The 139,499-nt window shown below is 36.2% G+C and overlaps 2 protein-coding genes across 9 annotated transcripts; one reads left to right on the top strand and one right to left on the bottom strand.

Annotated features, from left to right (window-relative positions):
- Positions 1 to 27,836: 27,836 nt before the first annotated feature.
- LOC140526580 (thiosulfate sulfurtransferase/rhodanese-like domain-containing protein 3) lies at positions 27,837 to 31,630 on the bottom strand. 2 transcript variants are annotated; one of them, XM_072642925.1, is made up of 4 exons: positions 31,287 to 31,630; positions 29,202 to 29,372; positions 28,865 to 29,024; positions 27,837 to 28,435 (listed from the first exon to the last, which is right to left on the bottom strand). In XM_072642925.1, the coding sequence occupies exons 1-4, from the start codon at positions 31,414 to 31,416 to the stop codon at positions 28,369 to 28,371; spliced, it is 528 nt and encodes a 175-aa protein (XP_072499026.1). In that variant the 5' UTR covers positions 31,417 to 31,630; the 3' UTR covers positions 27,837 to 28,368. The 2 variants fall into 2 exon arrangements, with proteins under 2 accessions (XP_072499026.1, XP_072499025.1); XM_072642924.1 differs by lacking the exon at positions 31,287 to 31,630 and adding an exon at positions 31,080 to 31,254.
- A 20,382-nt stretch (positions 31,631 to 52,012) lies between these two features.
- USP45 (ubiquitin specific peptidase 45) lies at positions 52,013 to 131,550 on the top strand. 7 transcript variants are annotated; one of them, XM_072642920.1, is made up of 18 exons: positions 52,013 to 52,135; positions 64,291 to 64,400; positions 71,316 to 71,485; positions 72,265 to 72,368; positions 73,110 to 73,210; positions 88,940 to 89,088; positions 89,744 to 89,839; positions 91,706 to 91,836; positions 108,817 to 108,904; positions 115,088 to 115,169; positions 116,779 to 116,870; positions 118,250 to 118,306; positions 118,574 to 118,717; positions 122,393 to 123,083; positions 126,319 to 126,416; positions 128,254 to 128,340; positions 129,179 to 129,332; positions 130,557 to 131,550. In XM_072642920.1, the coding sequence occupies exons 2-18, from the start codon at positions 64,301 to 64,303 to the stop codon at positions 130,685 to 130,687; spliced, it is 2,475 nt and encodes an 824-aa protein (XP_072499021.1). In that variant the 5' UTR covers positions 52,013 to 52,135; positions 64,291 to 64,300; the 3' UTR covers positions 130,688 to 131,550. The 7 variants fall into 7 exon arrangements, with proteins under 7 accessions (XP_072499021.1, XP_072499018.1, XP_072499023.1 ...); XM_072642917.1 differs by having other exon boundaries at positions 118,223 to 118,306; XM_072642921.1 differs by having other exon boundaries at positions 52,057 to 52,135; positions 71,319 to 71,485.
- The last annotated feature ends 7,949 nt before the right edge of the window (positions 131,551 to 139,499 follow it).

Below are 139,499 nucleotides of genomic sequence, written 5' to 3'. Positions count from 1 at the left end.
TTGAATTAAAAATTTTTTAAATCACATTACTGTCAATACCAAGATGATAGTTATTTCAGATAGCTTTTTAATCTTCATTTCCTTGGTAAGGGAACTTAAGGCAGTTTTTTAAAAAAGCCTCAAAGGAAGGCAATAGGCATATTAGACTTGTAGGACTGGTAGCTGGGACTCTAGCCATACATATTTGAAGGCTTGTCATGTGGAAGGATTGGACTTACTTTAGCTCCATACAGCAATACTCTGACTAGTCTCAGAACCTGGGAGAGGGAGGAGTGGTGAGGGGTTAAGTACTGGTGGGGGGAGGAAAGATAAGTGAAGCAGATTTTGACAGTATAAGGAATAATATCCTAATAAATAGGGGCCATCGAAAGATGAGTTAACCAGTCTTGGGAAATCAAGAGCTCTATCACTGGAAATTCTGAATGAATACTTATCAAGAATATTGTATGTGGAATTCATGCTACCAGTAGGAACTGGACTAGCTGATCTCTAAAATCCCTTTCAAATTGTGAAATACTATGATTCCATGAACTTTGTCTCTGATGTTTAAGTAAAAACAATTCAGTATATTGATGTATGATAAAGTAGTCACGATACAGTAGTGCAAATGTGCTTAGATATTGTTAAGCACAAATTTCCATATATATAATGTCTTTTTAACAGTCATGTATTTACACCAGAAACTTTTCAGCAGACAAAAGTCTAATAAAACTCCAACTTATTATTTATCAAATACTCTTTTTACTCACATACAAAAGAATAGGACGCTAAATTTCTTTTTTTCTGTTCATTCAACAAAGATCAAGAGCTGTGTTCAAGGCATTATGCTAAGTGCTAAGCATACAAAACCAAAATATTTTTCTGTCCTCAAGGAACTTTTATTTTATTTGGGGGAAACTAGACATATGTAAGTACATACAAAGTTTGAAAATAATATAGAGAGGCAGCAATACTTCTAATAGTGGGGGTGGTAGACAATTCAAATTTGAGGAAAGTTTGGGACTTCAAAACTAGAGGAGGGGATGCATTCCAGGGATGGGAGGCAGCAAAAAGAAAGAATGTTGTGTATAGGCAGCACCAATTGTGTGGAGAGTAGCAAGCAGTAAGCCTGGAAAGAGCCTGGAGTCAGGTTGTGAAAGAAAGGCTAAGCTTTTATTTATCCTAAAGAAATAGGAGACTTGGGAGTTTCTGGAGCAGGGAAGTGATATGACCACACCTGATATCAGCTTGGTGACTGAAGAGAGACTGGAGGCAGAGAGACCAGTTAAGAAACTATCACAGTAGTCTAGGCCAGAAGGATTAGAGGCCTAACAAGGGCTATTGTAGTGGGAATAGGAGAGTTCAAATGTGGCAGGTGGAACCAACATAATCTGGCAACTGGATTAGGTTTGAGGGCAAGTTGAGTGAAGAATTGAAAAGACTGCATGTTCTCAAACCTTGGTCACTGGTAGAATGGTACCCTTGACAGAAATATTGGAATTAGGAAGAAGGGTTGGTCTGTTTTAAACAGAAGCTGCTAGTAGAATATCCTCTTGTAAAAGTCCAAAAGATAATTAAGGAAGATAATTTTTCATTTATCTTTATGAATCTCACAAATCTGCTGGTCTTGCCTCTTATCTAGTCTCTGTGGTGCTGTCAATTTTCTATGTACAGACGAATTATTGACAGGATTACATTTCTTCAGTTAAAGAAGTCTCACTAAAGATAAGAATTAAAAAACCATAATAAATAGTAAATAGTATGAAATATGAAGTGTAAAATTGCTGAGGCTAAAATTGCTTTACTAAAGGCACATATCTAGTTTTGAACCAATCAAATGCAAAAAATAAGATACTAAGAAATGAAAAAATGTAATTACTTTTCCCCCTAGATTTGATTATATCCAATCTATTGCAACAAGTCCCTTTCAGCTTTATGTCATAGGGATGTAAGAAATCAAAATAAGGTTAGTTTCTTATAGTGGGAAAATTTTGTAAGGAATAAATATCAATCATGACCATACTCATTATTTTCTGGCTGAATCTTCCTCTTCACCCCATTCCCTATTCTCCCATTTTATCAGTCTCAACTCTCATCTACATCACCATACCTCACCATCCCCCAGAGGAGCATTAAAACTTTAAGAATTCATCATCCAAAATTATTTTACCTCCATGATTTCCATTAGAGCTCTGACCCTGAAGTCAGGAGAACCTGAGTTCAAATCTGGCTTCAGACACTTACTATCTATGTAACCTTGGGCAAGTCACTTATCCCATTTGCCTCAATTTCCTCATCTATAAAGTGAACTGGAGAAGGAAATGGAGAACCACTATAGTATCGTTGCTAAGAAAGCCCCAGATGGGATCATGGAGAGTCAGACACAACTGAAAGGACTCAACAACAAACTTCATATCCATCTTCCTTCTAGGTGGCACACTGGATAGAGAGCACTCGGTCTGGAATCAGGAAAACATGAGTTCAAATGTGGCCTCAGACATTTACTGGTTGTATGACACTAGACAAGTCACCTAATCTCTTTATGACTCAGTTTCCTCAACTATAAAATGGGGATAATAATAGCACCTGCCTCTCAAAGTTGTTGTATAGATCAAAAGAAATATTTTTAAGGCACTTAACATGGTACCTAACAGATAGTAGGTGCTTAAGAAATGCCTGTTTTTTTTTCTTTCCTTCCTTTTTTTCTTTTCTTCCTTCCTTCTCCAGGTCCCTCATATTAGCTGTTCTTCATAACTGGAATGCATGTCATCCTCATTTCCATCACTTACAATGCTTCTTCTTTCAAGATTCAGATATTATCTCCTATGTAAAACCTTTCCTCAAACAACAAACCTATATTAAACTCATTTAGTATCAAACGTGGTGCTAAATACTGGGGGATAAAAAAAGCAAAAACAGCTTATCTTCTAATCAGGGAAACAGCATATATAAATTAGAGTAAGCAAGATAAAGAATAGATGGAAGGTAACCTTAGAGGGGATGACACTAGAACGTGAGAGACCAGGAAAACCTTCCATGAGGAGATAGCATAAGAATTCAGTCTTGGCCAGAGATTCAAAGAGTCAGAGGTTGAGAGGGGAAATGTGAGGAATAGCCAGTATACAGGCATGGGGTTTAAAGATGAAGAGTTGTGTTCAAAGAAAAGCAGAGACCAGTATGACTGGACCACAGAGTTCATAGAGGACAGTAGAATGAGAAAAGATTGGAAAAATAGGAGAGGCCAGGTTTTGAGGTTTTAAATGCCAAAGGACTTTCTTTTTATTTGACCCTGGAAGTAACAGGGAGCCATGGTCAGATCTACACTTTTAGGAAGATAATTTTGGTAGATGAATAAAATGAATTGGAAGGAGACTGGAGTAAGGGAGACCAAATATAAGCCTATTGCAAGAGATGAAGAAAGCCTGACCAAGGATTGTGGCTTTATGAGTCGATATATGGGGTCTTGTGCAAGAGATATCATGGAGAAAGAAACTGCATAATTTGGCAACTAACTGGATATGTAGGGTGAACAAAAGAGAGGAGTTGAGATTGACACTGAGAGTTTGAACTTGGGTGACTAGAAAGATGGTAGTGCCCTTGAGTATAACAGAAGTCAGGAAAGAGGAAATTTGGGGAGTGAGGGGAAGTATGCTGAGTTCTGTTTTGGATATAGTGAATTTAAGATCACAATGGGATATCCAACTCAAAATGCCAGGTAGACATTTAGTGATATGGAAGTGGAGCCCAGAAGAGACAGAAAGGCTGGATATATAAATCTGGAAATAGATATGGTGATTAAACACAAATTATAAGATCAAGTGAGAGTATAAAGAGATAAGAAAAAAGAGAATCAAACAGAGGCATGGAGGACTCTCACAGTGAGTGAGCATGACATGAATGAATATTTCACAAAGGAGACTTGAGGAGTGGTCAAGTAGGGAGGATGAGAACCAAAGGAAGGCAATCATGAAAACCTAGAGAGAGAAAGGAAGGTACTCCACATCAAAGGCTGCAAAAAGGTCCAGAAGGATGAGGGTTGAGAAGAGGTTATTAGACTTAGCAACTAAGAGATCATGGGTAATTTTTAATAGAACATGGTCGGTTGAATAATAAGGTCAGAAATCATATTGCAGAGGATTTAGAAGCAAGAGAGAAAAGAGAAAAAGTGGAGCCACCAATTACATATGTCTTTAAAAATTAAAATGTTTTTTTGATCACCAAAAGGCCTCCTCTCCCTCATCTGAGTGACTCTTCCTCAACTACCTCCCAATTGAGAATAAAAAACAAAACGTGTTATAAATATGTATAGTCAAAACAAATTTCTGCATTGGCATGTTCAAAAGAAAACAGCTATTAATATAGATATGTGCATAAATCTCATTCTGTACTCTAAGTCTTTCATTTCTATCAGGAGTTGGGTGGCATGATTCATCCGTAGTCCTCTGAAATCATGGTTGGTCATTATACTGATCAGAATTCTGAATTCTTTTAGAGTTGTTTACTTTTTGCCATATTTTTATCATTGTATAAGTTGTTCTCTTGATTCTGTCCATTTCATTGTGAAACATTTCATACAAGTCTTCCCAAGTTTCTCTGAAGTCATCTTCTTCATAATTTCTTACAGCAAAATAGTATTCCATAATATTTACATATCATAACTTGTTTAGCTATTCCCTTGGGGCAGCTAGGTGGTGCAGTGGATACAGCAGGAGTCAGGAGGACCTGAGTTCAAATCTCACCTCAGACACTTGGCACTCACTAGCTGTGTGACCTTGGACAAGTCACTTAACCCCAGTTGCCTCTTCCTGGGTCATCTCCAGTTATCCTGATGAGTATCTGGTCACTAGATTCAGATGGCTCTGGAGGAGAAGTGAGGCTAGTGACCTGCACAGCCCTCCCTCACTCAAAACAAAGTCAAGTGCAAGTCATGCCATCATTTCTCTGATGGCATGGTCTTCTTTGGCAGTGAAGGATAAACACACACACACACAGATATTCCCTAATTTATGGGCACCCCTTCAGATTCCCATTCTTTGCCACTTCATAGATCTTTAAGTATTCTCCCTCTAATTCCCTCTTTCTTCTTCTCCCTTTTCTGTCTAATTAAGCTCCCTTTATGACCTCTGGTGATGATAAGACTCAGATGGGATATATGCATTATCTCCTCATAGTAGAGTATAAGCTATTTATCCTTGTTTTGTCTCTCACAATTGTACATTTTTGTTTACATTTTTTGGTTTCTCTTTTCTACTGAGTTAGACCTTTGAAGTTTCTATGCCATTCTGACTTTTTCATCAAGCACGCTTGTTAAGTCCTTTATTTCATTAAAGATCCATTTTCTCCCCTGTAATAATAAAAATTCAGTTTTGAGGTGTAAGTTACTTGTCTGTAAGCCTATATCCTTTCTCCTTTGAAGTATTGTATTCCAAGCTCTCCAGTCTTTTAGAGTGGTGGCTGCTAAATATTTTGTGATCTTTTACATTGGTATTTGAAATACTGTTTTTTCTGGCTATAATATTGTTTTCTTTGACCAGGAAGCTCTGAATTCTGACTGTAATATTCCTGGAAGTTTTCATTCTGAATTTTCTTTCAGGTGACTGGTGGATTCTTTTAATTTCTACTTTGCTCTCTGATTCTAGGAGATCTAGGCAATTTTCTTTTATGATTTCTTAAAATACATTGCCTAAGCACTTGTTTTGGTGATGACTTTCAGGTAGTCCAATGATTTCTTTATGTTTTCTCCTCAATATGTTTTCCATGTCAAATGTTTTTCTATGAGATATCTTATACTGTCTTTTTTTTCAGTCTTTTGACTTTATTTTATATTTCTTGTTGTCTCATGGAGTCATTGACTTCTATATGTTCCATTCTAATTTTCAGGGAATTTGTTTCTTGGGTAAGTTTTTGTACTTCTTGTACCAAGTTTTCAATTCTCTTTCTAATTTTTTCTTCAATAGTTCTCATTTCTTTTCCAATTTTTGCTTTTAGCACTTCCATTTATAACCTCCTTCCCTTAAAAAAACACTTGCTTCATCTCTTTTCAAAATTCTAGTTGAATTTGTGGCCGCACTGTGTTTTTCTCTGAGGCTTTTCTTATAGATGTTTTGGAGTCATTATCTTCTTCTGGGTTTGTATCTTGAGTATCCTTGTTACATAACTTTATATGGTGGAATTTTTTTTGTTTCCTCATTCTTCAGTCTACTTCCTAACTTCAGAACTGATGTTAGAACTAGATTCTGTTAACTTCTGGAGGAAAGGTCTGGGCTAGTCCTGCTGTTTCTTTTTTGGGAGTATTAAGTGTTGTTTTATTCCAACATCTCAGGGACAGCTCTGGATGGAGACCCACAAGCTTTTGGTACTCCCAAAGTCATCTTATCCATGAAAAAATCTGATTGCTACCCCTCCTGTCCTGAGTTCTGCAAGTTCCTGGCCTGGTATAAGCAATAGTAAATTTCTACTAGATTAATCCCCTATCAGCCAGATGAAAATCTCTCCTGGCTCAGTGACAGAACTATAGGCTTGACTTTGGACTGGATTCTTCTATAGTCTTCAGACTGGGCTAGTAGCTAGAATTGAGACCCTTCTCTACTCCTGAGGTCTCAGCTACCCCTCTGCTGCTTGCTTCAGAACTTGCTCTTCTTAGTACACTGCCTATGGTCATCAACTGCTCCTTACCCTGGGTTAATGATCCCTTCCCCTGGATCTCTGACATGGTACTGGATAGCAGGTGACAAAGATGCCAGTTGGATGTAGTTTTTATTGCATTATGGTAAAAAAAAAAAAAAGATGCATTTAATATTTTTGCCTTTCTCCACTGGTTTGTGAGGTTTTATGCCCTAATACATGATAAGTTTTGGTGAACATTCCATGTACAGTTGAGAAATGGGTATATTTCTTCCTATTTCCATTCCATATTCTCCAGAGGTCTATCATATCTGACTTTTCTAAAATTCTATTCATTTCCTTAACTTCTTATTTTATAATTAAATTTATCTAGGTCTGAGAGGAATAAATTGGGGTTCCCCTTAGCATAGTTTTACTATCTATTTCTTCCTGTAACTTACTGAATTTTTCCTTCAAGAATTTAGGTGATATACCTTTTGGTGCATATTATGTTCAATATTTATATTACTTCACCATCTAGATACCTTTTAGCAAAATAGTTTCCCTGACCATCTCTTTAAACTAAGTCTACTTTTGCTTTTCCTTTGTCTGAGATCACGATTGCTAAGCTTGCCTTTTTTTACTTCAGCTGAAGCATAATAGATTCTGCACCATAATATTAACTCACTGTGTATCTTTCTGTTTCAAGTGTGTGTCTTGTAAATAACATATTGTTGGATTCTAGTTTCTAATCCATTCTATATTCTTGCATTTTATGGGTGAATTTATCCTATTCACAGTTGTAGTATTTCATTTCATTCAATTCTCTTATACTTATCCTTCTTTTTTTTACTCTCACCGAGGATCTGTTTTGCTTTTGACCACTGCCTTCCCTAATCTACTCTTTCTCTCATTCCCTTACCCTTTCTCTTAACTCTTTTCCCTCCTACCTCCCTGTTTGGTAAGATGCATTTCTGTACCTACATACATATATACATATTGGTTGGTTGTTGTCCTTTGTCTTCAAAGAGGACCAAAATGAAATCACCATTGTAAAGTGAAATTTCAGTGTGTCCGACTGTGGCTGATCAGACCTATACGAGCTCGGAATGCTCTACCACGGGTTGGGCACAGATAGTCTGTGGGAATACTTGGGATGAATATCCCAAATTTGCGCATCCTGCATTTATATATGTATATTTGTGTGTATATGTGTGCATGTGTGAATATATGTGTATAATATGCACATGTATGTAATACATGTGTCTGTATGCATGTGTATATATATATATGTATTTGTATTCTTCCCTCCTTGAGCCAGCTGAGATGAGAGGGAGAGTCAAGTGTTGCCCACTCCCAGCCTCATCTTCCCCTCCATTACATAAACTCCTCCTTGTATGCCCCATTTGTGTGAGATAATTTCCCCATTTTCCTCCCCTTCTCCTACTCTCTCAATGAAACCATCTTTCTCACCTTCTCTTTCGAGATGATCCCAACATAATAAACTCATACTTATGCCCTCTGACTATACTCTAACAGCCCCAGTGATGATAAAATGCTCTGTGGTTATCTTCATCAACTTCCCACATCAGGATATAAATAGTTTAAGCTTGTCTAGATTATTTCTCATTCATATTTACTTTTTTATGCTTCTCTTGATTCATGTTTGTTTGAATGCCAAATTAGGATTGCTTGAAAGTCCTCTATTTCATTAAACATTTCCCCCACTGTAGGCTTATAACTCAGTTTTGTTGAACATGATATTCTTGGTTATAATTCTAGGTCCTTTGCCTTCTGGCGCATCATAATCTAAACCCTATGCTCCTTTAGAGTGATAGCTTCTAAACCTAATGTGATCCTGACTGCAGCTCCACAGTATTTGAATTATTTCTTTCTGACTGCTTGCAATATTTTCTTCTTTGCCTGGTAGTTGTGGATTTTAGCTATAATATTCCTGGGAGTTTTCATTTATTAAATAACATTTTCATATTAGTCATGTTGGGAAAGAAGAAACCACAAAAGGAAAAAACAAAAAAAGTGAAAATAGAATGCTTTGATCTGTATTCAGACTCCATTAGTTCTTCCTTTAGATGGGGATAGAATTTTCCATCATGAGTCTTTTGAAATTGTCTTGGATCATTGGATTGCTGAGAAGAGCTAAATAAATCATAGGTGATCATTAAACAATGTTACTCCTAATGTGTACAATGTTCTCCCTGTTCTACTTACTTCACTAAGCATGTTTCCAGGTTTTTCCAAAATCAGCTTACTCATCATTTGTTATAGCACAACAGTATTCCATTACATTCATAAACCACAACTTGTTCAACCATTCCCCAATTGATGAGCTTTTCCTCAATTTCCAATTCTTTGCCACCACAAAAGAACTGCTATAAATATTTTTAGGTCTTTTTCCCATTTTTTATGATCTCTTTGGGATATATACCTAGTAGTGGTATTGATGAATCAAAGGGAATGCACAATTTTATTGCCCTTTGAGCATAGTTCCCAATTGCTCTCCAAAATATTTGGTTCAATTCATAACTTCACCAACAGTGCACTAACGTTCCAATTTTTCTCTATTCCCTCCAGCATTTGTAATTTTTATTTTCTGTCATATTAACCAATCTGATAAGTGTGAGGTGGTACCTCAGAGTTGTTTTAATTTATATTTCTTTAAATCAATGGTAATTTAAAGCATTTTTTCATATGACTAATAAATAGCTTTAATTTTTTCATCTGAAAACTGCCTGTTCCTATCCTTTGACCATTTATCAGTTGGGGAATGATTTATAGTCTTATAAATTTGACTCAGTTCTCCATATATTTAAGAAATAGGGCCTTTATCAAAAAATTTTTCCCCACTTTTCTGCTTTCCTTCTAATCTTGGCTATATTGGTTATGTTTGTGCAAAATCCTTTTTAATGTAATTAAAATTATCTATTTTACATTCTGTAATGCTAGTTCTTGTTTAGCAATAAATTTGTCGCTAATCCATAGCTCTGACAGATAAATTATTCTATGCTCCTCTAACTTGCTTATGCTATCACCTTTTCTGTACCCATTTTGATCTTTTATTGGCATACGGTGGGTGTGAAGTGTTGCTGTGTGCCTAGTTTCTGCCAAACTGCTTTTCAGTTTTCCCAGCACTTTTTGCTAAACAGTGAATTCTTGTTCCAAAAGTTTGGATCTTTACATTTATCAAATATAAGATCACTATTTTTGTTTCCTATTGTATACCTAATCTATTCCATTGATCCACCACTCTATTTCCTGGCCACTACCAGATTGCCTTGATGATTACCACTTTGTAACAGAGTTTGAGAACAGGTATGGCTAGGTCACCTTCCTTCGCATTTTTTTTTTTATTAATTCCCTTCATATTCTTGACCTTTTTTTCTTCCAGATGATTTTGTTATTTTTTTTCTGGCTTTATAAAATAATTTTTGGAATAAGTAGGCTGATTTAGGCAGAATTATCATTTTTATTGAATTGGCTCAGTTTGCCTTGAGCAATTAATCTTTTTCCAGTTATTTATATCTGACTTTGTGTGAAAAGTGTTTTGTAATTGTGTTCACATAGTTCCTGGATTCATCTTGGGTATTTCATATTATTTTAAATAGTTATTTTAAATAACTTATGTTAATGACTTAATTATATGTGTACATATATAATTAAATAACATATTATAATAAGATCCTTTGCACTCAAAAATATCATATTCTAAGTTCTTCAATCATTCGATGTAGAAGCTGCTGAATCTTGTGTTATCTTGACTGTGGCTCCACAATATTTTAATTGTTTCTTTCTGTCTGCTTGCAACATTTTCTCTGACCTGGGAGCTCTGGAATTTGGATATAATATTCCTGGGAGTTTTCATTTTGGAATCTCTTTCAGAAGGTGACTGGTGGTTTCTGTCAATTTTTCACCCTATGCTTTTAGGTTATCAGGGCAGTTTTCCTTAATAATTTCTTGAAATAAGATGTATAGGCTCATTTTTTTATCATGGCTTTCAGACCAGTAACTACTAAATTATCTATCCTCAATTTGTTTTCCAGGTCAGTTTTTTTTCCAACAAGATATTTCACATTTTCTTCTATTTTGCTTTCATTTTTTAAATTTTGTTTTGTTGTTTCTTGATGTTTCATAGAGTCATTCTCTTCCATTTGCCCAGTTCTAATTTTTAAGAAATTATTTTCTTCAGTAAGCTTTTGTACCACCATTTCCATTTGATCAATGCTACGTTTGAATGATTTGTTTCCTTTAGTGAATTTTTATAATTTTTTCCATTTGGCTAATTCTGCTTTTTAAGGAATTCTACTCTTCAGTGAATTTTTGTGCCTTTTACCTCCTATTCTGTTCTTTAAGGTGTTGTTTTCTTCAATTTTTTGTGCTTTTTTGTATTAAGCTGTTGACTTTTTTATAATTTTCTTGCATCACTCTGTTCTTTATAAATTTAATTTTTTTGCTAATTTTTAGTATTTCACATACACACATATATATGAATGTATAAAACCATGCTATACATACTTTTATTTATTAGTTTTTTCTCTGGAGGTGGATAGCAGCTTCGCAGATTCTTTGTAGTTAATTTGAATACTTATAATACTCAGAACAGTAGTCATTCACATTTATTCTTTAAACAATATTGCTATTGTTATATACAATGTTCTTGGTTCTACTCACTTCACACTTCATTACTTCATGCAAGTCTTTTCATGTTTTCCTAAAATCAACCTGCTTGAACCAGGAGAATATTGTACACAGGAAGAGCAATATTGTGTGATGAACAACTGTGAATGCCTTAGCTATTCTTTTCAATACAATGATCCAAGACAACTCCAAAGGATTCATGATAAAAAATGCTATCCACCCCCAGAGAAATAACTGATATCATCTGAATACAGACTGAAACATACAATTTTTCTCTTTCTTCCTTCCTCCTTTCTTTTTCTTTCTTTTTTGTTCAAGTTTTCTTGTACAAAATGACTAATCTGGAAATATTTTTACATAATTGCTTAATGTTTCAGGGAGGTAGAGGGGAAGGAGAGGAGGATAGAATTTGGAACTCAAAATGTGAAAAAAAGAACAATGAGTGTTAAAAATTTGTTTTGCATGTAATTGGGGAAAAAATAATGTAAAAAATAAAATCCAACCTCCTCACCATTTCTTACAGCACATTGGTGTTCCATCACAATCATACCACAACTTGTTTAGCCGTTCCCCAAATGATGGGCATCCCCCTCAACTTACAGTTCTTTGCCACCACAAAGAGCTGCTATAAATATTTTAGAAAATAGAAATTCTTTTTTTTTTTCCCTAAGTACCTTTGGAAACAGATATAATAATGGTATTGTTGGATCAGAGGGTACAAATAGTTTTATAATGCTTTGTGCATAATTCCAAATTACTCTCCAAAATGGTTGGATCAATTCATAGTTAAACCAATAGTGTATTAGTGTCCCAATTTTTCTATGTCCCCTCCAACATTTATAATTTTTCCCCTTATATAATTTTAGCGAGTCTGATAGGTGTAAGATGATATCTCAAAGATGTTTTAATTTGCACTTTTCTAATCAATAATGATTTAAAGCATATTCTCATATAACTATAATTGTTTTGATTTATTCATAAGAAAACTACCTATTCATATCCTTTGACCATTTATTTATTATTGGGGAATGACTCGTTCTTATAAATTTGACAAAGTACTTTATAAATTTGAGATATGACACCTTCATCTGAGAAACTTCTATAAAAAAATTTCTCATTTTGTTATCTTTCTATTGGCTACATTGGTTTTATTTGTGCAAAACCTTTTTTAAATTTAATACAATCAAAAGTATTTATTTAACATGTTCTCTATCTCATAAATTCTTCTCCTATTCATAAGTCTGATAGGTGGTATGTTCCCTGTTCTTCTCCATGTGATATCTCCCTTTATATCTAGGTCATGCATCCATTTTGACCCTGGTAAATGGTGTAAGATATTGGTCTGTACCCAATTTCTGCCAGACTGCTTTCCAGTTTTCCCAACAGTTTTTATTATATAGTAAATTCTTATCCCAAAAGTTTAAATTTTTACATTTGTCCAACACAAAGTTACTGTAATATGTATTTCTGTTTTGTTCCACTGGTCTACCTTTCTATTTCTTAACCAAGGTTAAGTTAGTTTTTTTAAGTTTTTAAATTTATTTTAAACTTAAGTACAAAATAAGAAAAGAAAAAAATTGCCATGTACACAGCAAAACATGAGAGGATTCACTATAAAGCAATAAATTTCCATTTCAAGAAAATGTATATAATAAATTCTACACATTGTTTTTGAGCTGTCCAGTTTTTCTTTGCTTCCTTGTAGGTTTTCTCTTGTTCTCTGTTGTACACTTTTTACTTTATTTATCCCCTTCCTCTCCCCAAGAAGGCTACAATTAAGTGGAGATATATAATATACATATATACATATATGTAGATGTAAAAATACATGTATAATCATACATATATTATACAAATATACATATATTGTGCATATATTATACATATACATATGTTGTGCATATATTATACATATACATAGATATCTATAAGTATGCACATATATGTACACATATACCATCATGTACATATATGTAAGACCATACTATATTTATTTCTACTTGTCATGTGTTTCTCTGAAGGAGGATTGCATCTTCTTTCATTAGTCCAAGTCTTTCCATGTTTCTCTAAATCAACCAGGTTCATCATTTCCTACACCACAGCAATATTCCATCTTAATCTCATTCTATCTGAAAGATTGTCCATGAAAGTTTTTCCCCCAATTTTCTGTATTCCTTCTATCCTTGGTTGCATAGATTTTTTTATGCAGGGAAATTTTAATTTAAAATAATCAAAATTTTCCATTTTACACTTCAATAATGCTCTCCCCTTATAATACGATTAAAGGTCTGATACTACTGGATCTGCTTCCTTTACATCTTTTGTTCTCTAGTTTCTTTGAAGTTCCTGAGGTTTTGTTCCTCTAAATTAACTTCATTATTATTTTTTCTAACTCAATAAATTAATTTTTTAGTAATTTAATTGGAATGACACTGAATAAATGGATTAGATAAAATTGTCTTTTTCTAATTATATTGGCTTTACCTACTCATGAACAATAAATTTTTCCTCAGTTATATAGATCTAACTTTATTTATATAAAAAGTGCTTTATGTTTATATTCATAGAGTTCTTGCATGTTTTGGCAGGTATACATTCAGGTATTTTATAATGTCTCATTTAAATGGTGTAAAACAATACTGAATAATATGGTTAACAGTGTGGTTTCTCTATTTTTCACTTTTGATTAAATCTACTTTAGCTTTAACTTTGTCTGAAATTATGATTCCTACCCCTGCTTTTTTATATAACAAATTCTACTCTTGACCTTTATTTTATGTTTGTGTGTATTTCTCATTTTTATGTCATTTCCTGAAAGCAACATATTGTTGAATTCAAATTTTTAATGTGCTATCAGCTTCCATCTCTCTCTATATATATATATTGTTCCCTCTTCAGATGAAAGTAAGACTTCAGCACTACCCACCCTCCCCCCACTAGCTTCTTCTGTATCAATTTTCCTTTTTTTGCCTCATTTGTATGAAATAATTGCTTTTTATCTCTCTCTACAGTTTTATTATTTTAGAATCACCCCATCCTACTCAACTTAGCCCAAGCCTTTCTTTCAAATTGCCCAAAGAAGAATGACAGGCATAACAGAACTGATAATAACTTAATATACGAAGCAAATGATTTGACTTTATTGATTCCCTTACAATTGGTCCAGAGAAGTTTAATAATTACTGCCTTGTAATACAGTTTAGCTCTGGTACTGCTAAACTTCATTCCTTTACATTTTTTTCATTAATTCCTTTGATATTCTTAACCTTTTGTTCTTCCAAATGAATTTTATTATTTTTTTTCTAGTTCAATAAAATAAAATTTTGGTAATTGGGATGCATCAAATAAGTAGATTAGGTAGAATTACAAATTTTTATTATGTTGACTCAGCCCACTCAGGAACAAGTAATACTTATCCTATTTTTAAAATCTAGCTTTATTTGTATAAAAAGTGTTTTATAATTGTGTTCATGTAGTTCCTGGGTTTGTTTTGGCAGTTATACTTCTAGGTATTTTACACTGTCTGAAATTATTTTAAATGGGGTATCTCCACCATCTCTTCTTGCAGGGCTTTATTGAAATGTTGATGATTTATGTATGTTTATTTTATATCCTTTCTACTTTGATAAAATTATTGCTTCCACTAGCTTTTTAGTAGAATTTCTAGGACTTTCCAAATATATCACCACATCATCTGCAAAAAAAGGTAGTTTTATTACCTCACTGCACATTCTCATTCTTTCAATTTCTTTTTCATCTTTTACTGCTATTGCTAATATTTCTAATACAATACTGAATAATACTGGGCATCCTTGTTTCACTCCTGATCTTACTGGGAAGACTGCCAGTTTATCATCATTACAAATAATGCTTATGATTTTAGGTAGATGCTTATCATTTTAAGGAAAAATCCATTTATATCTATGTTTTCAAGTTTTTTAATAGAAAAGAGTGTTGTGTTTTGTCAAAAGCTTTTTCTGCATTTACTGTCATAATCATATGACATTTGTCTCTGTGATATATTATTGCAATCCCCTAGCCAGTATTTTAAAGGACTTTTGAATCCATATTCATTAGTGAAACGGATCTATAATTTTCTTTCTCCGTTTTTATTCTACTTGGCTTAGGTACCAGCACCATATTTGTTTCATAAAAAGAGTTTGGTAGGACTCTTTTGCCTATTTTTCCAAATAATTTAATATTAGAATTAGTTGATCTTTAAATGTTTGATTGAATTCACTTGTGAATCCATCTCAGCTTGATGCTTTTTTCTTAGAAAGCTCATTTATGGCCTGTTCAATTTGTTTTTGTAAAATAGGCTTAGATATTCTATATCCTCTTCTGTTAACCTAGTCAGTTTATATTTCTGTAAGTATTCTCCCATTTCACTTAAATTGCTATTCGCTGACATATAATTGGGCAAAATAACTAATGATTGCTTTCATTTCATCTTCATTAGTGGTATACTAATCCTTTTCATCTTTGATGCTAGTAATTTGGTTTTCTTCTCCCTTTAAAAAATCTGATTAACCAATGCTTTGTCTATTTTATTGCTTTTTTTTCATAAAAACCAGCTCCTAGTTTTATTAATTAAATGGTCTTCCTACAGTTTTATTAATAGCTTTAATTTTCAGGATTTCCAATTTGCTGTTTAAGGATTTAAAATTTGTTTTCTCTATAGTTTTTTAGATTGCATCCCCAATTCATTTATCTGTTCTTTCTCTATTTTATTGAGGAAAGCATTTAGAGATACACAATTTCCCAACTGCTACATCCCATAAATTTTGGTGTATTGTCTTGTTATTCTCTTTAATAAAAATATTTATTGTTCCTATGATTTGTTTTTGACTCATTCTTTAAGATTATTTCATCTCCACTAAATTTTTAGTCTGTTTCCATGGTCCTTTATTAAGTGTAATTTTTATTGCATTATGATCTGAATAGGATGCATTTAATATTTCTGCTTTTCTGCATTTGACTATCAGGTTTTTATGGCTTAATATATGATCAATTTTTGTAAAGTTTTGTAAAGTTCTGAGAAAAAAGTATATATTTTTCCTGTTTCCATTCAATTCTCTCCAGATGTCTGTCATGTCTAGCTTATCTAAGATTCTATCATCTCCTTATATTTTTTTTTTGTTAGATTTATCTAGTTCTGAGAGGGATAGGTTAAAGGTCTCCACTATTAATGTTTTGCTATCTATTTCCACCTATAATTCATTTAGTTTTTTCTTTAAAAATCTATATTCTAAAGCATTTGGAGCATATAGGCTTAGTATTGATATTACTGCATTATCTATGGCACCTTTTATTATAATTTAGTTTCTCTTTTTATCTCCTTTAATTAAATCTATTTTAGTTTTAAATTTGTTTGAGATCATTATTGCTTCCCCTGCTTTTCTTTTATTTTGCATCAGCTGAAGCATAATAAATTCTACTCCAGCCCTTCATTTTTACTCTATGTGTATCTCTCAGTTTTAAATGTGTTTCTTGTAAATAATGTATTGTTGGATTCTGGGTTTTAACTCACTCTGCTATCCATTTCAATTTTATGAGTGAATTTATCCCATTCACATTCAAAGTTGTAATTACTAGTTGTGTATTTCCTTCCATCCTATTTTTCCTATTTATTCTTCTCTCCATCTTTTTACCCTATCCCTCCTTAGACATCTAATTTACTTTTGACCACTGCTTCCCTAATCTGCACCCCTTCTAAGAATCTCTCCCTTATCTTCTTCACTTGTCCTCCTATTCCTTAAAAGTCACCCTTCTATCTCTCCTTTATGTCTCTCCTTAACCTATTTCTTGATCTGCACACCCTTCTAAGAGTCCCTCCCTTATCCTCTACTCTTGCCCTCCTATTTATCTGTAAGAAAACTTTTATACCCTTTTAGATGTACATTATTCCTTCTTTAATCCAGATCTGATGAGAATACAGTTCCAGCACTATTAACCCTCCTGCTTCCTCCTGCCCACCACTGTAACAGTCCTTCCATTCACATTTCATTTGTTTGAGATAATTGGTCCATTTTACTTCCCCCTACACAACTTATTTTTTTAGGATCATCCTATCATAGTCAACTCAATCCCAAGTATTCTATCTATGTATGCTCTTTCAAACTATCTGAATAATAACATTCTGAAGAGTTACAAATAACATTTTGCCATATAAATAGACAGTTCAACCTTATTTGATCCCTTGTAATTGGTCTTTCATGTTTGCCTTCTTATAGTTCTCCTGAATCTTGTGGGCCAAATTTTCTGTTCGCTCCTGGTCATTTCTTCACAAATACCTGAATCCTTTAATTCAATAAACTAACCTTTTCCCATGCAGAATTATACTTTGCTAAGTTATTACTGGTTGCAAAGTCAGTTCCTTTGCTTTTCATGTTTGATGACCTTCAGTCTTTTAATGCAGAAGCTGCTAAATCTTGTGTTATCCTTACTGTAACTCCACAGTATTTAATCCCCACTCCCACCCTCAGTTGCTTGTATTTTCTCAACCCAGGAGTTTCAAAACTTAGCTATAATGTTCCTATGAGTTTTCATCTCAGGACCCGGTGAAGTTTTTCTATTTCTATTTTACCCTCTAGCTCTAAAACTTCAGAGCAGTTTTCCTTAATAATTTCTTGAGGTATAATGTCTAGCCTCTTATTTGATCATAGCTTTTAGGTAGTCTAACAATTCTTATATTATCTCTCCATGATGTTTTCCAGATCAATTTTTTTAAATGAGTTGTTTCACACTCTCTTCTATTTTTTCATTCTTCTGACTTTGTCTTATTACTTTTTGGTGCCTTATAAAGTTATTGGCTTCCCCTTGCCCAATTCTAATTTTTAAGGAGTTATTTTCTTCTGTAAATTTTTGGATCTCTTTTTCCAATTGGCTGGCTTTCTTTTCATGATTTTCTTGACATTTTCCCCCTAATTTTTCTTCCACTTCTCTTATTTGATTTTTTTTTTAATTTTTAACATTTATTTTCACACAATTTTGGGTTACAAATTTTCTCCCCTTTTATCCCCTCCCCCCCCAAACCCGAGCTTTCGGATTGCCCCTGTGACCTATCTGCTCTCTCCTCTATCCTCCCTCCCTGCCCTTGTCTCCGTCTTCTCTTTTGTCCTGTAGGACCAGATAGCTTTCTTGACCCCTTAACCTGTATTTCTTGTTACCCAGTGGTAAGAACATTACATTTGGTCCTAACACTTTGAGTTCTAACCTCCTTAGCTCCCTCCCTCTCCACCCCTTCCCCTTGAAAGACAGGCAATTCAATATAGGCCATATCTGTTTAGTTTTGCAAATGATTTCCATACTAGTTGTGTTGTATAGGACTAATTATATTTCCCTCCATCCTATCCTGTCCCCCTTTACTTCTATTTTCTTATGGTCCTTTCCCTCCCCATGAGTGTCGACCTCAGATTGCATTCTCCTCCCCATGCCCTCCCCTCTAACCTCCCCCCCCCACCCTGCTTGTGCCCCTGTCCCCCACTCTCCTGTATTATGAGATAGGTTTTCCTATCAAAATGAGTGTGCATTATATTCTTTCCTTTAGTGGAATGTGATGAGAGTAGACCTCATGTTTTTCTCTTGCCTCCCCTCTTTATCCCACCACTAATAAGTCTTTTGCTTGCCTCTTTTATGAGAGATAATTTGCCCCATATAACTTCTCCCTTTCTCCTCCCAATATTTCTCTCTCACTGCTTGATTTCATTTTTTTTTTTAGTATATGATCCCATCCTCTTCAATTCACTCTGTGCACTCTGTCTCTATGTATGTGTACGTGTGTGCATGTGTGTGTGTGTGTGTACTCCCACCCAGTGCTCAGATACTGAAATGTTTCAAGAGTTATAAATATTGTCTTTCCATGTAGGAATGTAAACAGTTCAACTTTATTAAGTCCCTTATGATTTCTCTTTGCTGTTCGCCTTTTCATGGTTCTCTTCATTCTTGTGTTGGAAAGTCAAATTTTCTTTCCAGCTCTGGTCTTTTCATCAGGAAAATTTGAAAGTCTTCTATTTCATTGAAAGACCATTTTTTCTCCTGAAGTATTATACTCAGTTTTGCTGGGTAGGTGATTCTTGGCTTCAGTCCTAGTTCCTTTGACTTCTGGAATATCCTATTCCATTCCCTTCTATCCCTCAATGTAGAGGATGCCAGATCTTGTGCTATCCTGATTGTATTTCCACAATACTTGAATTGTTTGTTTCTAGCTGCTTGCAATATTTTCTCCTTCACCTGGGAATTCTGGAATTTGGCCACAATGCTCCTAGGAGTTTCTCTTTTTGGATCTCTTTCATGCGGTGTTCTGCGGATTCCTTGAATATTTATTTTGCCTTCTGGTTCTAGAATCTCAGGGCAGTTTTCCTTGATAATTTCATGGAAGATGATGTCTAGGCTCTTCTTTTGATCATGGTTTTCAGGTAGTCCCAGAATTTTTACATTGTCTCTCCTGATTCTATTTTCCAGGTCAGTTGTTTTTCCAATAAGATATTTCACATTATCTTCCATTTTTTGAATCTGCGCGGTATGTTCTGAGATATCTGTCTTTCTCGAAAAGTCCTTAGCATGCATCCGTACCATTCCAGTTTTGAAAGATCCATTTTCTTCAGTGAGCTTTTGAATCTCCTTTTCCATTTGGTTAATTCTGCTTTTGAAAGCATTCTTCTCCTCATTGGCCCCTTGCACCTCCCTTGCCAGCTGAGTTAGGCTAGTTCTCAAGGTGCCAATTTCTTCAAGATTTTTTTGGTTCTCCTTTAGCAGGGAGCTGATCTGCTTTTCATGCTTCTCCCTCATCCCTCTCATTTCCCTTCCCAGTCTTTCCTCCACCTCTCTAACTTGATTTTCAAAATTCCTCTTGAGCTCTTCCATGGCCCGAGCCCATTGGGTGGGTTGGGACACAGAATCCTCGATTTCTGTGTCTTTGCCTGATGGCAAGCATTGTTCCTCCCCATCAGAAAAGAAGGGAGGAAGTGTCTTTTCTCCGGTAAAGTACCCTTCAATAGTTTTATTTCTTTTCCCTTTTCTTGGCATTTTCTCCCCCTAGTGGCCTGACCTCTGAATGTTCTCCTCATACCCACCTCGCCTCCTGGTCCTCCCAGCCAGCGTTTGGGGACTGAGATTCAAATGCTGCTTCCCACCTTAGGATTTTTGGCGGGGGCAGGGCTGTTATTCAGTGTTAAATTAGGCTCAGGTGTTGAGGTCAGGGGCAGGGCCGCCTCTCTGGCTCAATTCCCTCAGGGGGTTTATGCACAGACCTTCCACAATGGATCCAGGCTCCCGCTCGTTTGGGGAGCCCCCGTCTGCAGCCGCCTCTCAGCCCCCACCTCCCGGGGGGGCCTGGGCCATGGGGGCACCCCACTCCCCTCTCAACCCGCCAAAGAGACTCTCTCACCCACCCCTGTCAGTCACCTGTTGGTGGGGGAGCCCGTGCCACAACTGAAGATCCTGCCTCCGGAGCCCTCTCAGATCTGTGCCTCTCGGAGCCGTGGCCGCCGCAGGTCCGGGCTGGGCTCCGCGTCTGCAGCGCGACAGACCTTTTGCGAGAGGTTTGCAGGTCCCTCTGTGGGTGGGGGGACCCGCGTGGCCACTGGAGATCCCGTCCCCGTAGCCTTCTCGGATCTCCTCCCCTCAGTGTTGCGGCCGCGGCAGGGCCACACTCCGCTCCCCGTCCCGGAGCCCAGTCCGCGGTGCGAAGGACCCCCCGCGAGAGGTCCGCAGGTCTCTCCGGAGCAGGAATCTCCCTCGCTCCAATACTCTGTGGTCTCTGGGTGCAGAATTCACCCTGGCTTGGTCCCCTCTAGCCGTTCTGTGGTTTGTGTGTTCGGAGCTATGTGTGTGTGCGTCTTTCTACTTCGCCATCTTGGCTCCGCCCCTTGCCATCTTGGCTCCGCCCCTTATTTGATTTTTAACGTCCTTTTTAAGCTCTTCCAAGAACTTTTTTTAGGCTTATGACCAATTTACATTTTTCTTTGAAGTAGCTGTTATGACTTCACTGTCTTTCTGAGTTTGAACCCAGATCTTCTCTCTCACTATAGTAGCAATCTATGGTCAGGTGCTTTCTCTTTTGCTTGTTCATTTTTAAAAGCAGCTTATTATTTCTTGCCTGTTAATTTCATGTTAGAAGGGTGTTCTAGTCCTGAGGTGTAGAAAATAACATTTCAAGCTTCAAGTTTTTTGTGCTATTGTCTCCTGAGCTCTACCTGGGGGCCTTACCTCAGGTAGTCCTCTCCATCCCTGAGCTAAAATCAGGGCCACCAGCAATTCAGTTGCCAAAAATGGTTTTACCCCCTGCAATTACTCCCATAGCTACAAGCTTGGGTTCATCCCTTTGCCCTTGAACCCAAACTCTCTACTCTCCCAGGAATGACAGCAGCCAGAAGGGCCCCCTCCCATGTGACCACACTCACCAGCATGTTCTGTCTCATCCTCCTTGCTCACTGCCATAGCCTGGGACCACATCTGGTTAGCCCACCAGTCTCCTCTCCCCACTATCCCCCCAACACTATCCCTGGGGTGAAAGTTCCTGAAGCAGAGGTTGTCCCCAACACAGCTGCTCTTAAGGTTTGTTGTTTGTTGATTCAACTGGGATCTGTACTTCAATCAACCCAAACCACCACCCCAAGAGGTCAGGTCTTTCCACTGTCATTCTCTACTGAATTTGTGCTTTGATCTTCCAAGTCTCCATTGCTACTTTTTATGATCAGGTTCTTTTTAGTGTGTGTGTGTGGTTGCTTGATCATTTTCCCAGCTTATTTCTTGATTTTTGATTTTACGTTAAAATTGAGCTCTGCTCCCTGGGTGGAGGGAGAACTCTCTAAAGCTTAAGATTTTTTTGTTCTGTTGTTTTCAGAGCTAGTTCTGTGGGGTCTATAAGTTTCCAGTTCTTCTGTGGTGCTCTGATCTAAAGAAAGGTGTGATCACTGCCCTCCTGGCCTGTATTCTGGCCCGTGAGTGACCACAAGCACTGTTTTCTGCCCTGGAACTGTGACCAGGGTTCCCATTCTCCTGCAGCTGGGAGCTCAGTGTTTTAGTTGCGCATTCTTTGTTTATGGTAGAGAAAGATGTGAAGGATCCGAGGTAAAACTGCTGTTATTCAGCCATCTTGACTCTGCCTCCCAAAAAGGCCGATTGGCATCTGTTCCCACTTTGCCCAATGGTATGGGTTTGGGACCTCATTTTGCCTAGTGCAGGGCTTCATCCTCTTTCAGTTCCTGGATGCTAGAATGTGCTGTGACATTTCTGGACAGACTCCTTCCCCAGTGTCCACAGACCTCTGTGAATTTCTCCCTATGCCAACCTGGGCTTGAGATTTGTTCTTAGATTTCCCAAACAGGATTTAGGCCAGATGCATTTTCTAGATCTATTTGGAGGAATTTTGGAGGGGAAGCTCTACCATAGTCCTTGTTACTCTACTATCCTCATTCTGTCTCCTGTCTGTACCTTTTTCAAACAATTTAGCTAAGGTGAAGAGGGATACAGGATAACAGCTATGGGCATGGCAAGATCTAGGAAAAGTTTTTTAAGGATGGAGAACATTTGGGTGAGTTTTAATCAGCAGAGAATAAACACATAGTAGATAGGGAAAGATCAAAGATCGATAGAATGGGGAAAACGTCAGGGGGCAGTATACTAGATAAAGGGGGATAGGATCAAGAGTGTTTGAAGAGGAGTTAGCCCTAGCAAGCAGAAGAGCCACATAATTCTGAGACTGGAATGAAGGAGCAGATACTGTGGGTTACGGTCCAAGGAATGTAAGATGACAAGGTGAGGAGCTCTTGGTAAATTGCTTTGATTTTTGCGGGGAGAGGGGGTGATGTATAAGGTGTGGACCTCAGCAAGGAGGCTAAAAGAATGAAATGGCATAGGAGGCTTGAGGAGAAAGAAACAGGTCTAGAACAGCTCCTGTTATGAGACAGAAAATAGAAAAATATGAATGAGATAGAATAGTGTGATTACCTTGCTGTAGTGAGCAGTCAGTTAAGGCTAGCTAGCTTAATTTTATAATAGATTCAATCAATGATGTTTCATGATTCCTTCAGTTCCATTTAATGGTACATAAGTAGACTTAGGAAATAATCCAGGATTGAAGTTTAGCAAAGAAGAATTGGTGATAAGACAAGGAGGCACAGGATTCAAGAGTAAAGGATAGTAAGAGAGTTGAACTCTTTCACCAACAGATTAAGATTTGCAAAGGTGGAGAGTATAGCCAGAGCAGGATGAAAGCCTGATAATATATCAAGGAATTTGGGGATTTGAAGCCTCAGTGAAGACAGAGAATAGGTTTAGAAAGAATGAGGCATAGAGAGAGATGGAAAGCTAAAAGATTATGATAAAATAGAAGTAATTCAAAGTTCTTAAATATGGAAGTGGAATACTGGTGAATGATGGTAAGATACAGTCATCTCTATGTATCTGATAGAGAGTAGGTCATGGAAGCTGAGCAGACTAAGGAAGCAGGAAATTAGGGAAGTTGAGGTGACGTTAAGGATTAGATGATAAATTTGGAGTGAATCAATCTCAAAGAAGAAGAGGTTGCTGAGCGAGAATCTGAAAATAAGGGGGAAATCTGCAAATGTCAATAAGGAACACAGAGTATTACAACTCCACTATCTCTATCAGTGAGTCCAAGAAATAAGCTAAAGTGCAACCAGTAATGGAAAAGGATGCAGGGTAGAGGGAGGCAGAACTCAGTGAGTGCCAGAATAAAAAAGAAGTTTAGATGAAAACAAAATGGTTAATTATGGATCAAGAAGATCTGAATGGAACACTGAGTAGTTAAGGTTAAGGGACACAGACAAATGAGGTTGGGGAGAGAAGTTTATTCTCTCACAGCTGTGGGGTTTACTATCACTGGGATATGGAAGTGAAGGAAAGCAGGCTAACCAATAAGGATGAGTGCAAACAAAGCAACAATGAAGTCAGCCAGTGAACAAAGATACTTAGAAGGTTCAAGGTCAATGATTTGTATTGGTACAACACTCAACTTGCCTGACCTGCCCTGTTGCTGTAAATGAGTGAGCCTGATGGTGGTTTTCCCTAGATTCCTTGAACAATTGGTAAACTTCACGAGGAGGTAGGAAGTGTTTTGCCTCAGTCCAGAATTCCCTGACACCAGGTCCTAGCACACTTTTTCAAGAAGTGAGATGGTTTGATCCCTACTAGAGCAATTTATGCTTTCCTCCCTACTAAACTACCTTATAATACGTATACTTATTATATAATAACACTGCTTCCTACTTTACTGAGAAAATATATAGTTTGTGAGCTCCTTCAACTCTTCTATTCCAGATCTCAAAAATCCCTCCATATTTTCATTTATCCTGTTTAGTTCAACTTCCAAAGGATGAGAAAGTACTGCTTGCCAAGGCTAATCTTTTAATTTTCCCCTTGATTCCATCTCATTTCCTCCCAGAGCATATTCTACTGATCATTCATTCCCTCTTCTAAATCAATTCTTTCTTTGTGGCCTACAAACATGCTTGGGTCTCTTCAATCCTTAAAAAATTTTATTTGGCCTAACTATCCTTTATCTCTTTTTCTTTACACTGCTAAATTCCTAGAAGAGCAGTCTATGCTTGCTGCCTTCTCACCAACTTACTCACTCTCTGAACCCTTGAAATCTAACTTCTGTCCTCACCACTGTATTAAAACCCCTCTTTCAAAAGGAAACTAACGGTAATTAGGAAATTTCCTACCAGAAAAACTGGTGACCTTTTCAATTATCCTTGTTCTTTATGAGCTTTTGATAATAACACTGACTACCTCCTCTTCCTGATTATTCTTTTCTCCTTTGACTTTCATGATATTGCCCTCTCCTAATTTTTCTGACAGCTCCTTCCCTGTCTCTTTTGCTAGGTCACCATCTATCTCCCACCAGCTAAGTTTTAATTTCCCAAAAGGCTCATCTTGGATCTTCTTTTCTTCTCTCTATACTCTCCTCCCTGGGTAATATCATTCATTCTCATGCATTGTTATCTCTATACTAATGACTCAAATCATCCCTCTCCTGAACTCCAATTCTGCTGCATCTCTAACTACCTTCATTTGGCTATGCTACTAACATCTCAAAACTCAACTCAATGAACCCCACCCCATATACCTCTAAATCCCCCTTTCTCTATTATCACACCACCATTTCCCAGATGTGAAACCCAAGTCACCTCTGACTTTTCTCTCTTACAAATACCACATCTAGTCAAGTTCTGTCAGTTCTATTTCCTATTCCTGTTCCTATAGGAATATTTCTTATATTCATTCCTTTCTTTCTATTCGTACTGCTACTGCCTGGTTTCAAGCCCACGTCCTCAAGCACTCGGGCTATTGTAAATTTACAGATTATCATTCTGTCTTAAGACCCACCCCCTCATCCATTCTTCATGCAACTGCTCAAAACACAGTATTAGTCCCCTGCTCAAAAACTTTCTGTAGCTCCTTATTACCTCACATGAAATTATTATTCCTTAGTCTTCCTCCAAAATTCTTTAGCTTTATTGTCCAGGTTAATTTCATATTAGCTCATGAACACAATGTATCAGCCAAAACGGACTACACACACCTCTAATGAACTCCCTCCTCATTTCTGTCACTCATAATATTTATCTCCCTTCAAAGTTTAACTCCTCAGTGCAGTCTTCTCTAATTCCCTCAGCTAAGAGTTTTCTATCCCTATTCCAATGTTTCTAAAGTACAGACTTAATTATTGTTTATCTCCCTTAATTCATCTTCCTTCAAGACTGCATCAACTCTGACCCTTCTTTCAGACTGGAGAAAGAAGAGGGGTGCATACCACAGAGTACATCCCAGATGTTTATTTAAGGCAGGGACCCAGTGCAGCCATCTCCCACCAGGTCTTTATCATTTTCTCTTCCTTTCCAACCTTTTCCATTTATGTGGTGTTTTCCCCCATTAGATTGTGAATTCCTTGAGGGCAGGAATTGTGTTCTGCCTTTCTCTGTATCCCCATTGCTTAATACATAGTGCCTGGCACATAGTAGCACTTAAGAAATGTTTATTGGCTGACTGGCTGGATTGGTTTTTGTCTCCTCAGCACTGGCACAGTCTCTCATATGTAACAGGCTTAAAAAATACATGTTGAATTGAATTCAAATTTTTCAAAAACTCAAAAAAATTTTTTTTATTCTCAATAATCTATTAAAGAAGTCACAGATGTGTCATCCAAGTACACAGCTACTTGTTATAAGGCAGCCACATGGGGTTAATTCCCATCTTCTTCCACCTCCAATTCCCTCACAATAACAGCCCCTACCCTGAATTCTATCCTCATCAGCAAGCTCTCAACCTGGGGCTTACTGCTGCCAACAGTAATGGAACAGGCGCCGGTGCCCAAGGGGTCCTGGCCCTATAGACCTTTTGCATCCTGTGCAGCAATAACTGCAGCAACAGCACAACCACGCAGCCCAGTGCTGAGTCAACAAGTCTAGGTGCTGGGGTGAGGCATAAGTAAAGACAGGTGAGCTATGGCCTATGGGGGCCAGTGCTAAACAGCTGATTAAGTGGAGGGTTAAAAAAACCTAAGAAGGTCTCAGGGTCTCAGGTCTCATCTCTGGCTTTTTGGGCTTTGCCTCTCTGGAAGCAGGTTATTTCTACTCTAAATAAAACCTCTCACCCTTTTCTGCAATCTTCCATACCTGAAAACTTTCATTCCCTATGCCTGGACAGCTGACGCCTCAAATGAGCAATCCCCAGGGTCTCTCAACCTGTGATATCAGAGATCATAACTCAACCAAAACTGAGAAGAATCTGTCTTCTTCAAATAAAACCCATGATCCGCTCTGCATGGCCCATTCTGCACCTGCTATGGTCAAGGTGCTGATATGGAAGTACAGGGAGCTTGCCCTGGTTTGCAGGCACTGGCATATTCCCCTGATGCCCCTGACCCCGTGTTCCCAGCCCAAGGTAATAGTAATATTGGCTAGTATTTACATAGCACTTTAAAATTTGCAAAACACTTTACAAATATCATCTCAATTTATCCCCACAATAGCCCTAAGAAGTAGGTGTTATTATTATTATCCCCATTTTACAGATGAGGAAACTGAGGCAGACAGAGGTCAAATTAATTGCCTATGGGAATATGGTTTGCAAGTATCTAAGGCTGGATTTGAACTCAGGGTTTCCTGACTCCAAATCCAGAATCTAGCCAGTGTATCACCCAGCTGCTTTTAAGCTTTCCTTTGCATGAGATTAAAAAAGAAATGCAGAAATAAAGGCTTACTGCTTCAAGCATCTACTAGCCAGAGATGGGGAACCTGCAGCCTTGAGGCCATATGTGGCATTCTAGGTCCTTGACTTGGCCTTTTGACTGAGTCCAAGTATTTCCGAACAAATCCTTTTATTAAGGGAACTTGAGGACCTAGAGAGCCACATGTGGCCTTGAGGTCACAGGTTCTTCACCCCTGTAAATAGTCTGTCTGATGCTTTGGGAAAATATTGCTTAGTTTCCAAATGGCTTCAAAGAATGTGACATGTCCAAATAGGTCTCTTTGCCACATGTAAATTATATAAAAGTTTATAACTCTTATTAATTTATCACAAAATTATATAGAAATTTGTAACTTATTAATTTATCACAAAAAAGTGCAAGATTTCATGGATATGAAACAGTTGCTTTTAATATTTTAAATTTCCATTTCAGAATAACTGGTTAATTAACCTTTTCTTTGCATGTTGGTCTTTTTTTTTGACAAATGACCTTAAAACTGAAGTAGAAAATTTACATATTTATTAATTCCCCCTTTTTCCTCTTCAAAAAGTTCAAGTTCAGTTTTGAAAAGGACACTATTTGCTTTAAGTTCTTAAAATATACAAGTGGATTGGTTTTACTACTATGCATCTGTAATTCATTAGATCTTTCATACATTATCTCAGCTGATCTTCATAACAACCCTAAGAAATTAGACAGAATAAGTATTATTATATCCATTTTACACACCAATATGTTGGGTCAGAGAGGGTAAAAATGAGTTCTCCTAGGTTACACAACTAGTACTAGAAGATTCAAATCTTTTGACTAATATGCTTTTTTTCCCCACTATCTTCTGTTGCTTCTATCACATAATTCACCTTAAAAAATAGTTTTCAAAACAGTTAATTGGGATTTCAAAATTCATTATCATGTCATTTTTTCTTCTCTGGATACTCATAGCTTTCCCATTCTTTCCAACCTCCAGGATAGTGCCGAGCCCTGAAAATAGACATGGAACAATTAGTACTATCGACTTTGTTACCAAAATAATAATACTGGTAGAAGAGAAATTATATGTAACTATTTCCCACCTATCCTTTACATCACAAGGACTAATAATAAGGCTTTTAACTTGTGATAAATCATACTTATATGATGAAATGATATGATTATATATATATATAAATACATACATGTAAATTATATATATAACATTAAATTATATGTATATATATATATATACACACACACACACACACAAAATTATAGGATACATAAATTAAAAAGTAAATCTTTACCCATCATGCCACTGCTAAAATAGTTAATTACAGGAAAACTAAAAAGTATGTAAATTCCAGTTGAAAATGACTTCATCAGAAACTTTGAATTATACATTTCTGAGTCAGCACTGCTGCATTATCTGCTTACCTTTCATAACCCAATGACAAGGCAGTATTTAAAGCTTCCTTGCTTCTTGCTCCTCCCAGACAAGAAAACACCAGGCTGTCATTCTTAGAAGGCATATCTTGATTGTATTTCTCTTTAAAGTCCTTTGAATCCATTTGTAGAGCTTGACCTATTTCACCCACTAAAAGAAAACATTTAAAAATTCAAAATGAGTTTTAGGGATAATATATAGTAAAAATATCATATAGAATGTCCGCAAGGTCTTACTGCAGCTTAAAGGTCAAAAACAGCACTAAGACTTTTGGAACACCCTGGTATTAAGTATGTTATAATTCATTTTAAGGAAGGAAACACTTACATGGTATATTGAGAAAGCCTGGAATTTTCCCATATTCTAGAACTTCCCTTGGCTCCCTAACATCAATCAAGAAACTGGATTTGGAATGCAGCAAATTTTTCAGTTCTTTGTAGGTGACATTCTGAGAAGCAGCAGTACAGAAATGATGGTGGCCTTCTGATGATCTCAACTCTAAAAAAATTCCCAAAATGTAAGTTATTTCACAATTTTAGGCATTGGGGTAATGATATCATTAAACAGATAATCTGACTCTGAAAAAAGAATCAATGGCTTTGCAGCTAACTAAAGGGAAAAGCATTTCTGACCTGAGTTTTAGAAGGAACAATGAATTCTAAAAGGCATATTATGAAAAAAATAATTTTAGAAGAATGTTAACTTCTACTTGAATTTAGAAACTTACAAACTATGTTCTTATTTTCATTTCATATGTATATTTTTTAAATGATGAAAAGTTATTAGAACTGAGTGGCAAGTGTAGGTTTGTCATGGTTGGTTCTTTACACTCTCGTGATTTATAGGTATCACGGAATAATTTTAATTAAAATGAATCTTCCTACAAAAAATAAACATATACTATCCTATTTTAATTCAAGTAGGGGAAAAGTCAGGTAGAGGGTCTGAATTTTAGAAAACTGCACTAGACTCTTCTACTTCACTTTGGCTCACAGAGACCTGAGCCAGTATTACATCTTTTAATTTTTCAGATCACTCTGTCTGTAAGGTAGGTATTTCCCCAGCATATCACAAAATTTATAGCCCTGAAATGAATCATGAACATAATTCTACAATTAAAAACATATATTGGGAGATTATAATCCAATGCTTGTTGCCCCACTGCCCAATTCTCACCAGAGGTTCACTATCAGCTGGGTGCTGACCCCCAGATCTCCCCTTTCAGCTGGAAGTAGTATCCTGGGGCTTTGTCCTTTCCCCACTAGAACCTAAGTACTATCTGGTCTTTCCTTCTGCCATGAATTGAAATATTCACTTTATATTGTATATTATAAGGAACATTATAAAGAATTTTAGGCAGCAAGAAAGAAAGTTTCAAATTCTAGGCCTAGGAAATGGGATTCTCCAGCAGTTAATCATTTTGATAAAAAACCAGTTCACACTTGACTTGTCCTTTCAGTATAGCTTGATTTATTCACCAAAGCCGTTGTAACAACAACAAAAATTTCCTTCCTCTTTCTCCCCAAATAAACTCTTCTCTCTCCACCTCCCCATCATAAACGCTGACATTTGGCAAGGGAAAATATGAAAAATTGCTTTCCCAAAGCACATACTTAAGAAAATTCTGACAAGTGAGGCAGGCAAAATTTAAAAGGTTTTGGCAGGCAGCCTCTGTATGCAATCAACCACTGCACTGGCATAGAAAAGTCCAGGATCTGGGTTTGGGGAATCTGGGGTCTTAACCCAACTCTGCTGCTGACTACTTACAGGAACTGAGGCAATTCAGTTTCCTCATTTGTAAAATGAAAAAGGCTGGTCTACATGGTCTTTCTAGTTCTAAATCTACAATCCAATGACCACTAATTATAGACCATCAAATCTTCAGAGACTGGTATGGCAGTGCTTCTGACAACACTAGAAAAAGGTTACTCAAGTGTCACTGTATTTACATCCGGTGGTCCAAGTCATCCAAGAGTTCAACAAAGAAAAGGCAGGATTTGGCGTGGAGTCGGGTTATCTTCAACTATACCTAAAACAGTGCTCCCCACTAGTGCCGGGGACATGCTCGAATGCAGGTTAGTCAAAAAAGGGGGTCACTTTGCTATGAGCTGAGGCCAAGGCCATGACCAATGGCGAATTTCTTCGGCGCCCAGAAATTAACTGTTATGTACGAATGACAAGCTGAGGCCTCAGCATTTTATTTACCGTTTTCCACTCTCAGTGCGCATCCCTGGAGCGACCCCCGATCTTGGGGATTCCAGCCACTTGGCTGGAGGCACGCAGCTAGCTTAGGGTCTCTTCCTGTTTTCGAAACCAACCTCACTGCCTCCCCTGGGTCTCGAGTTTGTGGATCCATCTACTGGTCCTCAGCTTTCGCAAAGTCCCGAAGAGGAGCGTGAAGCGAGTACTCACCCTTCCAGGCAGCCGCTGACCCGGGGGCTGTCCCTGGCCCCGGAGAACAGCGAGCGGGGGCTCCCCAAAGCCCCGAGCCCCAGACAGCCTTGGCCACGCTCCGCAACTGCAGCAGCGCTCTCGGGGACATGGCTATGACCTGTCTCCTCCGCGCGGCTCTCACCGACCTCCCCCTCGCGCTCTGCCCGGCTCTCCCTGGTCTCCTCGGCCCAGGGTGTCTCTAAGCCGTGCAGCTTCAACAGGCCCGTTCTGCATGACCTGCCCTGCCCAGCTCACGCTTTAAGAGGCGGCGCCACGGCCGCATCCCCACCCTTTCTCCGCTCTCAGCCCTCACCGCCCGGCCCGCCCTGGCGCCGCCCGGGGACGAGGCGGGCAGTCTTCCTTGTCATTTCATTTTATTGATGCTTGCCTTTTAAAAAAAATAGTATATACAGGTTCATAGAGCTAGAGCAGAAAGAATCCTAAAAGGCCATCTCATCCAACCTCCCTCTCATTTTACAGATAAGGAAACTGAGGCCCAAGGTGGTTGAGTGATTTGCTTTTACAGATGGAAAACAAAAGAGGCTGAATTTTAATCCAGGTCCTCAGTGTTCTTTTATTTGTTATTTTGCACTTGCATAAATCAGTCCAAGTGAGCATTTCCATATGCAAAGAATAGGAAAGGGACTGTACATATATGTGAAACTACAAATTCTCCGTTTGGATCATTTTTTTACATGGTTGTTCAGTTTCTCCACTTGAACACTGCCTTTACCTGTCTTTTGACCATTTATAAACTGGGGAATGACTTTTATTCTTATATATTTGAATTGATTTTCTATATCTATATTATGGATATAACAACTTTACCAGAGAATCTTGCTGAAGAGATGTTTTCCTATTTAACTGTTTCGCTTCTAATTTTGCCTGCATTAATTTGATTTGTGCACAAACTTTTCCATTTTATGTTGATAATGTTTAATATAAAATTTTGGAATAATCTCCTTGTTCTCTCTGAAGCAAACTCAGAGAATGCCTCTTCCTATGTCAACAAAAGCCTGCCAGGGCTGACTTAACATTCATTAAGAGACCTTTAACCTAAGACACTATCTTGAATAATGGGACGTTTTCCATATCTTAATATTTGTAGACATATACTATGTTATGGCATGTTAATGGTAAAGAAAACACAGACATCTTGGGTCGTAATTTCTATGTGAAACTTTGTCAAACTCTGTTATCTTATTGTATTTACAACCTATGCAATTAAGAAATTCCTTTACTAATGGTCTAGTTAGTCACTTATGGAGATCATAAATCTGAAGGACACAGAACACTTCTTTGTCCTAAAACAAATTTAAGGTTGCCCAATTCTTTGTATCGGTAGCCAGAACATTTCTGGCTCCATAGTGCATTATGTTACCGTTTTCTTTAATAGGGAATTGATTAATTAATTAATTAAATCATACAATGTATGCATTTAGCCTGTTGCCTTTTCTTTAACCAAGTTTTCAGGTCAACAATGTATTCAAAATTGTCCATTTTGTTTCCTGTGATCTTCTCTAACCTTTATTTCCTCAAGAACTCTTTTACTATCCCTAGCTGTGGAAAATATCTTTTTCTCTGCTCTTCTGTTTATATGATTCTTTATCTCCTGCTTATGTATCCATTGGGAGATTATTGTGCTGTATGATGTGAGATGTTGTTCTAAACCTAATTTCAGTAGACTGCTTCAAATTTTCCCAACCTTTTTTTTAATAGTGAGTCATTACCCCCTATATTTAGGGTCCTTGGTTTTTTGTTTGTTTCATTTGTTTTAACATTCTGCCGCTGTAGTTCTTTGTTGTAGTAACAAAGAACTAAAATCTAAGGGAGTGCCTTCAATTGGGAATAGTTAAACAAATAATTGTATATGAATGTAATGAAATATTATTGTGCTCTAAGAAATTATAAAGGAGATTGTTTCAGAGAGACTTGGGAAAGCTTGCATGAGAGGTTGGGAAATGAAGTGACCATAACCAGGAAAACAACAGTTGCAATCCTTCCTACTACTTCCTAATACCTTCTACTACAAGCAAATTTCAGGTTTCTGTCAAGGTAAAATGTCATATTTATGACATATCTTCTGGCATAGTAGCAACTTTGGAATGGGGCTGAGGTGGACCAACTTTGATACGTTTTCATAGGTGCAGGGAAGTAGTAAAGTATTAAAAAATTTATAATGAAATAAATAAAGCTATACTATTAGTATGATCATTTCTATTCCATTCATTAAAAGTACCGGGTTTAAGTTTTATTGATGCTTTGTTTTTGCATTACAAACATTGCTCTCTGTCGGAGGTCTCTTGTAAAATAAAACTAATAATATGGTGACCTCCTCTGAGTATACAGGCAACGTTTGACTTTTGTAGCACCCTGCTCCCCAACTCTCTATTTTAAAAAAAATGGAAACAAACCAGAAATTTTTTTTCTCTCTCTCTCCCATTCCCTACCTAGTAGAAACAAATTTCTTGTAGCATATATGCCTAGTGAAGCAAAACTAATTCCTTCAATAGCTGTACATAAAATTATGTATTTCTCATTGTGTACCCCAAATCTATCACCTTTACTTCTCTGTAATAAATAGCATTATTGTCCCCCCTGAATCATTAGTGGTCACCCTACTGATCTAGTTCTATCAAGACTTAGTCATTTCTCATAGCCATTAAAAAAAAAAAAACACACTCCAAATTACTGCTAATTAGAGAAATGCAAATTAAAGCAATTCTGGAATTCTACCACACACTTAACAGTGAAGCAAAGATGACAAAACTGAAAATTATAAGTGTTGGAGAGACTGTGGGAAAATAGGCATGTTGATACACTGTTGGTGGACCTGTGAATGAGTAAATCCATTCTGGAAAACAATTTGGAATACTACATAAAAAATAACTAAATAGTGGATGCCCTTTGACCCACCATAGCTATACCACTGCTAGTTCTGTATCCAAAAGGAACCCAAGAAAGAGGAAAAAGTCTTTTATGTACAAAAATATTTATAGTCACTCTTTTTGTGGTAGCAAAAAAATGAAAAGTATGCATATATGCATACATATACATATATACAAGGGTATCCAAAAGTCTTAGTGTTTTAGAGCTTAAAATGACACTAAGACTTTTAGGATACCCTGTATAATATATACACATTATGTTATACATTTGAATACATATTTGCATGTATATGTGTAGGGATATATACACATATCTATTACATCTTTATGTCTCTTCTGTGTTTGCCTACTTGGCTCAGAAAAGAAACAAAAACTTCTTCAACACTTGGGTTTCCTTTATGATAAACCTGTCGGGAGCTTTTAATCTACAAGCTGGCATGGCAACTTGTAGGAAAGCTCACAAAATTTCCATATTGTAAACTTACCCAGAATTAAGTTCTGTGTTGAAAACTCTGGTTGTCAAAAGTAGACAATAGGTCTATAGACTAAGTTAGCAGTGTCAAATAAAGGTGGAACTACTAATCCATACAGAAGTTTCCTCATGGATTTTTAAAATGTAATGTTACCTATGTTTTACTGTATTTTTAAAAATATTGTTAAATATTTCCAAACTCCATTTTAATGAGGTTCAGATCAAGGGTCATGTGTTTGACATCTCTGGTCTAGTCCATGATAGTAACAGCAACTTACATTCATGTGTACTTTGAGTTTACAAAGCACATTCTTTACAATACCCCTCTAAAGCAGATAGTGTTTTCTAAGTTGTACTATTATGTTTCAAAGTTTGTACTATTATACCTATGTTTCAGATGAGCCAACTAAGGTTCAGAAAAGTGAATCAAATTTACCAAATTTACCAATTTCTAACTAGAAATTGTTGGAGCCAGGATTTAAACTCATGTGTACGCTAATCTTGAAGGACCATGTTCTTTCTATTCATACCACACTCCCTTGAAATCTATTGTTATCTCATATATTATGTGTAGTGCTGAGAGAATTAAGAAACAAGTAAGACTCCTAGAAGGACGACAAAAGTTGTGTCTTGGGAAAAGGTTGCTATGAATTCAGGAAGAATGTTCGTTCCTTATCCCATAATAAGTAAATTAGAACTAAGTAAACTTTCATAAAGTTTACTATTCTTTGCTTATTTTTAAATTCTTCCTAACCTGGTTCCCAAATTTGCTGAAGCATTACTTTGTAAATTGGTGTCAACAGAAACATGTTAAATAGCTTTTACTTAAATACATTTCCAAAGCAATAATTTTGCTAATATATGTCCTTTTTTTCTACAATTTCTGTTTTGCCAATCTTTCAATTTCTGCACTGTAGCATTAATAATTATGCATTGTATTTTCTAGTTTTATGTCCAGTTAAACATTTTTAAAATTAAATAATTTATGAATTACCTGGAGCTTGGCTGCACTCTCTGTAATTCATCTTGATCTGTTTCAACTTTGCCCTCAGATTTCATCATATGCTTTGGGATCTTTTATTCTCAAATGATATCACTCAGCTCTATCCATGGGTTATGGATTTATTCCTGGGTGATATGTATACAAACAATAGTTACACTAGTTACCTACAATTCAGACTTAGAGCTCCAACCTCTAATATTTTGATTCTGACCATGAGATTGAATTCAAAGACTAGTTTTATTGCAAAATTGGCTAAAGAATTTAAAATACTCACTTGCTTTGATTGAAACAACTTATAAAAAAGGAGCGACCACTAGTTTAATGAAAGAATTTAAAAACAAAAACAAAAATCACAATTCTAATCTTATGAAAAATGCACAAAAAATTGTCTAATCAGTAACTACAGAGTTGTAAATGCTCCTCTAATTATGGTAGTGCCATAGAGTTATTTAACTGAAGGAGGAAAACTAACACCTCCCATTCTCTGAACTTCACCTTCCAGTGGGTAGGACAAAGTTTCCCAGGTTCTCCCCACCCCTAGATACCTATAGAATTGACTCCCTTAGTCAACACTTTGACTCTTTCCTTGAACCTACCTTAAGACAACAAAAGTAGTTGCCCTAGTCCACAGCTCCAAGAAAACTGTCTGCATAGCTCTAAGGGAATGGATATCAGTTCTTTAACCTCCACCCACCAGATTACTATTGACCCAATATTGTACCTGGGTTCCTTTATTGTCCAGATTATTTTAATCTTTTTCTCTGCTTTGGGAGAGTTATTATCTATCAATAAAAATTTCTTTGGTTCATCTTAAGTTCTTAGTTGGTAACCCCAGCAACCAGAAAGAGAATTTCATTCTCCCTCTCTTTGCTGCAGGGTAGCCTTAGCCTCCACCTCCACTGTTTGTTTTTTTAATCCTACCCTGCTCCCATGAACACACACCTACATGTACACATATAGACACAGCCTGAATGATGTTGTAGAGAAACTGGTTTCTTTTTTTAGAATGCACAGTCAAGATTGACTTTCCTTTTTTAAGAGAAAAGGAATGGCGTTTAGGTCCAAGGAGAGTGCTTAATTGAAGACACGGGGAAGTAGACATCTCATAATTGTTCTCAACCAGCAGAAGCAGTCACCGCCATTATCCCTTGGCTTCTTATGATCTCTCATTTCTTAGCTATAGTCTCTTTCCTTTGTAACATAGTAGCTTTGGCTCTTGTTGCCTGAAGGCCAAGCTTGTTATATTTCATCCCTACCCCCAGGGTTCTCTGATACCCTAAAGCCCCCACTAATTGTACATCCCCAGTTTTAGGAGTCTAAGCATCCCAATTCCATTTAACAGATAAGCTTTTATAAAGGAATATTTTCATTAGCAAAATACAAACACATTCCCCCATATTTCCTACAGATCCCAAGCTCCTGTAATTCCTGTAATTTCCTTTTATTTCACTCAAACACCAAGTATATGGGAGAGGGGCACAATGATCTCCAAGATGTAAGTGGTGAGGAAAAACAGGTTTGAGTACTCTGTTGGTCTCCCATCACCTCCCACTTTCCGCATCTGCAGCAAGGGATTTGCTGAAGCTTCTCAGGCAATGCATTCACTTTTCTAGTTTCAGGGTTATTAGGATTCTGCTGAGATTCCTGTGTTCAAGGATCCTAGGTATAGTTGGATTCCTGAGGGCTATTGCAGTTGTGGCCACAAATGGTACTCTCTGCTTTGTCCCCCATCCACCAAAAAACCCTCACTTGATCCTTCTATCCCAGAAAACTATAAACCTAGATCTCTTCTGTTCCATGTGGATGAAGTCCGTAAAATGACCGTCTCTAGTGGTGCCTCCTCTTTCTCTCTTCTCACTCTCTTACTATCCAGCTTCCAACCTTGTCATTCCACCAAAACTGCTCTCTCCAAAGTTATTAATGATTTCATAATTGCCAAATCTAATGGACTTTTCTCAGCTCTTATTTTTCTCTCTTGATTTGGCTCTTTAATACTCAATCACTCTCTTCTCTCTTTTCTCTAGGTTTCCTTTCTCCTGGTTCTGTTCCAACATATTTCATTGCCTCTTCTCTGTCTCCTTTGTAGATCCTCATCCAGATCATGCCCTCTAACTATAGGTGCCCTAGAGAATTTTATCTTGGGTTCTCTTCTCTTCTCCCTCTATACTACTTCACTTAGTAATCTCATTAGTCCCCACAGATTAAATCATCCTCTCTGTGATGACAATTTCTCAAATCTACCTGTGCTTCTCTAACCTTTGCTGACCTCCAATTTCATATCTCCAATAGCCTTTCTGATATCTTGAACTGGATGTCCAATAGACTTCTTAAATTCAATTTATCCCAAATAGAACTTACTATCTTTCTTCCTAGACCCTTTCCCTTCCCTTTTACTGTCATGGGCAACACCATCCTCTCAGGAGTGAGGAACCTTCAGCCTCAAGGCCACATGTATCCCTCTTAAGTCCTCAAGTGCAGCCCTTTGACTGAATCCAAACTTCACAGAATAAATCCCCTTAATAAAAGGATTTGTTCTGTAAAACTTAGACTCAGTCAAAAGGTTGAACCCAAGGACGTAGGACACATGTGGCCTTGAGGCTGCAAGTTCTCCACCCCCGTCAGGCTTGCAGCCTGTAATCCTTGTCTCCTCACTATCTCTTACCCCTAATATACAATCTGTTGCCAAGACCTGTTGATTTCTTTTCAATACCTTTCAAATATGCCCCCTTCTCTCCTCTGACACTACTACCACTCTGATGCAAGCCCTCATTACCTTTCACCTGCACTACTACAGCAAGCCTGCTGGTAGGTCTGTCTGTGTGAAGTCTCTCCCTGTTCCAATCTATTCTCCTTCAAACCACGAAAGTGATTTCCTAAAGTGTAGGTCTGACCATGTCACCTCCACCCCCCCAACTCCACATTAATAAATTCCTGTGGCTCCTTTTGACTCCAGGATCCAGTACAAAATGTTCTGGTATTCAAAACCCTTTATAACCTAGCCTTCTCCTACCTTTTTAATCTCCTTACAGCTTACTCCCCACCACAACTCTTTGATCCAGTGACATTGGCCTTCTTGCAGTTTCATGGACAAGACTCTCCATCTCTCTCTTCTCCAGGCATTTTCCATGGCTCCATGCCTGAAATGCTTTCCCTCTCATCTCTGCCTGCTGGCTGCCTTGATTTCCTTTTAAGTCCCAAATAGAATCTCATCTTCTATAGCCTTTCCCAACCCCTCTAAATTTTAGTATCTCTCCTCTTTGAATTACTTCCTATTTATAATACATATAGCTTGTTTGTATATATGTGTTTACTTGTTGTCTCTCCCATTAGATTGTGAGTTCCTTGATTGGCAGGGATTGTCTTTTGCTTCTTTTTCTTTTCCCAGAATTTAGCACAGTGTCTGGTATATAATAACTACTTAAAAATTGATCGACTGACTGATTCCTTTTCTTTATTCCCACAACTAACCAGCTTGTCCTCTCAATATTTCTGACTCTACCAAAGTCTTTGCTTTCTGATGCACCTTTTCTGCACCCAGGCATATAATTTCCTGGGAAATGGACTCCTGGGTTTCTTCATGAGCAATGTTCTCTAGGCCCTAACCATCATGAAAAATGAAGTCCTAGGGACTTCTCATCAATCATACAAACTATAATGCCAACAGAAAATGGCTCAGGACCAGAAGTCCTGCAAGAAGTTGAACTTATTAAGGAAAACACAGTCATTTTCTTTTTTTTTTTTAATTTATTTATTTAACTTTTAACATTCATTTTCACAAAATTTTGGGTTCCAAATTTTCTCCCCATTTCTCCCCTTCCCCCACCCCAAAATTCCGAGCATTCTAATTGCCCCTATCACCAATCTGCCCTCTCTTCTATCATCCCTCCCTTCCCTTGTCCCCATCTTCTCTTTTGTCCTATAGGGCCAGATAACTTTCTATACCCCATTACCTGTATATCTTATTTCCTAGTAGCAAGAACGGTACTCAACAGTTGTTCCTAAAACTTTGAGTTCCAGCTTCTCTTCATCCCTCCCCACCCATTCCCTTTGGGAAGGCAAGCAATTCAATATAGGCCATATCTGTGTAGTTTTGCAAATGACTTCCATAATAGTTGTGTTGTATAAAACTAACTATATTTTCCTCCATCCTATCCTGCCCCCCATTGCTTCTATTCTCTCTTTTGATCCTGTCCCTCCCCAAGAGTATTGACTTCAGATTGCTCCCTCCTCCCATTGCCCCCATCATCCCCCCCACCCTGCTTATCCCCTTCTCCCCCACTTTCCTGTATTGTAAGATAGGTTTTCATACCAAAATGAGTGTGCATTTTATTCCTTCCTTTAGTTGAATGTGATGAGTAAACTTCATGTTTTTCTCTCACCTCCCCTCTTTTTTCCCTCCACTAAAAAGTCTTTTGCTTGCCTCTTTTATGAGAGATAATTTGCCCCATTCCATTTCTCCCTTTCTCCTCCCAATATATTTCTCTCTCACTGCTTAATTTCATTTTTTTAGATATGATCCCATACTATTCAATTCCTCTGTGCTGTGTGTGTGTGTGTGTGTGTGTGTGTGTGTGTGTGTGTGTGTAATCCCACCAACTACCCAGGTACTGAAAAGTTTCAAGAGTTACAAATATTGTCTTTCCATATAGGAATGTAAACAGTTCAACTTTAGTAAAGTCCCTTATGACTTCTCTTTGCTGTTTACCTTTTCATGCTTCTCTTCATTCTTGTGTTTGAAAGTCAAATTTTCTTTTCAGCTCTGGTCTTTTCATCAAGAATACTTGAAATTCCTCAATTTCATTGAAAGACCATGTTTTCCCCTGAAGTATTATACTCAGTTTTGCTGGGAAAGTGATTCTTGGTTTTAGTCCTAGTTCCTTTGACTTCTGGAATATTATATTCCACACCCTTCTATCCTTTAATGTAGAAGCTGCTAGATCTTGTGTTATCCTGATTGTATTTCCACAATACTTGAATTATTCCTTTCTAGCTGCTTGCAATATTTTCTCCTTGACCAGGGAACTCTGGAATTTGGCCACAATGTTCCTAGGAGTTTCTCTTTTTGGATCTCTTTCAGGCAGTGATCAGTGGATTCCTTGAATACTTATTTTGCCCTCTGGGTCTAGAATATCAGGGCAGTTTTCCTTGATAATTTCATGACAGATGATGTCTAGGCTCTTTTTTTGATCATGGCTTTCAGGTAGTCCCATAATTTTTAAATTGTCTCTCCTGGATCTATTTTCCAGGTCAGTTGTTTTTCCAATGAGATATTTCACATTCTCTTCTATTTTTTTATTCTTTTGGTTTTGTTTTGTGGTTTCTTGGTTTCTCATAAAGTCATTAGCTTCCATCTGTTCCATTCTAATTTTGAAAGAACTATTTTCTTCAGTGAGCTTTTGGACCTCCTTTTCCATTTGGCTAATTCTGCTTTTTAAAGCATTCTTCTCCTCATTGACTTTTTGAACCTTTTTTGCCAATTGAGTAAGCCTATTTTTCAAGGTGTTATTTTCTTCAGCATTTTTCTGGGTCTCCTTTAGCAAGGTGTTGACCTGCTTTTCATGCTTTTCTTGCCTCTTTCTCATTTCTCTTCCCAGTTTTTCCTCCACCTCTCTAACTTGATTTTCAAAATCCTTTTTGAGCTCTTCCATGGCCTGAGCCCATTGAATATTTATTTTGGATGTTTGGGATACAGAAGCCTTGACTTCTATGTCTTTCCCTGATGGTAAGCATTGTTCTTCCTCATCTGAAAGGATGGGAGGAGATATCTGTTCACCAAGAAAGTAACCTTCTATGGTCTTATTTTTTTTCCCCCTTTTCTGGGCATTTTCCCAGCCAGTTACTTGACTTCTGAGTTTCCTCTCCACACCCACCTCACCTCCATTTCTCAGTTATTTTAAATAAAGTATTCAAAACTGAATATGCTATTAACTACATAGATAACTCTTTGCAAAATAACTCAAATATAGTGATTCAATTTGAACTGAACTCAATAAATATTCTATAGAAGGTTAAAAAACTAACAGAAGAGTTCATAAAATATGCTATTGTAATCTTTAGACCTACCACAATCCTCTGCAATGGGAAATTCTGAGACTCTCATTTAATATTGGATGATATGGGGCTCACGGAGAGTTTCTCAATGCATCAAAATCCAGAAGAGAATTCAGAAGAAATTTCCTATGAATTTTAAAGTCAACAAGACACCAAGACAACGTAGTTTAACTGCAGAAGTTTATTTTTAAAGACATTTCATGGAGTATTTAAGATTTAGTGAAGTATACGTGAACATTTTAATATGTTCATAAGTCATAGGTGAATGTATCATCATGGTCTTGTTTAAACCTGGCAAAAACTCCACAAAAAACAAATCTCATAATAGCAGCTGATACATAGTATTCATTTTGCAGTTAGTTTAGAACTAAGAAATATTTAATTTATTGGCCTTTTTTCAGTCCTAATCTCTCTTGACCTTTCTGCAGCATTTGTCACTGTTGCTTACCTTCTCCTTTTGAGTACTCTCTCCTGTCTAGATCTTTGTGACTGCTTGTTGATTCTTCATCATATCATACCCTTTAACCCAGAGGTGCACAAACTTATTTGACCTGCTTCCTCCTTTTAAAAAAAATTACTTTGCGATGCACCCCCCATATTCCCAGAAATCTACTTTCCCTAACTCTTTAACATTTTTTTTTAATTTGCACCATTTCAAAAAATATAAATTTTTTGAAATGGTATATCTTAAACTTAACAATTGATTAAATTTGTGGGCTTTGTTTCTGCACAGAAATTTTGATGCTGCAAAATTGCTTCAAGTAACCATATGGTATCATACTGCAAACAAGTCATTATACGTACAAATTCCTGCCTATGCCTGCTGAATTTCGCAACAATGCACAACACTCTTGCCTACCAATACCTGCTTGTTAAGACCTGTTGTCAGGTCTGATGGGTTATAATTTGCATTTTGTGAGTTTATTTGGAAAATAATGTAATCATTACAACTATAGCTCTGTTACACAACAGATGAAAGATGTACAAATGGTTTTTCAAAATTTTCTTATTTTCTCTTATTTCCATATGCTTCCACTGCCCCCTTATTTTTATTCAACTTTCCCCAGGCTACTACCACCCCTATGATTCCTGTGCTCCCCCAGGAGATGGTATCGCCCACTTTGGGAATCTATGTACCCAATGCTGTCTTGGGCCCCCATTTCTTTTCACTCAATACTTCTAATTTGATGAACTCATCAGCTCCCATTGGTTCAATTATCATGGCTATGCAGATGTTTCCTGAGTTTACAGACAGTCGTCTTTCTGCTGACACATCTCCAAATGTTTCTTGGATATCTCAACCTGTCTTGTAGGCATCTCAAACTTGGCATGTCCAAAACAGAACATATTAGCTTTCCCTCTAAGCCTTCCACCTTTCCAAACTTCTATGTTGCTGTTGTGGGCACCACTACCCTCTCAGTCACCCCAAGCCCAAAACCTCTGTGTCAATCTCAAGTCCTCATTCTTACTTGTCCTTCATAATATCTCTTGTATATTCCCCTTCTCTCTGGTCATATAGGCACAGCCCTAGTTCAGGTAGTCCCTCATCATGTCCAAACTAAACTACTGCAGTAGCTTTCAGACTCCTCTCTCTGCCTTGTTTCTCTTCACTCAAATACATCCACTCAGGTGCCATGTGCTTTTTCTAAAGAGTAGGGCTGACTTGTCAGTCTCTTGCTCAAAGAGCTTTGGCCACTCCGTATTACCTGTATGATCAAATATAAACTTCTCTATTCAGTGTTTAAAGCTCTTTATAATCTGGCCCCTTCCTAACCTTTCTAGCCTTCTACCATATTTCCCTGCGTGCACGCTATATTCCAGTTATAGTAGTTTATTTGCAATTGCGTGAAAGTGGCACTCCATCTTCCCCATCCCTTCAAATTTGCCTTTTAGTTTCCCTGACTTCCTTTAAGATTCAGGTCCAATTCCATTTTCTATAGAAGGATCTTGCTGGTTTCTCCCTTATCTCCCTTCAGCTACTAATTTCTTCCCTTTTCCCTCACTCAGATACAAGTCAACTGCAAGTCATGTTATCACCTTGATGTCATGGTCCTTTTTGAGAATGAAGGACAAACATAACCTGAGAGTGAATAGTCTCTCCTCTCCTTTCCTCTCCTCTCCTCTCTTGGGGTGTTCTACCCAGGGGAAGGCAGACTTCCATGACCAAAGGTTGCCTTTTCTCCTTTGGGTTTACTGACTACATTTCCTTCTCAAAGAACAAACCTTAAACCCAGTTCACACTGGAGCTCAGATTGGACACCAGGTCCCCGCCCACCTAGCACAGAGTGAATATAATTACTAAATAGTAACTGTTTCTCTTTTATACAGGAACCCTGAAAGTCTTCCCTTCCCAGTTTGATTTTTTTGGTTATTTTTTTTCTTTTATTAAAAGGGGCCATCCCTTGAGTAACTACTTAAAGAGTCCTCTTCACTAAATGAGGGTATCTCACTCAAAGTTAGAATGTGATAAGACCTTAGCCTAAAATGGCCAAGGTCCCACATTGCACCTTGGGCCATCTCCAGTCGTCCTGATGAATATCTGGTCACTGAACCCAGATGGCTCTGGAGGAGAAAGTGAGGCTGGTGACCTTGCCCAGCCCTCCCTTGCTCAAATTCAAGTCAACTGTAAGTCATGGCATTACCTTGATGTCATTCATCATGGTCCATGAGAACGAAGGACAAACACAACAATACCTTCCCTTTCCATATTACCTTTATATATTCTGTATGTATCTTGTAAGTACTTGGATGTTTATACATTGTTTCCCCCATTAGAATGTGTTCCATGTGAAGGCAGGATTATTATTTTTTTCTTTGTATCTCCAGGGCTTAGCTCAGTGTCTGGAAATACTAAGTATTTAATAAATGCTGTTATGTGTTCTATAATGTCTGGTATCAATAGTTCTATCTCTTTTTATGCGTGTAAGAGTATGGTTTTACTTCTTAGAATTTTGTAACTATAAGTGCTAACTTGTACCTTCTATCCTGAAGAATATAAATGAATCAATATTTCATTCTACAAAATAAATATAGATATATATTGTATATAATACATGCTCTCTACATACTGTGGAAATACCCCTGAAGTTAATATGTCTGTTTTCTGTGAGTTACCTCTTACCAGGCAAGAACGCTATACAGAGTAAGACTTGTTTGCTGAAAGGACCTAATCAGGAGCAGGCAGCAAGATTGCCTTAGCTGGTATTCACTGACTCACCTTGACGAGCTGCATCCACTCCCACCCCGCAAACTGGCCCAAACCTGTCTAGTGGTCAACTGTTCCTGCAAAACATCCTGTTTCTTTGTTTACCTGTTTCTGGGGAAGATTGTCCATTCCTTTTCCCAATCCCTCCCTGAACCTCCCCTTTGTATTTTTCAAACAGAAATCTCCCCTGCCTCTCCTAGGTGGCTGAAGGAATATTTCATATCCCTTGAATAAAGTAAGTTCACTCTGTCCTTTTGGTGACCTCTCAAGGAATATAACATATGTGAGTTGGCCATGTACTAATGTTCTGGGAACTAGCCACTCCCGGAACACATAAACAATACTTGGAAGATTTGGCTAATCCTCCCAGTATATGATTAATTAACATATCTTGTGGCCCCCGTATGGTATGTCCTTGATGGATAAACACCTCCATTCCCATGGCTATGTGCCTGACTAGCTTGGAACAATATGCAGAGCCGTTGGCAAAAAGCCTTCTTCATCTAGGTCCCTATAAACTCTCCTTGCTTAGTGTAAGTCCTTGGAATCTCACCTATGGAGAGGATGCTCTGCCTGGGACTACTTGCTCCCAATTCAGACCCTGAAAGCTGTATCCCGGGATTCCCCAGCTGAGAAAATTCAGATGTTGGTGCTTCCCTGAATTGGTGATGTTTTTCTATTTCCTCTTATATCTATATTAATATTGCTATAATCATATTAGTATTGGGCTATATTAATTATTTCTGCTATAGCTCTAAACTGTTCATGCATTTGCCTTTCCTGTAAATCAATAAAATATCCAGCTTCTTCTTCTCAAATGTGTCTTATTGTAGGTGCGAATCTGAACCAAAAATTTCCTTAATCACACAGTGGCGGGCTCCTTTGTTCCTCGTATAGGGGATCTCTGCACTAGTGTCTGATTTTCCTCCTAATAAAACTTTTCTTCTTTCAACCCAGCTTGGACTCCTCTGCATTTTGAGAGGGGGGAACTGCACCTGGTTGACAAAACATATATGTAATAGGAGTAGGAGCATGCATGGCATGATCCTATAGGTACTATGTCAGGTAGCATGTACTAGCACTCCCCTGGAAACTCACAAAGTAACCTCCAAAACTGAACATATCCATCTTAGTATCCCTGTTTGGTAATCTATATTTAGGAAAGAAGTAGGAGAGGTAAATTTGTTGAGTTCCAATTTCAGGCTCACCTGAGAAAAGATGTACTTTAGCTACCATCTATTCAGGGTCTTCACAGCCCCTCCTCCATTCAGGAAAAGAAAAGAGTGGTAGATGGCAAATTGTTTCTATTGAAAGATCCACTCAGCCATTTGCTCTTCCTGATGAGTAGCCAGTAAGGGGACTGCTTCATCATCTCAAAACACAGAACTTTCAGCATTGCTGTATCTGTCCCTAGAGTCCCCAAAAGTTTCCTAGGGAAACTCTGAGATGACCCCTATTAGTCCACTTGCACATATACTCCAATCCCTTCTGTTTCTCTCTGTTATGTGTATATACCCCTCTAACAAACTATTGGTAGAGCTGTGAATTGGTCAACTATTCTGGGAAGCAATTTGGAACTATATTTCAAGTCATTAAACTGTGCATACATGCCCTCTGATCTAGTGACAATCCTACTAGGCCTACACCCTGAAGAAAATAAAGAAAATTTAAAGGACTCATATGTACAAATTATGGGAGAAGGACTTTTTGGAGTGGTAAAGAATTTGAAACTAAGAAGGTACTCAATAAGCTAGGAATGGTGAACAAATTATGGTAAATGAATGTGGGCTGCTTTCTCTTTGTCTCTCTTTTCTTCCTTCTCTCTCCACAGTTTGGGCCCCGACTGGGTCAGAATGAAAGTGAAAACAATTGTTTATTTTGGCCAGAAACCCTCAGGGTCTTCTCCTCCCAGATCTTTATTTATTTATTTATTTTTTATTTAACTTTTAACATTTATTTTCACAACATTTTGGGTTACAAATTTTCTCCCCTTTTATCCCCTCCCCCCCCCAAACCCAAGCATTCTAATTGCCCCTGTGACCAATCTGCTCTCTCTTCTATCATCCCTCTCTGCCCTTGTCTCCGTCTTCTCTTTAGTCCTGTAGGGCCAGATAGCTTACTTTACCCCTTAACCTGAATTTCTTATTTCCTAGTGGTAAGAACATTACAGTTGATCCTAACACTTTGAGTTCCAACTTCTTTAGCTCCCTCCCTCTCCACCCCTTCCGTTTGGAAAGCAAGCAATTCAATATAGGCCAAATCTGTGTAGTTTTGCAAATGATTTCCATGATAGTTGTGTTGTATAGGACTAACTATATTTCCTTCCATCCTATCCTGTCCCCCATTACTTCTATTCTCTTATGATCCTTACCCTCCCCATGAGTGTCGACCTCAGATTGCATTCTCCTCCCCATGCCCTCCCCTCAATCATCCCCCCCCACCCTGCTTGTGCCCTTGTCCCCCACTCTCCTGTATTGTGAGATAGGTTTTCCTATCAAAATGAGTGTGCATTTTATTCTTTCCTTTAGTGGAATGTGATGAGAGTAGACCTCATGTTTTTCTCTCACCTCCCCTCTTTATCCCTCCACTAATGAGTCTTTTGCTTGCCTCTTTTATGAGAGATAATTTGCCCCATTCAATTTCTCCCTTTCTCCTCCCAATATTTCTCTCTCACTGCTTGATTTCATTTTTTTTTTAAGATATGATCCCATCCTCTTCAATTCACTCTGTGCACTCTGTCTCTATGTATGTGTGCGTGTGTGCATGTGTGTGTGTGTACTCCCACCCAGTACCCAGATACTGAAATGTTTCAAGAGTTACAAATATTGTCTTTCCATGTAGGAATGTAAACAGTTCAACTTTAGTAAGTCCCTTATGACTTCTCTTTGCTGTTCACCTTTTCATGGTTCTATTCATTCTTGTGTTTGAAAGTCAAATTTTCTTTTCAGCTCTGGTCTTTTCATCAAGAAAATTTGAAAATCCTCTATTTCATTGAAAGACCATTTTTTCTCCTGAAGTATTATACTCAGTTTTGCTGGGTAGGTGATTCTTGGTTTTAGTCCTAGTTCCTTTGACTTCTGGAATATCCTATTCCATGCCCTTCGATCCCTTAATGTAGAGGCTGCTAGATCTTGTGTTATCCTGATTGTATTTCCACAATACTTGAATTGTTTCTTTCTAGCTGCTTGCAATATTTTCTCCTTCACCTGGGAATTCTGGAATTTGGCCACAATGTTCCTAGGAGTTTCTCTTTTTGGATCTCTTTCATGCGGTGTTCTGTGGATTCCTTGAATATTTATTTTGCCCTCTGGTTCTAGAATCTCAGGGCAGTTTTCCTTGATAATTTCATGGAAGATGATGTCTAGGCTCTTCTTTTGGTCATGGTTTTTAGGTAGTCCCAAAATTTTTACATTGTCTCTCCTGAATCTATTTTCCAGGTCAGTTGTTTTTCCAATGAGATATTTCACATTATCTTCCATTTTTCCAATCTTCTCGCTATGTTCTGTGATATCTTGCTTTCTCACAAAGTCCTTAGCGTCCATCTGTGCCATTCTAGTTTTGAAAGAACTATTTTCTTCAGTGAGCTTTTGAATCTCCTTTTCCATTTGGCTAATTCTGCTTTTGAAAGCATTCTTCTCCTCATTGGCTTTTTGAACCTCTTTTGCCAATTGAGTTAGGCTAGTTTTCAAGGTGTTAATTACTTCAACATTTTTTTGGTTCTCCTTTAGCAGGGAGCTGATCTGCTTTTCATACTTTTCTTTCATCTCTCTCATTTCTCTTCCCAGTTTTTCCTCCACCTCTCTAACTTGATTTTCAAAATTCTTTTTGAGCTCTTCCATGGCCTGAGCCCATTGGGTTGGCTGGGACACAGAAGCCTTGATTTCTGTGTCTTTGCCTGATGGTAAGCATTGTTCTTCCTCATCAGAAAGGAAGGGAGGAAATGTCTGTTCTCCAAGAAAGTAGCCTTCAATAGTCTTATTTCTTTTCCCTTTTCTGGGCATTTTCCCTAGCCAGTGACTTGACCTCTGAATATTCTCCTCACACCCACCTCGCCTCCTGGTCCTCCCAGCCAGCCTTTGGGGACTGAGATTCAAATGCTGCTTCCCGCCTTAGGGCTTTTGGCGGGGGCAGGGCTGCTATTCAGTGTGAGAATTAAGTTCAGGTGGTCAGGTCAGGGCAGGGCCACCTCTCAGGCTCAGTTCCCTCAGCCGGTTTATGCACAGACCTTCCACAATGGATCCAGGCTCCCGCCCGCTTGGGGAGCCCCTGTCTGCAGCCGCCTCTCAGCTTCTACCTCCCGGGGGGGCCCGAATCATGGGGGCACCCCACTCCCCTCTCGACCCACCAAAGAGACTCTCTCACCGACCCCCGTCACCTGTGGGCGGAGGGACTTGTGCGGCCGCTGGAGATCCCGTCCCTGAAGCCTGCTCGGGTCTGTTTCTCTTGGTGCTGTGGCCGCAGCAGGTCTGGGCTGGGCTGGGCTCCGTGTCTGCAGCGCGACGGACCTTTTGCGAGAGGTTTGCAGGTCCCTCTGTGGGTAGAGGGACCCACGTGGCCGCTGGAGATCCTGTCCCCGAGGCCCGCTCGGATCTTTTCCTCTCGGTGCCGCGGCCGCTGCAGGGCTGCCCTCTGCTCCCAGTCCCGGCGCCCAGTCCGCAGCGCGAAGGACCCCCCGCGAGAGGTTTGCAGTTCTCTCCGGAACAGAAATCTCCCTCGCTCCAATATTCTGTGGCCTCTGGGTGCAGAATTCACCGTGAGTTGCTCCCCTGTGGCCGTTCTGTGGGTTGTGGGTTCGGAGCTATGTGTATGTGCGTCTTTCTACTCTGCCATCTTGGCTCCGCCCCCCCCAGATCTTTATTTTTTAAGATGCCATTCTTTGCCTCATTTTATTTAGCCTTAATCACCGAACCACATTGCCTCAGTCAAACTGAGGCCAGTTAAAAGACATGCATTCTGGGCCATCTCCAGTTGTCCTGATTCATATCTGGCCACTGCACCCAGATGACTCCTGAGATGAAGATGAGACTGATTACTTTGCACAGCCTTCCCTCACTTAAAATCCAATTTACTTGCCTGTCATGGCATCACTTCCCTGATATCATGGTCCTCTTCAGGAATGAAAGACAAAAACAACAACCATAATACTATATTAACACATCACTATTTTGCTGTTATGTTAATAATCAATTATTAAATTGGGATCCAGGCCTTTTCTTTTTCCATTTCCTCATTTAGGGCTCAGTCTAAGGTCAGTCAGTCTCTGAAGGACATGGGCCTACTAGATTACTCCTAACCCTTAGGTAACAAGCTCTTTAGTCTTGGGCTGGACCCCTTCTCACAGGGTGAGGGAAAGGAGGAGGGGATGAGGGCAGTATAAACAATGCAATCTGGATGAGTTCTTGCCCCAAAGAGAATGGCCCTGCCCTTGTAATTTTCCATTAGAATTTAGGGTTCTCATGAAGGAGAACAACAACCACAGAGTGGCCTAGGTGGATTCCCCAGTCCAGATTGCTGCAGGTGGCTGTCTTGTGATCAAGCCAGACTCTCCGCAGGAGAAGCTGAAAACACCTAGCCCACAATCTCATTAAATATACATCAATTGGGGTTGGTTTTCACTTGTTAGGGGTATTCTCCTTTACAAAGGTATTTCTAGCATTCTAGCATCCAGCTTCACCAACCTCTGGTGGTCTTTTGTTATCCACTGACCATCCATTTATTATTAGCTAGTCTAATTAATGAATTGATTATTAATAAGCTAGAAAGTCTGTGTCTCTGTTTTTCATTCATCACAGTAAGAAATGACGAGAGATATAATTTCAGAGATAGCTGGAAATACTTGTAGAACTGAAAAAAACTGAAGTGAGTAGAATCAGAAAATTCATACAATAACATTGAAAAGACAAACTCTGAAAGATTTAAGAACTTCAGTCAATGTAAAGTCCAACCAGAATTCCAGAGGACTGATGATAAAGCAAGATACCCACCTCCTGACAGAGAGGTGATGGAATCGATGCAGAATAAGACAAACTTTTTTTTTACATATATATATAGCTAATTTGGAAACAGTCTCTTAAAAGAAAGAAATAGGAAGGGAAGTCCTTAGCAAAGGTGAGGGGGGGATATATAGCATGAGAGGAGAGAAGAAATGAGATTAGTGGAGGGCTTATCTTGAAAGGCTTCTTGAAAGAGGTAGGTCTTGAACTGGATTTTTGAAGGCAGTGTAGGACTTAGATAAACAGAGCAGAAGAGCATTCCAATGTTCTGATTTAATTTCTAGTCTATTATTGGTGACTTATAATTTGACCAAGGCATCAGTATTGTAAATAGACAAGGAATTCAGAGTAGAAAAAGAAAGCAGATAATTTTGAAATCATGTATCAGCTTTGAGGGGCAAGAAGAGAAAGATTTAGAAAAGGAAAGAATTTCTTATCTACAAAAGCTATTTAAAAGTTGAATGCGAAGTTCTGGGTTCCTCGTCATTGGAGGGTTTTCAATCTCGGTTGACTTGTATATAGTTAAAAGTCATTATATTCAACAGAATGGACTCTTAGACCTGGTTTCCTTTAAAACTCAGCTCCAACCTCACCTTCCACATGAAGCCTTTCCCGATCCCTCGGCGGGCAGTGCCTCTCCAAACTATCTTGTATTTATTGTGTGTGTATATACATGTTTCCCCCTCCCTCGGAGGACTCCTCTTCCTCCTCCTCCTCAAGTGTGTTCCAGGTATGGGGATCAACAACAGCGTGGGTAAAAGCACGGAGGCTGGAGATGGAATGCCAAGTTCCGGGAACAGTCTAGTCCAGTTTGGCTGGACTATAGAGAGCAAGAACGGGAGGGATAAGGGACCCTGCAGAGGAAGGCCGCAGACAGACTGTGAAACGAACAGCTGCATCCACCACGAAGATGAATGCGACTCTGTAAAGGTTCCGTTCTCCAGAGCCGAACTTACGCTTCCCTTTCGGCTTCCGTAGGATCCTCAAGATCCCAGAGAGATTCACCTTCCCAAGGAAACAAAATCCCTAGGGACTGGAGGGAGCGAGGGCGGGGCAAGACGTGTCTCCGCCCCTTCCTCCGTCCCGCCTCCTCCTCCTGCCCAATCCAACCCCGGCGTGGCGACGTCGACGTCATTCCGCTCTCGTGTTCCGCTGGGGTAGCGGTGGCCGCGGCGGCTTGGAGGCTTCAGAGCTGCGGCGGGCTCGGCCGGCTCAGGTGAGTTCGTTACGCGGTCACTGAGTGTCCACGCTGCGGACACCCGACCCTTTCTCGGTCTGAAGTTGGCTTCATCAGGAGGTGGTGGGGCAGTCTGGGCGAAAGAAACAGGGCACGACGGGCCCAGGGGCCTGACCCCGAGCTGGGGAGAGAGGGCCCCGGGCCCGGCCGCTACATACTCGCCGCTGACTGCTCCGGGGTCGGGGTCCAGTGGCGTCTGCGCGGCCAGCGTACTAGGCCGGACTGCGCCGCCCGCGGGGATGGAAGATAGGCCTCTGCCGCCAGCCCGGCTCCCGGTCTGCCTGGGAAGAGGCCGCGGGTCATTGAACCACCCTGCCAAGGGACCGGGGAGGGCGGGCTTGCAGCTGCCAGAGTTGGGCACTTCCCTTTTCTGCCTACATAGCATACAGAGCAAGGATTCCTTATTCTGGGCTTCTAAGAGGCGTCCATAGAAACATTGCAAGGACTCTGAGCTTGTATTGAAAAAAAAATCTCATATATATATGTATACACACACACACATCACCAGTCTCTAACTGAAATATAGCTTTTCCTTCTACTACGAACGTAAACTACCTCAAACTGCGGTAGTATTAAGACTCTATCAGAAAGTCAAAGGGATACATGACATAAAAATGTTAAGAACCCCCTTGTCATAGTGAAGGACTCATATTCAGGTGTCTTTCAGTTTTGCTTTTTATAACCTCTTTTAAGAAACACTTATAAACAGTCTGTACAGGCTGACTTCTGTACTTGTTGGTGTGGAAGCTGAGATGTGTTGTCTTTTTGGGAAAATCTAGGTAAGGAAGTTAGAGATAAAAACTAAGTGAAAAAGTTAGGTAGAGAAATTACAGATAAAAACGAACTGAATGCATGTGTTCAGTATTTGGAACTTCACTAAAAACTTGATAGGAACTTTCTAAGTGTTTAGCTTAAAGGGCAAACTGAGGGGAAAGCTATATGGGAATCATAAGCCTTTTCTGAATAAGTAGGTTGGGTGACTGGCTGGAATTTTTGTGTTTGTTCACATTGCTCAACTGGAAGATTATAGGGGAGTAATAATTCTTCGTGGTCTATTTAAATTTCAGCCACACACTTGTTCTTAGGTGCTTGGATCCTCTTGCATATAAAATAAAGTAGTCTCTAATGCTTGTCAACCTCGTAATTTTTGGTGTTCTTCATGTTCTGTCCTCAGCTCTCTTCTATTTTATCTCTGCTTTTTCTTTGTTGTATTATTACATCTTTTTTCAACTGTTACCTCTATACCAATGACCCTAGAAGTGTCTGTCTGTGCTCTGACATGTCCCCTGAGCTTCAGACCTCTATTGTCTTCTAACCTGTAAGACATTATCATCTGAATGTCCCATGGGTTCTCCAAAGGCAACAACATATTCAAAACAGAATTATTAACTTTTCTACAAAACTTCTGACCAAATTCTGTTTGTACCGCTAGTCATCTGATAATTCAGTTTTGGAAATTCCTTAATTTTTTTTCTTTTTCTTTTCCCTCTTTCTCCCCAGTCATTCATTCACTTGTCAAGTCCTTTCAATTCTACCATTCACCTATCCTGAACTCTATAGCTTATTCCCACTGGTAACATTCTAAAACAGTATCTTACTAACAATTGCCATTTGCCATTTCATGCTAGCAAGTCTTTCTACCCTCCCCCCCCCCCCAAAAAAAAAACAAAACCAAAAAATCTCTTTCACATCTGATCTTCCTTATGCATAAAACCCTCTTAGTGGCTCTTTGTTTAGCTATTTCATAGGTTCATAATTTGGAGATAGAAGGGATTTTAGATGCTATCTAGACAAGTCCCTTCAATGTTACTGAGATCTTGACTGTTAAAGACACTTACCTAAGGTTACACAAGTAGTAAATGCAGAGCTAGATTTCAAGCTCAGGTTGTCTGTCTCTACATCCAGCAATCTTCCCTGTGTACCACACTGCTTCTTTAAGTCCTAATGCTTAAGCTTGGGATTCTGGCTCATCTACATTCTGGTGCTTTACTGAATATCCTGCTTTTTTAGTCTTACCTTAGAATTCTCTCTTCTAAGGACTATCCCTTGTGACTGAAATGAACTCTTTCCTCTTAGAATCTTTTATGTTCTTTCAAATTTCAGCTCAGATTCTATCTCTTCTGAGAAATTATTCTTTTTTAAATTTTGTTTTCGGTGTTCTACAATCACTTCCCTATATCTTAGATTTTTTCTCCTCCCTCCCTCCTTCCGCCTGCCTCACCACTCCTTCCCTGAGACAGCATATAGTTTTATATAGGTTCCACACATACATTCCTATTAAATACATTTTCACCTTAGTCATGTTGCATAGAATTAAAATGAATGGGAGAAATCATAAAACAAACCAAAACATATAACACAAAAGAAAATGATCTGCTTCATTCTGTGATCGAATTCCGTAGTTCTTTCTCTGTATGTGGAAGGCATTTTGCCTTAAGAGACCATTGGGAATTTTTTAAGTCCTTACATTGCAATGAAGTACTAAATCTGCCAGAAAAATTCCTCGCACACTGTGGTTGTTGCTGTGTACAAAGTTCTCCTGGTTCTGCTCCTTTCGCTCAGCATCAGGTCATATAAGTCTTTCCAGGCCTCTCTGAAGTCTTCCTGTTCATCATTTCTTATATCACAATAGTATTCCATTACATTCATATACCATAGTTTATTCAGCCATTCCCTAATTGATGGGTCAGGTCTCCCCTTGATTTTCAGTTTTTGGCCACCACAAAGAGAGCTGCTAGAAATATTTTTGAACATGTGGGACCCTTTCCCATATTTATGATCTCTTAGGGATACAGTCCTAGAAGCGGTATTGGTGTGTCAAAGGATGTGCACATTTTTGTAGCCCTTTGGGCATAGTTCCAAATTGCTCCCCAGAATGGTTGGATCAGCGCACAGCTCCACCAGCAGTGAATTAGTGTTCCAGCTCTCCCACATCTTCTCCAGCATTTATCATCTTCCTGTTTTGTCATTTTAGCCAATCTGAGAGGTATGATGTGGTATCTCAGAGTTGTTTTGATTTGCATCTCTCTAATCAATAATGATTCAGAGCATTTTTTTATATGACTGTAGATATCTTTAATCTGAGAAATTATTCTTGATCTTCCTAGTTGTTAGTGAATTTTCCCTCAAATTACATTATGTCTATTAACTGTAAATACTGGATCCTTCTAGAAGAATATGAACTCCTTGCAAAATGTTTCTTTGCATGGTGTCTTGCAGTTATGCTTGTTGAACTCAGTTGTTGAACATTATACAGACAGTTCTCACGTTAGGTAAGTGGACCTTTCCGAAGACCTTTTGGTGAAGAGATTTTTACTTAATGCCATTTTGCCCAGAGACAGGAAATGGAGGGAGGCAAGAAGGGGATTGCCCCCTGGAAGGAGTGGATCAGCACAAGGTTCATGGACATGTTCAGCAGGGACAGGGAAATAAGAGCAGGAGGAAAAAGAATGGGGAGTATGATGGGGACAGCTATATGGGAACCTGGCCTGAACAGAGAAGAAGAATGGAGGGAGACATGTAGGGGCTGGACATGGACACAGACAGGACAGACTTGTGGTGCGCTAGCATGTACAACTAGAAGACAGGCAGACGGGTGGAGTAGGGCAGAGGTCTTCCATCGCTGGCAGTAGTGGTAGTCTCTCAGCCTCTGTTCTTCTGCTTTGACTTGGAGGATTTGAGGGGTTGGTTTTTTTTTTTAGGGTTTTTACATTTAAAAGAATATTAATCCATTTAAAATATCAATCACAAACCCTTTATTTGTCAACATAACACTTTTGTGAAAAATAACTCTTATTTTCCAAAACAAAAATGAGAATAGTAGTATTATTTTGCATATTTTTGCCAATTTGTGTAGTATCTAGCTTAATAGAATATAACTAGATTTTCATGTCTAATATCTATATTTAATATGTTGCGATATTTTACTTAAAGTATGTGGAAAAAAATCTAGCTTTCCATATATGTACTTGGAAAAGGAAGGTGTATATTAACAAGCAGATAACATCTTAATATTGTTATAAAAATAATTTTGGCCTCACAGATCTATTGAAAGGGTTTTTGGAAACTCCAAGGGTTCTCATATCACACTTTAAGAACCACTGCCTATCTCTTTCACTTTTGATTTCTCAGTCTTTACTGGATCTCTTCAAATATGTATGTCTCCTTATGATAATATAAGAAGGATCATGCCCCATGGGGTGGATACCAACATCCTTACTACATTAAATAATAATAATAAGCTTCAAAAGTTTTTGGGGGGGGTGAGGAGAGGAAGGGAAACAGAGAGATGCACACATAGAGAAAGAGAGAACTGAGACAGTTAATTTACATGGTTTTTTGGAATGCAGATTTCAGATTCTTTTCCTAAAGTTGAATTTGCATAATGTGAATTTATGTAAAGTGAGAACTGTCTGTATATCCTATACTCTTACCCAACTAGACAGTCTTGTTCTTTCACTGTGCTGTTTTGCCTGTGTACCTTTTCTTGTGCCTTTCCTGAACCCAGTTCTTCTATATCTTACCTTTCTTTATCTCTTAACATTCCCTTGGTCAGTAATAATTCCTCTTTTCTTGGTCCTTTCATAACATTTGTTTAGTACGTTATAGGTATGTTTTGATGTTCTTTTACATAATAATCTTGATCTTGCCACTACGCACAAATGTACCCACCTCCATATGCAAGATGTACCCACCTCCATATGCAAGAATTCCCACATCCCCTTACCTGACCATAATCTGATGATTTTTCACCTCTCCCTCTGCCTTCCCTTACAAGACCGTGCTTTTTGTTCACACTGTGGCCTTGCATCTCTGCACCCTTCAGTTCTTTCCAAGGCCATTACCCTTGCACTAGCCAGTCTGTTCTTTTACCCATCTTGACCCCTTAGTGAACCAGTTCAACGCTACACTCTTCTCTTGAGTCTCTGGCCCCTTCATCATATTGCCAGTTCTCTGCCAAGCCTTATTCTCAGATTACTGCCATCATCCACTGCCTTACGTCTTACAGCTGCTAGATGAAGGTAGAGAAAATCACACAGCTGTTCTGACTAGGTCCATTACAGATTTCTGTTATGAAACCTACAGGTGGGCCCCCTCTGCTTATCTCTCTTAACTCTACTTTTAGTGTTCTAATCCTTTTCATTCCTCCTTAAACCTTGCATGACTCTTCCTTTCCTCATTCAGGTGAGAACCTTGACTCATATTTTACAGAAAAAATGTGGAGACCATCCTCCCTGAGGATCCTGAGGGAGCCTCTTCTTTCTTCCTAATCTCATATCACTCATAATGCTTTCTGCCACCATATTCTTCACCCCTGTGTCATATGAAGAGGTGGTCTTACTCTTACTGAGGCTAACCCCTCTGCCTGCACAAGAGATCTCATTCCATCCTAATGCCTCTTACAGATTGCTGCCTCTGTAATCCCCATTCTGTTGCTTATTTTCAGTCTCTCCCTGTCTCTTGGCTGCTAACCTACTGCCTACGAATATATCAGTCTCCGTATTCTGAAAAAACCCTCACTTGATTCTTCCATCCCCAATAACTGTCATCCTATATCTCTTCTACCTTTTTTAGCTAAACTCCTTGAAAAGGTTATCTACAATTGGTGATTTGTCTTCCAATTTGTCCAATTGTCCAGTTTGTCTTCTCATACTCTCCTTTTAACCCCTTACAATACATTTTCCAGCCTTATTGTTTTCCTGAAGCTGTTCTCCCCAGTGTTACCAATGATCCTTCCATTTTTCGGGGAATCAGTAGGTATTGAGTGACTTGTCCAGGGTCCCATACAACTAGTAAGTGTCTGAGGCAGGATTTAAACTTAGGTCTGACTCCCGGACCAGTGCTCTGTACACTGCTTAATCTAGCCATACCTCCAGTGGTCTCTTAATTGCCAAATCCAATGGCCGTTTCTCATTCTTCTTGATCTCTCTATAGACTTTGACACTGTTGATCACTCATTTCTTCGTGATTCTCTCCTCTCAGTTTTGGGACACCACTGTCTCCCCTATCTGACCCCTCCTTCTCTGTCTCCTTTGCTGTATCCTTATTCATATCACACCCTCTAACAGTGGGTATCCTACAGGATACTGTTCTGTGTCATCTTCTTCTGTACTACTTCACTGATTCATCAGCTCCCATAGGTTTAATTATCCTCTCTATGCTGATGATTGTCAAATCTGCCTGTCTGGCCTGACTTCCTGCTTGCATCTTCATCTGCCTTTTAGATGTCTTAAACTCAATATATCCAAAACAGAATTTATTATCTTTGTCCCTAAACCTTTTCCCTTCTACCTTCCCAATTATTATAGAGGGCAACACCATCCTTCTAGTCCCACAGGTTCACAACCTAGTTATTATCTCAATGTCTCTCTTTTCCAACATCTAATACTTGCCAAGGCCTGTTGATTTCAACTTTACAACATGTACTACTCCCTCCTTCCTCTTTTGATCTGTCACGACTCTGGTGCTGGTCCTCATCCCCACATGCCTGAACTATTGCAGTAATCTTCAAGTGAGTCTGTGTAAAATCTTTCCCTACACCATCCTCCTTTCCGCCACCAAAGTGATTTCCTAAAGTACAGGTCTGGTCATTTCACCCCTCCTACTCATGCCTCTGAGATCAAATACAAAACACTGTTTGGCATTCAAATCCCTTCATAACCTAGTTCCCTCTTACCTTTCCAGTCTTCTTATGCCTTACCCCCCACCATGTACTCTTGAATCCAGTAACACTGGCTTCCTGACTTCCATAAACAAGTATTAATAGGAAGATGACAAGGAAAGATTGAAGTAAATTGTTGACGTTAACAAGGGAAGCAATTATTATTAGTACTTAGTAATTTCAGCTATCCAGAATGTTGCTTAAAAACTCAGAAATCTGAAATTTATACTTCTGATTAGCAAAAATAGAGGTCACTAAATCCATGAGCTAAATGTTCATTTATTATCTTAATGAAAGCAACCCAGTGGTCGGTGCTCTTTAGAAACCTGCTTTCAAGACAGTTGCAACAACTTTAGTTATCTGGTCTCTTAGCCGTCAGATTAAAAGTAGCACATTCAAAGAGAAGGGGAAGTACAGTAAGATGGAGACAGACTGATAGCAGTAAGAGAGGACATTCTTGACAGTGAGAGAGAAGACAATAAGTTGCAAAAAAGCACACCACACAAAAGAACAAAATAGTCAAGACTTTTACTGATGAGGATAAAACAGTTCTACACAACTGAAGAGTATGAGGCCACTTCTATTTTAGAGAACAATGCAGTATTTAAGTACATAATGAGAGCCAGCTTGATGTGTTGGAAAAACACATGTTGGTTTTTAAGTCAATGTGGGACCTTAAGGATGAATTTCTTATTGAGTTTGGCACCACCCATCACATTTATATACCATAGCTTGTTCTTCATTTCCATTTATGAACACCCCTTCAGATTTCCATTCTTTGCCTCAAAAAGAATTATAAAATTTTTTGTATGTCCTTATACTTTGTTTTGCTTAGGACAAATTCCTCCTTTGATCTACTCTTCCTAAGTCTTAATTCCCCTTTGTCTTTCCTTCCTGTTTCTCCATTGAATAAAATAAACTCTTTATGCGTTTTTTATTCTCTCCTTTGGGGAGTTCAAATGAGAGTGAAGTTTAAATGTCAACCACCTCTGCATATCTCCTCCTTTTTTGTATAGATGTCTCCTTGTACACCCTGATTATGTGAGATAAATTTCCCTAATCTTTTTTCCCTCTTATTGTATTCCTCTTTCCCCCTAAAGATTATAAAGAACCATTCCTAACATTATAACAGAACCATTCCTAAACCTTGTTTAATTAGATTTTCTGTATGACCCCTGAAGATAATAGGATTTAGAAGGGACTCATAATCATCTCCCTGTATTTGAATGTAAACAGTTTATCTTTTAATCCTTTAACATTGTTCATTGCTGTTTACCTTTTTATGTTTCTCTTTATTTCTGTGTTTTAACGCGAGTCCTCTGTTAGTTTTGCTGGATAAATTATTCTTGCCTCTAAGTCTTTCCTCTCCCTTTTGGAATATTGTGTTCTAAGCTCTCTGCTCCTTTATAGTGGAGGCTGCTAATATATCCTGACTCTGTGTGGCTCTTTGATGTTTGAATTAATTCTTTTATGGCTCCTTGCCATATTTTTCTTTGACCTTGAAATTCTGGATTTCTGTTCCTGAGAGTTTTGATTTGGGGGTTTCTTTCAGGAGGTAACCAGTGGTCTATTTCTACCTTGATTTCTGAGTCTAAGACATAAGAATTAAAATCTAATGTTTAAGCTCTTATTTTGGTTATGGCTTTGAATGATTCTTAAATATTTTCTCCTTGATCTGTTTATTCGGTTAGTTTTATGTTTTGTGTTTTTTACAGTACATTACATTTTCTGCTTTTTTTCAGTCTTTTGGCTTTATTTTTAATATTTCTTGTTACATGGAATCATTGGCGTCTCCCATTGCATCTTGGGCCATCTCTAGGCTTCCTGATGAGTATCATCACTGGGTCCAGATGGCTCTGGAGGAGAAAGTGAGGCTGGTGACCTTGCACGGCCCTCCCTCACTCAAATCAGTCAACTGCACGTCATGTCAAAATTTCCCTGATGTCATGGTCCTCTTCACAAATGAAGGACAAGCTCTCTTTGTACTGTTCTAGTATTCAGGAAATTTGTTGCATGGGCAAAGTTTTGTCTCTCTTGTACAAACTCCATGAACTAAAAGTTGATTTCCTGTCTTAATAGAAACAGCCCAGTGTTCCTTGCTTAGAAACCTACTTTCAAGACAGGATAAAACATCTCCCAGGTCCTCTGTTTTGTTTTATTTAACTCCCTTTATGATTCTTGAAGTTCTTAGGGCACTGAGGGGACACTTGTTTCTTCTCTCCTCATTAGAATGTCTACGCTTCATTCCCTTCCAGTTACTCTAATGTATTTTTCTTTCTGTGTTTCCTCTTAATTATTATTTGCGTTTTTAAGCTTTGTTGAGCTCTGGTCTTTTCTTCAGGAATGCTTAGAAATCTTCTGTGTGCCATCTCTATCTGGCCACTGGATCCAAATGGCTCTGGAGGAGAAAGTGAGGCTGATGACTTTGCACAGCCTCCCTCACTCAAATCAGAGTCATTTGCAAGTCATGCCATCATCTCCCTGATGTCATGGTCCTCTTTGAGAACGAATGATAAACCACAACCACAAGAAATCCTCTATATCATTAAAGTCCATTTTTTTCTCTGTAAAATTATACTCAATTGTTCTGGGTAAGCCTTTTTTCCCCTTTGGATGATCACATTCCAAAATTTGTGGTCCTTACTTGGTAGCTCTCAAATCTTTTGTGATCCTGATTGTGCTGTGGTTCCTTGGTATCTAAATTCTTTCAGTAGTTTTTCTTTGACCTGAAAACTCTGGATTTTGCCCATGGATTTTGAGAATTTTAATTTTGAGGTTTCTTTCAGGAGGTTACTGGGTAGATGTTTTTTACATTTTTATTTAACCCTTTGTTCTGATAGGTCTAGGCTGTTTCATTTATGAAAACTTGAAATAGAGTTCTGAGGTTCTCTTCATAGGGGCTGTGGAGTTATTCTTTTTTATTAGCTTTATGTTCTGGATATTCCTAGTTAGATAAAAATTTCTTTATTGTTGGTGTCTTCTGCATATTTTTAATTCCAGCTTTGTGTTCTGAATTCTAACTTTTTGTCTCCAGCTATGCCTGTATACTTAAATGGAATAGTGGGCCATTTGGTCCTCATGATCATTGTCTGGGATCTTGTTGCTGGCCCTGTCAGCAGAAAGTGCTGGCAGCTTTCAGGCCCACGACTAGCTTTCTGGAACTGTGCTAAGCTCTTCAAGGCCATCAGGGCAAACTTATCAGCATGTTACAAACTTTTGAGAATTCCCAAGTTCAGTCTGAGGGCCAGAACTTTACTGAAGTCTGACAGCCCAAGGGCTTCTCTTCTGCAGGGTAGTGCTTGACCACTTTGGGACTTCCTGACTAGAGCATTTAGAGGCTGTCTGAGCTAGAGCTGAAGTTGGAATGTCTCCCAGAAGGGAGCTTGCCTCCCAGGCTCTTCTGGCTGAAACTCTTCCTTAGTTGACTGAAGTCTTCGGTGTCCTCTTTTGCCAACACTGAGCCGGTTAAAAGTATTTATTATGGTTTATTTCCTTTATTCCTTAATCTATATTTGGTCTGGTACTCAGTTTTATTTTTTCTAGAATTTATGTGTGTGTGTGTGTGTGTGTGTGTGTGTGTGTGTGTGTGTATATATTTTAGGCTATTTTCCAATTATCTTGACTGGGAAATCAGGACAATTAAAAATAAAGACATTTCTGAATTGTAAAATGCAAAATATTTGTACCTCTTCTAATGCAAAATGAAGACTAACATGGGTGGGAAACCTGCTGCGTTGAGTCCACATGTGGACCTGTAGGTCCTCAAGTGCAAGCCCTTTGACTGAATCTAGACTTCACAGAACAAATCCCTTAATAAAAGGATTTGTTCTATGTATCTTGGACTCAGTCTAAAGGCTGCACCCTAGGACCTAGAGGACCATACGTGGCCTTGTTGGGGGTGGAAGCTCAATTCCATGTGGACAGTCTCGGGTGGGTAAAGGTGGGAACTTCTAAATCTTAGAGTTCTCATGAGGCCCCCCCAGAAAACAGCAGGGAATCGAGGAGTGAGACCGAGCAATCTCGTGTATTTCTGCCTCTTCCCGTGAGAAACGTGATGGGAGGAGCATCCCCCTCGAGACTGTCCCGGATCTGGGCACACCTATTGTTATCTAACAGGCACGGTATTCAGGTGCAAACTACGCGGCAGGAGAGCTTAAGTAGGGTCAGGAAAGCCTGAAGGCTCTCTTAGCGCTGAGGGGCCCTTAAGGACAGAAGGCCCCTCTTCCTTCTTCCTTCTGTTCTCTCTTCCCTCTCCCCTCTCTCCCCACTTCCACTTCTGCTTTCAATCTCTTACTGTAAGATCTTTGCTTCCTTGGGAGATTTCTCTCTCCCTCCTAAGGAAGAGTTCCCCCTGCACATGTAACCTAGGCCCTGAATAAAGCCTAACCCTTGTTCGACTCCGGAAAGTCTCTTCTCTCATACGTTTATCCGGATTGGCCAACCGAAGACCTGGGACAGGTAAGGTAAGACTCGGGTAGCCCTCAGGCCTCTAGGCCTGGCATGGCCTGGAAGCCGCATGTTCCCCATCCCTGCTAGCATAGCATCTCTGTTATTTTTGAAACCATGGAATTTTTGTTTTATAATTATGGATTGATATCTATTTGGGAGGTCTCTATAGCCAAAAAGATTACCTTCTAGTGTCCATTCTTTTGGGAATATGCCTCCTTATATCTTGCTGTGCCAATACAGGGTTTGGCAGTGAAGTTTACCACAATATCACAATGAGGTATCAAAGGAGATCTTTTATGAAGATTTATTATAAGTAGCTGTTATTGTAGAAGCCTGATTTGCTAATAGTAAAAGGACTTTACTATATCTCTAGGAAACATAAAATGAAGCAGTGTAGAAAGAAAATTACTATAGGATATAAAGGAACAATACATGTCTGTACATGAGTAATAAGTATTATAGATGAAAAATAATTTACATGGCTCATTTTTAGTTTTACATCATAGTGATACAGTTTTAAAAAATAAAATAAATCCAAATTTTTTTATATACTGGAAGATGCCTAACATAAGACACTTTGAACAAAAAGATAAAAGAACTATTTGTGGGGAATTTCCATGAAGTTTTAAAATGTGCTAAGAAGTTTTTAAAATCTCAAAAATTCTAACTTTTTTACAGCTTTCATTTTAGGAAAATGGAATTAAAACAGAATAATCTGTAAATCTCTTACCTGCCAAATGGATTATGTCAAGTTAGGGTATACATATAGATAGCATTTTGAAAACTTTCACGGTTATAAGTCCTTAAGACATGAATTTTTTTCTTCAATTAGGGTAGAATATTTAACCTCTCAGTATTGGTTACAGAAAATGCTTGCTTTGTACAGTCAAACCTCATTGAGGTCTGACTCTAATACTGGATAGGATATTAGTCTTATTTATACATCTCAAATCTTTTAACTCCTTTTTATAGATGAGAAGAAATGTTGAATATGGAATAACTTCCTTTTTTCTCCCCTTCTCAGCAAGTAACAGATGCGGGTGAAGGATCCGTCCAGGGCTGTTTCTGAAAAAACCAAAAGAAACAGAAGGCCTAATACTCCTCCAGATGAAGACTCTTCAGATGACATTGCTGGTAAATTACAACATTTGGGACCAAAAGAAGATTTGAGGGAAGGAGGAAAATATTACTTATATTTATTACCTTTAAAGCTGAAAGCTTAAATTGTAGTGGATGGATGCTTAATATTTTTATTTGAAAATTGATCAACTTGGTTTTAACAAGTTATTGCATTGTATTCAGGAAATAAGGATAAAGACTGTTCCAGTTGGACAAAAGGTAGTATTATGTGTACATAGAAAATTATATGATTATTACCACTATCCCCAGAGCACTAGATATTTTATAATATACAAAAATTATTTTTTTCCATTTCACTAAAATATAGTAATTTTTTTCTGAGCTTTTTTTTACCTATTAACAGAAAACTTTCAGAATTTTTCATTGTAATTTTTAGATTGTTTTCTTGATATAATTTAAAGATTTTTTAAAAACAAATCCCATGTGTTACCTTCAAAACTGTCCTTTCTGAACTCCCTTCTGTTCTTTTCTCTGCATTTTTAGAACTGCTACACTTGCCCTCTTTTTTTGGGTGGGCCTCACTGTAGCTATCAATAAGATCACTATTATCAGCCCCCTCCTCTTCAAGTAACTTGAGATAAAGAAAGGAAAACTCCTCATAACAAATAAATATAGCAAGCAACACCAGTCTACAAAGTGGCTGTGTTCAAAAACAAATGTTCTCTGCGCCTCTCAGAAAGATGATACATTATATCTGGAGATATGGTTGATCATTGCCTTAATCAAAGTTTTTAAGTTTTTCAGAGTTTTTCTTTACACTATTGTCCTTGCATAAATTATTCTCCTCATTCTGGTCATTCAGATCTCAGTCAATTCATCCTACTCAACATTCTCTGAAATCTTTTCTCCTTTTATCATTTCTTAAGACATAATAATATTCCATTATATTTATATATCAGTTTGACCATTTCCCAGTTGTCTAAATACTCTAATGTATCCATGTAGATTCCAGTTCTTTTTCCCTCCTTTTTTACTCTTCAGAATTAGGAAGTTTATTTTGCTTATGTCTTTTCTCCTATATTCTCCTTCCTCTTCCCTCCCTTTCCGTGCTATTGAGGGGAATTGATATATTTCTGCACCAAACTGTGTGTATATGTTCGACCCTCATTTATATGTTTCAGGATAGAATGAGATTCATCTCATGCCCACTGCCCCTCTGCTGTTTTCATGTTTGTTCATTCTTGTGCATTCTATTTGTAAGAAATAGCAAGTTTTATACCCTTCTTCCTCCTTTCTGTGTTAGAGTATTCCACCTTTTCTTTTCTTTTTGCTTTCTTAAAACCTTTAGAGTGGAACCAGTCCATCCTCAGAAACTATTGTTCTTAATAAACTTCCTCAGAACTCTTTGAATATATTAAAGTTCAGAAGGCAAACTTGTTTCTTTTGTTCCCGTTGGAAAGTTTAGTTCATTTTTTTCCTTTTGAGTTTTTGCTTGCAGTTTTTTCTTTTTTAAAAAAAAATATTTATTTTTAGCCTTCAACATTCATTTCCATAAGATTTTGAGTTCCAAATTTTCTCCCCATCTCTCCCCTCCCCCACCCCAACACACTGTGCATCCTGATTACTCCTTTCCCCAATCCGCCCTCCCTTCTATCACACCCCTCCCTTACCTTATCCACATCTCTTCTGTTTTCTTGTAGGACAAGATAGATTTCTATACCTCATTACCTGTATTTCTTATTTCCCAGTTGCATGTAAAAACAATTTTTAATATTTGTTTTTAAAATTTCTCTCCTTTCCTCCCCATCCATCCCCACGGAGAAGACAAGGAATTCAATATAGTTATACATGTGCAGTTATGCAAAAGACTTCCATAAAAGTCATGTTGTGAAAGACTATATTTCCCCTCCATCCTATCCCTACCCCCATTTAGTTCTATTCTCTCTTTTGACCTTGTCCCTCCTCAAAAGTGTTTACTTCTAATTGCTCCTTTCTCCCATTTGACCTCCCTTCTATCATCATCTTCACCCCACTTGTCCCCTTCTCCCCTACTTTCCTGTAGTGTAAGATAGATTTTCATACCAAATTGAGTGTGCATGTTATTTCCTCCTTAAGCCAGATCTGATGAGAGTAAGCTTCCCTTTTTCCCTCTTACCTCCCCTCGTTTTCCCCTCCATTGAAAAAGCTTTTCCTTGCCTCTTTTATGAGAGATAATTTGCCCCAATCCATTTCTCCCTTTCTCTTCCCAATATATTCCTCTCTCACCCCTTAGTTTTATTTTTTTTAGATATCATCCCTTCCAATTCAACTCACCCTGTGCCCTCTGTCTGTTTGTATATAATCCCTCCAACTGCCCAAATACTGAGAAAAATCTCAAGAGTTACAAATACTGTCTTTCCATGTAGGAATGTAAACAGTTCAACTTTGGTAAGTCCCTTATGATTCTCTTTCCTGTTTACCTTTTTGTACTTCTCTTGATTCTTGTGTTTGAAAGTCATATTTTCTATTCAGCTCTGGTCTTTTCATCAAGAATGCTTGAAAGTCCTCTTTCATTAAATGACTATTTTGTCCCCTCAGGTATTATACTTAGTTTTGCTGGGTAGGTGATTCTTGTTTTTAATCCTAGTTCCTTTGACTTCTGGAATATCATATTCCAAGCCCTGTGATCCCTTAATATAGAAGCTGCTAGATCTTGTGTTATCCTGATTGTATTTCCACAATACTCAAATTGTTTCTTTCTGGCTGCTTGCAATATTTTCTCCTTGACCTGGAAACTCTGGAATTTGGCTACAATATTCCTAGGAGTTTTTCTTTTTGAATCTCTTTCAGGAGATGATCGGTGGATTCTTTCAATATTTATTTTATCCTCTGGTTCTAGAATATCGGGGCAGTTTTCCTTGATAATTTCATGAAAGATGATATCTAGGCTTTTTTTTTTTGATCATGGCTTTCAGATAGTCTCATAATTTTTAAATTGTCTTTCATGGATCTATTTTCCAGGTCAGTTGTTTTTTCAGTGAGACATTTCACATTGTCTGCTATTTTTTCATTCCTTTGGTTTTGTTTTATAATTTGATTTTTCATTAGCTTCCATCTGCTCCATTCTAACTTTAAGGAATTATTTTCTTCAGTGAGCTTTTGGATCTCCTTTTCCATCTGGCCAATTCTGCTTTTTAGGCAATTCTTCTCCTCATTGGCTTTTTGAATCTCTTTTGCTATTTGGGTTAGTCTATTTTTTAAAGTGTTATTTTCTTCAGCATTTTATTGGATCTCTTTTAGCAAGCAGTTGACTCATTTTTCATGATTTTCTTGCATCACTCTTATTTCTCTTCCCAGTTTTTGCTCCACTTCTCTTACTTGATTTTCAAAATCCTTTTTGAGCTCTTCCATGGCCCGAGACCAGTTCATATTTTTCTTGGAAGCTTTGGATGGAGGAGCTTTGGCTTTGTTTTCTTCTGTTTGCATGCTTTGGTTTTCCTTGTCATCAAAGTAAGATTCTACAGTCTGATTCTTTTTCTGGTTTTTGCTTATTTCCCCAGCCATTTACTTGACTTTGGAACTCTTTGTCAAAGTAGTTCTCTGCTTCCAGTGGAGGTGGGGCAGGGGAGGAGGGAAGGGGTGTACTGTCAGCTGCTCGATCCCCCCACAATCTGTGAGCCTAGAGCTCCACAGTGACTGCAGCTGCCCCTGCTGCTGCTGTGGCTGCCGTGGATTCCTCTGCCCCCTTCCCCTTCTGCCACCTGGTCCTGGGATCAGATCACTCCGTTCTCCTGCACTGGTCCCACAGGCTTAACAATGACCTTCCAATTTATCCTCAGTGTTTTGGGGTCATGAAGTCTGGAAACCACCACAGGTGCGAGAGATTTAGTCCCCCTAAAGCCTCTCAGGTCCTGTCTGTTCTGGCGTGGCCCACTCTGGACTGCTCCCAGCGTGGTGCGATAAACACTTCCTGGTGACCTCCAGGCTATCTTGGCCTGGAGATTTGCTTCATTCCATCGTTCTTTGGGTTCTGCAGCTCCAGAATTTGTTTAGAGCCATTTTTTACAGGTATTTGGCTGGGCTTGGTGGGAGCACTTTAAAAAGTTAGTTCTGTTACTCTGCCATCTTGGCTCCTCCCCACCCCTCTGCAGTTTTTAATGAGTTACTCTCTCCTTTTTCAGGATCTCTAGATTTGCAGTTTTGTTTGTTTTATTCTCATCATTGTCTCCTTTGCTTTACTTATTTCTCCAGCTTTAGTTCTTGAAAAGGGATTTTGTGCCAAGGCCAGGTTTTCTGAACTTTTGTTTGGAAGTGTCTAGAGTCCTGCTTTATCTAACCCTGGGTCATCTAGGTTCCTGTGCTGATGTCCTTATTTGGTGAGACACAGCTTGGATCTTTGAGGTTCAGAGCACTGGATTTTCAGAGCCCTCTGGCATCTCAGAGCATAGTTGTAGGAAACTGGGAACCTCCTAAGTATTCTGGTCGAAGTTGTCTCCACACTGGTTTCTGCCCATCCTTGGTCTTTCTTTGGGAGCCATCTTGCTGTTTCTGGACAGAGAACCCCATAGATCACACATCTCTCAACTTTCTCTGGTTGATCCTCGAGGCTGTGGTCACTGGTCCTATTGCCTGTGGTTTGTTGACTGACTTTATGTACAGTTTTATCTTGGAAGAAGTTGCTTATTATAGTTTATCATTAGATTTCTTGATCATTGTTTGCTCTGATGTGAATTTCAGGTTTTTGATGGAGTATGTGTGGGGGGAGATAGGCAAAAACCCAAAATTCATAGAGCAAATAATGATCAAGAAATCTAATGATAAGCTATTAGATCTAAGCCAAAAATTCCCCTATTCCTTTTGAGAGCAGCACCATCTTCCCAGTGATGCAATTTCAAGGATGACCTTCAGGGTCTTCCTTTATTTTCCCTTGCCTTCACTCATTGTTCCAGTTAGATATCATTCTACCTGAATATTATTGTACCTGGATTGTTTTTGCAAGGTCTCTTGACTTCCTCTTCTCTCTATTCTTATGGTTGATACAGTTTTGGGTTGCTTGGAACCCCAAAATGTCAGGGTACAGGGCAGCTTCCACCTGAAAAGAATTTAAAGTCTTTTCCTTTTAGGGGTGCAGGTTCCATCACCCCTCACAGTCAACACCTTAGTTCCAGCCCTGGTCACCTCTTTTTCTGGGCTAGTCTAATAACTCCTTAATTGGTTTCCCTGCTCTTAGTCTTTCCCTTCTCCTGTCTGTACTTCACATACTGCCAAATAATCTTTCTAATGCACAGGTTTGACTTTATCACTTCTCTGCTAAGACAGCCTTTAATGGTTCTCTGTTACCTCTAGTATAAAATTATAAATTCCTCTGCCTAGCATTTAAGGTTTTCTGCATCTTGTTTCCATCCTACCTTTCCAGCCCCATTTTTATATTATCCCCTTTATGACATCTGTTGTACAGCCACACTAGCACCTGTTTCTCAAACTTGGCATTCATTTTCCCACTTGGTACCTTTGTACTAGGGGATTTGACTAGGCCCTAGGGTTTAGGAGGCTTACAGTTCTCATCTTCTTTGGAAATCCTTTTCTTTCTCTAAGGTTCATTTCAGATGAAAGCTTTCTGTGATTCTCCTCTCCTATTTGTTAGTACTCTTTCATTCCTTAAATCACCTTTTATGCTTATGTAAATAACACATTCCATGCCTCTCCCCACCCTACCACTAGCATGCAAGTTCCTTGAGGTCCAAGAAAGTTTTGGTTTTGTCTCTGTATTCCCAGCACCTAGCAGTGCTTATTGAATGTTTGTTCAGGGTATCGGATTTTTGTTATAATAAATACTTAATAATATTAAATACAGTAATAAATAATTGTTTAAAAATTCTTACTATTCAGGCTGCCAAACTATGGGGTTAGGGTGTGGACCTAATGCTTATAAATAGTTGAATCAAGAGTCTTAACAGCCATTTCCTTGCATATCTTAAATATGCTATGCAAATGATAAAGACTGGCTGTCTTGTCCACTACCTTATATTCCCTGTATTTGCTCTTAAGAATGTTTTACATATTCTCTCCCCCATCTGCTCTTACCCTAAAGAATCTCTGGTCCCCTCCCTTTCATTGGTTGGAGGTTAAAACATTTGGCTTCTCCCTAGTGAAGAAGTAAAAAAAGTACTTTGAGCTAGTTTGGGAAGAAGGAAAAGGTCATTTGGATAAAACTCCTCTCTTTCTCAAATCATAGACTTCCTTCTAAGTGCTCAGACCTTTTGTTTAATATGAGTGAATAGCTAAGGAATTTTGTTGAGATATTATATGAGGGGCATCCATGAGGAACCAAAATGTGATGGCTATTTGATAACAACATGAAGATTTGGGAAGGGTTTATTTTATATACCATCTATTTGTGTTTGGGTTCTAAAGTGACTTTCTAAGTGGCTAAGGATCAGAGAGAATCAGAGAGGGCAGCTAGGTGGCACAGTGGATGGAGTGTTAGGCCTGGAGTCAAGAAGAGTTCAAAATCTGGCTTTAAATACTTGCTAACTGTGTGACCCTGGGCAGATCACTTAACCCTCATCTGTAAAATGAAGGTGGAAATGGCAAACCAATATCTTTGCCACGAAAATCCCAAATGAGGTCACAGAGTCATGTCAGAGAACAAGGATGAGAGAAATTATTTAGTTAAGAATAGTTTCTGTAGAGGATAAAATTCTTATACCATATAGGTTATTGCTTACTTATCTCTATTCTGTCCTGCCCCATAATAAAAGTCAATTGATTTGTTATACAAAATTCTTTGCAATGAGATTTTAAATATGTTTTGAATGGGGGAAAAAGGCATTTCATGTTTGTCTTTAAATCTTAGCAAATGCAATCTAGATATTTTAATTTAATCAATTTTTGCTTGTGGAGATTTTTTTTTTTAATTACTCAAAGGTCTGCCTTTGGAAAAAATGTTTTTTAAATACTCATATCCATAAATAATACGTTTCTTTTTAGCAGGTTTAACTTGTCAGCATGTAAGTCAAGCTGTTAGCGTCCACCATGTGAAGAGAGCAGTAGCTCAGAATTTGTGGTCGGTTTGTTCAGAGTGTTTAAAGGAAAGAAGACTTTGTGATGGAGAGGCAATAGAACCTGATATTTGGTTATGCCTCAAGTGTGGTTTTCAGGTGAGAAAACTATTACATATATGGGAAGTGAATAGTTTGAATAGATAATCATGTGGCATTTAGGGCCTGTCACTAGTTTTACAAGACTCAAACTATGTTTAATGTTTACGTAAACAGAAGGCTCCTGAATAAATTCTTTGAGTCGAGAAAACCATTTTGCAATATGAAATGGAAGATGTGATTTTTAAAAGTTCATCCATGGGTGAGGATGTATCCTTATGATTATGTTAATACTATCACATAGAGGCCCTCCCCAGGATTGGATCTGGAGCAGTAGAAAAATCAGGCTTTAATTTGTTTTTCTAGAGAAAATCTTTCTCTTAGCTTCGTTTATTCAACTTCATTTACCCTAATAGGTAGAATCAGCTTTTTCTAATTCATTTTTTTAAATGTTGATCTCTGAAAATGTATCATTTGATATTTATTTGCTTCCACTGTATTTACCTTTGTATGAGACCTCCATAGTTAAGGAGTTTATAGGAGATGAAGTTTGGAACATAAGTTCTAAGTCACTGTCTGTTTACATTTGGAGATTTTAATTGGGCCTAAGATCAAATGAGAAATTATTTGTAAAGCGCTTAGCACATAGTGGACACTCAATACAATAAAATGAGTCTAGATAAGAAATAAAATTTATAAGAAATTTTCTGAACTAGTTTCCTACTTTATAAAAGAAAAGTAATTATCTCATTTAAATTTACATCTGATAGAAAGTAAAATTAATTTGAAAACAAGGCTCCTATTTCATAATAATAAAATGGAATTCTGTTCATCTTTAGGGATGTAGTCAAAACTCAGAAGACCAGCATTCTTTGAAACACTTCCAGACTACCCGCACAGAACCCCATTGTATCATCATCAATCTTAGTACATGGATTATATGGTAAGTAAAGTTTATTGAGTACTTTTATTAGGCCTGAAGGAAAATAATGAGCCTTATATTGGATTATAGAGTGCACCTGCATTGGTATTATACAACCATAGGATTTAGAATCACAAAGGACTTTAGAGATCATATAGTCTAGTTTCTACTCTTCCATTTTAAAGGTGAGAAAACTGAGGCCTAGAAACTTTGAGGTCATAATGTGTAGTAAGTACCAGAGTCAGGAATTATTATTATATGTTCTGACCTCAAATCCACTAATCTTTCCACTATTCCAAACCACTCAGTAGGTGCTTTTGCTTTGAATAGATCAGGATAATAGTAACTGACACTTGTGGTTTACAAAGAACTTTACATATTTTTTTAATTTTGATCTCCTCAACAACCCCTGTGAGATACTTCCTTTTTACAAATTAAAAAACTGAAGCATAGAAAGAAGTAATTTTGCCTATAGTCAGATAGCTAGAAATGGCCAATGCATGATTAGATCCTGCGCCTCCTAACTTTAAATTTAATGTGCTTTCTCCCACATCATTAGTAGGATTGAACATTTAAAATCATAATCAGTTCAGCAATTCACTTTGGAAGACTTTAAAATGAATTTTCATTTTAAAAACTAACTTCATTTCTTATCTGTTTTCATCTTCAAATTGCACAGATGAAAAATAATTTTACTACCATCAGCTGTGCAAAAACATTAAGGTGTTTTCCTCAACTTTGTTTAAATTTTGTATTTTTCAGGTGTTATGAATGTGATGAAGAATTATCAACACATCGTAATAAAAAAGTTTTGGCTCAAATAGTTGATTTTCTACAGAAGCATGTTTCTAAGACAGAAGCAAGTAAGTTATGAATTATCATAGGGACTTGTGATACAGTAACATATTTGGTAATTCATACATATAAATAGCACCTTGGACACAATTATATGAACAGTAATAATAAAGGATTGAACACAAGCATATCCCTCATAATGTAATTGTTATTATTTTAGTTTCATTTAACAACATATATTGAAAGTTGTTCCCAGGAACTCTATAAGATGTTAGTTTCACAAAAAACATAATATTAGGCAACAGTGTTACATATAGAAAGTTCCACAGTAATATTATAAGTAGAGATGTATTTCTAAATGACTAAAATTTAGACTGTAAAAGCTGAAGATGATCACCTAATAGAGAGAATCTGGAGTAGAAACGCTGGGAAAGAGTCAAATACACTGGAGCTGACTAGCGTAATGTTGTGTTGGGCTTAAGAGAATAGCTTTTGACTCATTGGAATAGCAGGGCTGAATTGTGTGAATTATGCTAAAGCTTCTGTCTTGGAAAGTGAATGAATGACTTGACTAATTTTTACCATAGATGATTAGCTGAATAATCTATATTAAAATCAATTTCTTTATTTCTGTGAAGACTATTTTATGAATGTGTTTTTTTAACTAAATATATTTTTATTGCTCTTTTGTTTTTATATCACTTACATTTCCCAGAATATTCCAACATCCCTCTCTTGATAAATTATTCTTTATAATGAAGAATAAAAAAGGGGGGAAGAAAGTTGAACAAAATTAGCCAGTATGTTAAAAAAATCTTAAAGTCATACACAGTGGTCCCCTGCCACTGCAAAGATGTAGGAACGTATGCCTCCTCATCTTTCTTTTTTGAATCCTTGTAAATGTATTTACTTATCTTGAGTATTTCTTGGTAAATTGGTTCAGGTAGGATCCTGATATTTTTTTTAACCTCTCACCCTCAGATTTTCTCAGTGACTTCTACTGTTGCTTTAAAAAAAATTTGTGCTCTTATGCCTTACTTTTTTTTTCTTCAGTCATTTCACTATATCCCTTATTTTCTCCATCCTTATAGAATTCTCCCTCCTTTAAAAGAAATAGTCAAGTTGTCTTGCATAAACACATTTGTAGTCCTCATTTCCCTCATACTGATAATAGAGAGCTGATCATCTGTTGTCATTTGTCATTGCATTTAATCAGAGGTTAATCAAGTATAATTATTTCTCTTGTGATATATTTCAAGGAATCTTGTATGATTTTAACATAACCAGGTTAACTCCATAATAAAATGAAATTAGGTGTTTATTTCAAAGCTACAAAATACTGAAAGTAACAAGTTATATTCCTCACATTGAATTACTTTACAAAAGTAAAAACATTGAAAAAAGCTCAGGAATACTTTGTTGGGGGGGAACCTTTAAAGGTAGTGTTTTGCTCTATATAATAAAGTGATTTGTTATAGTCATCAATTAGTAGTCACATTAAGATCCTATATTCTCTTCCTCTGTCAGATAGTTTTGTCCATGTAAAATCTCACTCTGCTGTAGAGTATAATTTTTAAAACTTGCCTACTCCCTTCACTGACCTTCTTAAAAAATATTCTTGATGCAGATTACTCCCATGAAGGTTTTGAAGAGATTGGAAAAAGTAGGCCAGTAGTTAATGATATTTTCTCATTCACCTTTGAAAAAAATAATAAAGCTCCAAGGTTTTTCAAGTGTTGGAATCTTCCCCTTTTTGACTAATTGCTAATCTGTACTCTACTGTAGTCATGCCAAACTCAAAAAGAAATGGATCCTTGCAGGCAACATACTGACTTAGCCACACATTTACATTATCTGTTTCCCAGTTACATTTTAATGTGGTTCAAGCTGCATTTTGTTTGACACCTTGTCCTTTATGTAATGTCTTGAAGTTTCATTATAGCATTCAGCTAATAAGGTTTAAGTCAGGTATACACAGGAGAGGTCTATGCTGGAGGTGACACTATTTTGAGGGTATTATAGCTTGATTCTACAGTTGGCTGAATAGCAAGTGGAACTTCAAAATAATATAGTAGGGTTTGGTTAGTATATTAATGATGCATAGACATTATGTAGGTATGTGCCTTTGGGAGTGAATGTTGTCACTGCTATACATTCCTAAAGTGTAGTTTTGTCTTATTTTCTTGTATATGTAAGGATAGAGACAGGACCTGTGATTTCATTGATGAAGCATCATGGAGTGATAGATTTAGGTTTAGAGAGTACCGTATGGACGAGAACCCTGAATGAGGAAATTCTCTTTACCAATGCAGGTCTGCACTTATCAGTAATTTATAGTCTTGGATAGTTGCCCAGAGTACTTAATGGGTAGCTGATATAAGTTAGCAGTGTTTATGGAAATTTCAAAGAATGTGGACAACAAATGTGATGTAACATTGATCTGCTTTATCTAGGTGAGAATAGAACCTGTAAAATGATACTATAAAATAATGACCACATTTCCTATAGTTGACTAGGAAATGATTTTTTAAAATAGTTTGTTGTTGAATTTTTAAAAACATTAGTTATTTCTCTTTAGTTCATCTCTCTCTACCCACTATTAAGTCTTAATTGTAACAACAGCACTTTTGAGTCCTTTTCCCTCTTATCAGTTGGTGTGACCTATCAGGCTGTTTGAGTAGCATCACAATTGTTACTTGGATAAGAGTTCCTAATTCTTTCAAAGTTGTTTGCCTTTACCTTATTGTTCTCATTGTATAAATTGTTCTCCTGTTTCTGTTCACTTCACACAAGTCTTGCCAGGTCTCTGAAACCCTCTCCATCATTTCATTACTTTTCCTTCTTTTCTTCCTCCCTTCCTTCCTTTCCTCTGTCTGTCCCTCCCTCTCTCTCTCTTTCTTTCTTTTTCACTTAATAGTACTTTATTTTTTCCAATTACATGTAAAATAGTTTTCAACATTCATTTTTATAAGATTTTGAGTTCCAATTTTTTCTCCATTCTACCCTTCCAAGTACAGCAAGCAATCTGATATGTTATACATGTGTAATCATTAATCATATTTCTACTTTAGTCATGTTGTGAAAGAAGAATCAGAACAAGGTAAAGCCACGAGAAAGAAAGAACAAAGAAAGTGAAAATAGTCTGCTTTGATCTGCATTCAGACTCCATAATTCTTTCTCTGGATATGGATAGTATTTTCTATCATGAGTCTTTTGGAATTGTCTTAGATTATTGTATTGCTGAGAAGAGCTATGTCTGTTTAAGTTCATCATCACACAGCATTGTTGTTACTGTGTTCTCCTGGTTCTGCTCACTTCACTTGGCATCGGTTCATGTAAGCCTTTCCAGGTTTTTCTGAAATCTGCCTGTTCATCATTTCTTACAGGGCAATAGTATTCCATCACAAGGCATATACCATGCCATTCCCCAATTTATTGGCACCCCTTCAGATTTCCATTCTTTTACCTCAGAAAGACCTATAAATACATTTTACATTTTTAGAGTTTGTTTTGCTTAAGACTAATTTCCCTTAAATCTAGCCTCCTTCTAATTCTTCCTTCTCCTCTTTTCCATTTCCCTCTTATTTGCCAATGGAATATTGTACATGTGGGTACACACATGCATGTGTGTTCCTTCCTTTGACTAGTTTAAATGAAAGTGAGATTGAAGTGTCAGCTATCCTCACCTCTTCCTCATCTGTAGGGATGTTAACTTGCTTACCCTGATTATGTGAGATAATTTTCCCTAACATTTCTTTTCCTCCTTCCCTCCTCATTCCAGAGTATTCCTCTTCCAGTTTCTTCTTCTTTTAAGATTATCAAAATATAACAAGAACTGTTCCCAGCCTTGTCTACTTAGACTCCTTGTCTGACTCCTGATGCTATTGATAGGATTCAGAGGATACACAAGTATCATGAATGTCAAGTATTGCAACTTCAGAGTTCCTTTTCATTGTTCATTTGTGTTTATTGTTTTGTTTCTCTCCACTCCATTGGAGACTTCAGAGTTTCTATGCAGCTCTTTAGAAGTTTTTTATATCATTTAGAGGTGCATTCTCCGCCCCCCCCCCCCCCCCCCCCAAATATTATGCTTAGTTTTGCTTGGTAAGTTATTCTTCCTTGTAAGCCTATATTTTTTGTCTTATGGAATATTATAGTCCAAGTTCTCTGCTCCTTTATAATAGTGTCTGCTAAATTGTGTGTGATCCCAGAAAACTATCCAATGTGATAAATAATATTTTTCAAGAAGAGAAAAAATTCAATAAAATTGATGAATTCCACAAAAAAAAAAATCTGAAAATATGTTCAGTGTTCCAAATCTGTGAACCCATCTCTGCTAAGGGGTGAGGTGGGATGCTTCTCATATCTCTTATTTGGAGCCATACTTACTTTTTACAATTTTGTAAGATTTTTAGTTTTGATTGCCATATAGTTGCTCTTTCTTTTTGCATCATTGTTTGTTGGTCAGTTGTTTTTCTGTCATGTTTGACTCTTTCTGACCCCATTTGGGATTTTTCTTGGCAGATATGCTGGAGTGATTTGCCATTTCTTTCTCCAGCTCATTTTACAGATGAGGCAAACAGGGTTAAGTAACTTAACCAGAGTCGCATAGCTAGTTAAGTGCCTGGGTTCACATTTGAACCCAGGAAGATGAGTCAAACTGCTCTTTCAGTTCATGGTCACTGTTTATATTATAAAATTACAATGTTATATGATTATTATATTTTTTTTATTTCTAGTTAAAATATTCTGTATTAGATCATGTACATTTTTACATGTTTCTTTATATTTGTTGTTTCATAGCACAGTAACATTCCATGATACTCATGTGCCACAATTTATTTAGCCAGGTTAATGGCAAACACTCAATTAATTTGTTTGTAATACTTGTTTCTTCAAACCTTCAGCAGTCTTCTGTCTTTTGACAGTCTACTAACAAAGGAACAAACTTAATTTCCTGTGTTGTTTTCCTTGAATTAATTGAGCCATTTTTACTAAAACTGGAAGAACAAATTCTTTTCCAATGGTATCTGACTTTCTTTTTTCAGTTTAAAGTTAGAAACTTCAAAATAGGCTCCTAGGCATTTATTATTAAGGTTAGTGTTAATTTGTAAAATACTGGATTGAGCATTGAATGGTTTTAATGTCACTGAAAAATATATACCAATTTGTCTTCGTATTCTGGGACCTTTGTTTTTAAAGGTCTTGGTAATCATGATGACCTAATGTTATTATTAGCTAATATATTAGGACCACACAAATCAACATCAACAGTAGTCTGTAAATCCATATTTCAGATCTTCTTGAGTATGCCTTTTTTTTTTTTGCCAATTTGTTGGAGCTTAATGGGTCGTAGTTTTTTCTTTGTAAAATAATTGATAAAGTTCATACTAGAAGCAAAGTAAGTATCAGTGCTGCCATTATCTTATTATTCATTTATAATTTCATTAGTATTATTATTATTATTGTCATCTGCAATTCACAGTTTCTTTTCAGGGATTTTCCTAAACCACTCATCCATTTTGGGAAATGCAGTTCATCTAGGTAACATCTACAAATCCACTTAATTGGGCACATATAAATTGAAATATGTCACACTATACTACAACAATCCCTCTGAGCAGGGAATTCCCAGTCTTCCCCAAGAATACTTTGTGTATTATACATGATTTGAGCAAGGGCAGCACAATTGCAAGGCTCTGTATTAAATATTAGTAAAGCTTAGTTTATCTCTTTTTTCCAAAAAAAGCATAAGTAGATCTGATATATTCTTCCCTTGTCCCACTGGATCATCTGATACACCCTAGAGGAGAGACCATTGATCTTGAGCATGACCTGCATTTGATTGGACACAACCCATAGAACTTGTCCATCAGTATATAATATCTTGGATAGACACTTCAGATGGATGTTGACCTAAATTCAGAACTGAATAAAAGGAAGAATCATGCAATGTAAGAAACAGAGAGTTCTCAAGCCATCTAGCCTAACCCATACCCAAACAAGAATTCACCTACAACATATCTGACAAGAGGTCATTTAGTCATTGCGCCTTAGTGGGAGAACCCACTATTTGCAGTAGTAGCTCTTCTTTTGAATAGCTCTTATTGTTTAAAAATTTTCCATTGCAGCAACAAAGAGCTAGATTACATTTGGAAATCTGTGTGGTACTTCCAGTGACTCCCAACCTACAATATTTCCTGAAACAAAATCCTATCTATTTAAGACCAGTATTCTTCAGGTGATGCCTTGTGTCTGTGAATCGTGGAATACCGCAGTTTCTCTTTTTCATTTGAAATATTAAGTGCATTTCAATGCATAAAAACTAAATTGTGAGATTATTCTGTTCAGCAGCAAAAATTTCTGTATCTTAGCATTTAACTTCCAAAATGACAGGATAGTGGCATTTGCTTCTTATTTGGGGCTAGTATGTTAAGATATTTGCACTTGATATAAAACATACATGTCACTATATTCACAGTTCTTATAAGCTAAGTTTCTCCCTTCCTCAGTGTCTCCTCTGAGTTTTACCTGATGTTATTGCTAGTTTTCATTTGAATACACAGAGAGATGGGACACAATATTCCTTTTGATCCTGAACATCTTATGAGATAATATGATGAAAAGGCTAGTGCTAAATTTTGAACTCAAAAAATAGTGGAGAGACAAAGTAAATGAGGCTACAACATATTTTGAATGAAAAAGTATGTATATGAAGTGAAAGAGGTAGTCTGGCAATGTAGCAGGAATGAGAGAAAATGAATGGACAGCTTGTGTGCTTTGTTGGTACTACGTAATGTCAGGAGCATATTGCGATCACCTCCCCACCATTCCTCATAATGCATTTAAAGGAAGACATGGAATGATGAAAAGGCACGAATGGGTTGAGATCTGGATAGATCTTTCCCCACTGGAAAGAGTGCCCACTTTTGTCCAATCATATATCCATTGAAGTAACAAAGTACAAAGATGAAAAGGACCTGAATTGCTAGTATAAATAAGGCTTTGTGGAGCTTGCAATTTGAAATAATATAAGAACTTAAGGAAATAAACATGTGATTCCCAAGCTACATGTCCCACCTTATCTTTCTTTACTCACCAATACGATAACCTTGTAGCCAGAGTGACCACCATTACTGTCCCAGAGATTATTTAATTCCTATTGCTCTACTTTTGTTAATTATTTTCCTTCTTCCTGGTGTGTCCTCCTCTCTTGTTTTTGCAAATCCTACAAGTGAAGATTCAGCTTGAGCCTTCTTTGTGGATTACAACAGACTTCCTTATCAGTGGTAGCAGTAGGGGCTATGCCCTTACTTTTTCCTTCACGGAACTTTAGTGATAATGCCAATATTTCTCACCTTGGCATTTAATAATATTTTGCCTTACATTATTTTTTAGCCACTTTATGTGTATATGTCATCTTTCTATTGTGATTGTAAAGTTCTCAAGGGCAGGATCTGTGTCTAATACTTGTTACTTACATAATGCCGAGCATGTAGGTGGGTACTCAATAATTGATTGCTATAAAATTCAAGTACTCTTCTTACTAAAGACATAGATATTCTTTGCAAAGTGTGAGTGATAAACATCATTTCAACACATTTTTGTATATTAAAGATAACCTTTTTGAAAACAAGTTTGAAGTAGAAAGTCGTAGATTTCAAGTAACTTCCATTGCTATTTTCATATTCATGAGAGGAAGATCAGAGATTCAAAGAATTTTAGAGTTGGTTCTCAGTGGCTGTTGAGTCCAACCCATGGTCTGAATAAGTAGGACAGATTCATTTATAGGGATCAGTGATATTTACAGCATGTATGTTCTCATAGTTTGTGTAGTAAATGGCTTCTGGGAGCTCTTGTGGCCATTCTTGAGGAAAGCATCTCTAAAGTTAATTAGGCTAATCTTCATATGACAGGCATATAGTCTATCATATGGCCTATAACTCAAAATAGGACCTGAAAAATCTTGTATTCCACCAGGGTTGACTGAGAACTCAAAGTCATCTCCATACCACGTGATACATTAGAGTAATGACTCTTTGTAAAAGCAGTATAGTGCTATAAACTTCTGAGTAGGAATGCCTAGGTTTTCTGAATCCTAGTTTTATCTACTCTGTCATACCTTGCCTCTAATCACCCAGTATCACACCCTTCTCGGCATTGGGAAAAGGAACTTCTTTGGTTCCAAATTTTCACCACCAGGAGCTCTACTAGAGTGCCACTTAGTAGTTTCGTTTACAAGAATTTTCTTGTTCTTATAAGTTTTAGTCCTTTGGACTGGAACTAGTAATTTTATTGGTTGAAGAAATCCCCTCCACTGGTGCAAATCAGTATGTGTCAGAAGAAGGACTTGAATCCTGTTTTCTGACCCTGAGGTCAGCTCTGTTACATTATGCTGCCTCTTGTCTCTTTAATACTAATGAAATCTGAATTTAAGATAGATTATAGACAAAAACTTAAATGATAATTTTGTTGTTTCTTTTTTGCAATTTTTTTCTAAATTGAAATGTTGTTAAATTTCTTTTTATAAATATATTGGTCAAAAGAGAAGAAAACATACTGACAATTTGAATTATTCAAACTTGATTTCCCTAGTAATTCCTAGCTATATTTAATGCTGGCTTTGATAGTGTGGCAGCAAGATTCCTGCTTCTTTCTCAGTTTCTCATAAAAACTCAACTTCTCTTAGGCTGAAAATATGTTCAAATTACATTAGTACTACATGACTGATTTAGGTAATTGCATTAAGCAATTGAGATGAGCCCCAATGCTAGGTTCCCAAAAGAATGCTTGCAGCTGTGTGGATTTCACATCTGATCCAAGAATTTGTTGTACCCAGCATTATCTTTTAAAGAAAAAATCTAACTAGGGAGATATGTGAAATGTACGCAAAAAATAAAAATTCTTTCTTGGGAAAGTCACTCAGAAATTTTTATGAGAAGAAAGATGACACAGAAATTATATTTATACTATGCTCATATTTATATCAAGAATGACATTCATATGTCATTTAGGCTCCTCTGTGGGCATCACATGAACATTATGCTAAGGAATTGTGTTGAGGTAATCATGTTTGCAATATTATGTTATTTTCTAGTAAGCAAACAGATACTAACTTTACTTTTTGGCTCTTGCATTTTAAAAAATGGAAATAAATCTTATTTTACCTTTAACAAGATGATTTAAAAGTTTGATATCTTGAATTTACATCTAATTTAGAGAAGTCCATTTATTTACTACAATAGTTCTTCTAAAGAGGTATCTTATTGTTGACAGTTTTTGTTTAGAGAAAATGAACTTTAGCCATGCCTTCTATTTAGAAGTAAGAATAGGATGAGCCTGTTTTGTGCAAAATGGCATAATAAATTTAGCTAAAAGACATTCCGATGATCAGCTGGCCAACCCCCTCCTTTGAGGAGGAAGAAATTGAGCTCCACAGAGGTAAGGAGATTTTGCACAGGATCACTGAAGAAGTAGCAGGGCCGGTATTTGAAACTTGGCTTTCTCACTACAAGTTCACTACTCCTTCCACTGCATCATCCTATTTCTTACTGTTTATTCATTCTAAAGTAATGTCTGGGAAGTTAAGTGTATGTGTATATGGGTAAAAGGAATTTATCCTACCTTTAAAATGATAGAGGCTCTGGTTGATTGAATGTGGCGACGTCATGTAAAGTATGATAGATTGCTTTGTGACTTGCCTTAGCTAAACTAAGCCAGAGACACAGCAGTTCAGAAAATTATTCCGGGTACTTCAGACAGTTTGATATCCTTATAATACTGAGGTTTTTACAATGTGTATAGTAAGAGTATTTTGTAGTGGTCTGACCTTCATCTGACTAAACTTTTTTAGTTCTAATGGTTCAAAGTGCAGTATACTTTTTTTTTAAGGTTAACTATAGAAATACTATAAGCTGAAAAAGTAAAAGTCAAGAAATTATGTATGCCTATATAAGTTTCCTAATTACAGATATAATAGTTGACATTGGCATTTTATATAGCATTTCACATGCGTTTTATTATAAATCATTTTTGGTTTTTTATGTCTAAATTTACAAGGCTTTTTTCTCCCACAACAGCTTTAAGAAAGTGAATTATATTATGAATATCCATGTAAAATTTCTGTCCAATAGCCAGAATTATTTTTAAAATAATAATGTACTTTTATATAATGCACTACAGTTTGCAAACTGCTTTTTTTACAGTTTATTTTCTTTACGATGGCATTGTGAGATAGATATAAAGGAAGGATTATCCCCATTTTGCAGATAGGGAAATGGGCTTTCTTGCCCCATAGCTAGCAAGTATCACCTCCGTTACACTATACTTCCTCTTTCATCAAAAAGAGAGTTCATATTATTATGGTAATTGAGGATGGAGGGGACTATTTAATAAATTCTTGCTGATTTGATAGATTTTTTTTTTTTAAGGTTCAAGTGACTTAAATATATGAACCCCAGTTCCCTCATCTGTAAAATGAGGAGCTTAAACTAGATAATCTCAAAAGTCCCTTCCACCTACAGACCTGTGATGCTGTTTATCATCTCTTAATTATAGTTAAGATTCTTAAAATTTTAAGGGGATGCCTGTCAGTTGGGGAGCGGCTAAACAAGCTGTGGTATGTGGTTGTGATGGTATAACTTATAATTTATGGTATGTGCTATAAGAGATGATAAGCTGGTTGATTTTAGAAAATCATGGAAAAGACTTGAATGAAATAATGAAGTGTGAAATGAGCAGAACCAAAAGAACATGGTATGCAGTAACACCCATGTTGTTCTAAGAACAACTTTGAGTGACTTAAGTCATTTTGAGCATTACAGATACTCAAATCAACTACAAAGGATCTATGAAAGAAGAATGAACTGATAAATAGAAGTACGTATGGTATGGTTTTACGTACATGCATACATACGTATATGTGTGTGTATACATGTATGCAGAAATGTACATATTTGTGTCTAATGGTAGCCTTTTATGGGGTGGGAAAGGAAGGAGTAAAAAAATAAAAAGTGCACAACAGAACAAAAGAAAACTTAGAAACACAGAAAAGCAGAGTAACTTTGAAAACAATATATAGTATTTATTTACATAATTTTTCCCCAAAAAAGTCAATAGCATAAAATGGAAATTCATGGTTTCATACTGAATTCTCTTTTTATGGTGTTCTATGTACATGGAAATAGTCTTTTTTTGTCTAAGTTCAAAGTGAATTATATTTTAGCATATTTTACAATCCTGTAATTAAACTGAATATTAGTATATTATCTTAGTATTATTCAAAAATATACTTATTTCTGATTTCATTTTCTTTTGATATATATGTACATATCTTTATAGAGAAGATAGCTATATCTGTATGTCTATAAAAAATATGGATATATGCTTTGGGCTTTTGTATTTCAAGCCAAAAATAGGAATGGTGCCAAAGAAATAACAGCTAAACTTTGAGTGTGGTTGAGCAGGATAGTCATTCCTTTTAAATTCTATTGCTGATAGCTTGAAAAATGCTAGAAATAGAAAAACTGTTGTTGTGACTATTTAAATTGAAGAATTAAATAATTTTCTTTTTTAAGAGGTATAGTTAAGATATTAGATTTTTTACAATAAAAAGTTATGGTCAACTTTAATGGGAATAGTTAGTAGTTACTTTTTATTGTAATGATAATGACATTATAAATGATTATGTTTTATTAAACAAAACCTGCTTTAAAGCTACCTCAGCTATGATCTGATAAACCAATAATTTTTATGCCAAGATCATAAAAATTGATATGTATCTACATATTGTAGAAAGTGATCTAGAGACTAGTTGAATAGCTCTTCAGATGTTTGAACAGCATAGTTGGTTTCTACCCAGAAGATTTTTATGATTATTCATTTGAAGGCTTATAGTTCTGTATTGTCTATTATATATTAGTTGCTATTGCTTCAGTTGTAAAACATAAGCCTCAGTGTTAATAGTGTGCTCTGTAATATAATTTATTTGAGAAATGTGGCAAATACTTGTAGTCTTAAGTGAAGTCATTTTTGTAGGTATGCTAACAATTTTCATTTGAAAATATAAAGCTGCTAAGAATCCTTTTCAAAATAAGGCAATTAAAAATATTTCATTCACAAAAAAGCTTTATAGTATTTGTGATATCGATTTGTGATAACAAATAAAAAATAAAATTTCAAGTCTTACAGCTTAATTGGGGCTTGTATATTTTCTCTTCCTATAAATTTAAATATGAAATTCAGCAAATAGATTCTTGCTACTTGTGTGAAGTTGCTACTTAACCATACAATAAAATGCTTTTATTGAGTTTGCCCTGAAGATAAGGTCCACTGTGGCAATGCTGTCCATATATGGTGGCTATGCATGGAGAGCCAGGTGGTGCTGCAAAGCATTGAGCAGTGAAGCGTGCACTTATCTAGGTTTGACATTTGTCATCCCATACTGCTAAAGGGAAAGGAAAAATCTGCTTTTCCATATGTTTATCCTTTTTTTTTTTTGCCTACAGTTTTGTCCAGATGGTCTGGTGAACATTGTTTACTTTAAGATGCTATCCCAGATGTTTTTACATTCATATGTACACAATTCTGGTACACTAGTCCACAGATTATTTCCATATTTTAATTTTAAAGATTTTTTTTCATGGATGAAATGAAAAGTTGACAGAACTTTGTTCTTGAAAAGTTCCTAAAATGAAGAATAACATATCCTCACCACTCAGCTACTTCATCACTATCAATTTATAATTGTATTTGGTGATACTTAAACTGCTAGGTTGTCGTTGCACAGTTTATAAAAATATCAGCTAAGGAGCATAACTGCAGATAACTTTGTGCTTATGAAAAATTTATTATCAGTGTACAGATTTATTTGTAGTTGATCTTTATTTGGAAAATATGCTATTCTGGTGTTTTGTGCTTTTAGTTATTTGCATGTGTCAATAGAAAAAGTGTCAAGAAATACAGACAACTTCTTAATCAGTAAATTTTGCTTCAGTTATTGTGTTAAGAAAGAGATATTCAGCAACAGTTCATTCAGTGAGGTATTAAAAATGTGAGAGATAGGAAGGCATACTGTGCTAGCAGTTATGTTAAACTAAGCATGACTTCATAAAAATTAGATCATGAAACTTATTGGACAGACACGTATAACCAATGCTAGTCATCTACCAAAGCAGGCAATTTTTTTGTTCTGTGTGAAAGCTGTGGGGGGAAAACCTAATTTTGTATACAATTAATGAGTTGGACTATATCACCACTGGTGTTTTCTAACACTTGTAGACCTCAAATTATTTTTACAAAGCAGTAATATCACTATTTGATATTATTTAAAAACAGAAAAAGAGATCAAAGGAACAGATTAGACAAGAAAGATTCTACTATGTCTCAGGCATCGTACTAAGTTCTGTGGATACAAAAAGAAAAATTACAATGCTTGCTGTCCAGGTGCTCACAGTCTTACTGGGGAGACAACAAAGCAGTACATAAAAACAAGCTATATACAGGTGAATAGGAAATAATTAAGAGAGGGCAGCTGAGAGAATTATGAGACAATTATTACAGAACGGCTTACTGAAGAAGATAGAATTTTAGTTGAAACTTAAAGAAATCTGGGAAGCCAGTAGACAGAGATGGGGAGGGAGAACATTCTATGTCTGGACGATAGCCAGAGAAAACGCCTGAAGGAGAGAAACGTAATTTTTTGTTCACGAAACAACAAGGTAGCCCGTCTACCTGGTTCAAAGGATTCATGTCAGGGAGTAAGGCATAAAAGGATTGGAAACATAGGAAGGGGCTAGATTATAAAGGGCTTTGAATGCCAAACAGGATTTTGTCATCAGTCATGTAGGTGATAAGGAACCCCTGGAATTTCTGGAGGTGGGGGTGACATGGTGGGTGGGACCTGTGCTTTAATCACTTTGATCTTCAAATGGAGGATGGATTGGAATGGGGAGAGACTTGAGGTGGACAGATCCAACCAGTAGGTTTTTGGCAGTAGTCTAGGCATGAGGTGATGAGGAGAGTCTATACCACAGTGGCAGTAGTGTCAGAGTACCGAAGGGGCTATATTCAAGAGATGTTGCAAAGGTAAAAATCAACAGACTTTGGCAACAGATTGGATATAGAAGGTGAGAGATAATGAGGAGATGAGAATGACTTCTGAGTTGGTAGCCTGAGAGAAGGGAGGATGGTATTGCCCTTGACAGTAACAGGAGAGAGGAGAGGATTTAGGGGAAAAGATAATGAATTCCATTTTGGATGTATTGATTTTAAGATGTCTATTGGACATCCAGTTCATGATGTATAAAGACAGTTGGAGATTGGAGGTCAGCAGAGAAATTGGGACAAGATAGGTAGGTGTGAGGTTTATCAGAATAGAGATGGTAATTAATATATGGGAGCTAATGAGATCATCAAGTGAGGTAGTATTGAGGGAGAAGAGAAGTGATCTCAGAACAGAACTCTGGGAGACTTATGTTTAGAGGTCTGGAGTTTCTGGAGGGGAGATAGAGCACAAGAAACAGGAGTGATTGGATAAGTGGAACCACTAGAGTGGTGTCTCAAAAACTTAGAGAAAAGAGAGGATTGAGGAAAGAGTCATCAACAATGTCAAAAGCTGCAGAAAGGTCAAAGAGAAAAAAACATTGAATTTGGAAACTTAGAGATCATTGATAAATTTGGAAAGGGCAGTTTCAGTGGAATGATGAGGTTGGAAGCCATATTGTGAGGGGTTAAGAAAAGAGTGAAAGGAGATAAAGCAGAGAGGAAATAGGGGCAGAAGGATGTTATGAGATGGCTTGGAAGAAGGGGCTCACAGCAGATCACCTCAAATTTCAAGAAAATTGCCGTTTATATTTATCACTTGTTTATAATTTTTCAGACAATTGCATTTTTTTCTCTGTTCTTGGTCTTGTTCTTGGAAATGTGTTTTTGGAATCCCAACTTGTCTTTCAACAAAATGGACATTACAGCAAAATTTATATTTCCCTTTTGGTGAACAACTAGACTGATTATGATATATAAATGTGATTGAATACTATTGTGCCATAAGAACGCACAAAATAGACCCCTTCAGAGGGAACTGGGCAGATCCCTATGAATTGATGCATAATTGAGCAAAAGTAGGAAAATAACATAAATGTTAACAACATAGAAAAAACATCTTTGAAAGACTGTAGAACTCTGATGCTTGCATAGATTGATGAGAATCAAGAGGAATGAAGATGAAACATCACCCACCTCCTGGCAGACAAGTGATAGACACTTGGCACTTAGGCAGAATGACATGCATTTTTTGACATGACCATTGTAGGAATTTGTTTTGTTTGACTATGTATATTAAGTGTGTATGTGTGTGTGGTGTGTTCTTTTGTTTGTTTTTAAAAATTTTCAGTGGGAGAAGCAATGAGGGAAGAGATAATATTTAGAAAAATAATTTTTAAAAATAATAAGTTTAATTCTAGGTATTGGAAGACAGAAGGGAAAGAAAGCATACCAATAAACCAATGAATCAGAAAGCATTAAGTTATTAATCAAGTTAACATTTAAGTGCCTGCTATGTGCTGGGCACTGTCCTAAGGTATCACATAATTTTACCCTTACCCTTAGTACAGTCTTATATAGTCATATGTAGTTTAACACTTTCCTTCATGTGAGTTATTTTTTCATAGATGTATCACCATGCACATAAAAGGCTTTGTTTAGCTTCCTTTTTATGAGCTCTATATTCAAATTAATGTTTTTTCTAATTTGATTACATACATGTTAAAATAATTTGTGGAATTTGTTTATACTTGTAGCTTCATTTTCCAAAGTAATAAGGCTTTGTGAAGAAAAATGTGAAGCAGGTGAAATATGGAAAGGAAAATGCCAAATCAGCAGTTTACCAGCTTCTGTGAAAGGAATTAATAATTTGGGGAACACTTGCTTTTTTAATGCTGTCATGCAGGTAAGATATAAACATTATTATAATTTTTAAATTTGATTTTAAATACTTTAGAATTATTTTAATTTTTGATTGCTTTTGGGAAATGATTGGTTCACAGAATGGTAAAGGAAAAGAAACTAAGCCCAACCAGCTACAGCACAATGACTATTCATCATAGATGTATGTTAGCAGGTACAAGCTTTTCACATAAGAGTAGCCATAACTATACTGCTGTTTTCAAATTCTGAAACATGCCATCTCTGTTTTTAGTTCAATCTTAGTAGTTCCTTTCTTGAATAAATGAATTTTGTTGTTAATGTGGTAATGACATGTTACTTCAGTACTCTTTCAGCCCAAATATAGCTGAGTGAAAACTTTTAATATAAAGGATATTATATAAATTGCCATAGACATAAAGATAATACAATCCTCAAGATTTTTTTTTTCACATGAGGTTTTTAGATGCACTGAATATTTAAATTTGGGAAAATGTTGCTGGTTAAAATCAACTTCATGTTGGAGTTTGGTTACCTTTTCTGGTTATTGCTAAAATAATACTTTTTGTTCAGCCAGTTACCTAGATAGTAGTTCTCAGTCAAAATTGAAAGGAAAGAAATCATGTAAGTTAATGACATACTTGTTAAGAGAGAAGACTTTAACTCTGTTTTCTTTTTAGAACTTGGCACAGACTCACATGCTCAATGAACTGATGTATGAGGTCAAGGAAAAGGGGACAAAGTTAAAAATTTTTCATACTTCAGACCCTCAGTTGGTAAGTAAACATATCTGTGTAAATCATAACTGTGTAAGAACGAGCCACCTTCAAAATTCCTTACCTGGGATAGGAGACAACTGCTAGAAATTATTTTAAATTAAAAAAAAAAATACAAGTTGAGCTTAAAATATAATTTTAGTTGTTGAAAAATGTTTTTGTTAAACAAAACGCAGAAAATACCTCAAATTTCTATAAAAGCATATCCAATTTGAGATGGCAAAACTCAAAACATTTCATGAAATTAGAAATTAACATCTTATGGATGGATACTACACATGTGTGTGTGCATACATAAATAGTATGACTTTGATTCTTGTAAACAAAACATTGTATAACTTACAGATGAATGTTGTTCTTGACAGTATTATTACTTTGGGAAAGCAGTACATCTCTTTTTAATGTAATAAGTACATAGTTTGGTCTTAGGCTTAGGTATTATTGTTTCTAAGATACTCCTTGGTTTTGAAAAGAATTTTTTTTTTTTGTATAATTTTGCCCCACTCCCTTTTTTCCTTTCCTTCACAACCCCTCTAATTCTTGTTAATATTAATCTTTTTCTGGGCTTTTCTGAGGCCAGATTAGCACAACATCTCAAGTTTGCTTTTTTGTTCTAAATAAAAGTAATTTTCAAAAATCCTCCAGTAGATCCAAATATGAATATATATATATAGGAGATTGAATGCTGGATTGTTCTTTCTATGCCTACTATCTCTTTGAGATATAGGAGATTTAGAGCAAATTACTAACTGCTTGACCCTGGGCAATTCACTTAATCCTGTTTGTCTCATTTTCCTCATCTGTAAAATTAGCTGGAGAAGGAAATGGAAAACGATTCCTTTATCTTTGCCAAGAAAACCCCAGATGGGGTCACAAAGAGTCAGATACAACTAAAAGGACTGAAGAACAACAAAAAATCTGTTATCACCGTTCTTTGAAATTAAAGTATTTTACTTCTATGAATGTATAGTCTTTCTCTCCTCCTCCTAACTACCCCTTCCCCCCAGCCTTGCCCTCCATTTAAATAACCCTTATTGGAAGCAGCATGCTTACTTTTACTTTCAAATTTATGGGTTAAGGATTTTCCCCCATTCCTTTCTGAAGTTTTTATATGTATAGGGGAATAAACTATGACCTACGTATTAGAATTTGTTTTCAAGAATCTTAGAAGTAGCTGTCATTTTATATTGTTGTCACTCAGACAGAAAACCTTTTTGACATATAAGAACTATAAAGAAGCATAACTTAATTTTTCTAATATTAGCCTGGCAGTGGATTTTTTGACACTTACTGTACATAAATTATGCTAGTAATAATCATAAAAGTCACATAAAAATGGCACCAAATTTTTTTCTTGGTTTCCCCCTCCTCTTCACTCTACCCCTTAACACCTTAAATGATATCCTGGGTTTGGAACAAGTTCAGTCCATACTAGAAACAATTAACTGAGAAGATCAGTTGTATTTCAGTTGTGTCCAACTCTTCGTGACTTCATTTGGGATTTTCTTGGAAAAGATCCTAGAGTAGTTTGCTTTTTCCTTCTCCAGATCACTTTACAGATGAGGACCTGAGGCAAATAGGGTTAAATGACTTGCCCAGGGTCACATAGCTAGTAAGTGTGTGAGGCCAGTTTTGAACTCAGGAAGATGAGTCTTCCTGACTCCAGGCCCCACACTCTTATTCATTGTGCTGGCTGAGGAAACAATTCGTCAATAAACACAGAGTGTTCTAAAAGTCTTAGCACAGTTTTAAGTGTAGTAGTTCAAACCAAACAGCTTAAACAAACTAATGCAACTTGGGTTTTTTTTGGTATGTTCATTATTAGGTATTCATATTACTGATAGAAAATTAAATTTCTTATTACAGGATCCACTAGTGGTGAACCTGTCAAGCCCTGGAACTCTGACTTCAGCTATGTTCCTTTTCCTTCACAGCATGAAGGAGCCTGGAAAGGGACCACTTTCTCCTAAAGTTCTTTTTAATCAGCTTTGTCAGAAGTAGGTACAATTACCTTTAAAATAAATATTTGTAATGGTTCCAGAAAGAAATGCTTTTAAGAGAACTCTCAAGTTATTTAATTCAAGTGACTCCTTCATACAGTAATGTCGCTGTTAATACGTAGTGTGTTCAGTGCTTTAAAATTATGGAATCATAGCATTTTAGAGCTAGAAGGAACCATAAATATAATCTAATTCAACTCCTTCACATTATAGATAAGGAAACTGAGGCACAAAGGAATACCTTAAAATAACTCCTGTGACTTTAAGAATACAAATCACTTATGGAACCTATTTGAACTTTTCTAATTATCATTTCACTCTAGAATAAAAATGATTAAAATATGAAGTTGGGTTAATTACATAAATACACAAAAAGTTTAAAATTTTAGACTCAAACTTATTTTGTGTTCGGGGTTGTATTTAATTTTATTCCAAATCAAGTTAATTTGATACTTTTAAATGGATTTGGATGTTTTGGATTTGGTCAGTCTTATCCTTTTTTACATATCTGACCCCTTTTGACACTGTTGATCATCCTCTTCTCCTTTATACTCTCTCTTCTCTAGATTTTCATTAACCTGCTCTCTCCTGTCTCTTCTCTTACCTGACTGATCAATCCTTCTCTGTTTCCTATATTGAATCTTCCTCCAGGTTACATCTGCTCGCAAATGGGTGTCTCCATTGCCCTTTCCTGGGCACTCTTCTTTTCTCCCTCTATATGTACTTTTTCACTTGGTGACCTTATCAGCTCCCATGGGTTTAATTATCATTTCTATGCAGATGATTCCCAGTTCTATATTGCTAGTCTTAACCTCCCTCCTGAGTGCCAGTCTTATCACCACTGGTCCTTTGGAAATCAAAGTGCATAGCCAATAAATATTTCAGACTCAACACATCAAAATTGATCTCATGTATCCTCAAACCTTCCCCTCTTCTAAATTTACCTGTTGAGAGAAGCATCACCTTTCTAATCATATCAGTTTTACAATCTAAGAGTCATCCTCCGCTTCTCACTTATACTCACTCACATAAACCATTTATTCCCTAAAGTCATTTCGACCTCTCTTATACATTCCCTTCTTTCCATGCAGGTAGAAGCTATGCTGGTGCAGGCTGTTAAACATAAGAAAAAATAAAGAAATCTCATTATAAATAATTACAAAAATGCATAAAATTCTAAATGAGTCACCTTAATTTTAAATTTTAAAGGTCATACTATAAAAAAATTAGAAGAGAAACAAGAGAACTATGAGTCAGAGATATATTCTTGACTGAACAAAAGACAGACAGTTAAAAAAAGATAACTTGATTTCATGATACTAAAAGGCTTCTGCATAGACAGAATTAGTGCACTTAAAAGAAGAAGGGAAATGATTGAATGGAACAAAATTGGTATCAGATTTCTCTGATAAACATTTAGTACCTGTGCTTTACAAATACTTAACATATGTATATGACTAAAAATAAGCATTCCCAAAGGATATGAACAAACTTCTCAAAAGAAGAATTGCAAAGTATTCACAGTCATAAGAAAGAATGATCCAAATCTCTCATCACAATCATGAGGTTTTATCTCATATTCTGCAAATTGACAAAAATGACCAAAATATGGCAAATAATCAATGTTAGAGGGATTGTGGAATAATAGTTATATTAATGCAGTGTTGGTGGATCTCTGAGATACTTCAACCGTTTTGCAAAACAATTTGGAATTAAAATGTCCATATTCTTTGTTTTTGGTTTTTGGTTTTTTGGAGGGGGGAGTTGAGGCAATCAGGGTTAAGTACTTGCCCAAGGTCACATTTGTAACTGTCAAGTATCTGAGGTCAGATTTGAACTCAGGTCCTCCTGCCTGCATTCACTGGGCCACCTAGCTGCCCAGTCTGTACTCTTTTAAGTCTGAGTCTCAGTTACTGGACTTAAACCCCTAGGAAGTTATCACTAAGAAGAAAGGCCCTGTTTGCATCAAACTTTTTATAACAGTACTTTTTGTGATAGCAAAGAATTGGAAGCAAAGTAGATGCCTATCCATTTGGGAATAGCTAAACAAATTATGGTACGTGCATGTACTGGAATATTACTGTGTTGTAAGAAAAGATGTGTGTTATGAAGACAGAAGCACGGAAAGATCTACATGAACTAGTGCAGAGTGACTTAAGCAGAGCCAGGAAAGTATTATACACAGTATAATTTAAATGAAAAAGATGATGAATGAATGTAACAAAATTATAATAATCAGGCAGGACTGGAATGGAGAGTTATTTGAAGATATCCCCAGGCCATTCCTTTGTGAGGGTGGGAGGTTCAGAGGTATTATACATTGTATGTGTTTTGGGACTTTTTCAGTACATCAGTCAGTTTTTGCTGATTTTTTTTCCTTTCAAAAAAATAGTATTTTTGGGGATGGCTCTCTGGCAGGGGGAATAGAAAGGATACTTGGGATAACTGTGATGATGAAAAAAAAAGACATCAAAAACTTATTTTTTTAATAATTTATTTTTAGTTTTCAGCATTCACTTCCATAAGATTTTGAGTTTTAAATTTTCTCCCCCTTTTTCCTCCCCCCTCTCCAAGACGGTGTACAGTCTGATAGAGGGGCTATTTAACATCCATATTAAACATATTTTCACATTAGTCATGATGTAAAGAAGAATTAGAACTAATGGGAGGAACCGAGAGAGAAACAACAAAACAACAAAAGAAAAGGAGAACAAATACTATGTCTCCATCTACATTGAGAATCTAGAGTTCTTTCTCTGGATGTGGATAGCATTTTCTATCATGAGTGTTTTGGAGTTGGCTTAGATCTTTGCATTGCTGAGAAGAACTGAGTCTATCAAAGTACAGTTGGGTGTACAGTGTGGCTATTATTATGTATGATGTTCTCCTGGTTCTGTTCACTCAACATCAGTTCATTCAAGTCTTTCCAGGTTTTTTTTTTTATTTTAAATTATTTTATTTGTTTTCCGTTTTCTACAATCACTTCCATATATCTTAGATTTTTTTTCCCTTCCCTCTCCTCTAATCTAAGAAGGGTAATAATAACTGTAGTCTCTGATTCATAGGATCATCAAGTGAAGTAATGTATAGAAAATGAATTTTGTCAATTTTAAAGTATATAAATGTAAATTTTTATTATATACTCAAATTAGTAGTTGTTTGGATGGAAGAACAGAAAGTTTTCTCTTAAATGTGTATTATATGTATTTTATTTTTGCTTGTGAAAGAGTGCCTACTAATAGAAACTTGGGACTTTTAATGTAACCTCAGTTTGCATTGTAATAACCTATAAAGTTGTAAGGTTATAAGAGGTTATAGTGATATTTGCTAGGTAATAAAAGCTGTAGCTATTTTGTTGTAGAGAAATGGGCATTTTTACCAACATTTTCTACTAGAAAATTTGTGGGCCATAGGAAATTAAAATTGTCTTACTTTCTTTTATAATAATATACTTATTTACTTAAGTGAAAAGTAGTTCTCATCTCTCGCTCAAATGATATCATAGATGCAAAATAAAGGGCGTCAGAGTATCTCACTGAGTATAAGAACCATTATTAACTTGAATTCTTCATTGAGTAGAAACTAGGTGATTGTACAGTATAGAACTGCCGATTTCCTCAGCAATCTTGAACTCTGATTATTTCAATATTTTTATAATAATAAAAATGGAAAAAAATGTGTTCAACAGACAGACCATAGCACAACAAGACCACTTGATTTTTGTATTTCTTGCCATCTGTAGAATTTCTCTGCTTGGATTTCTGAATCAGCCAAAATTAAGCATGTCAAATACTTTGGAAGAAAAAAGGGTAATTAGAAAGCAGAATTTGAAATAGTAAGCATAGTATGCTTAATTGGTAACAAGACAAAGCAGTTCATATCTCTTCCCCATAAGCTTAAACATTTATCACGTTGGATTTTACACAGGATGCCCCAAAAGTCCCGGTGCTGTTTTGAACTACTAAAACTATGTAAGTTACTAAAGCTTAAAACTGCACCAAGACCTTTGTGGGACCCTGTATAGAACATCAGCAGCACATTCCCTGTCATCCCCATGACCTCTTTTTGTCCTATATGTAGCGCTTCTTTTTTGACATGTTTCTAAAGTACCTCTTTGTAGCATATGCCGAATTTCATAAATGGACAAGAAATAGAAAGCAACTTTTTTGAAAGGGAAAGAGAAAAGGGTGATTCTTCTCATAACAACTGTTTGTTGTCTGGTACTAATTCATCCACTGTTAATTTTGTTAGTGTTGCAGCTGTCAAGGGTTTTGTTGGACCAGATTGTGAGCATAGCTACAGGGCCCTTCTGTTTGTTTTCCACTATTCTGGATATTAAGACCACAGACTTTTGACTTACATGGAGACTTTATGACTGACCAAGTTTTCCGTACTAAAAAAAAATACATGTTTATTTTATTACACTTGATTGACCTTAACTTTATATGAAGGACAGTTAGAGTTGTCATTAGGTCATTAACCATTTATTAAGTGCCTACTACATTCCAGGCACTGTGCTAAGTGCTACCAGGGGTGGGGAACCTGCAGTCTGGAGGTCATATGTGGCCTTCTAGGTCCTTGGTTGCGACCTTTTGACTGAGTCCAAATTTTATAGAACAGATCCCTTTATTAAAGTTTACAGGAGAAGAAACTGAGGCCTGTATAGGTTAAATGAATTGCTAGATGAAATCCCATAGCTAATGAGTGTCATAGTTGGATTTCACACACAGGTCCTGTGACTCCAAGTTTACCAGGCTTTCTACTTTATGTTGCTGCCAATTAATTAATGACCATTAAATTTTTTTTTTCAAATATATAGTAACTCATTTCCCTAAAAAAGTGTCCAATATAAATTCAAATATAAACACATCATACATGCATTATTTCTGGCAGTGACGTTTGTTGAAGACTTAAATGGTTAAAACTTTCTGTTCTTGAAGCATCTTAATTGTGCTACTTGTACTTTATAGGGCTTTGAATAGGCTAAACAGTTTGAAATTGATAAATATCTCTATTCTTAGTGTCTAGGAGATATATTAACTTGAAGACCATTATGAGTACCACCTAAAGAAAGATGTTGGCTTAGAAAGAAAATATGTTATTTAGGACCCAAGTGATACAAAGCATTAAAATGAGATCGTATGAAGGTTTACCAGAAAACATACAGTAAAACCACAGGAGTAGCAGAAGAACGCAAAGTAAGATTTAAGTCTTGTTCTATGGAGAATTGGTACATAAAACAAGGAAACTGATGTAGTTTTTGAAGGAAAGATATAAGTAAAATTGTATATTTAGTCCCACAATATTGTTAGTCTATAGAAAAATAAAAAACAGAATAGAGGAAACTTAATATAGCTCATCTACCAGAGGAGGAAGGGGTCTAATCTAAGAAGGGTAAGTTCTTAACAATAATAATAATATAATAACATAATATAATAACAATAATAATTATATCACTTAATTCAAGTTATGGAAGAAAATAAGAAAGTACCTATCCATTTATAGTTAAAGTTGTATCTTAACCCAGTATGTAGTAAGGTAGTCATCTATCATCATACTTTATAGTTGCTTTATCTCTTTTAGTGTGTACTTTCTGTGTTTATACAAATCATATCTCATCAGTAACCTGATTTGCCAACTGTGCCTATGCCTTTCCATAAATTTTCCATAGAAAATCTCTCCACTGTGCTTTCTGTAGTCTTTTTCTCATCCCATGGATCCCAGTGCAGCATTTGGATTTTGTTTGTTATTCCTCAGCATAGCTTCATGACCAACACATGTCCTTTTCTAATGACACATGTCCTGGTTTGATCCATATGTCACATCTTACTTATGGGTTATTATTGGAAATATGCTGCACTTTACATAGTTTTACCATGTTTCCCTTCAGTGTTCTTCATGTCACCTATAATTTTGATTCCTCAGAGGCTCATAGGGTTATGGGTGAAGAGCTGGAAGGGTCATCAGAGACCATTACAACTTTAATTTTACAGATGAGGTAACTGAGGCACAAAAAAGTTAAGAGAATTTTTTTCCCCAGTATCACACAGCTAGTAAATATCCAAGGCAGGGTTTTAACCCACATCTTCCTGACTTTAGTTCTGTTGTCCTGTCCACTATGATACATTCTCTACTATGATCCTATAATCCTATGATGTTCCATTATACAGAATTATATGTTAAATGTGATATTATTTGGAGCCATACGGTACCACTAGGAGAGAATTAGAGTTAAAACAGTGATGCTTTGTGTTAAGGAGCATCTTGGAATAGTTGACATTCTGTATTGCACACCATTCCCACTCTGTGTTATTCCTGTCATATCAGTCAAAAAATCTTAACAGCTTACTACGTGTCAGGGAACCAGTGAAACAGACTTGCAAGGATCTTATATTCTAATGGGAAAGACAACTAATACATCTATAAATACAAACATATACAAAGCAGTTTGGGAGGAAGGGCCCTAGTAGTTGGGGATATCAGGAAGGTTTCATGCAGAAGACAGTGCTTAAACATTCTAAACAAAGAGAGGGGCTTTTTTAAGGGGGAAGTAAGGAAGCATTACATTATAGGTTTATAGGATGGCCAACTCAAAGACCTGGAGTTGGAAGATTTAGTATTCCTTTACAAGCAAAGAAGTCCAGTTTGGCTAGATCAAAGAATGCAAGAAAGGAAATAATGTCCAATTAGGCTGGAAACATAGGGTTGGGGCCAGCTTGTCTAAGGCTTTAAAAGCTAAACAGGAGGATCTTTTGTTCCAGAGGCGATAGGAAGCCACCAGAGTTGATAGCATAAGAGACAAAGAAATATTGTCATATCTGTGCTTATGGAAAAGTCCTTTGGGCAACAGTGTCATAGGATGAAGTGAAGGGGTGAGAGATTTGAGGCAGGGACACCAAATAAAAGGCCATTGTGAAATACACAGTTGGTAATTGTAACTGAAATGAGTGAGATGAAGTCTCCTATAAGTAAGAAAGGAATAGCATAGTGGATAAAAAACCCCAGAATCTTACAATGTGTTGTTTACAAGAGACACAGTTGAAGCAGAGAGACACACACAGAGTAAAGGTAAGGGGCTGGAGCAGAATCTATTATGCTTAAACTGAAGTAAAAAAATATAACAGGCATAGTAATTCTGATCTCAGACAAAGCAAAACAAAAAATAGACCTAATTAAAAGAGATAAGGAAGCAAACTACATTTTGTTAAAAGGTATCATAGGTAATGAAGTAATATCAATACTTAATATATATGCACCAAGTGGTATAGCATCCAAATTCTTAAAAGAGAAGTTAAGTGAGTTACAGTTTCATGAACAAACAAGAGATCGAGAGCATTATGAAGTATAAAGGATAATTTTAATTTTATTAAATTAAAAGGCTTATGCACAGAAAAACCCCAAAAAACAGAGCAGCCAAGATTACAAGGAAAGCAGAAAGCTGAGAAACAATGTTTATAACAAGTACCTCTGATTAAGGCCTCATTTCTCAAATATATAGAGAACTGAGTCAGATTTATTAGAATACAAGCCCTTCCCCAATTGATAAAAGGTCAAAGTACATGAGCAGGCAGTTTTCAGATAAAGAAATCAAAGCTATAGGCATATGAAGAAGTGGTCTATTTCACCTTTGTTTAGAGAGTTGCAAATTAAAACAAGTCTGAAGTACCACCTCATACCTATCAGATTGGCTAATTGGACAAAAAATGGAAAATGATAAATGTTGGAGAGAATGTGAAAAATTTGGGACATTAATTTACTGTTGGTAGAATTGTGAACCAACCATTCTGGAGAGCAATTTGGAACCATGCCCAAAGGGCAACCAAACTATACATATTCAACCATCCCACACTATCACTACTAAGTATGTATCCCAAAGAGATCATAAAAAAAAGAAAATGAACCTACATGTGCAAAAATATTTATCGCAGGTCTTGTCATGGTGGCAATATTGGAAATTGAGAGGATGTTCATCAATTGGGGAATGACTGATGGCTGAACAAGCTGAGGTATATGAATGTAATGGAATACTATTGTGCAGTAAGACATAATGAACAGGCAGATTTCAGAAAATCCTGGAAAGACTTGTACAAATTGATACAAAGTGAAATGATTAGAACCATGAAAACTTTGTACGCAGTATCAGCAACATTGTATGATCATCACTTATGAAAGTCTTAGCTCTTCTCAGCAACACAGTAATCCAAGACAATTACATAGAACCCATGATGGAAAATTCTATCTACATCCAGACTCTGAATCAAAGCATACTTTTTTCACTCACTTTATTCTTTTTCGTGTTTTTTTTCTTTTGATCTGTTCTTTCACAACTGTGACTCATAATGGAAATGTATTTTATGTGATAGCACATCCATAACCTATATCAAATTGCCTACCATTTTAGGAAGAGGGGAGGATAGGGAGAGAAAAATTTGGAAACTCAAAATCTTGTAAAAACGAAAACTAAAAATTGTGTTGATATGTAATTGGAAAAAAAATGAAATATATTAGCAAGCCATTGCAATAATCTAGGCAGAAGTTGATAAGAACCTGAACTAAGATAGCTGTATGGGTGGAAAGAATAGGTCAATAGATGTGAAGGATTTGGCACCTGATTCAGTACAGAGTGAGGAGAGGACGATGATGCAGATATTATGAAACTGGGAGAGTGGAAGGATGGGGATATCTTCAACAGCAATAGGAAAGTCTGGAAACAGTGGGTTTGAGGGGGAAAGGTGAGTTTTGAATATATTGGATTTCAGATGTCTCCAGGACATCTAGTTTGAAATGACAATTGGTGATATAGGACAGAACCCCACGGGAGTGACATGCTGACAATAAAATATTTGCATCATTTTCATAGAGACTAAAAACCTTGGGGAAAACCCAGAGTTAGAAGGTATAGTGTGGATAGTGAGCCAATAGAGGTAATTGAAAAGAAGTGGTCAGACAAGTATGAGAAGTACTGAAGAGAGTTTCCAAGAAGAGAGATTTGATCCCCAGTGTCATATAGGTAAGAAGTATGAGGACCAAAAAAATATTATCAGATTGGGCTATTAAAAGATCATTTGTAACTGGGGAGAGCAGTTTCAGTTGATTGATGACATTAGATGCCAGATTCTAAAAGGTTGAGGAGTGAGGGCAGAGGAAGTAGAGGCAGCAAGTGTTAACAGTTTCTTCAAGGTCTTGACTGAGGGGTGAAAGACTTATAGGACACTAGCTTGAGAGGATGGTTGGTTCTACTGAAGGATGGTTTTTTTTTTGTTTGTTTTTAGGTGGAAGGGACTTGGGTATTGAGGTCATTAGGGAGGGAGAGGTTGAAGATTTGAGAGGTGGAGGAGATGAATGAAGGTGAAATCTGCTGGAGAAGATGGGAGGGGATGAATTCAAGTGTACACATAAGGAGGTTGACCTTGGCAAAGACAAGGGACTTTTTGGCAAAGATTTATTCTGCATAAAAATGGATAGTATAAGGCTTAGCAAATGGGACACACATAGCAACTTTTAGCTTCTGATGTCAAAAGGTTGAGATTGAGGAGGATGAAATGAGTCATATAAGAAGTTCTATAGAATGCCAAAAGTTTGTTTGTTTCACTGTCTTAGAAATACCATTATAAATGAAATCCATCTACTTTTTACTCTATCTAAAATTATTGCTTACAGCTGTTGAACTGAACAAATCTTAAACAAATTTCAGTCATTTAAGAATGATTCAGTGAGTCTTGCTTTGTTTGTAGTAGACTCTGGGCAAAAGGCAAAAATGAAACACTCCCTGTGTTCTACTAGGGGAAAACAACATTTATGCAGAGAAGTAAATGCAGGTATATACAAAGTCATTTTCAGGGGCATGGTATTAGCAACTGATTGAGGTTGCTAACAGGAAAGAATCTATTCGAATGTTATTTAAAGAAATAGTTTTGAAGGAAACAAAGAATATTAAAAGACAACAGTGAAATAACAAGTACATTGCAGTCATTGCAAAGGCATGGAGATGCTAGTTGGAATGCTGGATAAAGTGTGGTATGTGTGGAATAGCAAGAAGACCAGTTTGATGAACTGTAGATTGTTTGAGGAGAGTAATTAATAGGAAAGTGTTTGAAAGGTCTCTTGGAGCCAAGTTGTAAAGGGCTTTAAAAGTAAACAGAGGAGTTAACATGTTATCCTAGATGTAATAGGGAACCATTGAAGTAGCATATTGAGTGGGAAATTTACATTGTCAAACCTTCACTTTAGAAACATTACCATGACAGCTGTGTAGAAGATGGATTGGAGTAGAGAGAGATTTGAACGAGGGAGACCAAATAGGAGGCCATAGTTATAATCTCTTTGATAGATGATAAAGAGTGGAGGTGATGAGTATGTGAGTACAGAGAATATGTTTTTGTGGAGGTAGAAGATTTGACTCCTGATTAAATATTTAATATTTAAGTGGAGAGTGAAAATTGGAGCATGATAGTGTGGTTGCAAGTCTAGGCAACTAGAATAGTTTTTGGTGTCCTTCACAGAAATAAGGAAATTTTAAGGTTCTGGGTTTGAGGGCAAAAATCAGTTTTGTACTTGTTGAATTTTAGAAGCCTATGAGGCATTCAATCTGAAATATTTTATAAGCTTTTAGAGAAGTACAGCTAGAGTTCAGGAGAAAGACTAGAACTGGACATAAAGATTTGAAGGTCATCTCCATAGGTTCAGTTACCAGTCAACAAGAACTTATTTAAGTTTCTGCTTTTTTGCCAGGCACTAAGCTAGATGCTGGAGATACAAAGAACAAAAAAATGAAACCATTTCTACTTTCAAGGAGCTTACATTCTATCAGGGGAGACAGTATGTACATGTGCAAGTATTTACAGAATAAATTCAAGATAATGAGGGTTAGAGGACACTAATAACTGGCTTCAAGAAAAGCTTCATATAGAAGATGGTGTTTGAGTTGCATTTTGGAGGAAGGAAGGAAATCCATAAGGCAGAAATGAAAAGTGATTGCATTCCAGACTTGGGGGAGGCCCAGAGAGAAAGACTGGAGATAAATTGTCTGAGCAACAGAGAGAAGGCCAATTTGACTAGACTGCAGAGTGCAGAAGGAGTGTGTCCAATGAAGCCAAAAAGAGGTTGGGTCCAGGTTGTATAAGACTTTAAAAGCAAAACAGAAGAAGAATTCCTATTTTATCCTAGAGTTTAGAGAAAGTCATTGGAATTGATTGAATAGAGGAAAGACCTGGTCAGATCTGTACTTAAGGAAAACCAATTAATCAATAAGCATTTATTAAGCATTGTGTTCCAGGTATTGTAGTAAGTGCTGGGATACAAAAAAGGGGGAAAAGTAGTTCCTTACTTTCAGGTGAATGAGAAAAGATAATCTTAGAGGGAAAGGTACTAGAAGCTGGAGGGACCTGGAAAGGCCTGCTCTGAGGAGGGGGCAGTAGAATTAAGAAAAGTATAAGCGTATTAAAAATGTAAGAAGGGGCCAGGTTGTGAAGCATTTTAATGCCAAACCAATCAGCATATATGTAGATGCTGAAGGAAATAGGGAATCTTTGGTATTTCATTTGTAGTTGGTGTAACATGATCAGAACTGTGTCTTAGGAAAAACACTGGCAGCTTTTTGGATGGATAGATTAGGAGTAGGAAGAGACTAGGAAGACCAGTTAGAAGGCTTATACAGTAGTGGAGATGATAAAAGCCTGATCTATAATGGTTACTACAAAAGTGGGGAGAAGGGAATATACACGAGATGTTGCGAAAGTAGCAATATTACTTTATAAACACAAAACTACTTTGTCTACAATATCTTAATATTTTCTAAAGTAAAGTTTGGTCATCTATAAAATGCTACATAAATGTGTTACAACTTTTTCTTTTTTTTGAAATGTGACATTCCACATACTTATGAGAAGTTCTCATACAGTACCAAAGCACTGTTACCAAACAATCGAGAGCAACTCTCTCATTTATAAAAGTAACCCTAGTGAGCTGTCATTCCTAGCTACATTCTTCCCACTCTTTTCCGTATCTCTCACCCCTCTTTCCCCCAAAAAAAACCCCAAACAAAAAAAAAGCTGTTATTTGGAAAGCAAAGCATTGTTATCAGGAAAAAATAACAGTTATAAAGATAAAGAAACATTAGATCACATTGATCATACAAATGTGACAGCTAAAAGATGTACTTGTCTTATCTAAAATATGCTTCTGGCAAAAGTGGAGTACTCTAAGATGGTAAGTTGTGTTGACCATCCACAGATGTGATGACATATGGAAGCTAGTCCCAATGTACAGAAACCTGTTGTATGGTGCCAGCAATGAAGTATGAGAGCAGGTTGAATTTTGTAATGGCCAGAAGAAGATAATAGCTAAATGAATTTGTTCAAATCATGATATGAAAAGATATTTTTCTTCCTTGGATTTTTTTAATGTCATCTTTTATTTTTATATCACCTTAATTTCTAAACAAAGAATACAAAAAGTAAGCAGAAAAAGCAATGCAGCAAAACTATACAAACCATCATCCAAGTCTGATATGCTCCATACCCTTAGCCCTTGATTCTCTGGATGATTATAATTACAGTATTCAGTTTGTTGTTGTTGTTATCTTCTCTGTTTACAGTCGTTTAGTCCATCAATAGGCATTTTTAAGTGCCTAGTATGTGCCACACACTATGCTAAGCCCTAAGAATACAAAGAAAAGGCAAAAAACAGTCCCTGCTCTCAAGGATCTTGGTGTCTAATAGGGAAGACAGCATACAAATGACTTAAGATATATAAACTGCAGATAATGTCAAAGGGAAGACACTAAGATTGAGAATTGGACATGACTTTTTGAAGAAGGTGCAACTATAGCTGAGACTTGAAGGCAGCCACAGTGTAAGGGTGGAGAGAGTTCTGAGTGTGGGAGGTAGCCAGTGAAAATGCCTGGAGTCAGGAGATGGGGTGTTGTATGCAAAGAGCAGCAAGGACCCCAGTGTCGCAAGATCCCAGAGTACATGGAAGTTAGGGATTAATAAGCTAGTAGGTTAGGAATGGCTTTGTAAACCAGAGGATTTCATATTTAATCCTGGAGGCAAGAGGGAGCCCGTAGAGTTTATTAATGGGATGGTTAGACCTGTACTTTAGGAAGATCGTTTTGACAGTTGAGTCGGGAGGGACTTGAGGTAGGAAGAACAAGAAGCAGCCTGACCAGTAGGTCAGATATCCTACACCAAGGGTAAGATCATCATCAGAGGAGAGAATGGGGCATGTGCAGTAGATATTGTTAGAAAGATAGAAACAATGAGACATGGCATTTGGTTGGAAGAAAGGGGAGTAAAAGAGAACGATAAGTTGAACATAATATCTAGGTTGAGAGCCCCAATGACTGGAAGAATGACAGTACCTTTGACATTGTATGTAATCGCTATACATATTTTCTAACAGGACAGTAATATCCCATTATATACGTTTGCCACAATTTATTTGGTCATTTACTACTTGATGAGTATCTACTTTGTTTACAATTCTTTACTGCTCCAAGGTGTTACTATGAAGAATTTGACATATATGGGACCTTTTCTTTTTGTTTACCTCCCTGCAGTGTATATATTGGAGTGGAATCTTTAGTTAAAGTATATATATTTTATAGGCACTTTTTAAGAATAATTCCAAATTGTTTTCCAGAATGGCTGGACCATTTCACAACTTAACCTGGTTAACCAGTATGTCTGTCTGTCTGTCTGTCAAGTTTTTTGTAATCTTTTCCAGTGTGCTAGGTTTCAGGTTGTTTTGATTAAATGAAGGTGGAGAAAATCGCCTCACCATTTGAACTCGATCCACTACAGATTTATGTTATATAACCTCAGTTGAGCCCTCACTGCTGCTAGGCAGTCGGATTCCACTATAGCTTTCTTATCTACTCACTATCCTACTCTCCACAACCCCTCTTCCAAACTTTTTCATCCCTACTCAAACCTACCATGGTTCCCCCTCTCCCTCCTTGACTGAGAACCTTGCCTCATATTTTACAGAAAAATTGAAATTGTTTGCCATGAACTCCCTCTTCTCCCCTTTTCCTCATCTTCTACTTAGCAGGTACCTTCTGCCACTTTACCCCTGCCTCCCATAATGAAGTGACCTTACTCCTCACCAAGACTAACCTTTCTACTTGTTCAAGTCATCCTGTTCCATCCTATCCCTTCCAACAGATTGCTCCCTCTGCCATCCCCACTGTTTCACTTATTTTCAGTATTTCTGTCTTCTGGCTCATTTTCTACTGCCTACACACATGCTCATGTCTTCCTAATCCTGAAGAAAAAAAAAAAACTCACTTGACCCTTCTAACCATACTATTGTCTCATATCTCTTCTGTATTTTGTAGCTAAACTCCTCCAAAAGGTTGTCTACAATAGGTGCCTCCACCTTTTCTCCTCTCACTTTCTTAACCTCTTACAATCTGGCTTCCAACCTTACTATTCCACTAAATCTTCTTTTTCCAAAGTTATCAGTGATCTCTTAGTTGCCAGATCCAATGGCCTTTTCTCAATTTTCATTTTTCTTGACCTCTCTGCAGCCCTTGATACTTTTGATCACTCTTTCCTTCTACATTCATATTCATATGTTCTCTCTCTCTCTCCCTCTCTCTCCCCCTCCCATCTCTCCTTCTCTTTCTCTCTCTTCTCCCCCATTCTCTCCATTCTCCTGATTTTCCTTCTACCTATCTAACTACCTGACTTTTCCTCCTTCTCCTTTGCTGGATTGTCCTGGTGGATCACACCCTCTAACTGTAGGTGTCCCGCAGAGTTCTGTCCTAGCTTCCCTTCCCTTCTTCCTCTGTACTGCTTCACCTAGTGATCTTATCTTCCCTCAAGTTCATGATCATCTGTATGCTGATTATTTCCAAATCTTCCTTTCCTATTTCAATCTGTCTGCTGAACTCCAGTCTCACATATTCAAATACCTTTTGGACATCTCAAACTGAATTGTCCAATAGACATCTTAAATTATATATGTCCAAAATGGAACTCATTTTCTTTCCCCCTTCTCATCTCCCACTTTCCCTATTACTTTAGAAGGCATCACCATCCTCCCAGTACCTCAGGTTTATGACCTGGGAGTCATCCTTAATTCCTCACTGTCTGTCATACCCCAGTCCCCATATCCAAGCTGTTGCCAAGGCCTTTTGATTTCACTTTTACGACATCTCTCAAATACATCCACTTCTCTCCTCTGGCACTGCCAGCACTCTGATACAGGCCCTCATCAGCTCACACCAAAATTATTTCAGTAGCCTGCTGTTGGGATGTGCTTGCCTCAACTCTCTCCCCACCACAATCCATCCTGTATTTGACCACTAAAGTAATTTTCCTAAAAAGCAGGTCCATTTGTGTCACAGACACCACCAACCCCCAACCAATCCCACCCCACCCATACCCCTACTCAGTAAACTCCAGTGGCTTCCTGTTGCCTCCAGGAGCAAATACAAAATGCTATGTATACAAAGGCCTCATAACCTCACCCACTCCTACCTTTCAAATTAATCTTCATAGACCTTACTCCCCATACTTTTCAATCCAGTAACTGGCCTCCTGGAGATTCCATGAACAAGACTCCATCTCTAAGCTTCAGGCATTCTCTCTGGCTGTCTCCTATACCTGGAATATTCTCTTTCCTACACTCTTGGCTGCTGATCTCTCTGACTTTTAAGTTCCAACTAAAATCCCACCTTCAATAGGAAGTCTTCCCAGTGCCTTTCCTCCATTATTTCTTATTTATCCTGTATACATTGGAGTGCATGTTGGCTCCCCTGTTAGAGTGTAAGCTCCTTAAGGGGAGGGACTATCTTTCGCCTCTTTTTGTATCCCACACACTTGGCATAGTGCCAGGTGTTACATATTAGACACTTAATAAATGTTTAACTGGTTGCCTTCCCCTGTTAAAATGTAAAGTTCTTAAGAACAGGAACTGTCTTCTTTTTTGCTTATATTTGTAGTCCCAGCATTTAGAAAATTGGCACATAGTAAATGCTTGTTGACTGTTTCCTTTTTAAAGTTAAAAATTTGACACCTTCAGAATTAGCTTCTTAAAGGGCAGGTAGGTGGCACTGTGGATAGAGCACTGGCCTGGAGTCAAGAGGACCTGAGTTCAAATCCATTCTCAGACATTTGACACTTACTAGCCTTGTGACCCAGGGACAAGTCACTTAACCGTGATTACATCAGAAAAAAGAATCAGCTTTTTAAAACACACAGTTCCTATATTTCAGGCTCTAGAACTAGATAATCTTTTTTGTCTACGTGGACAAATAATTCCAGGTATGGTATCAATAATTTCCAAGTACTTATGCAAATTTTTTATTATTTCAACTGTAATCAGAATGTGGCTTTAATTCCTGAATTGTCTTGGGGAAACAGTTAATTTTAACATTCTAACAATAGAGCTCTTGAAAATACTGTCTTCTGAGGAAGTCCATGCTTTCAGATTGCTTTTTAGGCCCTTTCATTAATTTCTGTATGCTAAAGCACCTTTCTAGACAAATAATGTTATTGGGAGGTCATCTAGTATGTTAGTAGTTTTAAAGAAAATATTTTTCACTGTGCAAGAGATAATTCAGAAACTATTTCTATTCAGCAAACATCTATTAAGACCTGTTGTTCAGAGAGCACTATTCAAGTTCTAGACAAGAAACATAGCTTAAATAAAGTACTATCTTTTCCCTTTTGGAGTCTATAGTATAGTAAGCACATAATCATAGTTCTCTCTTGGTTCTATTAAAATTGAACATTATCTATTTTTTGTTCATGTGTCCTAATGGTTTCTTATTTATTGTAACATTTGTATGTCCCACATCTACCTGAAAATGATACCAAGGAAAAGTTTGAGTCAGTATGTGAAAATTGTTACATTACTTGAAGGCTTTATTTTGTGGTATTGTTATTTTCAAGTGTTTTTATATAATACTCACAAAGTTCTGTGTATCGTTCTTTCTTTTCTCCCTTTTTTTTCTTTTTTAAATCACAGGGCTCCACGATTTAAAGGTTTCCAACAGCAGGACAGTCAGGAACTTCTCCATTATTTACTGGATGCAGTGAGGATAGAAGAAACTAAGGTGAAGTTCCTTGTGGTTATTATTTGAAATATATATGCATATATATTTTTAAAATGCAGTATGTCTATTTTCCATAATGTAGACAGTGACCTAGTATCATTATAGAATTTATTTTCAGAAGAGCTTAAGTTTATAAATGGTTTTTTAAATTTCCTTCACCAAGATCATTTTTCTGCCACTGTAGCACAACTATATAACTTTGGCTATAAGCAGTCCATTGATTTCTCATAACTTCAGTATTAAAGGAACCTACATTTCATTTTTTTCTTATTTATATGGAAAGAAATTTTTACAAAATAACCTTAGGAATTAATACTTTTTAAGCTAAAAAGTAACATGTTGCAAAGTAGCCATATCCTTCAAAGAAAAAAAATCAGTATACTGTAAGCCTTATACTCTTCCATTTCTACTGTTGCAGACTAAAGTAGTGTAGCTCTGTATCTTTATTGCTCCCAATTTTTCTTCCTGCCCAACTTCCATTAGAGGAAAACCAGGTAGGATTAGAATTTTCTAAGTTTTCATATGTACTTCATGAGATTGTCCCAAACAGTGTTAATTTATGTTATTAATATATTTTAACTAAACCCCATCATGAAGTTACAAAATCGTGCTATGACATCATTTAGCCATTTATAAGATTCTGGCTGTGTAACACAACAAACCACCTGTCCTTCTTGTTTACCTGTTTCTCTATTGATGGTGTCAAAGCAGCTATCTGGCACAATTGATAAGAGTCCAGTCCTAAAGTCAAGAAGACTCAACTTCATGAGTTTAAATCTGGCTTTAGACGCTTACTAGCTGTGTGACCCCGCACTTAATTCTGGCTCAATTTCCTCATCTGTAAGGTGAGCCGGAGAAGGAAATGGCAGACTGCTCCAGTATCTTTTCCAAGAAAACACCAAATAGGGTCATGAAGAGTAGAACTGAAACAATTGAATAACAGCACAATATTGATGGTGTCATGTCCTCCCTAGTTTATCAGTCTCAAAGCCTTGGAGTGCCCTAACATTCCAATCATACTGGACTACTAGTTCTTCGTAGTTTCGTTCTGCCCTCACTCTCCCCTCCCCTGTTCCCCAGGCCCACACACACATCCTACACCTACACAGGGCTTCCTACGCTGAAGCAAACTCACCTTACATTTCTACCTATTAAAATCCTTTTCTTCAAGGCTTAGCAGAGGTGTTAGTTCCTCCATGAAGCCTGCCCTGATTTTACTTTGGTGAAAAGTACTCTCTACTTATTCTTAATGTGCATTATTCTGTACTTCTTTGTATTTATCATGTTCTGTTTTGAATTGTACTGTATTTTCTTATCTTTTCTATCTTTCCCCATTAGATCTCAAACTACTTGAGGATAGACTTGATATTCTTATTTCTATTAACTAGCTCAGTTGCACATAGTTCATGTGCTTATGATTGAATTGTTTGTTGAACTGAATGATAAAGAGGGGTATTCCTGTTTGAATTGGTAGGATTCTATAGCAGTTCTATAATTGTTAGATTCCTTACTTTACTCTTATTTAAATGGATTAATAATATATGTATCTAGTTGGTTGGATGTTAACCATTTATTTAAATGTTCTGATAAACTGAGATTTAGTAGGATTTTACTATGTATTTTCTTTTCCCAACGTAAAAAAATCCTAATCAATCAATATTTGTAATGTTTAATATGTGTTAGCGTGTTAACTACAGTTGTTATAGAAATGGTAACTCAAATAGTGAGTAGAAAAGTAATAGATTTTGAGTCAAGGCCCTGACCCATGTAAAGTACTAACAGAATGGCTTTGGACAAGCTACTTAACCTCTTTGAGCCTCCATGTTCTTATTTATAAAATAGGATACATATAATTCTTGTCTCATAATGTTGATGTGAGGGAAATACTTTGAAAACTTTAAGATGTCGCATAAATGTAGTAGAAAGAGTATTAAATTAAAAGTCAGGAGAACTGGATTCAAACCCAAGCTCTGAATCACATCCTATCTGAAACGGCTATCTCTTCTACCCAAAGAAGATAATAATACCTGTAATAAGCTACCTTGTCTGTTGTTGTGAGGCTCAGATGAGGAAATGTGTGTAAAATGCTTTTGCAAACCTTAACACACTATGTAAGCATCAGCTACTACTACTATTATTCACATATTTATTATTCACATATTTCAAAGTGAAATGTACAGCAGTAAGTAGGTCTTCACGTTGATTCTCACTGTTTTCCAAATATGTAACTTTTTTCTCAGCCATCTTACAATCTTAATGAATGTATTAGGTTTTTAAATTGTACTAACTGTGGTTAGTGTAAACCTTTCTTTATTATTTTTAGTATTTATTACACAGAAATTAGCAACCAGCATTTCTTAAAAATTATCTAATAAAGCACGAAGTCTGTCTCAGGGTAAAATTGCTAACTGCAGTATTACACTATATTTTGTAATTATTGTGACTGTAGCATTGGAGGAAGGGTAGGTGAGTAACAAATTGTGAGAGTCACATACTAGATGGTCAAAGTAATGTGAGGCCTAATTCCCCATAGATAATATAATTGTCAGTTAAAATAAAACTAATTAAGGCAGACTGATAGAAGGAACTATTGTCCTTAATTTTGTAAGTGCATGTTTACTTAATGTTGCCAAGTACTTTAATCCAATTTAAATTGATAGGTGGTTTACTTTGAATTTTTAATGCCTATCTATAATATAAATATGTCAATACTTATTTGTGCTACTGGGTTAATGAAATTTGGTACCAAATCCTGCAATTAATTCTTTTGCTGTAATGATGCACGTATGAATGGGGTGTGTGTGACTTTATTACCTCAAACAGCTCAGCAAGATTACTAGGAAAAGCTCTTCTTTCCTAATTTAGATTGTGTGACAAAATTAGAGTGTCAAGTCTGAGGATCTATTCAGCCTTGTGAGCAATGACAGTTGTGCCAGGCAGATACAGTGAGTACCCAAGCAGTAGCAGCATTGTCTAGCCTGGGAACTCCACAGCTGTTAATCGTGCTATTGTTGTAGAGTGTCACTACCATGTGTTTTTTGATTGAAGAAAGCCTACAGCAATATGTCTGCCACCAGAATCCTTTAGAAATAATTACAGCTACTGACCTTCTTTCAGGCTATTTTCATAAAATGTTTTCTAGTGAATGTAAAGTTTAGAAGAATAATCCTGTAGAACACAAAGTTAAAGTGAATGCTCCAGGATTGTAGGAACAGTTTTTTGGAGAACAATTGCACAGAACAGTCTAATCATGTGTTCATGTAGTGCCTTCTCTATGGCTCAGTAATACTAAAAAACTCTAAGAATATATAAGCTGTATAATTAAGAGAAATCATTTATGGCTTTAAAAGTGGCTCTGTTAAAATTAGAATCAGATTAGAATATATTGAAGTTTATTGAAAAATATCAGCTACTACAATTATTTTTTAATGTTTTCTTATATTTGAAATTGTCAGGGTTAAAATTTTTCTTTCAATAAGGATTTCTAATTTTCTTCATTTGTTTTTATTACAGATATAATTTCTTTACTATCATTGATTTCAACATTTTCTCAATATTTCTATATTTTCTGAAAATATGTATTACTCTAAATGAGGAATATTTTCAAATCAGGAACTGTCAATTACTCAATTGAAATCATTCTTAGCAGTTATTTTGGTGTTTTGAGAAACTGTTTAAATGAAGGGTTTTAAAGTAGTTTGGATCCTACTGCTAACTGATTAATGTGTTACAGTTGATAGGAATACTCTGACCGAAGACTGTGTCTTTAAAGATGGTTGCTTATAGGCCTATGAACATTTTTATAACAGTCAGTGAATTACTTATTGATTATAGTTTTTTGTCTGTTATTGGCTTTTTAAGGATCAAGGCTAGGGAGCATTAGTTCACAAGTTAGCACAGAAGCTGAAGAGGTGAACTTATTATTTAATTTGAAATTATTTCAGACCTTCCATTTTTATTTTTACATAGCTAAATGTCTTGATCAGCTTATAAGATCTTAACTAGTTCATGATAATTTAGATAATAGGCTAAAAATTAATGAGTAGTTTGAATTGTAAAAATATTTTTAATTTTTTAATACATGCAGTATTCCAAATTAAATTACTGTGAATTTCAAATTTAAACAGCCCATATTAATGAGTTGAAAATTTCTTTGACATAAAGACTTCCCTACATAGTGTAATACATATTCACAATGATGTTTCAGTAAGCTAAAAATAATTATAACCTTCAAGATACTTCTTAGGAAACTAGTAACAGATCTCTGTGAGATCTACTATTATAGGCCATTGATTGCAATTCATAAATAAAACTCAGTTTCATAATGAGAAGAAATCCTTCAGTATATTGAATAACTGCTGTATGAGAAAACATGCCCAGGATGAAGGCAACTAGTTGTGAGTTGCTAGCTACTGCTTTCATTCATGAGGAAAATGGGTTAGAAAAGCATTTATTAATCACCTACTGCTAAATGCAGGGGACACAAATATAAGTAAGCAAAACCAGCCTTTCCTATAAAGATAAATTACATTATAATAGGGGAAACAACACATAAAGGGAAGTCGTGGTCAGGAGCATAGAAGCATAGGTATGATTGGGAAGAAGCTTGGTGGCTCAGGTCTAAGCTACATATGAAGAATGTTCATCCATCAGAAGCCCAGGGTGCCAGGGAGAGAGGTTGGAATACCTGTAGTAGGTGAAGGTTGGAGGCTGGATGGGGGAGTATTAGATGAGTCTGGATCCAGGCTAAATAAAATAATAGAAATGAACCAGTCAGATCAGGATTCTGGGGCAGTAACTTGGAGTGTCAGGACAGAGATAAAGTAACTAAACTGATTAAATAAAAATGATTTTCAAGTATAAAAGTACTTTTGAATTTCACAAATATTATGTTTCAAATATATCTTTCAAATATATTCAACATATATTCAAATATATATTTGACCAAATCAAACCCTGCCAGTATTTTCACATTAATATCTGTTCTAGGAATTAGCAGAGCTATAATTATGTAACTGGTGGGGCAGCTGGGCCTTAACCCAAGTGCCAGCTTGGAAAAGAATCCCAGATTAACAAAGGGCTTAAGGGAGGGGACTGGCTATCGCTGGAGGGGAGATGATGGGAAGAGATGTAAGAGTCTTATGGGTCTCGTTCAGCCAAGGAAGTTCTTGGTTAGTTTAAGAACTCCTTTGTCCACAGGCTAGCCAAGTGCCCCAAGAAGCTGAAGTGTTCTATCTTATCTGCTTAAGATGGGGACTTTCTTCACACCTGGACCCTGTCACCTGAGTTCCTAGAAACCCTGTTAGAAATTCATCTCTATATGTAGCTTGAACAGTTTTTAATACCTGAAACTTGTATATGAGTGTGGAAAAATATGAGATGTATAGAAATGTAAACATTATTGCTTATTTGATAGCCAGCAGTGGCTTTAATTAAGTAGACAGTATATTTTAACTCCATCAAATGATTTTTCTTGATTGTTAAGTGTGCACTAAACCCTGATTAGTGAAACCTTTAATTGTTCTTTCTTGAGGTTTACAATTGATATCCTGGTCTTTGCTAGTGCTAATCAACATAATACTGTGAAGACTGTTTTAGAAGAATTTATATAACTAGGAATTGAAGTAAAAAAAATTGTAAAATAACTTGTCTGAAATTGTTTAATTTTTTTTCATCATCTACAATAGATGATGGCTACTTTCTGTAGCCATGGTTGAAGAATGATAAATCACTTTGAAATAATGAATCCCAAACTTTGAAATTAAGAGCAGAATGAACTCCTTGTTTTTTGGAGCTGCATTGACATTTTTAAACCACAAGAAAACTTATAAAATGGTGTTTTGATGAATACACCATTAGAAATTGGGGCTCATGGAATTTAGAGCTAAAGATTCATTTTTAGAGATCATAACTTTAATCTTTCTGTTTTGCAGAAAAGGTAATTGATGCCCCAAGAGGGTATGACTTATCTTTTGAGACTTCTTTTACTGTAGAAGGGTGAAAAGTTAGGGAGCTTACAAACCTCTGACAGATTTGACATACAATGACACCTCTATGGAGAAATACATTTTTATTCAGAAGAACAGGTTCTGTAGTACAACAAATTAAACTGTGTCTTTTTCAAGAAATTCAAGCCTTACATTTTTCCACCTTAAAATACTTATTACTGAATTTGTTTTACAGAGAATACAAACTGGTATTCTAAGAGCATTTAATAATCCAACTACTAAAACTGCAGATGAGGAAACTAGAAAAAAAATCAAAGGTATGTCAACTCTTTTACTGTCACATTTATATAATCTACAGCTTTAACTTAAAAATAATTAATGCATTCCTCAGAATTTCTTATTTACATTTTCTTGTGAAGTGATTATTGTAAAGACTGAATCTATTCTGGCTGAGTTTTTGTGTTAGAGTAGTGCCATCTAGTGTATGAATAGAATAACTCAGACTAATCTTGCTTTTAACTCGTTTGTAACTGAAAGTTTTTTGTATTCTCGAGCAGAATTTTCTCTCTGTAATCTTTCATGTTATACCTTTTTAAACCCATAATACCATCATCTTCCTCACATTTGAAATTTATTGATGATGTATTTCACAAGTTCTGAGTAAATTGTTCAAGTAATTTGATTTAGACAGTAGTTTATGAATCACCCACTGTTAGCAACTTGGATTTTTCCACACATTTATTACTTCTTTCTTCAGCATTAGTTTGTTTACTAAATAAAATGACTTGAAGTTTTTTTAATTCAGTGTAGATCATTATCATTTCTCATGTATTATCTCTGTTGTATTTTTATTTATTTTATTAAATATTTCCCAATTACATTTTAATCTGGTTCAGGGTATACTGGAGAGATGGGTCACTTCCTTGTGGCCTTTCCAGTTTAATGCCTCTGGTGTAGTAGACAGAGAGTTCTGTCCTTGTAGTTGGGACTACTTCAGTTTACTTTCTGCCTCTGACATGTCCTGGTTATGTAATCTTTTGGCATATCAGTTAATCTCCCAATGTCCCAAGCAGCATTGTAGACGTGGAAGTTCAGGAAAGTTGCTAATCTGTGTCATTGGAGGGAATCTCCACACCAGAAGTTGCCAGAAATTGTAGATCTAGACCAAGTCTATCTCTCTTTGTCAACCTGTATATCTGTTTCTCTTTGTCTCTGTCGGTTTATCTCGTTAGATATCTGTCTCTTTGTATGTTTCTGTGTCTGTCTATATAAATGCATTCATACACAGACAGCTGTTTTTAGATAGGTTTCTCATGTAGCAAATGTAAACTTCATTCTTTTTAGAGTTCCTTCCTGTTTTTAAAGAATTATCCCGAAAGAAATTTATTTTCATGGTATGACATTGTTTTAAAGGTTTATGTGAAATATGACAGGTATGGGTCCTGGAAGAGAAGAAAGATAGATAGAAAAATATGCCTATTATAATTTTTTTAATGTGTACTCTTATAAATACAAAATAGTAGCAGTCAATTACATGTTTTAGTGCCTTATAAAATAGTATTTGTACTTGGACATTTTAATGCTTAAACTGGTGAATGGAGAAGAAATTCAGAAAGTTTGGAAATAGCAGTTACATCTGAATTGTGATTCAGTATCTATTTTCTACTATCTATTTTCAGTAAATAGGTTTTATTAAATATAGTTTATAACTTTTCATCTGTTGTAACTAACCTTTCAGAGGTTTAGGATTCTCTCAAAATTGAGGGGAGAGAGCGATTAAGGGTGGAGGAAGGAAGGATATCATATATATTAAGTATATAAAGTAAATACTACACTGTTCTGATCATGTGTGAATGAAATCAAATGTTTTATTTTTATTATTGATGTTACATATGTTTTCAAATTAAAAAAGCACTATTTTTACAGCATATGGAAGAGAGGGAGTGAAGATGAACCTCATAGATAGAATCTTTGTTGGTGAATTGACTAGCACAGTCATGTGTGAGGAATGTGAAAATGTAGGTATTTTGGAATGCAATTCAATGTGGAATAATAGATCACAATTACAAATTGGTTTTATGATTATTTTGTTTTAAGTGTGATGTGGCAGAATGTATTAATGAAGAATTATTTCATAATAACTTAATCCCACCTAAAATATTATACTCAGGGGCAACTAGGTGGCATAGTGGATAGAGCACTGGCCCATAAGTCAGAAGGACCTGAGTTCAAATCCAGCCTCAGACATTTACAAGCTGTGTGACCCTGGGCAAGTCACTTAGCTTTAATTGCCTCCTAAATAAATAAATAGTGAATGTTGAAAACTGCCTTTGCATGTAATTGGGGAAAAAAACATTATTAAGTGGGAAAAAATAAAATGTGATACTCTCCATTCCTAGATGCTTATTTTCTAGAGCATGAATATAAAAATCATTTTAGACCCATGTAGACACTTGCTTTTTCCCCACCATGCTTTTATGCGTTATGTCCATTTGATGCTCAAAACAAGCCTGTAAGGAAAACTGATGTTGTGGCTCATATTAACTTACTTAATAGCTCAGAGTGTGAAGAATATTGCATGAAAATAAGTCTGGTACTATTGTAATAACCTAAAATGAAATATTAATTTAAAATGTTAATATTAAAACAAAATATTGATTTTTAAATATAATTTACTGTTATTTCCCTTCCATTGAAGTATAGAATTCTGTTAACCAACGAGCACTTTTTAATGACACAAAAATAAGTTTATTTTGATCCAACTTAGTGATTTTTTTTTTCCATTGAATTCTGTTACTGGATTTGGTATTCATTTTCATTTCAAATGCCATACTTAGTTTTTTAACCTGGAAAATTCTGATTAAGTCATCTCACAGGCTTCCTGTTGCTTAGTAATTCTTATTTTAATATCTGAACCTATTGATAAGGTATTTTATTGCCATTATGAAATTTTGAAAAATTAGAGGGTTGAATTGGTACAGGTTTATAATGGAAAAATAGGCCAAAAATGCTGGCACGTTTTCCAGTGTGTTCTCTCTCTACCCACTTTTAAAAATGCATTATGTGTTATATCAGATTATATTATGTCCTGTCCCATTTAAATTTAATAAATGTTATTCCCTTTGAGATGACTTCAAATATCATTAAAACATTATGGCACCATACATTTAAGCTCTTTATATCATTTGAAAAAGATTTTCTATACTGTTGATGATTCAATATTCTAAACTGTTATGTACAAAGAAAATTTTCTTAAATTTTCGTTAGTTTCTGTGGTTTTGATGTCCTAATTTTACAAATTGTATTTCTTTAAAAATGAAAACCTCACAATAATTATTAAAGAATTTTACTATATTTATACTTTGTTTAGTCTTCTCTTGTTTTTCTTTCCTCAAAGATCTCAGCCATGAAAGAACCTTTCATTGATCTTTCACTTCCTATAATAGAAGAAAGGGTAAGAAAAAAGAAAATTATTGAAGATTTTCTAAGTAATATTTTAGTTACTTAAATTCCTAAAAGAAGTAATAATAAAATGAAAATTTTTTTTAAATTTAGTATCTGTCTAATAACAAAGGATTTTTAAAATCCATTATGTTTGTTACTTATTGGGGTTGGTATGTAGGAGAAGGGATAATTTTATGTTTCAAGTGACTATGAGAACAAAATGGGTATTTTTAAAAGTTATTTACTATAGAATTTTTTTATATGTGGATCCACCTAGGTGTCAAAGCCTGTTCCATTGGGAAGAGTGAATAAATGTAAGAGTTTACAAGAGGCAGTCCTAGATCAGTGCAACTGTACTACTGCTACTACAACGAATAATCATCTAAAAAGTACTAGGAAACACTCCTTAACTAAAGATAAGGTAAGCTAAGATTATGTGCATTTAGTATGTAGATTTATTTTTTGTTCATTTAAAATCTGCACAAATAAGATATTTAATATTATTATTTTATTAATTTTAGTGTCATGCATATTACTTGAATTTATTTACTCATAATTTCATGATACTATACTCAGCAGGGCTAAAGATGGATTACACAGCATTGCACCTCATTCCAGTTCTCTTGGTAGTAATAAAGCACTTTGTCTGTGCTGTGCAGGCTTCATTAAGGGCTGGATCTTGATTTTGTCTCATATTGCCCATATAACCCTGGGCAAGTCATTTAGCTTCTCAGTCTCCTTAAGCATCTCATTAAGATGAGCAATTACCATTGAGCTCTTACTGTTGAAAGGAGTTTGCAGACCTAGGAATTCCCTAATGACATCTTGGGTCCTCTCTCATCCTTCTCCTTCTCCACTTGTGTTGAATCTAGCTTGCATGGACCTAAAAGTTGTCTTTGTTCTTAAATTTAAAAAAAAAAAAACATCCTCAGTAAGTCACCTTCTCACCAAAATGGTCATTGATATTTTAGAGTAAGTGAAATATAGTGAATAGAACATTAATTTAGGAAAGTTCTATGCCTTTTAGATGTTAATATAGTTACTACATATAAATGAATATCTTAATAACTAGTGCTACTTCTTAGCCCTCCAGGTTGTATTCAAGATTAAATTACAGGTGGTATGGTATTGACTAAAATAGGCAGTGCTAGTTGGTGAATATGAAATTTTATAGAAATTAAACCAATATAAGGAAAACATGCTTTCCTGTTGTGCTGAGCCTTCTGTGGCCTAAGAGCTTGTAAAGCACAGTTCTAACTTCTTAATATGGTTCATATCCATTTTAGCACAATGTGGTCTGATTTTGTAACACATGGGAGCTACCTCAGGATCCAAACAGTGGTTTTTCTAGATAATGATTTCATTATTAATTGGCCTTTTTGGAGGCATCAAAGCAAAAAAAGCTGAAGTTGCTTGCTTCTTTTTGTTTTAATTGATGCCTTTTCTTTTTTTTACATCATCATGGTTATCCTCTACACCCCTCTCCCTCCCTCAGAATCATCTCATGTGCTTTCTTATTTTTAATAATTCTAAAAATAAACTTCTTATAATATTATCTTTATGAAACAAAAAATTGAACAAAACATTTTAATCAGCATTTTGTGTTTATAAATGTTATCTTTGTAATATTGATCGGGTGAGTATTGTTTTGGCATATTGTTATTAACTTTCCTGATACGTAAAATCTCAGCAGGTATGCATAATTTTAATCTGTATGTGTAAACATGTTTTAAAATATGTCTTACCAGATTAAAGTACAAAGTTAACACATTTAATTAAAGTTCATAGAAGTAGAAGGAACAGATTCTTTGGAAGTTTCCTCCAGCACAATAATTTACTGGGAGGCAGTGTCATATAGTGGAAAGAGCACTGGCTCCGGAGTCAGAGGATTGAAATTTAGATACTACCTTTTTTTGTTTGTTACTTGTGACTCCAGAGAAGTCATTTACCTATTCTAGGTTTTAGTTTCTTCACATGTAAAATGAGAGCAGAGTTGGACTAAGTGACCTCTAGCACTTGATCTATCACTGTATGATAAAAAAACAAAAAGCAAATTAAAAAACATAAGGAGATCACTCTTAGTTAAATCAACAAAGATAAAACGCAATTCTAATAAAATAAAGTTAGAAGTAGGGGAAAGGATTCAGTTCTAAATGATTACATCAACCCAAAGCTTTTAGGAAAATTGAGAATTTAACCAGGAGAGAAGAAAACTCAGCAAATATATATATATTATATCATATCTCAAAGGGAAATCTTCCCTATAAAAACTCAGAAATCTATTAAGTTGCATCATCCCATAAGAATTTTAGTTTTGCATTTTTTGACTGTGGCTTACTGACTTGGAATTAATTAAATTTTTTACTCATTACCTCCCATATAAGAGATTGTGCTCTGAACCTCAGTGCCTCTATCAATTTGGAAGAAGTTAAGTAAAATGGCCTAGTAGGTAGACTGCTTAGATCCTCATCCCACCTCTGACATATACTTCCTTTCTCTGTGTCTCAGGGTGAATCCCTTAACTTCTCTGTGCCACAGGTAACTATCATTAAAATTTTAAGAGAGATTTATTCTGATCATTTAAATATACCTCACTATTTGAATTGACCAATAACTATTTCTTCCAAATCTTACAAATTATGTAATTCTTTTAAGAAAGGATATTTGTTTTCATCATGTCTGGACTGATAGTTGATGATACTTTGTCTGGAATGCCTAAAAAAAAAATCCACCTGAAAACAGGCAAAGAATTAAATTTCTTGTTGGCCTTTTTTTTTTTTAGTTAATTTCATTGAGTCAAATACTTGTTGATTTCAGACATCATAATTACTTCCAAAGGTTTTTTTTTTCTTGCAACTTAAAAAATTAATAAGCAGGACAAATATTTTAATGGTTAGTAGGTTTTTCTTTTTTTTTTTTACTTGCTAAATTATGCTACTCCTTTCCTTTTAAGACCTTACAAAACCTAATATGAAGAATGATAATCATCAACAAAGAAATACACAATTAATAAGAGAGACCAAACTGAAAATGTGAATGCTGGAGAAGGAGGGAGAGGGCAGGGAAGAAAAAGCAAGCGGGCAACTGATGGAGAGAAAGGAAGACATGCATACTGCCATGATGGAAAACAAATGTAAAAATAGTACGGAAAACCATACGAATGCAGAATTTTTATTGGAAAATGGTAGAAGGCAAAAAATTATTAGCACAGGACATCAGATGGAGAAATAAACAAGTTGAGGCCTAGATTGAACATTCATCAGAACTGTGGGGATTCTTCCCATTCATTTTCCCCTTTTCCATGAAAAATAAGCCTTAGCATCAGTTTATTATTAGTATGGTTAGTCTACTGAAAAGTCTTTCTAGATGTACCTACTAGTAACTAAAATGTAAACTTTTAAACTAAAGTAAACTTAAAGAGGAATTGGACAATTATGAATGCAGCATTATAGTTGAAAAAGCACTTCACTGAAACATCCAGGTTAAAATGATTTGTTCACTTTGTAGATTTTCTCCATCCTTTCTTTCATTGTGAGATTGTTTTGTTTGTTTTTTGTATGTCACAATCATAGTCATAAAGTAGACCTGAAAAAGGAGAAAAAAGTTATTTTGACTAGTTAAAATAAAGCATTTGGTTAAATTCATTTTAAATTTTGAGGTAGATTTTGCTTCTTTTATCCTTGTCACTTTCACAATAAAAATTGTTTTTATATTCTGGGCCATATTAGTAATTCATTAGCAAAACTTGGAACAGATAACAGACTCCTCCCTGAATTCTGTCAGATATTCAACATTAAGTAATTGCAGTACTTGTGATGTACTTTTTTGTTTATAATTTTGGATTGGAATTAGCCATTGTATACCAACATTTTGTTGACTAATGCCTGGTAAGTTGTTATCTTTCTTAAAATAATAATATTGAGCTTCTAAAAAATCAAGGAATTCAAATTTAGAAATTTCAATTGCTGCAAATGGTATTTGTTGGAGAAAAATAAGATGTTAGCAGATAATTTTAGAAAGTTTAAACTAGTACTGGAACCTAATTTTTAAGTCCATTTTTCCTTTCTTTCTCTGAAAACATCATATCAATTTATAGAATCAGCTAAATTATGAAAGAAGACTTGTAAGAAAATCATCATCTGGGGAAGAAGAGAAAATTCCTGTTATCATGCATCAGAAAAATGGAAACCTTGAAATAAAGGGGGATTCTTCAATTTTGTCCATAAGAGACACAAATAGGGTGTCTGAGACTACAGCAAATGCAAGTCAGACTGATGGAAGTGAGAAAGAAGTCAGCCATTCTGAAAGCAGCGTTGATGCTGACAGTGAGGCTTCAGAATGTGAAAGTGCTTCAAAGCAAACCATTTCTGTTAGATCCAATAGTTTATCTTTTTTGCATGAAGGTGTTCCTCCCCATTCATCAATAATCCCTGAACTTCCATTTGCAATTGCCAATGAGAGTGGTAAGAAAATGATCACTGAAGCCATTGCCAAAATCAGCTTAAGTGACACTGTAACTAGAGGTACAGAGCTTAACAATGAACACCAGCCATTAAATTTTTCAAGTAATTCATTATGTTCAGTGGAGAAGTATACATTATCCCATGGCCCCCAGAATGCTTTTCAAACCCTTTCTCAGAGCTATACAACTTCTTCCAAAGAATGTTCAATTCAGTCCTGTCTCTACCAGTTTACATCTGTGGAGTTACTAATGGGAAATAACAAGCTTTTGTGTGAGAATTGTACCGAAAAGAAACAGATGTACCAAAAGAAAATCAATTCTACAGGTAAACTCTTGGTCTAATTATTTCCTAACATTATTGTCTCATCCCTGTACTAGATAATAAACTCCTTGAAGGAAAGAACTATATATAATTTGTCATCCCAGCACCTTATAAATAGCAATTGTTAATAATATTTGAAGTGAAATGATTGAATTACTTCCCTCAAATAAGATAAACCGTAAGACCTGTAGACCAAGTCAGAAAATACAGCACATATTAAAAGATAAGATTCCACATACAGTAGATAGAATTATCTGGGAAGATAACTGTTTTGTAGCTAAAATATGAAATATATAAATGATTACCTTAAGGTGCCTCTCAAATCTCATTTAGACAACTAATATAGTGTAATGACTGGAACATGCGCTGTATTTGGAGTCAGAGGATCCAGGTTTAAATTCTGGCTCAGCTACTTACTTTCTTGTTGACAAGTGATTTTCTGTCTTTGGGCTTCATTGTTCTCATCTGCAAAATGAAGATGTGGGACTAGATGATGTTCCACTCCTAAATCCTATGGTCCTATGACCCTGTAAGACATAAACCAACATAAGATAAGCTTAAAAAATTCCTAAATCACAACAAATCTTAAAAGTACAAGGTAAATTAAGTTTTAACCAGGTATTTTAGTGATCATTGAGCAAAGATTGAGTAAGAAGATTTGAAAATTAATAATATCTAGTGTGCTTTCATCACTGAGCAAGAGAGACAGTATTCTGATTCTGTATAACTGGCCCTAATTATATTTTTAGACAGAAATGCCTGTCTCAATTTTCTGATTGAACCTACTGATTTCCTAATTGGATCAGTTCCCTGAGAATTTAGAGATACCTCATGCAAATGATGGTGTATTATTTGATAAGAGGATATGTGACTGGCAGCATAGGATAACTGGAATTGGTTATTCTAAATAAATCTTTTAGGGGTTTAGTTAACATTAGTCTTTGTAGAGTCTAAGCATCCTTGTCTGAATTGATTAAAAAAATAAATAAATTTATAAACTTGGATTATTCAGTATCAGATCCCAATATGTAGCTGTTCTATTGAAGCCCAGGTTGAAATGTACACTGCATTTACTCATATATCACAATATCCTATAAACATTTGTGTTTATAAAACCTGAATGCAAAAATCAGTTTCCACTACAATTTCCTTATTGGTTTCTTTGATGACAAACCTTACCAAGTTCTGTCCAGACATTTTGAAAAAAGGTGGGTCTTCTATAGATTTTTAGTAGATGCCTACTGTGCAGAAATCTCAACAAGAAACATTTTCAGTTCACATTTTTTTTTTTAATTTTCAAATTTTTTCCCAATTACATGTAAAATTTTTTAACAATTTTTTTTAAATTTTGAGTTCTGAATTCTGTTTCTCCCTCCCTTCCTTTCCCCCTCAATGAGAAAGCAAGCAATTTTTGGCATAGGTTGTACATGTGCGGTCATGCAAAACATTTCCATATTAGTTGTGTTGTAAAAGAAAACCGAACAAAAGGAAAAAAAGTATGCTTTGATCTGTATTTAGACTCTATCAGTTCTTTCTCTAGAGGTGGATAGCATTTTTGTCATGAGTCATTTGAAATTGTCTTGGATCATTGTATTGCCGAGAATAGTGATATCATTCACAGTTGATCATCATATAATATTATATACAATATTCTCCTGGTTCTGCTCTCTTCATTTTGCATCAATTCATGTAAGTCTTTATAGGTTTTTCTGAAAGCAAAATATACTTCTTAGTATTTTTTATAAACATGCATTTTTAAAGTACCAAATATGTATCAGGTACTGTGTGCTAAGTGCTAGGATATACAAGTGGTTTGAAATCAGAGAATCCTGTGTAGCACACCACTAACATTTAGATAGTTTGTGATAAATCAAGCTGTATGTGTTACATATGAATGTTCAAGAGCTCCAGTGGACATAGAGAGCACAGTTTTTAAATGCTGGCAAGGATACACAAATACCTTAACTCAGGTGTGGTTCTAGGACATACTAGATCAGTAGTTACTAGCAAACTATTGCCCAACAACCAAATCTACCACCACCTATTTTTGTAGGGCTCTGAGCTAAGAATATATCACATATTTTAAAGGGGGCTAGCTAGGTGGTGGAGTAGAAAGAACAGGGCCCTGCAGTCAGGAGGACCTGAGTTTAAATGTGGCCTCGGACACTTGACACTTACAAACTGTGTGACCCTGGGCAAGTCACTTAACCCTGATTGTTAACTGCCCCCCCCAAAAAAAAAATTACAGTTAAACTTAGTTTTTAAAATAAGGGATTTTAAATAAAGGAATAAATTTAAATAAAGACCAATAGACTATAGTTTGCTGACCCTGGTACTAGATGTTTGAACCTAGTACAGGATCTTTTGATCTTTGTACTTGGTCCATTTAAGAGGTAGTTTGGGACCTTAAGACTGTAGGCATGGTTAAATTTTCCCTGGTCTTTTTGGATCTTAGAATAACTGATATATTGATTTGAAATTTTGTACAGATGTATTTAATTTCATGTTGAATATCACAGAAAAGGTGGAATTTTCAAGAGACAATAAAGTTCAGCATATTTGTTCAATAAGAAATACTACATTTCTGAAAATGTTAAATGAGGATATTTTTGTTTTTTCAAGATAATACTAAGTATTGCATTGTTTTAAAAGAAATTTAAAGATGAGTATATGTCAAGTTTATGACATGTAAATGAAGTTTTCACTTGAGTCACAGTGAGACTTTGCAGATGTCTGTAGAACTTGATTTTAAGTATTTGTTGCTGGTGCTATTTAGTTCTTTTCTTGCATTTATATTTTTTCTAACTTATTTATACATTTTATTTTTATATCACTCATTTCAGAAGCAACAATACTCCCATAGTACCTTTCCATAAAGAAGTTTAGTGAAGTTACCTAATTCAGCAATTTTTGTTGACAACACTTTACTTTCTTAGAGTTCATAAATTTCTTAAAAGAAAGTTAATGTGTTTTAACCTCAGTTAATCTGGGATTAAGACAGACTGTTATATTTGACCTGAATTCGGTTGTCTTTCAATATTTTCTTAATTTTCGTTTTGGTCATTCTGAATCTTGCTTTTTTTGGTTCTTGTAGTTGTATTTTTATAGATCTTTCCAGTTTATATTTTAAATTTTTGATAATTTATCACACTATACAACCAGTGCAATAGTGAGTAATTATATATTATATAGTTTCATACAATTTTACAGATATATTTTTAAATTATATTTCATACAGAAAAGAAACCAGAAGGCGTGTATACCAATGCCAGGAAACAGTTGCTCATTTCTGCTGTTCCAGCCATTCTTATTCTCCATCTTAAAAGATTCCATCAGGTAAAAGTCCACATCAATGCAATTAGTTCTGCTACAGACATAAACATTGAACTGATACGTAGCTTATGATCATAATTTAGACTTTGTAGCACCCAACAAGCATTTTATGTCTTCCTTATTGCACTTCAGTGTCATTTGTCGTGTGCATTGTACAGATTGTGAATTCCATAACGGCAGGTCATTCTTATTACCTTTCCCATGATACCTAGCACAGTGCTTTGAAAAATAAATATTTGCGATTGGTTGAGTGAAATGGTGAATTTTCAATTTTTTTTTTTAGTAGAACCTCAAATCCCATGGAATACTACCAGTAAAACCAATGAAATCATACTTGAGTGACAGACAATGTTTAACTTTTTTATAATAAAAATTTGTTTCAAAATATTTTAAATAAATTTTTTCATTAAAAATAGTTTACATTTTAAAATTTACTTGTAAAAGCCTCTCTCACTTCCCCCCACAAAGTCCAAGTACAAACAAAAAAAATTGAAGTTCCGTATAATTATGAGAAATGGTTAACAGGAATAGCTTAGGATAAAAAACTGTCTTTGAAAACATAAATAAAAAATTAAAAAAAATCTATCTTAAGCTCTTGTTATAATTTAGTGCTTTTCTGTTTAAAGAAAAACACCTAGAGACAAATTCTGGCTCCCAATATACTTGTTTTTCCCCCTAGGGCCTTCCCGTGGAAGCCTAAAATCAAAACAAAAGGTAGTGGGCACATAACTTTAGAGTTTTTCCCCTTATTTATAGTAAGCAAACATTAAATAATTAGAGAATTTTGCAGCTAAAAAGGGGGCTTAATGAATCATCTTGTAAAGTATTCCAAATACTTTACAGAAGCAGAAACTTAGGCATTTATAAATTTGCCCAAGATCACATGTATAAACTAGAACCTTGGGTCTCCCGATTAAAATTCTAATGTTCTTTTTACTGCATAATACTGTGTATTTAAATTTTTAAAAAAGTGATAAAATTACATGCTTATTCATACTCATAAAAAAAACCCACCACTAATCTGCATAATTATCTTTGCTGTCGTACCTTTAAATATAGGCACTAAGTTAGTCAAATGCCAGTTCTAGAATGTTTGTTAGACACCTTTAATTTTCTACTTTTCTAGTTTTTGGTCTAGCTCTCTGATTTCGTTGTAGAAAGCATCCAAGTGAGGAAACTCCCTATGCTAATGTGCAACTACACAATTTGTAGTCTTGAGAATTGCCTGAGAAACTAAGCCATTAAAGACTTGCTCATGGTCACTGAACCAGTTGTCAGAATTGTAACTGGAACCCATCTTTCTGACATTGAGAACTGGGCCTTTATCCACTTCTCCATGTCACCTTTTGTATATATATTTTGTAATCTGTAGGAAGTGAGTTTTGTGTCATTTTACTTTTTTCATCTTTGGGTTTTATGTAATAAAGTGCTATGCTTAATGTTGGCAAAAAGCCTTTATTAAGTCCTTACTACATGCCAGACGCTGTACTTAGCTGGGGGAATACCAATACTAGTCCATGCCCTTAAAGAGCTTTCATTCTAATGGGAATGACAACACATAAAAGGGGGTTGAAAAGTGGGGCAGTAGAGGGAACAAAGGAGACAGAATCAGAATGGCTGCAAGGGTAACGAAACATGCCTTGTGTGGGCTTATCTCCAGAATGGTATCTCTAAAAGTAGCTTACCAGGGGGAGAAGGGGCCCAGCCTGACAGAGGAATGAATGGTGCAGATGCTGAGGGAAGTTAGAGAGTAAGAAAGCAGCTGAGTTGAGGTGGCAGAGTCTACAAAATCAAATCAATTCCATGGACTTCAGCATTTTTTGTACTCTTTTTCTTGAAGGCTGGCTTGAGTCTACGAAAAGTAAACAGACACGTGGATTTCCCGCTTGTGCTAGATCTAGCGCCCTTTTGTTCCGTTACTTGCAAGGTAGAGTATGGAATGAATTGTTTTCATTTATGATAATACCTATGAAGTACACTCTAGCCAATGTATGTGTATACTTTTTTTTAATGTATTCTTTCCCTGAAACAAATACACAGTTACTTAAATCAGCTTATTAGGAATATTGTATTCATTGCCCAGCCTTCTTTTGTCCTTGGGTAGTTATTAATATGTAATATACAAATATTCACAGCATCTCTGAAAGCAAAGGACATTGGTGAAGGGCCATGAGCAATCAAGCCGCCCAATTATTGTTGAAACAAGTTTTTGACCTTCTTTTCCTTGTATCATATAATGATCTTAAAAACCTTCATTGTCATAAGTCCACAAAAAAGAGTATATTAAAGAGTGGCCTTGAATGTAATGATCCTCTCCCCTAAGGTGATTTATGTATCTTTGATACTTGGGTGTATTAATGTTGCCTACAATTTTTCCACAGATAATCAGGGAAGTAGGAATTATTTAAGTAAGATAGGATTGTCTGTTGAATGAAATACTCTTAAGAATTCTGGTCTAATGTTAGTACAGTTTTTTGTACTTCCTAAAAGGGCAAGCTATTAGGTAATAAAATAGCCTAAAGACTTAGGCTTTTCCAGACAATAAATTTAATTACTAATCTTAGGTTTCTTACCAGTTCTGTTAAGTAAGTAAATTTGATTCCTATTTTCCATGTACTGAAGTTATGAAGTGGCCAGATTTTATAATGACTGTATTTAGTGACTTAATATTAATTTAACTAATCATCCTTTTGAATTTCCCTCAGCATCCTTTTCTCCTACAAAATACTGATTTGGAATTTTTTTGTTTTTTCTTTGAAAAAAAGAATGTAACCAGTGGAGAGAGAGTTCTCTATGGTCTTTATGGAATAGTGGAACATAGTGGCTCAATGAGAGGAGGCCATTATACAGCTTATGTGAAAGTCAGAGCAACTTCCAAGAAATCATTGGACCACCTTGTGGGAAATAAAAATATCCATGGTATGTCATCCTTAATTGCTTCTTTCATCCTTCAGATATTAAAATTCTGCTTCATATGTGTATATCAGATAAATCGAAATTTAATTTCTTCATTTTATCAAGTAAAAATTACTTTTCTAAAGAGGAAAATTTATAGCCTAAATGGTCTTCATTAGAAATAATGAACAGTGCCCTTTTACTTGAATTTTCTTGGTAATTATAGGAATATTTCTTGGTCTGAAATAATACTGGACTTGGTGACACAAATCTTTTAAGAATATCTAATATGTTTATTTTATTACATAAATAACTATCTTATTACCTTTATCTTAATGTCTTGAAAGAGTGCAACTTGGAAGGTGCTTTACCCAGGAAGGAACTTGTTTATATGCAACAACATCTAGCGATATATAGAGATAGATGGTGTTGCACAGAGCTGTTATCTAGTAATCAAAATAAAACACCCTTGACAAGAATGAAAAAAGATAAAGTTAAATATTAGGAAAGTTTCTTGACTTGTTAAGGGGAACTGTAGCATCACTTTCTTTAGAAATTTTAAGAAAGACAAGATGAACTCATTTCAATAATAGTCTAGGCATGAACATATCCGAAAGTAATGGGATATCTCCCAACTAGTGGTTTTAAAACTATAGTCTGTTGAATTGGAAACAAAAGGATCTTAAATTATTATATCCCTAAAACATTGTGTCATACTCTGGATTCAAGGTTTCAATTTTTTTGGTCAGCTTTGAATTTTAAAGGCTTTTGTAAATGTATAAAATAACATAATATCCTATTAAAATTTTCAGAACATAGGACAATAGCTTTTATACTAGAAAGGACTCTTTACAATGGTGGATTCCTATTATAAACTTTAAAGTTTTTTTTAAAGTTAAGCATTATAAACAAGAAGGCTTCAGATATTAGAGTAGAGGTCAAATACTGGTAGTTTTAAAATGTTTAGTGTACTTTAAAATCATGTATTTTTCTAAAGGTTTTGTGTTTTTACTGAAACTATCAAGACAACATCTTTTTCCTCTACTTCTCATGTATATATGTATATATATATATATATATATGTATGTATGTATGTATGTATACACACACATACACATATATTTAAAAACTCCGAACTCCTTTTATAGATACTTTATTTCAAAATTAGAATAATTCTTTGAGCTAAATGCCACAATTAGAAAAAAAATAATTTAAAAATTTGTAATATTCCTTATTTTTTTATTGTAGGTTTAAAAGAAACAACAGGAGCATCAGCGGGACAATGGGTGCATGTTAGTGATACTCATGTGCAAATGGTTCCAGAATCCAGAGCACTTAGTGCACAGGCTTACCTTCTTTTTTATGAAAGGATATTATAATGATCTTTGTTCATAATTGTGAAAAAGTTAGTGACTATTTAGACCACCTTTATTTAAATGCTACAGGGATAAACTGAATATGTAGTGTGCCTTTATTATGTTTTTTCTTTCATATAATTTACTGCATCCCTTAGATAGTCCTGAACTTTTAAAAAGTTTTTTGGTTATTCCCTTTTAAAACAAGTTTTATTTCCTCAAAACTTTTCATGAACCATCTCCTTAAATCAAATGCATAGTACTTGCTTTTCCTAAGGTTATGTCAAAAAATATGTGTCTTTTATATCTTGGGACCTGCAGCCCTTGAGTTCTGGGTGATATAATTAAATGGTATTAGAATTTGTCTCATTATTATATAGATTTAGGTTTTTTCAAGTTACTGTCCCCTAAAACGTAACTACTAACAGTAAAATCTAACGTAATACAATATAACATGAAGTTAGATGCATTCCTTTTTGACAAATCTTGTATATGGTTTCAAATCTTTTTAGTAGTAGATTTATTAACAAGTAATTGGCTTACTGCTTTGATGTATTTTGAGAACTAAAAGTATAGAAAAAAAATTGTCCACCTTTATGTTTTCAGCCAACCTGTAATGGATTTTGAAGAATATCCTACGCAGGGATCACCAAGTAAAGTTTTATATGTAGCCAACTTGTAATAGGTTCCCAGTTGATAGTTGTCAATTCATTTAATACCATGGGGAAATTGCTAGATTACATTTTAAAGTTATCAGGATTGTAGTCTTTATAACATTCTCTTGCAAGAAATTATAAAATTTTGTAGTCATATTTTAGTAAATATTGACTTTAGCTTTTGGGAGAGAAGTTCTGAGGTTACAATTCCTTTCTGTACTCAGCATATCATATACATTCAGATTGGGTTAATTTTAATTTAATTAAATATAATGTTAGCGTTTCTGATTGTTTCTTATGTATTTTGGAAATAGTTTTTTCTTTGACCTTGTGACTGCCTTGAAAATATTGCTTTTTTAATAAATACAAATAGTAGCTTTTGTCAAAAAATGAAATAATTACAAGTAAAACTAAATCTATTTACTATATTCTGGACCTGAAAAGTATTAAAATTACTTCTCAGGGTTAGAGATTTTTTTTTTTTAAGGTACTCAGGGTACATTTTTCCGGACATAGGAATATCGCATACAATTTTATTTATTGTAAATTAGCCTATCATCAGCATTTAACTATAAAAGTTTGATTTCACAATATCACTTTTAAAAATTCAATGAATTGAAGGCATTATTTATCCAAGAAAATAGTTTTTCACAAAAAATACGTAGCATATGACAACTCAAAATTTTACATTAGCTAATAAAAGTAAGCTAAAGTGATGTTTTCTAAGTTCCCATTGTACACCACCACTTTATGTGGTATACAATGGTATGTGCTTGACCCCAGTTATATAAGTTCAGAGTACCTTAATCAAATGCACAGGAATTAATAGCTGTCATTATTCAGGGAATCTGGTAAATGTTTATCTTCTAATACATTCTCATTTTGAGAAGAAAGATAGGAAATGTTGGGAAATTGGAGTAAAAATGTGGCAGTGCATTGGTTGATCATTGCTACCGCCTTAGACCAGGACTCTGACACAGAAATATGAAGTAGACCTTTCAGTAACTTACTGACTACTAAAGATTGTGATTAGTTCTTAAGCTTTTGATAGAGTACAAAATATGGGACTTGAATAGTACACGCTTTAAAGAATTTGTGTTGTTTTTTTTCTTATTAAGTGTTAATGTTCACATTTCAATTGCATCTTTATGTTCTGAATTTTTCGTCATTTGAGAGATATACACATGCTAAGATTTTGGGGGAGAAAAAGTTTGCATGCATAATCTGGAAAAGCTAAGCTTTTTTTAATTATCAAAATTATGATCTAATAGGATAAATCCTAATCCAAGGAGATGCTAAGGAAGTGTAGTGAGTTTTTTAGCTTAATTATTAGTGAGCTATCTCTTTACTAATCTAGCTATTTCTTTCTGATGATGCTAAATGTCAGTTATCTCTGTTTCTAAACCCACCAGGCCATTACTAGCAATTGCACATTTCTCTGAAGAATTTCTGTTGAAAACCCATTTCCTATTGTGTTAGGTTGATTTTTTTAAAAAGAAACTAGAGCCAGTCTTTCCTTACTTTATATCTGCTTACTTATACAAATGAAGCCTGAGACAGTAATGGATTATTTTAGGAAGGCCAAAAATTAAGGGAAGTGAGGAATTCTTCCCAGCCAGATAAAGCAAAGTAAGTACAGAGAATAAAAAATTTTCAGCTCCTACTTAGCACTAGTGATTAATCAAACAGCTTCTCAAGCATTGATTTGATTACAGTTGCATAAGTTTTATAGTCATAGAATTTTAGAGCTAAAGGAAGCTTTAGTGATCTGATCCAGGGTTTGCCAGGGCCACCACAGATCTTTACTTTTATGCAGCTTTTAGTATTTTGACTCCTCTCATTAACAGGCAAAAGCCTTAATTATTAGGAACAATGGATTACTGATCCAAAATTATCAGAGCTTTCATGTTCCATGGTTGGAAGCATAGTGTCCTAAAAGGAGGGGTTACCCCATTTGGGGCTATTCTCCTCATTTAGGCTCTCATTCAGCATAGGAGTAGGGTACGTAGAGCTTGTTTTTTGCCTACTACTGATAATTCCTCCTTTCTTATACCTCATCCTCTCAGAGCCAGGTTCTCTCTGTCTTTGACACTACAAATGCTAACAGGAAGAAGTTTTAGGAGTTCTCTAGTGCCCATCTTCTGTTTAAAAATGTGCACTCTGCTCATAAAGTTGGTGTAAAATCTCTGACATCAATTGTTTTTAAAAAGTTATTTTCTAAAAAATAATAACAGTGGCTCTTTTCCCTTAAAAGGTCATTGATTGCTGGTATAGTCTAGTCTACTTATTTTACAGATGAGGAAACTAAGATTAAGAGATTAGCTGATTTTAATTGATTGGTTCTGAGTTACTCTTCTCATAGTAGCAGAGCTGTAACTAGAACCTAATTCTCATGACTTGAATTCCCAGTGATCTTTCCATTTAGCTGTGCTGCATGTTTATCAGTGTATTCTGGATTTGACATTTTACCTCAGTATTCTGAAAGCTACACTAGCTTTTTTTTAATAGTTTAGTTAGCAGATGTTTTAGTATGCAAAAGCCAGAGTGGGTTTTATTTATTATTCCAGAAATAACATGGAAGAATGGTGGTTCACTTTTTAATTTCCTTAGCTTTTATACTAATTATGAGATCTTTAGTCTTGAAATTTCTTCTCATGTGACCTTTAGTTTAGGAGCTCTCTTATTATGCACAGTCCAGAATATTCATCTTCTGAATAGAAAAATACTATTTTACTAAGAATATAATGTGTTGGTAATAGTTTTTGCTGCAGAGAAAACATGTATTTATTCTATTTATCATACATAGTACATTTTAAAACAGAACCTTTGTTTTGAATGTTGCCAAAGTTTACAATGCAATCTTATTAATAGAAAGATACATATCTTCAAGGATAATTAAAGTGAGAGTCCATTTTGAAAAAGACATTTAAAAAAAGCAGAACAAGTGATTGGAAATTTTATAGATACCCAACTCAACTGCCATGGGCTAGAATTCTTCCCTTGGCTGAATGAAATCCTCAGCAATTGAGGTTAGAAATTAGTTTATAATATATGCTTAACTATGCTTTTCTCCCTAATTTTTTTTTTTTTTTTGCATTTCGGTGGTAAAATTATGACTGTCAATTACATATATTTGCTAGAGAAAACAGTATTGCTTACTGTACTCAAGTTTTTACCATTTAAAATAATGCTTAAGAGATGCTTTCTTCAGGTTTTATTTTTTTAAGATGACTAGAAAGGGTGGTGGTGAGTTAGGAGATGAGTGATGATAAACCATCCATAGAAAGGGTTAGTTTTCTGTGAATTTGTATTTGCAAACAATTGTTTGGTTGTGTATTTACTAACTTGCGTCCTACCTGTGATTATTGACATCAGGACTCAAATACATACATGCTGAATATAGCTACCTGAAGAAGTAAATGTTGCTTAATGTGAGAAATAAAAATTTAGCTAATACCTTTTTTTAAGTATCATTAAAAGTGTTCTGCCTATTTCTAGGTCCCTTTTCATGCAAATTGTTTCTTAACTGCATGATCTCTTATAGAATAACCTTAGCAGAATTTATATTTTATGTGCAATAAAACTGAACCTTCAGTATAATACTAGTGCATTATCAAATTGATTGTATTTTTAGTTATATGAAATGTTTATTGCAAATGTAAAGTTGCCAAGAGGATATGTATTTATAGTACAACAGACAAATGAGATGACAATATATTTTTAATTTTCAAAAATATTTTGAATTGGTCATATATTCATATCTTTCATTATACCTGTAATTTAAAATATTCTGCTTTGTTTTATAAAAGATAATCATGCATCTGGTTTAACATGTTGATTTTATTGGGAGAAACATGGGCATTCTTAATAAATATTGGCTGATTTGATGTGTGCGTATTAAGACTGATGTAATTGGCTTTGCAAAGAAGATTGTTGGCTATCAGTGTTTCATATTTGTTATTAAGGATGCTTTTACTTTTTTCATGGATCCCTGTTTTCATCACTATGGATATTTTCTTCTCTACTACGATCACAAATCCTCATATCTTATTCATTATGTGTGATTCTGGTTCCCATCTTTAAAAATCCTCTTTAGTAGTATCCATCCAGGGCAACATCATAGACCTTCCACTTGTCCTTTTTTCCCCCCCTTCAACAACTGATGGAAATACTTAGCCTACACTTAAAATAATCTCTGTTTTTAGATTTTCACAAAGTGTTTGATTCATAAAATACTAGCACTAAAAGAAACCTAAGATTTTATTTAGTTCAGTTTCCCATTTGGTACAAATACCTCCCCTATCACATCCCTAACTAAAGTTCATCTAATGCTCAAGTCTTTATAATGATAAAGCATTCACCCCTGATAGCCAGTTCCATTTTTAATAACTTTAATTGTTAGAAAAACTCCTAAGTCTTCTCTTTCCAAGGTTAAACATTCTCAGTCCCTTTAACCATATGGTGGTTTCCAGGTTTGCCAGTGTCCTTCCAAAAATGTGCTGAGATGTGGATATCATCACATAGATATGGTGAAATATTAAAAAAGACAAGAACTTGATAGCTCACTTCCAGTAAGCAGTAAGAATAGGTAGAATTTTGCAATAACTAATCCTGAATATAATGTTTGAGTTTTTTTTTTTAATTTTACATTCATTTAAAAATGTTGTGAGTTCCAAATTCTTTGCCTCACTCTAGTCCTTCCCCTGCCCATTCAGAAAACAAGCAATATGATAGCATTGTATTCCTGCTACAATCAAATACTATTGGTGTTTAACATTCAGACTGATATCCCTCCTAGAAGAGGATAAATGGACTTGAGGAGTATAGACTCTGCGTTATCCAGAATAATACAGTATAAAAGCTCTTACTGTGAAGACCAAGATAAAGAAGGAGCCAAAGAAGTAAGAGGTGAATCAAGTTATATACCAGAAAGTTGGAGGATGGAGAAAACAGAGATGGAGCACTGAAAACATGAAACCAAAAAAAAAAAAAATTTTCTTTTGTCTTCCCAAAAGAAAACCTCCCAAGATTTGTCAAAAGTAGATGATCACTACCCACATTTATTGATTTACATGAATGCAGATGAAACTTCAAGAAGGAACCTAGATGGAAGGAACCTAGCTAAAGATGAAGTCTTAGGCAAAAATTGTAGACGTTAAGACACAGGTGATAATTTCATCACTGCTGCCTATCAAAAGACAATGGAGAAGAGGAAAGCAGATTTGAGAAGTGAACCTCTGGTTAGACACTTAAAATTTTGATTTCTGAACCAGAGACTAAAATATTCAAATGACAGTCTCCTGGACAGAAATTGAGTACTCCTAACAAAGCCTATTAAGAATTTGTCTTGGGAGTCTTGCAAAACTAATCAAAGTCTTTAAAATGAAAGGAAGGGAAGGGAGTATACTCCCTATGTGTATCCATCCACCAAACTAGATACCATGTGAAGTAGCTGTAATGTGGGAAGAAATAGCAGTTAAAATGCCCAGAAGTTTAATAGAGTTAACATCCAAGAAAGGAATCATCCAACCCATGGTCTCAGAAGTGTACAAATTCACAAAGCATGGGTACCAGGTAATAAGAAAGAGTAGTCCTAGCATCAGGACATTGAATCTGTGACTTGGGGAGAGAAAATCCATAACTACATTCATGTGAGAAAATGCAGGAAATAAAGGAGCGAAGAAGAAGCTTTAAATGGAGTTCAGTGGAACCAGTAATGTTTTTGTCATCAGAGTATCCTACAGAAGGATTTATGCCAGTAATGCAGGGATGGTTCAATATTAGAAAAACTTAACATTATTGATCATATCAACAACAAAACTAACAGAAACCATATGATTATCTCAATAGATGCAGAAAAACTTTTGACAAAATACAACACCCATTCCTATTGAAAACACTGGAAAACATATAAATGGAACTTAACATAAAATAATAAGCAGCATCTGCCTAAAACCTGCAAGCATTACATGCAATGGGGATAAGCTAGATACATTCCCAGTAAGATCAGGGGTGAAACAAGGATGTGCATTATCACCACTATTATTCAATATGGCACTAGAAATGTTAGCTATAGCAATAACAGATGAAAAAGAAATTGAAGGAATTAGAATAGGCAAAGAAGAAACTAAGTTATTACTCTTTGCAGATGATATGATGATATACTTAGAGAATCCCAGAGAATCAAGTAAAAAACTACTTGAAATAATAAACAACTTTGGCAGAGTTGCAGGTTATGAAATAAACCCACAGAAATCTTCTGCATTTCTGTGTATTACTAACAAAGCCCAACAGCAAGAGATAAAGAAATCCCATTTAAAGCCATGGTAGACACTATAAAATACTTGGGAGTATACGTGCCAAAACAAACCCAGGGACTATGAACGCAATTATAAAACACATTTCACACAAAGTCAGATCTAAGTAAGTAGAAAAACATCAGTTGCTCATGGGTAGGCCGAGACAATATAATAAAAATGACAGTTTTACCTAAATTAATTTACTTATTCAGTGCCATACCAATCAAACTATCAGATAATTATTTTGTAGAGCTAGAAAAAATATCAAAACTCATCTGGAAGAACAAAAGGTCCAGATTATCAAGGGAACTAATGAACAGAAATGTTAGGGAAGGTGGCATAGCTTTACCAGATCTCAAATTGTATTATAAAGCAGCGATTATCAAAACCACTTAGTAGTAGCTAAGAAACAGAAGGGTAGACCAGTAGAATAGGTTAGGTACCCAAGACACAGTAGTCAACGAATATAGCAATCTACTGTTTGATAAACCCATGGACCCCCAGCTTCACTGTTCCACAAAAATTACTGGGAGAACTGGTAAACAGTATTGTGGAAACTAGGCATAGACCAATGCCTGAACTGTACACAAGTATAAAATCCAGATGGGTACGTGATTTAGGTATAAAGGCTGATCCTATAAATAAATTAGTGGAGCAAGGAATAGTGGTTTTATCAGATTTATGGAGGAGGGAAGAATTTTTGACCAAACAAGAGATGGAAAACATGAAGTGCAAAATGGATAATTTTTATTACATTAAATTGAAATGCTTTTGCACGAAAAAACCCAATGCAACCAAGATTAGGAGGGAAGCAGAAAACTGGGAGAGGATTTTTGCAACTAGTGTCTGTGATAAAGGCCTCATTTCTAAAATATGTAAAGAGCTGAGTCAAATGTACAAGAATACAAGTCATTCCCCAGTTTATAAATGGTCAAAGGATATGAACAGGCAGTTTTAAGAGGAAGAAATCAAAGCTATCTAGTCATATGAAAAAATGCTCTAAATCACTATTGATTAGAGAGATGCAAATCAAAGCAACTCTGAGATACCACATCACACTTATCAGATTAGCTAACATGACAAAACAGGATGATGATAAATGTTGGAGAAGATGTGGGAGAGTTGGAACACAGAGTATCCTACAGACCACATGAATAGGAAACAGAAATAGCTAAGTTCAGGAAGCAGTGTTTGACCTAGAGGCATCCTCCCAATCACCTAGGCTTGTGACCTAGGTGTTGTCTTTCATTCCTCACTATCCTCCACCTCCCCAATCTGTTCTACTTTCACAACATATATATCTCATACTGTCTGCCTTCTCTTCTTTAACACTGTCACCACCTTTCTCCATCAGAGGAGGGAAACTTGTGGCCTCAAGGCCACATGTGGCCTTGAAAAAAATCCATTTGTTCTATGAAGTTTGGATTCAAAGTGTTGCACTTAAGCTAGAGGGCCACATGTGGCCTTGAGGTCGAAGATTCCCCACCCCTGGTCTAAACCCTCTCCTCACACCTGGGCTATTGCAGCAACCTGTTGATTGGTCTACCTGCCACATGCCTCTTCCCATCCTCTTGGTCAATCAACTTCAGTTGTTTTTCAGTCATGTTTAATGGAGGGAGCTTTCTATCCCACAGGTAAAAATATCTTAATTTGTTTAAATGTTTCTTTCATAAACCTTCAAAAAGTAGTAGAAGACACATGCCCAGATGCTTGCATTTAAATATCAAATGTACCAAAATCCAGGAAGCCCCTCCTTCTGCAATCCTGGCTCAGTTTCACACCTTTTTACCAAAGTAGGGCTTGGAATACTTGGAAGAATTCATTTATGAATCTGTCTAGTCCACATGACTCTTTAGGAACTACAACTCCTAGAATGTCTTA

This window comes from Notamacropus eugenii, chromosome 2 (assembly GCF_028372415.1).
Source record: "Notamacropus eugenii isolate mMacEug1 chromosome 2, mMacEug1.pri_v2, whole genome shotgun sequence".
Taxonomy (NCBI): domain Eukaryota; kingdom Metazoa; phylum Chordata; class Mammalia; order Diprotodontia; family Macropodidae; genus Notamacropus; species Notamacropus eugenii.
The sequence above is the reverse complement of the archived record's forward strand: the minus strand, read 5'-3'. Positions and strand labels throughout refer to the sequence as shown.

What these genes read in the sequence shown, in the direction of transcription:
- USP45 (XM_072642917.1), top strand. Translation starts at nt 64,301, where the DNA reads ATGCGGGTGAAGGATCCGTCCAGGGCTGTTTCTGAAAAAACCAAAAGA. An exon ending in ATACTTCAGACCCTCAGTTG is followed by an intron (nt 89,840 to 91,705) that starts GTAAGTAAACAT and finishes TTCTTATTACAG; the next exon opens with GATCCACTAGTGGTGAACCT. An exon ending in AACTAGAAAAAAAATCAAAG is followed by an intron (nt 115,170 to 116,778) that starts GTATGTCAACTC and finishes CTATTTTTACAG; the next exon opens with CATATGGAAGAGAGGGAGTG.
- LOC140526580 (XM_072642924.1), bottom strand. Translation starts at nt 31,230, where the DNA reads ATGGATCCACAAACTCGAGACCCAGGGGAGGCAGTGAGGTTGGTTTCG. An exon ending in AGGCTTTCTCAATATACCAT is followed by an intron (nt 29,025 to 29,201) that starts GTAAGTGTTTCC and finishes GTTTTCTTTTAG; the next exon opens with TGGGTGAAATAGGTCAAGCT. An exon ending in TTGTCATTGGGTTATGAAAG is followed by an intron (nt 28,436 to 28,864) that starts GTAAGCAGATAA and finishes GTCTATTTTCAG; the next exon opens with GGCTCGGCACTATCCTGGAG.